The sequence below is a fragment of the Excalfactoria chinensis genome, chromosome 4 (genome assembly GCF_039878825.1).
Source record: "Excalfactoria chinensis isolate bCotChi1 chromosome 4, bCotChi1.hap2, whole genome shotgun sequence".
Lineage (NCBI taxonomy): Eukaryota > Metazoa > Chordata > Aves > Galliformes > Phasianidae > Excalfactoria > Excalfactoria chinensis.
In genome coordinates, this window is record NC_092828.1 from 73,943,705 (window position 1) to 74,074,114 (window position 130,410).

The 130,410-nt window shown below is 47.4% G+C and overlaps 5 protein-coding genes across 8 annotated transcripts; 2 read left to right on the top strand and 3 right to left on the bottom strand.

Moving 5' to 3' along the window:
• Window positions 1–1,881: 1,881 nt before the first annotated feature.
• On the bottom strand, window positions 1,882–26,639 carry SLC16A2 (solute carrier family 16 member 2). The gene is made up of 6 exons (XM_072335556.1): window positions 26,297–26,639; window positions 11,320–11,464; window positions 8,090–8,552; window positions 7,607–7,750; window positions 7,044–7,272; window positions 1,882–6,564 (listed from the first exon to the last, which is right to left on the bottom strand). Exons 1-6 carry the CDS (start codon window positions 26,622–26,624, stop codon window positions 6,344–6,346), a joined length of 1,530 nt encoding a protein of 509 aa, XP_072191657.1. The 5' UTR covers window positions 26,625–26,639; the 3' UTR covers window positions 1,882–6,343.
• Window positions 26,640–30,723: 4,084 nt separating this feature from the next.
• On the top strand, window positions 30,724–47,719 carry LOC140252319 (actin-binding protein WASF3-like). 3 transcript variants are annotated; one of them, XM_072336852.1, is made up of 9 exons: window positions 30,724–30,823; window positions 35,382–35,539; window positions 36,310–36,444; window positions 36,545–36,698; window positions 37,499–37,616; window positions 37,723–37,898; window positions 38,300–38,557; window positions 38,641–39,032; window positions 40,002–47,719. In XM_072336852.1, the coding sequence occupies exons 2-9, from the start codon at window positions 35,407–35,409 to the stop codon at window positions 40,157–40,159; spliced, it is 1,524 nt and encodes a 507-aa protein (XP_072192953.1). In that variant the 5' UTR covers window positions 30,724–30,823; window positions 35,382–35,406; the 3' UTR covers window positions 40,160–47,719. The 3 variants fall into 3 exon arrangements, with proteins under 3 accessions (XP_072192953.1, XP_072192955.1, XP_072192954.1); XM_072336854.1 differs by having other exon boundaries at window positions 37,723–37,838; XM_072336853.1 differs by having other exon boundaries at window positions 30,726–30,850.
• A 383-nt stretch (window positions 47,720–48,102) lies between these two features.
• On the bottom strand, window positions 48,103–53,153 carry LOC140251904 (G-protein coupled receptor 12-like). Its single transcript, XM_072336084.1, is given in 3 exon segments — window positions 48,103–52,037; window positions 52,039–52,186; window positions 52,532–53,153. Coding segments are annotated over 2 exon segments (1,053 nt in total). The 5' UTR covers window positions 52,185–52,186; window positions 52,532–53,153; the 3' UTR covers window positions 48,103–51,130.
• Window positions 53,154–57,971: 4,818 nt separating this feature from the next.
• Window positions 57,972–85,453, bottom strand: LOC140251894 (ubiquitin carboxyl-terminal hydrolase 12-like). 2 transcript variants are annotated; one of them, XM_072336067.1, is made up of 9 exons: window positions 85,280–85,453; window positions 75,071–75,151; window positions 70,306–70,519; window positions 69,140–69,366; window positions 68,050–68,126; window positions 67,148–67,231; window positions 66,302–66,499; window positions 64,784–64,862; window positions 57,972–60,338 (listed from the first exon to the last, which is right to left on the bottom strand). In XM_072336067.1, exons 1-9 carry the CDS (start codon window positions 85,325–85,327, stop codon window positions 60,237–60,239), a joined length of 1,110 nt encoding a protein of 369 aa, XP_072192168.1. In that variant the 5' UTR covers window positions 85,328–85,453; the 3' UTR covers window positions 57,972–60,236. The 2 variants fall into 2 exon arrangements, with proteins under 2 accessions (XP_072192168.1, XP_072192169.1); XM_072336068.1 differs by having other exon boundaries at window positions 70,306–70,379; window positions 85,280–85,420.
• A 5,500-nt stretch (window positions 85,454–90,953) lies between these two features.
• On the top strand, window positions 90,954–101,742 carry LOC140251529 (ras-like protein family member 11A-like). The gene is made up of 4 exons (XM_072335428.1): window positions 90,954–91,480; window positions 92,852–92,908; window positions 95,317–95,399; window positions 99,088–101,742. Exons 1-4 carry the CDS (start codon window positions 91,336–91,338, stop codon window positions 99,553–99,555), a joined length of 753 nt encoding a protein of 250 aa, XP_072191529.1. The 5' UTR covers window positions 90,954–91,335; the 3' UTR covers window positions 99,556–101,742.
• The last annotated feature ends 28,668 nt before the right edge of the window (window positions 101,743–130,410 follow it).

A 130,410-nucleotide genomic window follows, 5' to 3' on the forward strand; every position in this document is an offset into this window, starting at 1 on the left:
GCTAGGCCGATGCTTGGCAGCGCTGTATGGGATGGTCTGGCTATGGAAAGGAGGAAGGTTGGTGGGCTTCCCAAGGGATGTGTGGAGCGGAGATTCTGTTCAGGATTCTATAGTATGAGCTGTTCCCAGCTGCCAGGGGCTGCATCTGGAGCTCAGTGGTCTGTCTGCTCTGACCGGTTCAAACTGAAATTGGAGAGGGCCCTGCAGCCTGTTCCCTGACAGGAATTCTGTTAGGCAGTGCAGAGGCGGGGAGGAAAGCAGAGCTCTTTGCTGCGAGCCCATCCTTCCCAACTGCTGTGTGTCGGGACCTGTTTGGGGGCTTTTAACATAATGAATCTAAACTCAGCTGCGTTGTGGCTTCCTAAGCCCTAACAATAAAGTTAGATGGGGAAAACTAAGCCCTCTTTTTAGTCTTAAACGAGATGATATTGTCTTTGACACTAATGAGATGCTGATGCTGCATGCTCCAACTGTTTCCCTGAATAAATCCCCTGCTGAGCCAAGCATGTGAAAGAGCAGGCATCGAGCCTCCGCGACAACGACCGCTTCATCGAACAGAGTCAGGCTGCGCTGTTGGCGTAGGGTTTCTGGTGTTTTCACACATTGCCATGCACTGCTGTCAGGTCCAGGGCTCCCAAGAAAAACAACTTGTGCAGGGCACGGTCTGTGTGGTAGCACTGAGGCACTGCTTGGCTTGCTGCAATGGGACAGCAGCGAGTGGAGCTGTGACTGCAGTGAGAGTGTCACTGCTGTGATGGGGCCGCACTGCCGTCCAGGGGGACCTTGAAAGGCTGCTGACTAGGGCTAACGGTGTCCTGGGATGCATTAGGCAAAGCACTGCCTAAAGGAGATTAAGGGAGGTGGTCCAGCCCCTCTGTATGGCACCGGATGGACCCACAGGTCCCTTCCAGCTTCAACCAGTCATAGGTTAACCAATCTATGCTATTGTGTGAGCAGGTGAAATTGTGATGTGCAGTGGTAGACATAAATTAATCTCTGTAGGCACTGCTGACTTCTATATAAATCAGATTCACTTGGAAACGATGCTGGTGGTGCCTTGGGGATGAGTTTGCTTCAGTTTGTAATGATGAGAGCTAGTGGGAATGGAGGACAGAGAAGGAGATTGGAAAGAGCGGTGAGCACAAAGCAGGGAGGCATAGGAAGGGAATAGCAGGATGCAAACAGGCAGGATGAGGGCTGGCATGAAGTCTGGCAGCCCAGTAGGTAATGGGACAGTGGCATCCGAGGCAGTTTGTAGTACGGGGATGGGAATAACAGAGTGATTTATTTCCAGTGGGCTTCAGCGGGAGGGCTGGGAAAAGGCTTCCAAGCTGCAGTGAGCACGGCTGGTGAAAGCATCAACGTGGGCGGGAGAAGGCAGCGGGGCCAAGCATGCTGGAGGACGAGGCGCCGGCCACGTACACTGGGCTGAACAATGCTGCAGATGGGCCGATAACGGATTTATAGCCCAGCAGCACAGCGCCTCGGAGGAAGAGATGAGAGTCACAATAACTGGAGCCCTGCTCACCCAACACACACCAGCACACCAAAACAGCCCTCAAATACCATTCTTGTACGTATGCATACATATTTTTTTCATCCCTTGTTTTGCCCTGCTGCCAGTACGACATGGTTTCCAACATTGCCTCCTGCTGCTCTGTGTTAAAGCCCCTAAAACTCAAGCGGGCACTGCTGCTCCTGGTGTCCCATCCCAGGGTGATGCTCCATTGACCACTGGCAGGTGCTCAGCAACCCTGAACGGCACAGCCTACACTGTGCGTGTACCTCTCAATGTGACCAGAGACAGATAACGCGCCATTCACAGAGGCAGATAAAGCACATATGCAATTCATAGCTACTAGCAAACTAACACAAGACGTAGTGCTTAGTATTTAATATATAAAATACACATACAAACATTCAGTTTCATAAGAATAAATGGTTCCCAGCAGGCAGGCACACAGACACACCTGTGGATATGTGTGTGTATATATATGTATGCATATATACATATATATCTATTTGTGTATTTGTATGGGGCTTGTGGAGGTGGGCAGTGACAGGCTGGTGCTCCTGGGGTGTTCAGCAAGCAGCCTGCATGCAGGTGACTTTTATCACGTAGCCCAGCACCTCTCAGCTTCCAGCCATCCCCAGAAAATCACTCCAGGATAGAGTAGGGGTTTTTTGCGTCGAGGCTCCTTGCATGGCGCACCGGCCCACGGAGGAACTCGCTGCCACTGCCTTGCAGCCTTTGAATCCCTTTTTACTGCCTCTTATCTCCTGCTGGGGATTTTTTGAATGTTATTTGCAGTAAATATCCCCGACTTGAAAAAAGAGTTGAGATGCACATTAAAAGAAAAGAAAAAAGCCTGTGCCATATCAAATTCATGCCTATGTCAGCTTTCATCTAATGTCAATTAAAGCAGCTAGTATAAACAAATTGTTATGATAAAACCCTTGCTGGAAGCCCTGTTTCCAGTTCCACAAGCCACAGCGACCTCGCTGATGCACACTCACCCATTGCTGGCCTGGTGCTCAGACCCAGCTTTGGGCAGCCAGCAGGGATGTATTGCTTTAGGAAACCACGACCCCCTTCCTTTTAAAACTGGTTTTATTCTATGCTTTTTTTTTTTCCTTTTTTAAACAACATTCATAAAACATTCATTACAAAAGATGCGCCAATAGGGGACAGGGAGCTGTTGGTTTACTTCTTTTTTTTGTTTGTTTCTTTTTTTTTTAACTTTTTTTGTTGTTGTTTTTTTTTTTTTTATATATCAACGATCAGAAATTCACATTTTGAAAGGACGGGTCATACTTTTAAAACACACATTCAAATACTTTAAGATACAAAATTTGAAGGGGATATAAATCACATACAAGGAACAGATGCCATAAAAAGAAAAAATAAAATAAAAAGGAAAGATGTAAGAGCTCAGTTTTATCAGTTTCTTCACCTACATCTCAGAAGCTCCTGTGAGGCCAGTTCTGCGAGGCGCAGCGCTTCCACCCTTCCCAGCTGTGCCTTCACTACTCATCTAAAGCCAAAGCATGACCCAAAGCATTCCTCTGGGCCTGACTTCCGCACTGAATTAAGCGCCTGCTTTCAGCCACAGACCCCAATGTCTTGTTAGTTACCCCAGAACTCAAGCTTCCACCTTAGCGCTCGTATGTGGTGTCAGCTCAGACATCTTCCCCTTTGAATATAAATGTCTGGCTACCCAAATACTTGCTCTGGGAAACAGATCATCTTACATGCCATGCCTCCCTACGTACACAAAAAACAACAACAAAAGCTTAATTCGTTAGCAAAACAGACACTAACTGCTCACAGTGTGCCTCGCAACCACGCTGCTCTTGGCAGCCAGAGCTGGAAGGTCAGCGAGGAAGAGGTTTGAGGACAGATGTCATGGAAGGAGACTTTGGGACGGAAGAGGCACTCAGGAGTTGCACTGACTCTCTTGAGGAGACCTGAGCCCTGCAGGGGCGATGAAGGTGGCACACAGCAGCTCACTGCCAGGGCTCAGAGAGGCCTACTGGGACACACTGCTGCTCACACTCAGAGCTGAGTTGTTTCCCAGGCCCTGAGTTGGGTGCTGTAAACAAGGTCAGGAGCCACACTGCTGTTAGCCCAGACATCAAACCCATAACCTGCAGGTCACCAAAATGTCCACTGGGGCAAGTGGACACAGCACCAGGGCTGGGCTTCGCTCTTGTGGGGTGGGTGAGAACGGGGGCACCCAGAGCACGGCAAGTCCTTGATGTAGTGCTAAGGGTATTGCAATGTTTGCAAAAATAAAAACATAAAAAAATAAAAATAAACAGAAATTAACCAAAAAAAAAAAAAAGAAAAAAAAAAAGAAAAAGAAAAAGAAAAAGGTTGTGCAGGGGGAGCCAGCAAAAGCACAGCGATAACCCCAGAGCAAAGTCCGTTGTGCATCCCTGCTCCCAGCCAGCAAACACACAGGTGATGCCTTTGCATGAGGGAGCAGGCTGGGCAGTAGCAGCCCTTGCTGAGTACACGGTGCTAAAGGGCAGCTGGCTTTGGGAAGAAAGAACCCAAAAGAGTTGGCAAGTGTGCTGGGGCTTTCCAGTGCAGCCCCATTTCCTCCAGCCAGCTGGACAAGGACAAGTGAACTCTGCCAGCGTGAAAACTCCGAAGCTGAAATATCCAAGGTAACCCCCAAACAAACCTCTGCTGGGTACAGATGCCCAAGAAAGCCATGGAAGTGGTGAGAAGCAAAGGCTGGAGGGCTCCTGGCTCCACTGTGACCAAGGATCTGCTCGAAGCCTCATGAGATGCCACAGGAACATCATTCCCTACCAGAGCAAGAGGGGTTAAGCCTGGCGTTTCACCCAGCCATGAAAATAAGAGGGGAAAAAAAAAAATAAAGACAACAACTCACTTTGGAACACCCTGAAGCTAAAGATTTAGAAAGGCAGTCCCAGCCAGCGCTGCCGGGGCACGTCCTGCACTTGATGCACGCTTGCATAAGGCCATGTGGCTGCCTGAAGCAATGTGTGCACCTCACTGGGGGAAGCTGGGGTTTTTCATTACAGAGGAGCACAAGGCAGGTTTTTCTCCCTAGTCCTGCCTCACCTGCCCAGAGGAAGCCAGGGTACACTGGGCCAGGGCACTCAAGAGAAAAGTTAGATACGCAACAGCTGGCAGCCAACATCAAAGCCATCCCCAGTGCACACAGCTTCCTACCATCATGGCAGACTTTGCCCTTCCAATTCTGCATGCAGACTGTACCTTTCCTGCCTTGACCTATGGCTCATTTTGACTTCATGCTGATCAAAGTCATGACTTTAACTGGACAAAGATGTTCACAGCAGGTTGGGGAGGCTGTCGATAGTCTTTGAGCTGGGATGGTATGAGATGTACCGCTTCCACTGAAGTTCAGCAGAGTGACAAGGCGCTGGGCTAAGTGCCTTCAGTAATAAGAGGCTCCCATAATAAGCGGATAAAAAGACCAGCCTTTTAGGGATGCTCAGTCAGGCAGGACTCCCATCTGATGAAGCTCTGCTCCCACACCAATGTAGCATTGAGCTCCCATGGTCCCAGCATGTGCTCCTCCTGGGGCAATGGCTTCTATGAGCAGGTAGAGCACTTAAGGCACGTGGAAATCTGCAAAGTTCGGGACTTTAGGCTGTAATTTGCTTTACAAACTGGAGAGAGGTCTTACAGCTGCACAGTTGGATATGAGGTCCAGCGGTGCAGTCATTGGGGGCTGTGCTATGCAGCATGGAAACAATCAGGGTTTGAGGCAGCACCCCCTCTCCTATTGCCAGGCAAAAGGAGATGTTTCTACCATTTAAATCCCTCATGAGCTTGCCTCGTTGGGCACTATGGTAAGAACGAGGATTTTGTGGTAGTTGACACCCTGCAGAAAGGCAGAAGCAGACTCAGAAAAGGCAAAAGAAGGGCAAGTGGAACAGACACCTCGCTTACAGGAACAGACACATCACAACACACCAGTATATTCTCCAGCTTGACAAGGAACAGAAGGAAAAGAAGCACAGCTCACAAGACCTTACAATGCACTAGCCAATGCAGCTTAAAAAACAAAAGGGCCAGAGGGACATGCGGGATGTGGAGCTATGTACAAGGCTCCTGTTTCTAACAGCAGGTGACGGGGAGGAAAATCCAATGGATGATAGTTCTGCAGGCAGGATGGAAGCCACCTTCAGTCCTTGCCCTCTCCTAAGCTATTCCTAACTCCCATACTTCCTGTACCCATCCTACCTGTGGTTTTCACTGCTCAGAGTTGCACAGTCCTCAGGCACTGATTGCGGAGATGAGAGGTGCCCAGAAACCTGCCTGTCTCCCCCTATGCTTTCAAGGCAGATTTTGCAGGATACTTTCATCAGCCCCATGAGTGCCTGCCATGGAGGAGAGAAACAGCTCAAAGCAGGTCCCACTGCCCATTCCTCCTCCAAAGCTGCTTCCCCTATGGAAGAGACTGCTGCCTGGGCATGGCACACCAGAGCGGACAGGACATCTGGAAGGGGCAACAAGCTTCACCTATGACCTCCTTTAAAAACACATTTATTATCTGTAAACCTCTGTTGTGACATATAGAAAACAGGGGAGATAATCAAGTTTGAATCCTGATGAGAGTTCTCCTTAGAAAAATGGTTAGAGGAAAAAAAAAGAGGCGGCTTGAAAATTGAAACTGTCCCAAGAAGTGTTTCTGCTAGTTAAAAGCCTTCAACTAGAAGAACTATCTCTTGTCCTTTACAAATGTAGTGCATCTGAAATCATTGAGAATTACAGTCTGGCTAGAAAAGGGCCTGTGCTTGGGCTGTGGAGGATGCTGGTGGCAACTGTGCACTTGGCACATCACATGTGTGCTTCGGAGGCAGGGCAGCCTGGCAGCAGCTCACCATTCACCACCGCCTCAGGGGTCAGCATCTTGTCTTTGCCAGAATCCAGGCGCTGCTTCTGCAGCATCCTCTGGTGCACCAGCGGGACAATGGAGAGCACCAAGCCGCCGATGATGGGAGGCACTCCAGCGAAGTAAAAACCCGCGTGGTAATTCTGAAAATAATCGTTGAAGTATCCTGAAAGAGAAGTGCAATGGTGGTTATCCTGCTTATTTAACCAGGACAGGAGAAAAATCAGACACATGCCAAACAGTCTCCAATGCAAACTGAGTAAGCACCCTCCAAAAATAACACACTGCCATTTATCAGCACTGGAAAATCCTTCTGATGCAGGATGCTCTGTACAGCCCACATTAGACTTCCCTAATTCTAGGAATTCCCTTCTGGCAATGAATCATTCCCAGACAATTATTAGCTCAGATTCCAACTGCAGTCAGTTAATATGGTCACTTTGTTCTTGGGTCCCTTTCGCTGTCCCCTGCTTTCCTTGGCATGGAGAAGAGCACAGAGATACTGCATGCAAACCCCACACAACACAATGAGCCAGAAAGCCCAAAAGCTCTTATGCCAAAATTGTCACCTTTGGTGACAGCAGCCATAAGCATCTGCTCCTTCCCAAGAGCATGATCCAGGTGCGGCACCACAGTGTCACCAACCTGCAATTGGCGTGCCCGCAGTCATGGGCACAGCCATCAGCCCCATCAGGTACCCTATGGCCTGGGATGCTTGCATGGGCCCCACCAGCTCAAAGGCAATGGGGGCCATAATAGTGGTGAAGCAGCCATCGCAAAGGCCGAGGAAGAGGCAGATGACGATGACGCCCTCAAACCCTCGGCACTGTGGGATCATCATGCACATGATGCCGAACAGAACAAAGGATGCAACCTGGGGAGACAAAAGCAGGCATGTCGTTGGGGAAGGGCAGCAGGAAGCCATTCTGCTCTATCCCTCTGGTTACTTGAGGGTATCTCTGCTGGGCAGGAGTGGAGAGGTCCCCAGGCACAGAGCACCAAGAGAAGCAAGTCACAGGCTTTGTGTTTTCTTAGCTTTGCAGGCATGATGAGGACCAGCAAAGCCAGAGTTATCTGATCACACAAGCAAAGCTACAAGGCTCAGGAACAGAATATCCACCAAGTGCCCCACTGGAAGTAGTGACAAGCTGTTGGCAGGGAATATGGGCCACCCAAGGGCAACTGAGTAGAGGAAGCACCACGGTTACCTGCAGGTAAATCTTTTTCAGCCCAGGAATGCAGTCCCCAATGCGGCCTGAAATCAAGCGACCCAGCCCAGACATGCCTCCAAGACAGACTGGGAGAATCCAGTCCTTTTTGGTTTCTCCAAATTCCTTCTCCACATATTTCACCTAGGATGGATGGAAGGACGAAAGGACATGAATCCACAATCAATTCAACTCAGCAGTGAGCTTACAGATCTGGGAGTGACTGTGTAATACCCATGTTTACATTACATGGTCACACCACCTCCACCCACCCACACCCAGCAGTCCCCTCCTTGCCCACCACTGATGCTCATCCCCGAAGCAGAGAACAGGTGGGAGCATTACTAACTGCTTTTCCCCACCTCTGGTCCCATTCACAGGGCAGTTTCTTAGTTTTGAAGCTCTTGATGGCTCAGTCCCTGCTGATTCCCTCCTCCTGCCCACCTTTGCCTTTGCATCTCCACCCCCAGTCAAGGTTCTTACCAGGTGCATGTATGGTACAAAATACCCCAGGACAGCTGTAGCAATCCCAAAGGCCCAAATTCGATAAGTCTTTCTCCGGAAAACCCTCAAGTTGAAATACTTGCGCATCTGAGCCCAGCACTGCTGCCGCACACTCCGACTGCCCAGTTTATCCTGCCCATCATGCTGAGAGTCACAGGACGGTGGCAGGAGGGGCCGATAGGTCAATGACAAGAAGATCTGGATGAGCATTAAGGCACTGAGCACTTGGAATGTATGTGCCAGCCCGATGGCCTTTCCCACCATCTTCAGGAAGAAGGGCAGCGGCACAGAGATGAGGCAGCTGCTGCCGGCCACGATGCCATTAGCCAGGCCAAGGCGACGCTTGAAATAGTGACCAAGGATGACCAGCGAGGGCTGAAAGGCAAAGGAGCTGCCACAGCCAAAGAGGATGCCATACGTGAAATAACGAACTTCCAGAGACCTAGTGGGAGGAAAACATTGAGGTGGTCAGAATATGTGGAGGCCAGGAAGCAGTCTCACCTGTTGCCTTGCAAACTCTTGTGTTGAGCCTAAGGGCAAGCACACTGCACAGACAGCCCAGCCTCGAGGAGCTTATTCCCCAGCCAAGGCAGGGATTATCCTCAACTCACAGCTGGCATGTTAAACCTCCAGGAAAATGAAGACTGGCTGGAGAGGGCTTTCTACAAGGAGAAGGAGGCAGCACCAACCTGCATGCCTTGGGAAGCAGTGAGTGAGTGGTTTTTAAATACCACAAGCAGTTTTCTAAGGTAGGCAAAGGGTGTTATTTTTAGTTACAAGTCTTCTCCCTCCTCAACCCCCTCCCTTTCTTTCTTTCCACTGAAACAACTAATTGAAAACATTCTGCACCCAGTGTTTCAAAGCAGAAGGCACCAACCCCAGTTATTAGGCACTTAGGGAGAGAACATCACATTTCTGCCCAGGCTCCAGGCTCCTTAATTATGTTCTCCTTCTTTAAACTCCTCTGGGAGCTTCAATTAGATGGTTAATAGATCTCATTTGTACCTTACAGAGGTGTCTGTACTCAAGCAGGGAGCGACGTGGCTGCCCTACAGAACAGTGGGAAGTCTGAGAGCCTTTGGAAGGAGTTCCTTCCCAAGGCCAGCCTGGTTTTCCCAATGAAACCCAGCTCCTTCCTTAGCTGAAGTAAAGGAGTGTACAACACCCCTGTGTTCACACCAGATGGAGCATTACTTCATCCCTGTGAAACACAGTCAGTTGCAAAAGTCTGCCACAGAATTCTGCATGGGAAAATGACTGCAATAGAAAGGTCTGGGCAAGCGACACTGCACCAAAGGGGTCCTCTCTCCAATACTCAGAACTGCTCATGTGAAATACTGAGTACTGCTCACAGAGCAAACAAAAAGCAGACCAGATCTAACACGGCAGTTCAAAACTGAGCAAATGTTTACAAGCACATTATTTCTTCCATGACAAGCTCTTCTCTTTAGCAAGCCAAGTGGGACAGGGAACATGAAAGCTGTGCCCAGGGGCTCCAAGACAAATGGATGTCTTAAAAGGCAATTTTCAGCTGCCTCAGGGCAAATCTACATCAGAAACCCATCCTGGAGTCAGAGCTGTCCTGCTGCCTACTGACTGCACTTCACCAGCCCTGACCACCTCAGCTGGGTTACACCAGCCTTGGTGCTACAGCTAAGCTGATATGTGAGATAAAGGCAGACAAATGTCTCTGTTCCCATCTGCTCACCATCAACACTAAGACATCCCTGTGGGATTGCAACAAAGCTAGGGCTCCTTCCAGCTTCACCGCTTAGTGAGGATTTGCCACCCTCCTGGCTGGGAAGCAACAAGCTGCTTCCTGATAGGAACAGCAGGACAATCTCCCTGTGACAAAGAGGTCTGCCATGGAAATGAGGTTCTCCCATGGATAATGAATCTCTTTGGAAGAGGAGGTCTCCAGGAAGTCCACACCCTCCTGGGAGAGGGAGCTCTCCCACAGATAACAAAGTCCCTGCAGGTAAGGTCTCCTGTGGGTGACAAGGTCTCCTAGGACAGGGAAGCCTCCAAAGGATAGCGAACTCTACTCAGAAGAGGAAGTGCCCCTTTAGCGGCTGCCCCTCACTGATGTTCCCCAGGGAAAGAGTCCTGGCTCAGCCCTGCTGGCAGAACTTCAGGAGGAGGAAACGTAGAGGGGAAGGAGAAGCAAAAGAGATGGAAGTCAAAGCACACCCCATAACACAATAGAAAGTGCAGCAGCAACAGCAGAGTAGTAAGGTCCTAGGCTGTAGCAAGTGAGGGTTTGCTCAAATACATCAGCTATGGGTACAGAAATAAAGAAGCTACTTGCCTTCAGAAGGCCACAAGTACACAGGGAACTCCAACAAGATAACCTTGTCTCCACTGCCAACCCTTAAATGAGGTCTGGGAAGGGGTGGATTCTGGCTCCACCCCTCCTAGTCACTCAGGTACATTGCATGTACCTGAGCTCCCTTGGGTTGGCCCTGCCTTCCCACCAGGTGCTCAATCACTGCTTCAAGACAGGACTTAGCAGTTCCAGTACAATGACAAAATACCTCACACAGCAAGACTTCTCTCTTCCTAAGGCATGGTGGTTGATACGAACCCAGCCCTTTGTGCCCAATCCAATGACAGAAGCATCCCCAGCCCCATGACCCACAGAGCCCCCAATTTCCAGGGAGATGTCCTGCTGCCCTACCCCTCTGCATGGTGACAGACCCCAGGCAACCACAGATGCAAGGGGCCAGGCTTCCCAACAAAGCATCCTGAGTGGGAGCACAGAGCTGGGCACACCCTCTATGAAACCAACAAGTTTTTGCTTGAAAAACCACTTCTTGCAGCATTATAATTAAAACAATATTGATTGGAACTGAAACCCAACCCACAGCAAAATTTTTATTCAGATGAACTGAGGCAAATGACATTCCAGAGGATGTCTCTGCAGAGCCTTTGAGAAAACATGCGAAGAGCTGTGAGTAAAGGACACTGGGGGTGACCTCTTTTTGCTGCCACTGAGATGGAAATGCATTGGGTTGGAAAGTCTATCACATCACATTGGGTAGAACTGCCATCAAAATGCACATTGGAGAGCACCTGCCTGGGGAAACGAGCAAAGCTCATGCTTGTTAAGGACAAAACTGCAGCTTGGAGAGGGATGTGGGCTGTAGTGATGCCAGGAGAGCTCTCATCCAGGCTGAACACCCCCATCTGCTCCAAACTTGAATCCTTACTTGGTGAAGGAGCTGGAGAGGAGCCCGATGAAGGCGATGGCAGCTCCCAAGGCTGCTGTGGTCCTGCAGCCGATGCGGTCAGTGAAGATGCTCACGATGGGAGAGCAGAAGAAAATCATGCCCATGGCCAAGGAGCCAACCCATGCTAGGGAGAGAGAATGAAGAAAGATCAGGGCTGTATTGAGTGGGGTTAGGAAAAATCAGGGCACAGAACAAAACAAGAACCAATCCCAGTGCTGAAGGCTGTCTGGGCAGAGGCAGCCCCATCACATCACTTGTTAACCCCAAATGTGCAGCCAATGTACCACAGGTGCCTTGATGGGTTGACAGATGATCTCAGTAGTTTTTTCTAACCTTAATGATTCTATGATTCTGCTATCACTGTTAGGGGCAAAATGTCCCACATCTCAGCTCCAGGTATGGGCTATCCAGATCTGGTGTCATGAATACAGCACTGCTTCCCTCCCCACAAAGCCAGGGTTTCCCAACCTCCAGGAGGCTCCAGTAACCATCAGTGTGGTTTTCCCATACCTCCTAGTCCCACCAGCAAGAAGATGGTTCCAAACACAGCAAACAAGGCACATCAATTGAATAGCAATTAAATAAATAGCACAAACAGGCGACTCATGGTGTTGGCATGATGGGAACTGGATGTCAACAAGAAATGAAAACCAGAGATGCGGTAGAGGCTAAAAGGAGGCAGCTGGAAGGAGGAGGGCATTGGGGGACCTCTCTGCCTTCCAAGAGCTGCTGGCTGTGCCAGCTGACATCCCATCCCCTGGTCAGGACCAGGAGCTCATGTCTCCTCTCAACTCACCTCTGGAAAAACCGCTGTCTGCCTGTCTGCTTTAAGAAGCTTTTATTATTTGCAGATTATTTCAGCTCCACCCTCAATCTTCTCCCTCTTTAATGGTTTTGGTGTGTGCTCAAGGGAGGAAAGGCAGGCTTTCAAGAAAAAGCAATGTGGAAAGGAAAAAATCTCTGTCTACCCACACTGAGGAGGAGCAATGGGGACAGGCAGCACAGGACAGACAAACAGGCAGACAACGGAGCAGAAGGGGCTGGAGCACCCTGCCTGGAGCATCCCGCAGCCCCATGCCACACTCAGTGCTGCTTTTTGACTTCTATTTCCCTTGTACCTACAGCAGGAGCTATGCAAGCTCTCTCAGCATACAACAGCGGCCGGTCCTCCAGCAGCATGAGTCCATCAGAAAATAGCCAGGTCCCTGTTAAGGGAAAATTCCTGTTGCACAACAACCTCCCCAGCTCGGCCTCTCAGGGACCACACAGAGAAGCTCTGGAAGAGCCGACTCTTCAGAATTAATTGCAGGCTCTCAAGGAGCCAATTTAATCAGAAGTATTCCTTAATAAAATCAGAGAGGAGCAAACACAAGAAAAGAAAAGCCAAGGCCAGGCTGCAGCAGGGGAGAGGGGTGGGAGGGCGGCCAAGATGGGCAGGGCTCATTAAAGTGGATAATGTACTTCCAGAACTGTTCCTTCTACTGCAGCCAAGGCAGTAAAATGCGAGATGGCCCCATCATGTTTGAAGTTTGTTATTTTTGGAAATTGCTTTAAGAAACACGGAAATAAAAGCATAAAGTGTGTATTAAATTTAAAGGGCCAGATTCAGATCTTAGCCGCTCCGAGATTCACACGCAAGTAAGCAGGATCAATCTCTCACCCAAAATGTGCACTCACCTGCAGAGATCAAAGTGAGCCCCAGCCAGCGCTCAGCACCGAGCACTCAGCATCCCTGGCTCTGAGCTTGGGAGAGGAGATAGCACCCAATTAAAGCCGCTAAACAAAACAGACTCCCATGGCAAATTGCTCTACCTCAGAGGAAAGGCTTACCACAAGCAATGAATAAAAATAGGTTTTGGTAACAACAGTGAATTAAAATTACTGGGAAAAACAGCCTGGCTTGCAGAGGGTGTTGGGACTGGAGGAGGCTGTGAGTCTAGAGGACACCTCTCTGTGGACAGTGGGGCTCAGCAGGGCTCCCACCCTTGGGGATGTGTAACCTGTCCTTTGTTTTGAGCTGAAAGGGCTCTGGGCATGCTTGGGGTGCAGGAAGAGCCAACCACGGGGCTGGTGCCCCATGAGCATCCCTCTCCCCCACCTCTGCTGTAACAGAGGCTGACCTAGGAGAGCATCCCATCAAGCAGAGTTGCCATACAAAGATTAGAGCTTCAGCTACTGCTTCCAAGATGGCTCCTTCCCACTTTGACTTAATAAAGACTTGCTGACTTGTGGTGGGTCCAAAGGCCTTCAGCATGGTAGAGAAGGCAGTAGATGTAGGTACCCAAGGGGAATGATGATGATGCAGTGGTCAGCAACGTGACCAAGGCAAGCCCTGCTCCCAGCACTGCTTGCTCGTGGCTCAAGACGGAGCAGAAACCAGAGAGCAGCTCCATTTGCCCACCGACCACACACCATCAGGCCATGACTGCAATGCTCTGGGACCACTGCTGGGAACCTTATGGCAGAGGAGGGCTAACAGGAGGTCAGGACCTGCCAAGGGTTTTTGAGTGCCAGGTCTGTGTGTTCGTAGAAGCAGGGACCCTGGGTTAGTCCATGTTTGCATGGTTTTCTTTCCAGCAAGACCACCAGCCTCCTCCCCTGTCCTTATTTTGGAGATTTTATAGCAGGGCAAGGTAGGCATGGCAAAGGGAGAAACAAATGGCAAAACATAATGCTCCTAGATGCAGGCTCCAATTCCCCCTGGTGCTGAGTGCATTGTTCCAGCTTTCACAAAAAACACCACTAAAATCCGTGCCGCACGGTACTTTGGGCCAAGCCTATTTGTTCCTTTAAAAATGCCTCTCCAGGGAGACAAGAGGAAGGGACGTCGCTGGCGGCCGTGCTTCCCCGCTGACCCACATACCGCAGGCGGGAGGGATCAAGGGCCAGGAGGTGAGCTCAGATCCGGCGCTGGAGGAAGTGTCTTCCCTCACTTCCCGCGGCTTCTCCCACTCAGACGGGGAGGCCGCTGGAGGGACATGGACAGGGGATGGGGATGGGTACATGAACAAGGATGAGGATGTGCTGCAGAGGGTGTCCTTTCCCAGATGCTTGAAATTTCTTGGAGGATCATCAAAGACCTTCCCAGCTTCCCTGGCTCCTTTTTGGGAGCCCAAACAAGCCGGTGGCCCTGCTGACACAGGCAGCTAAGTGCAGCCCCGAGCATCTGCAGCCAACACGCAGCAGCTGTTCTACCCCGCAGAGCCTCTGCGTCATCCCTTGCTTGCTCAAAGATGAGCCTGAGACATAGCCCCATGCTAACAACCCGTGCTGGGAAGATTGCAATAAGGCAGATACACCATGAGGGCTGGGGAGGCCAGCACAGGGCGTGGGAGGATGGGATGACGGGACAAGAAGCAGCATAGCAAAGTTGGAGAATGGCAAAGCGGGAGAGCAGCAAAGCAACCCCGAAGGCTCCTCTGGCTGCAAGGGGGCACAGCCAGCCTTGTGCATCACGTGCAGCCCAAAGCCAGATCAGCTCATTAAAGGGTCCAGCAAGCCCTGCTTGGTACCGTACCCAAAGCTCATGAACAAAGTCCTCCTTCATCAGCTTGTCCCCACTCCCTCCTTCCATGCACAGCTCACAAACAGCTCAAAGCAGGGAATAAAGGGGATTGCTCAGCCCCATGGCAAAGTCTCATGAATGCTGTGCGCTGGTCATGGTGGTCCTTTGATGTCCTGTGTCCAGTAAGTGACTGTGGTCACTGTCTTATGGCCGCACTAAGTGGGGTTGGAGGCAGGCTGTGGTTTGGCTTAACAAGAAGCAATGCAGAGGGTTTGCATGAGGTCTGCGCCTTGGATGTGCTCAAGCTGCAGCCTAAGATTCACTCTGCACCATGCTTGCCCTGAGCCATGATGCTGGAGAGACTCTTGGACCCTCAGCAGCACCATGCTCCTGTCCCTGTAAAGACCCTCAGAAGCAGCAGGCAGCACGTGCAGTGCAGATGGGCAGCACCATTTGCCCTGACAGGCTGGGAAGGATTTTCTCCTCTGTATTTCCTCATGGCTTATAATTTCTATGAGATGATTCACCCACTGCTGCCATCAGACATCACCCCATGCCTCCCCAGCCCTGGCCCCTTCTGCCTGGCCCTGCTGTTGAACCCAGGGCGATTCCATTTTAACACACACATGCCCTCCTCCTGCATGCAGAGCCAATCTGTGATTCGCCTTTCATGTGTGTGATGTTGATTCCTGGCAGCGTTTATCTTGGCGCAAACTCTCGCTCTGAAATGCGCACGCATTTTGAGACTCAAACCCTGCGTTTCATTTTCTATCTGCTCATTAATCCTCATTGTTCCGTAAGCCCCTTTTCAAAACACACCCAAGGGGAGAAGAAGGTTCCTTTTTATGGCTGAAAAAAACCTTTCCAGCACCAAAAATGCCAGCAGCAATCCCAGATGTGCTCACACACATGCAGTGTGCCAGGGCCAATACAATGCTGCTGGGTGCCCAGTGCCAGGACCCCTTCCTCCAGCTTGTCTCATCTTTGTTTTCATACATAATTTTCTTCCTGGCTCCGACACCCCCTCAGTTGTTCCCCAAATCAACACATTGCAGGGAACTGAGTCTCTGGGTTTATTTTGCACCTCACGAGTGGGGAAAGCACGGTCTAACGGCAGAATTAGGGTTATGGTTGAGGTCAGTTTTAGGATTAGGGTCAGGTATAGGGTTAAAGTCTGGATTAGGGTCAAAATTCAGATCAGAGTCAGGGTTAGGATTAGGGTTAGGGTAAGGGTCAGGGTTCGTGTTAGGGTTAGGATTCTCAGCTCTCCCCAGCTGACTGCACTCTCTGACAGCTCGAGGCTCCCTCCAGGCCCCTGCCACCTCACCATGTATTTTTGGGTAAAGGTCCATGTTTCTGAGTTCAGGCAAATCCCAGAGCCAGTGGCAATGATTAACTTTGGCTGGATGGCACAGGTCAGCTGTGGCCCCAGACACTGGCTGCTGCATGTCCAAAATAGTAAGTCTTCAGAAAAAACATGACCTGACCAAACTTCACTGGGCTTTGGCTGTGATTAACCTCCTCCCACCCATGCCTGGCCCCAACAGCTGGAAGACTGTAGCCTTCCATCATACTCTGACCCAAAGATGCGTCCTCATTCCAGAACCCACCTTGGACACTAGGAGCTGGGAGCCTGGGACCAGTGCCCGCCTCCTGTAGAAGGACGGGTGGTGGAGCTCCCGGAATGTGCTGCGTGGCTTCATCTCTTCCTGCAGCCCAGCACTGCCAGGAGGCATGAGATGGCAAACCAAGGCAGGGATGACAAACCATGGCAGGGATTGGAAAGGACACAAGCAGCACGGGGATACTCAGGGCATTATGAGCCCTCAGTGCGCTTAGGGAGAGGATGGTCTCCGGAGGGACCTCTCTCAAATTGCAGTCAGGGTGGTCTCTGCCTGCTTCATCCCCTGGAAATCTGTATGCCCTCCCTGTCCCTCCCACCGGCTCTGCTTGTGCCGTGCTTGGCAATCCTTTGCTTTCTGCCGGGAGGCCAGGCTGAGGCTGGGTGCTTTTTTCCAGACTGGAAGAGACAGCAAAGCTCCCCTTTCTGCCAGATTTCTCTCGAGCGATCTTCTGTTTCCCATTAACGTTGAGAAGAAACCTTCAGTCTCAGCTCCGCGCCCCTCCCAGCACAGCTCCCAGGGGCGCCTGTCAACATCCCAGCAAAGGGGCAAACTCAAACCAGCCGTGCTGAGAAAAACATTCTGTTTTCAAAGGGAATACAAAGAGGCCGAGGAGAATAAATGGAGGAAAAACACTGGGCTTGGAACAGGCTTACAGAAGTCTTTTTACCCCCTGGTCAGGCATTTGACAGCCTTCAAGCCCTGGGAGATCTGAGGGTAGGGATGGGGTGGGGAGGTGGCAGGGATGGGAAAGGAACAGCCCCTGTATAGCATCATCGATAGCCGATCGATAATTAGATGTCCCTTGGCTGATAAATAAATAAATGTCCCTTGCCCCTCTCTCCATTGCAACACGTGGCTCCTGCCAAGTTGCATCCCACCAGCAACAAAGTCCACCCAACAAAAGCCTATAGCCACGGCTGTAAATACAAAACTCTATGCAGTGTGAGTAGCTGTTGTGGGAGCTTTCCATGGGGAGGCCTCTTGCCTGTTGGCTATCAGCTTGTTTTATGCCCAGGATTTGTTCCCAGAAAGCTAAAGCATGGATGGCCAAAGGCTTGGATGGCACTGTTGCACTGCCCTGCATCACCACACCGGTCCCCAGCTCCAGTGTGGGGTGGCATGAGGTGATGCTGGTCGACTGGTTATCCCACAGGGCTAATTAAAAAACGAATGGATTAAAAAGTAGAGGAATCTCAGGATGAACTGTCTTGGAGCTGAGCCAGAGCTGCTGGGTCAGATGTGGCTCTGTTGGTGGCCACCAGGATGCAGCTTCCTCCTCCTATGCCAGGAGTTCCTGCCTGGTCCCCAACAAGCGTCTCTGTGTAGTGTTCTCACAGCCCATTGATAGAGAAAAATCCCCAAGTCTGTATGTTGTTGTTAAACCACAAACCCAGGGGCCAGGAGAGGGGTAAAACTTCCCTGCAATCTTAATCCCCTCATTGGAATTCCCTTACATTAAAGCACACATTTGAGAACACCTGGATATCTCAGAAAAATAGAGTGTGCCATAACTAAGCAAATCCAATAGCTGAAGGAAACTGAAGAACAGCAATATAGAGATGTATTTATTTTTATTTCAGCAAGGAATGGGTTAGACCCCTTTGCCAATGGGGTGTTACTTTTGGCTGACCTGCTCTCATCTGAAAGTTCTCCAGCTGTGGGAACACGTGTGAGCATAGGGCTGTGTGCGCCCACATGTGCATGCACGTATACACAGGTATTGAAGGAGTGCTGCAGTACAGAGCAGGGCCAAGGGGACACAGGGACACAGGATGAGTCCAAGTGCCTGGGCAGCCGTGTGCCTCCAGCCGTGCAGAACACCAACATTTTGCTGCATCAAGGGCTTTCAATCAGAATAAATAACAGAGCAGGTTTAGGAGGGGTTCTGTGGGGCACTGCAGGCTTGATCCTCCTCCAGCTTGGGTTTAAAAGCTGCACATTTCACTTCTGTGTTCAGAAGAACTCCTCTCCAGGGAAATGCTGAGTTTTGGGGTCAGTGCAAGGATCAAAGGGCAAATTCCCCTGTTCTAGTAAGAGCCAGACATGGGAACGATAGCAGTAACAAGTCACTGAGCAGCCACTTGTCTCATTTTCCTGCTACTTGTTTTCAGTTTCTTACATGAAAACCACTCATGCCCTGTCCCTTGGAAAGGGAAGTGCATCCATGTGCACAGAGCTAATACCCTTAGGATCTGGGGACAAGGAGGGAAGCCATGGGGCATGGATGAGTGCATGGGCACAGAGCAAAATGTGGCTCCCCATCTGCAAGGCATCCAGCACTTGCTCTGAGCTGACCACAATGTTGTAGCATTTCAAGGAGGTGGGATGGTCAGGAGGTGTCACAGAACAGGCAGTGGAGAAGACCAAGCAAGCCCCAATCGGTGCTCGAGATCCCCCCAAGCCACTGCTGGTTCCACCAGGACATGGGCTTGGACCGGTTGGAGCGGCTGGGCGCTTTGCAGAGCCTGGAGAGCCTCCCTTCTGCCTACATTGACAGTGATAGACCCATACCAGCTGCTTCTTGCTCAACCTGTTTGACCACTGGGGCTGAGCCAAAACTTACTCATTCATAAGAAAGCACATGGAGAGATTGACTTGTCACCAGCCCTGAGTAATGGGGAAAATGCCAGCAACCCACAGCTCACACACGGGATCAGGAGGCTGCTTTTCAAGCCTCCATCACATTCCTGAACTCATATGCAGGAGAAGGAGCAACGCATTGCTGATGGATGTGGCCCTAGGAGATGCCATGTCATGGCCAATGGCCACAGTGGCACGACCAGCAGGACATGGCCACCACAGCACAACCGCTGTGGCATGGTCACCATGGCACAGACACTACAGCATGGCCATGACAGCGTGCATACCACAGCACAACCACCATGGCGTGGCTACCACGGCATGTCTGTTATGGCACAGTCACCATGGCACAACCACCACAGTATGGCCACTGAGACACAGTCACCATGGAACAGTCTCCACGGCATGGCCAAATGGCACAGCCACAATGACATGAGGAAGAGCTCTACTAGGAGGGAGAGCTCTGAAATCCAGCCTGAGGCTCAGCCTCAGAGGGTTAATGGCCAACCACAGGGTTCAGACCAGGACCTGAAGTACCCACACTCCAGACTGTTTGCTCTATGGTTTGCTTGATGAACTAGAGCAGGGCAGAGTTTAATAACTTTTAAAAAATCCACTGTGATTTGTTAGCCTTTGGCAATACGCTTAATTTCATGTGATTCTCCCTTTATTAAGTCCCTCTCCCAAAATACATTATTTAGCCCAAATGCAAGCAGAACTGGAAATGGGGATATGCCAGGGAGGTTCCCAAGGATGGGCTGTGTCTCCTGAACTTGTGTCACCACATCACTAGGGATGCAAAAACAAGACAAAAAATGTGCCTCGTACTCCGGCAGACCTTTGTCTGAAAATGGAAAATCTGTGGGCTGGAGAGCATGGCAGATGATGCCCATCTTGGCCCAAGGGCAATAGGAATGGAGCAGGGATCCCAAAAAGCCCCAACACCTCCAGAAGCACTGGGCTCTGCTGAGTTTATTTTGCAAAAAGAACAATCAAGCCACCCAGTGTGTCTGATATTTATCCTTTAGCAGTGCCGTATCTCAGTAACATTCTGCTATTATTACATGCCACAATTAAGCGATAGAGTTGTAATTGCCTTATCTGATGGCAGTGCTGGCCGGTGCTGCTGCACAGCCAACTTGGTTGTTGCTTTACCGTGTTGGGCATTTCAAAGCCAAATGAAGGGTTCTGGGGTCCCCAGCACAAGAAAGGCATTGAGCTGTTGGAGCGTGTCCAGAGGAGGGCTGTGAAGATGATCAGAGGGCTGGAGCACCTCCCCTGTGAGTACAGGCTGAGATCTGGGGCTCTGCAGCTGGGAGAAGAGTCTGAGAAGACCTTTTAGTGACCTGCCAGTAACTGAAGGGGGCCTACAGGAAAGCTGGGAAGGGACTTTATAAAGGCAGGTAGTGATAAGGTGAGGGGAAATGGCTTTAAACTGGAAAAGGGTAGATTTAGATGAGATATTAGGAAGAAATTATTTACTATGAGGAGAGTGAGACGCTGAAACAGGTTGACCAGTGGGGTTGTGGGTGCTCTCACCCTGGAGGTGTTCAAGGCCAGGCTGGATGGGGCTTTCAATATCCTGGTCTAGAGGGAGCCATCCCTTCCTAAGCAGGGGGTGAAACTGCATGATCTTAAAAGTCCCTTCCAACTCTAACCATTCTATGATTCTATGATAATAAGGCCAGGAGGGTTCATGAGCAGGCAGGGCATGGTGCCAAGGCTGCAGGCTTAGTGAGGGACTCAGCACATCCAGCTGCATCAGCACAATCGTGTTTATTGCAGAGGAGCCAAGTCCCGACATCTTGGCATACCAGGAAAAGCAAAGCTGGGGATTTTCATCCATGCATTCATCACCTCCAAAAGAGTCCTTTTTGACCTTCCAGAAGGGTCAAATGCCAGTGAACTGGTTGGGCTGCTGGGCAAAGGTTGGTCTTGATGATCTCAACAGTCAGACTTGATGAGCTCAACGACTGGACTTTACAATCTTAGCGGTCTTTTCCAACCTTAACAGTTCTACGATTGACTGCAATTCGGATTTTAGGTTTGGTCCAACTCAAATCCTAAGTGTCTCTGTTTTTTCACTTTTTCTATCTTCCTTTTCCCCAGCTGGGCCAAGTGCCCCCACCGCGGGCAGGTTGTGGACCTCCTGGCCGGGCAGCCGGGTGCCGCCGGGGTGCAGCCACAAGAAAGGCCAATGCAAATCGCATCGTTAGCATTCTTTCCGTTTTAATAACCCAAGGTGTTACCAGCAACAGTGTTACTGATTTTTATCTCTGCAGAGCCTTTTAAAAGAGCTCCAATTTGTTTTTCTTGGAGATCTCATTTTGTTTTATTAAAGCTAACACCGAGAGGGAAAGGAGACATTCTGGGCCCAGAACAAAAATATCCCATTTAAATACCCCGTATTATTTTCTTGGAAACACTTCTCCTTCAATTTTAATTAAGCTCTCCCTGGGCCGGGAGCTTGGCATGCCCAGCTTACAGTGAGCTAATCCCCTGCAGCCCCCACCCCAGCACTCCCTGCTTCCATTGTGTGCACAAACCTCAAGAAATAAATGTGTTTTTGCTAAAATACATGGATTAATAGCTGGCTTGTGACCAAGAACGCCTTGACGTTGCCTCTTCACCACGGAGCACTGCCCTGGTACACCGTGCTGCCCCAAGCCGGAGACCAGAAAGCAGCTTTTGGGTTTGGAGTTTTCTGGGTAGGGCATCATAGAATCATAGAATGGCTTGGACTGGAAGGAACCTCAAAGTCCATCTAGTTCCAACCCCTGCCATAAGCAGGGTTGCTGACCAGTAGATCAGGCTGGGAGGAGAGTGCTCTGCCCAGTGTCCATGGTGCCACAGATCCATCTGTCACCGAATGCCACTGTCACCGCTGCAGGGCCGATGGCCACCCTGGGGCAGGGCTGCAGGGTGCAGTGCCTACCCCAGCTGGGAAATCCTGAGGGGAGTGTGTCTGGGCACCGGCACATGTGTGTCCATTATATAATTAGTACTGATCTTTAATCATGGGCAATTTGCTCCGTTGGACCTGGTGCTGAGGGTACACTGGAGCTGCCGTTGTGTTCAAGTTGCTCCTCTCCAGGTTCCAGCACCACTGCACCCTGAGACGACTGGCAAGTACAAACACACACACACACACACACTCACGCAACATCCCCTGAGAGGCAGGATTTCACCTCCCATCTGTGCACAGGAGCTACAGGAGTGAGGATTAAGGCCAAGAGCCTGAAACAAAAGCTTTGTTTCAGTGCCTGATGCAAGGTGGCCTAAGAAAGGGGATTTGGGGGATGCCACTTGCTGGGCTGCATATGCCTTGTCCCCACTGGACCTTAGGTGGGGGTTCATGCCAGAGTCCCCCCACAGCAATGCACTAGGCAAACCCGAGCAGGTCCCAAACACCAGGGCCAGTCACATGCAGTGCAGTCTGCAGCAATCTGCTGGTCCCATGTGTGCGCAGGAGGCTGCTGCCCTAAGCGAGCTGCACTGGAGTAAACACCCAGCATAGGGCCATGACCTGTGGGTGTCTGGGCACACCCTGGAAAGGGACAGAGGATAGAAGGGCTTCACCCAGCTTCCCACCCTAAATCATGCATCAGGTGATAAATAAACCCCAAATCCCAAAACAAGAGTGGAGGCTGGAGCAGGGCAGACCTCTGCCCGCAGCCCATGCCCAGCAGCCGGCAGGACCTGTTATGCGAGGTGCTGGGGGAGAGATTTCCATCGCTTGCAGATGCAAAGCGTGTTGCAGCAATGCTGAGTGCACGTCATGGGGCTTTTGCAACCGCCCCAACTATCTTGGGGTGGATGCAAGGAAATAGCCTGGAGTGAACTGAGCTCCTGCAGCGCCGGCAATGAGCAGCCCGGCACACGCTGCCAAAGGAGCTTTGCCTTCCCCGGGGACAGGGAATGGGAACGATCCTTCTAGGAAGAGGAGGAGAAAGAGCAGTGAGCAGAAATGCTGAGCAGTGTGAATGCAGGTGCTGCAGAGCAGGTGGGGAGCACCTGAGGGCAGCGAGCCCATAACACGGGTTTCATGGAGGTGCCGCTTTGCGAACAAGGTTGTCCAGAGAAGCTGTGCAGCCTCTATCCTTGTAGGCATCCAAAGCATCTCCTTGGCTGGCTGCTGAAGGATGCAGGTGAGGTCTGGGAACCCAGTTTTAATCTGGAGACCTGGGCAGCAAAACAGAAGCTCATGACACATGCTGGCTGCGCAGGTCAAGCAGTGGAGACAGCAGTGAATGAAAGTGCCAAATCCTGCAGGTTTGGGTAGGAAGGTGGGAGCTCAAAGTGGGTACCATGGGAGGATGCTGGAGGCTGAGCACAGTGCAGCTCTGTGGCTGCTGCTCCCTTCCAACCTCTGGGCACTGCTGAAATGCACTGGGACTGTTTCCAAGAATTACCTCTTGTGATTTGCTCTCCCTGGGGTTACCCTCATGAGGGGGCCTATGCTCCAGCCCCAGAGGGAGCCACACTAGCTGCTCCTCTCTGGTTCTTCTCATGTCGGTTGTACTGAAATGCTCTATTTTGTCAAGAAACAGAGTCACTCCTTCAGCAAGCCTCCCCGCCCCGTTACGGTGTTGGGTTACAAACAGCCCTTTCCAGCTAAGCTCACCCATCCTAATGGGTGTTCCAGGAGAAATTTCCCCCCTCAAATTAAACAGAAAGCCAGTTATGGAGATGCCATCAACCTGGCACAGTGAGACCCATGAGACCCACTGGGGCTGGGAAAGAAGGGAAGGCTGCTCCTCCCGCTCCCACGCACCGATGGGCGGAGGAGGCTGATGGACAGACAGAGGGGAGGAGGACGGACAGGAGGAGGAGAGCAGACACATGGACATGCCTGAAGGGCTGTGGCCAAGCAGAGCAGCTCCTAGGGTCATTCTTCTGGGTGCGCTCGGCTCCCATTTTGAGCAATGGAAATATTAAATATTAAGCAAAGAGAGTTAATCTGTACCTAGTGTATTGACACAGAGCAGAGGCTGGGGGGGGGGAAGAAGAAGATAAAAAAGAATATGGGGGGAAAAAAATCGATGCGGTCCAGCAGCCGCACTCGGCTGTCACTCAGCACCTCGGCAGAGCAAGATGAGTTGTTTCTGGCTGAGCGCTCACATGCCTTTTTTTTATTTATCCCAGTGTCAGTGATCCCCCCGCCAATCTCTGCCTCCCCCCGAAAGCAAACAAACCCAAAAGCACAGAGTGTGCCGTGCTGAAGTCCCGGCCGGGCCCCACGCTGTGAGGGGACAGCGGTGGTCCCGGCAGCGAGTGCAGCGCTGCTTGTTGACTACCGCCTCGCAGTATATTTCTCCAAACAAAGCAGCGTATGCATTCAATGCATTGTTGGGAGAGGGTTTGTTTTCAAAGCCTGACCCGAAATTTGAACTCCGTGGATCCTGAGTTTCTCAAGATCAAACGCGAGAAAATGCGACCAATGCAAACAAGAAATAAACCTTGATAATTATAGCTGTGCGCTGGGGCGGCTATTGTTTGGCTCAGACCAGTACCCGCTTCAGCATAAACAGAACCCTATTTTTAAAGGGATGCCTGACCGGCCGTGGCCATGCTCAGCACTGGGCTGAGAGCCCCTCCAACACGAGCCCAACTCCCAGGCATGGGGATGGGAGCTGGGGTGCGGAGCCCCAGGGCTGTGCCAGGTGTCAGGACGGGATGGACTGTGCATTCCCATCACATCTGCACAAGACAAGGGGACCCCAGCATTTGGCTGCCACCACCGCCAGCCATGGGGAGCGGACGGACACTGGGTCACAGACAGAAGAACATCAGAGGGTGGACAGACTCAGGAAGGCAGTATCAATTCACACTCACAAAGGAGCTCCGATATTTTCCCGATTACGTTTGCACACAAACGACTGCCGTGGGGAAATTATGCAACCCCGAGCGGGAGCAGCAGGGAAAACAGGGGAGAAAGGGTTGAAGGCCCCTCACCACATCCCACAGCCCCCAGCATTCACCCCAAAACCCACAGCCTGCTGATACCAGACCCATCCCCGTGTTGTGGTTCTCAATAGCCCCTCTGCTGGGTGCCCAGGCTGGAAGGCGGATCCGTCACCCAGGCAGTGTAATTCCCCAGCCCGGCTCACCTCACACACCCACACACCTTTCTTTTTCGAGGCCTCTGTGCGGTCACAGCCACAGATAAATACATCTTGGGAGTGAGAGACAGATGCTGTCTCCTCCAAACTCTGTCTTGGGCATGTAGTCTTGAAACCACTAAGACTTGCATTATTCAGTTTCTTTTGTTACTGTTTCTACCTTCCCAGCTCTGCCTTAGGCTCTGCAGATAGGATCATGGCAAGCAGGAAGCAGTCAGCTCGGCGATGAGCTGCCCGGGATCGCACACATGCACAGCCCATCAATCACTGTAATTACCCCAGCCACACGCGCCTTGCACACTGCTGTGACACCGTTTCTCCAGTGACAGCATTGTAGGGGTAATTCCCCATTCTCAGGTGGTACCTTTGGGTTGGGATCGCCCCTGTCATCCCATTAGGACTGGGGACAGCTCAGCCACCAGTGGTCCCCAAACTGGGCTTCGAGCTCCCTACCACCCTCAGTCCTGTGTGCCATGCAGAGGGACAACAAAATCATTGAGTTTCACCCTATGCCAAGCACTTGACCCTACAGCTACAAGTGAGGTGGACCATGGATTTCCTTCATAGGATGCAAGTGACCTCATGGAGGTTGGGCCTCTGGCACATCAGGGACCCCTGACTGCAATCTCAGGGTTGGGGTCCCCTCACTGTGCAGTGAAATGTCCCTTCTCCACATCAATGCAACACATGCTCCACGGCTAGGTCCCCGGTTCCTGCTCATATGTGCAGGTGGGCACTGTCTGTGGCCCCATGCCTGCCCAGGAAAAGCAGCTTCAAGGCAGCGTGGCTGCAGGGCAGATGTTCACCCTGCCTGTGGATCCCAGAGCCAGGACAGACAGCCAGACAGACACCCACAGCGGGAAGCGAGAATCACACAAGAACTACATTGAACTCCACGGGCTGATCAGGCATCGCTCCCCTGGCACCAAGAGGCAGCGGGCAGGACAAGCTCCGGGCATGCTTTTCAGATGAATTACTTTTAATTGTGTACATCGCAGCTTAGGAACAACACATGATACTGCCGCGGATAAATATAGGGACAAGCACGGGACCGGGGGGGCATGGAGCGGTCCGGCTCCACGCGGGGCCGGGAGGGGCCGGGGAGGGCCGGAGGGGACCCGTACCTGTTTTAAACTCCAGCGTGGGGTCCTTCTCGCCCTCGCCCAGGTCGCTCTGCAGCATGGTGTAGATGATCCCGAAGGAGTTGTGGATGCCGAAGATGGAGCCATTGCACCAGGCGGCGGCGAAGACCACGACCCAGCCGAAGCCGCCCTCGGGAGGCTGGAAGGGCGCGGCGGCCCCGCTCGGCCCCCTCTCGGCCCCGGTCCGGGGCTCTCCCTCCCCGCCCTCCTCCGCCGGCCCCCGCTCGCCGCCCTCCGCCCCGCGCTGCGCCATCGCGGCCGCGCTCCGGCCGCCGCCCGCCGCCCGACTGCCCCGCAGCCGGTCCCACATGCCCGCTAACCCCCCCCGCCCGCCCCCTCCTGCCGCAGCCTCACTCCCCGCCTCCCCTCCGCCGCCTCCATCCTCCTCCTCCTCCATCGCGCGGCCCCGGCCCCTACCTGCGGCCCGGAGCTTTCCCCACCCTCCCCGGGCCCCTCTCCTCCCGGACCACCCTCTTTCCCCTCGGAGCGGGCGGCGCTTCCCCGGCCGCCCTCCTCCTCGATCTGCCGGGGCTCAACACCGGGTCCCGCCGCCCCGCATCGCCCTCCGCCGCCGCATCCTGCAGCGGGAGCGGCCCCGGGGCGGGCCCCCACCGGCACCGCCCCCGTAGGGCCCTACCCCGAACCCCGCGGAGCTCCGGCCCGGGAAGGGGGGACTGCAGGGGGCCCGGGGGTGCCCAGGTGAGGGCGGAGCTGGGAGCGTGGCCCAACTGGACTCGGGGCTCGGTGGCTGGGGGCTGCAGAGCCGGGAGCTTTTATTTCCATTCCCGTTTGTGGCCCCCGGCTGCAAAAAGAGGGGGAGGGGGGATGCGGAGCTGCGGGGACTGCGTCTGGAACGCCCTCGGCTCTCCTTCAATTAAAAAAAAAATACCCTCCACATCCGTATATTAAAGGCTCTTTCCACACGCCGGGGCTATTTACACCGCCCGCACACCAGGCACGGGCCGCCGTCTGGCCGTGCCCTAATGGCCGAGCGATGTCAGATCGCTATCAGCCCGGCCCCGCCGCCCGAAGAGCGCGACTCCGCTCGGCCCTTCCTCCGCTGCAGTCTCCTCCCCGGATCCCCGTTCCCGGTTCCCGGCCCCGCTGCGCTCGGAGCATCTTCCACTGCCCTCTGCCGACACCCGGGGCTCGGAGCAGCGCGCTCCGTGCTCCTTTTTTTCCTCCATCCCCGCTGCGGAGCTGCAAAGCGAGAGATCCCCGCTCAGCGAAGTGGGGGTTTAAAAAGGGAAAGACGGGAGGGAGCTGACCGGCAGCGTCATCTTCGAGATGCCGGGCGCGGAGCATCCTCCGGCTCTGATGGGAGGGGGGGGAAACCGCAGTGGGAGGCCGAGCGAAACGCGGATGAAAGGCATTGGCAGCTCCGAAGAAATGTTGGTTTGTTGGATGGAAATGGGAGCAACTTGGTTGGGAAGCGCAGCAGTAGAAACGGTTTGCAGCATCGTGGCTGCGGTGCCGGCCCCCAGCCCAGTGCAGGGCTGTCCTGAGCCACGGGACAACTCTGACAGCTCCCGGTGCCCGCACAGCGGCGTTGGGAAGGCAGTGCCGGCAGTGCTATCCCCACACCTGGAACGGCCACTGCCCCACGTGCCCACCATTAGCAGTGCTTCTTCACTTCCACCCACGGCCATGACAGCTGGTACGTGTGGCTGCACAAAGGCACAGTGCATTACCCAGCGAAAAGAACATTCTCAGAGCTGGGAGCTGCGACATGGGGACTAAGACCAAGGCTGGAAGGAGGCAATGAGTTGCCATGGGGCCAGCCCATCTCCAGTACCCAGCAGTGACATGCCGCATTATCCCTTTCCTCCTGTTCTTCCCTATGGCCTTTAATCACATTTGGGTTGAAAACATTAGGAAACGTATTCTGTACACCGTTAGGAACATGGAAGCTGACCCCATTTGGGCTGGCTGAAACATGAGGGCACCAGCCTGGGCTGAGCTCCAGAAGTCTTCTGGGCACCTCATAGCACCGAGCCTGATGTGTGGCTTCATTTTGTCAGTCAGCATTACAGCACTGCATTCACTCCCCATCACCAACCACGTGAAGAGATGGAAAGGGTGGGTTCTGAGAGTGCTTCTATTGCACCTTTGCCTTTACCAGGAGTTGTGAGAGCCCCTGGGCAGGGCCCCGCACCCTGAGCAGAGCTGCCAGAGCTGCAGTGCCGGCGGGGAGATGTGGGGCCGCGCACAAAGGAGGCGAGGATCCAGCTGGAAATTAATGTTTTATAGAACACCAAGAAAAATCAGAGAGGCTAATTACGGTGATAATCATCACGGCCTCCAGGCATTTCCATGGAAGTCAGGAATTACCCAGGATTACCTCACCCTCGCAGCCTGCACAGGAGGGGAGCATGCGGTACCGCACCGCCTCTGGCCCCAAAGCTCCTGGTGTGCAGCTCTGGTGCATGGTGCTCCGCTGCCATCTGGGGCTGTCCAAGGCATGGAGAGAGGGCACTTGCCTGGGTGACCCGAGGCTGCATCCGTGGTTCTTTGGTGGCAGAGGGTGGTGGCCATTCCATGCATCTGGGGGCAGAAAGTTGCCCGTAGCTCCAGCTATGAGTGGGGTCTCAACCCCGTTGCCTCTGTGGGGGCTGTATGCAGGGCCTCCCTTCCAAATCCACTTTGATGAAGCCCTGGGGCACTCATGAAGATAACGAAGGTGTGAGTCACTGAAAACCTCATTCTGTGCCACAGATCATCCCTTTGGCAAAGTTCTCTCTTCCCCACATGCCTGTTTGCAAGGCAAAAGGCAAAGCCCAAAAACCCCAGTTGGACTTCAGTGGTAGCAAAGCCTGGCACCACCAGCAGCTCTATATAGCCATGTTCCTGACACACAGAATCACAGAACCCTCCTATTTATAAGCTCGACTGAAGTACTGGAAGGCCACAAAGAGGTCTCCCTGGAGCCCTCTCCAAACGGAACAGCCCCAGCTCCCTCAGCCTTCCTTCATAGGAGAAGTGCTCCAGCCCTCTGAGCATCCTCATTGCCCTGCTCTGGACCTGTTCCTACAGCTTCATATCTATTCTGTGCTGGGGATCCCAGACCAGGACATATTACTGATGGAGCAGATGGAGCCTCATAAAGGCAGACCAAAGGGGGACAATCCCCTCCCTCTTCCTGCTGCCATCCCTCTGTTGATGCAGCCCAGCTCTGTTGGCCTTCTGGGCTGTGAGTGCACCCACTCATGCCCAGCTTTTCTCTCCTAGGGGTCTGTCTTGGGACCGGTGCTCTCTAACACCTTTATCAATGACATCGATGAGGGAATCGAGTGCACCCTCAGCAAGTTTGCTGATGACACCAACCTCGGTGGTGCGGTTGACACAGCAGAAGGAAGGGATGTCATCAACATTCAAGCCTGTCCAGGCCCCTCTGGATGGTTTCCCTCCCTTTTACTGTGTCAACTGCACCACCGAGGTTGGTGTCATCAGCAAACTTGCTGAAGAACACTGGTCCCAAGATGCCACTTGGGACTGCCCTTTACCCGGGCACAGAATCAATGACTAAAACCCTCTGGCTATGGCCATCCAACCAATTATTCATCCACCCAATAGTCCAGCCTTCAAATCCACATCTCTCCAATCTAGAGATAAGGATGTGGGGCAGGAACAAATCAAACGCTTTGCACAAGTCCAGCTAGATGATATCAGTTGCCCTTGCTTTGTCCACCAATGCCATCACATCATCATAGAAGGCCACCAGATGAGTCTGGCATGATCTGCCTTTGGTGAAGCCCTGTTGGCTGTCTTAGATACCTTCTCGTCCCTCATGTGCCTTAACATCCCTTCCAGAAGGATCTGCTCCATGATCTTCCCAGACACAGAAGTGAGGCTCACTGGCACAGCAGTCCCCAGCCCCTTGGGAGCTCCCTAGGGACAGCAGCATTGAGGCTCTAGCCTCAGTGCGTGGTGTGAATCAGTATCGCAGCCCGGGCAGATCTGGCACATGGCCATGGAAAGGATCAAATGTCCCATGAGGTGGAGTGGAAGGAGTTTATTCCCTTAGGAAGGACCATAGGAAAGACCAAGGAGCGGGGACATTGCAGGGCATGGAGGAAGCACAGAGGAGATGATGGCTGTGAGGTGACCACCAGCAGGCAGAGAAGATGGTGCATCACCTGCCCAGCATCATCCCGGTTCCTCATCCGCCCTTCTGCAGGAGATCAGCCCTAGGCTGATAATCCTGCTGCGGGGCCAACAGTAGTGGCCGTTGCCGGGTAGGGGAGAAGGGAAAGCGCCGGCCCCGCACCTCCGCCGGGAGGAGCCGAACGCGGAGATCCAGCAGCACCGGGGGCGGCGGGGCCGGGGCCGCCCGCGCGGAGCGGAGCGGGGCGGCGCGGGGCGGAGCGGGGCGGGGGGGGCACATGCGCTGTGCGCGCACTGCGGAGCGGCGCGGGGCTCCCGGCACGGCGGCAGCCGCAGCCCCGCACCGGCCCCGGGGCCGCCGGCGCCGCGCAGCTTGCCTGGAGCCCCCCCTCGGAGCCTGCGGAGGTGAGCGGGTGGCTGCGAGGGGAGAAGGTAGGAGGGGGGTCCCTATGGCTTTATAGGGTTTTTGGGGTCACCCACGCTTTGCAGGTTTTTTTGTGTGTTTTTTATTTATTTAATTATTTTATTTTTCCTTTTTCTGGGGCTTGGGGGGGAACACAGTGCTTTGCACTCTTAAGTGGGGGGGTGTTATCGCTTTGCATCCTCGCATGGGGAGGGGGAGTATCGCTTTGGATCCCTGTGCTCCCCCCCAGCCATATCCATGTGTAGGGAGGCTGGACGCTGTGCATCCTTGCCTGGGGAGGGGTCCCCTGTCACTTTGCCGATTTTCACGGTGGAGGGAGAGTCTCACTCCGCAGCTCTGGTGGAGGTTTTTGCCCACGCATGGGGTGGGGGAGTCAGGCTGCCTTCACCTCCCATCGGGAAGGAGCCCCAGAGCACTCGGCATGGGGGGTCGAGGACTCTGCATCCTCACATGGAGTATGTGTGTGGGGGGGTTAGGCCTCTTTGCATACTGCACGGCCGCGGGGGTGCTGTCACTTTGCATTCCTGCATGGAGAGGGAACCTGTGCGCTTTGCACCCTTGCATGGCAGGGAGGGGCCATCACTTTACATCCCTGCTGCAAAAGCTCTACCAAAAGCTCTTTCTATTTGCAAATGGGGGGGGGGGGGGGGGAGGGCAGGATTGCTGGGGCCGGTGGCTGCCTGCACGTTCCCCCCTGCAACTCAGAGCCCCCGCAGCACGCAGGCACGCACGTGCAGAGCCTGGGCCTGGTGCTCCGTGATTCAGCGACTTGCAGAGCTTTCATAGCAGCTCTGAACACTCGAGGTCTTGCTGCTGCCGTGCTGAAATCCCAATGGGTACGGAGCTATGGCCGCTTTCAGTGCAATTCAGGGTTGCTTGTCTATGGCTGCCTGGTGCCTGGCAACCCAAGTAGGGGAGTGCAGCATCTGAATGGATGGGTCAGCAGCGGGATGAATTCATCATTCATCTTCCAAACTTCAGTGTGCCTAAGCACAACCTTGTTTCTATGTCTTGTTGTCTGGGTTTTAGAGGGGAATGATAAGGGAAAAGAAAAAGAAAAGAAAAAAAAAAAAGAAAGAAAAAAGGTGCTTAGATGGCATTTGGCATTCCTACATCTCTTGAGCATCCCCAGCGGCAGGGAGCAGCTCAGTGGCAGGGGGAAGCAGCTCCGCACAGCAGGCAGGAGGTTAACGTGCTGTGCTGCTCAGCTATGAGTGCAGGGCACGCTGAGGGCTCTTACGCAGTGATGCAACCAAGTCCCCAAATGCCCGCTGCCTTCCCTGGGATCTGCAGCCCGCAGAAGAACCCTGAGGTGAAGCTGACTTGCTGGGAGTTGCTGTCTGCTTCAGCCCCATGCTGAACCTAGGATGCTCATCCTCCATTTTCTCGTAGATGACAAATCAGCTGTGCACGCCAAGATCTTGACAAGTTCCAAGCAATAGCCCTCAAGCCAAAGGGAAAAAGAGAAAAGAAAAACAAAAAACAAAGAGGCCAGCATGCTTTTGCAGAGCTGCCTGTCACTGTTGCAGGGAAACGCGTCTCTGCCGGCTGTTCCCAAGCTGTGAGTGCCCAGGAAGAGCCCTGCTGCTCTCCCGGGCTGCCCCGTGCTGATCAAAGCGCTTCTGTGGTGCAGAGAATGGGGGTTTGTTCGGCTGCGTCCTGCTGCACTGCTGGCGGGACGCGGCCAGCCTGCTGGTAATGAGCCGGGCATAGAGAGGGAATGGCATTGAAGGCTTCCTTTGGTGATAGAGAGTCATTAAGAACAGCACGTGGTTCCTTTCCAGCAGGCTTCTTTCAGCCAAAGCATGCAGAGGATTGCTGTTGCTCCCTGCCCCATCCCTGGCTCTCCCCTGTCCCTTCACTGCGTGGGTATCCATGCATTATTTTGGGTTGGATCCATCAAATCCACACCAACTAATCCCTAAGGAAAATAGCCGCATGAAAACCCACCTGCCAGCTGATGTAGCTTTACGTATAGTTCAGGTCAAGCCATGCAGGGGCCTATTGCTGTTGAACAACAGGGCTGTCTTTTCCTTAATCCCAAGGCAGGAGGCAGTGCATATCCAGCATCCCCCTAAAGAGCATTTCGGCCACTGCAAAGCCCAGCTCGGAGAGGTGCTTGCAAGTTAGAGGCAATTGAGCCAAGTGCTGTTTCTGGAGCTGGAGAGCTTTGCAGTAGAAGGGAAAAAAAATAAATAAATTAAAAAAAAAATGTGGCATTTACTAACACAACTCTTAGGGAATATTTTTAGCTGTGTTGTGTTGCACTTCACAGCTCCATGCGGTGGCGGAGCCTCTCTCCTGCAGCTTGGTGAAGGCAGAGCTGCTGCAGTTGGTGCAGCGCAGGCGGAGGCTGCAGATGGGCCGTGGGGAAGGTGCGGGCAGCACTCTTGCTAGGATGGAGGTGCTGGCCGTGGGCATGGGCTGCTCCAGCTCCAGTCCCAGCCTGGCAGAACAGCCCCGTCCCCAGGCAGGCAGCCTCGGCTTGTGCTCCTCTTGGCTGCAGGCACTGACCCTTCCCCTGGCTGTCCAGAAGGACCTCAGCCATGTGCGTGGCAGTGAGCTCATTCCAGCACATCCGGATGGCTGCTGTTCAGCGCTGCTGGGCAAGTGTTCCTCAGTGCTGAGACCTTGCAGCTCCCTGTGCTGTGAGCCTCCAGATTCCCTGCTGATGGATCAGTGACCCAGGAGCAGCCGCCAGGGATTTGCCCTCTAGTGTGTTTTGAGGGAGGGGGATGCTGGAGACCCAGCCATTTGCAGAGCTGTCAGTGAGCCTTTTGGACAAGAGCTCAGCAGTGCTATCAGCTCTGTGTGAAGCGATGATGCCTGTGGGGCTGGTAGTGTTCGCAGTCACTCTAGTGATCAGCAGAGTAACAGTCGGTCACAGATGCATTTCCTAAACACAAGCAATGTGTCTTGGTGGTGAGGGAGCACTCCATTTTGTGTGCAGCACAGCACTGGCTGCAGGGCCGACTCTGGCAAGCAGGTTCTCTGCTCTGCATCCCAACCAAGTAACCATCTCACCACCTGCCTGATCTCACTCTCTCAATATGTGTTTGCAAACCTCCTTGTCTCTGTTCAAGCACTGTAGATTTGCCATACACTGCTCCCTTTGCTTTTCTCCTTGCTCTGCTGCTGGTGCCTGTCCAGGGCTCCTGCTGGGCAACACAGTCCTACTGCTTTCAGTGCCTGTGAGATCTGACCACAGGGGCTAAACAGACAGACAGAAACACAGACAGACCCCAAACTGAGCTCAGCACAGGGGCACAGCACTGAACTCTGTGAGAGCTTGGCATAACTGGGGTCGTGGCACACTCACCCCATTGCTTCCTAAATCTGTGCTCTCTTCTCACACAATATGAAGTCAGCATCTAGTCTCATTGCCACCTGAAAGGCACTGAGCATCACCTGGAGCATTTTGTCATCCAGCCCATCCCCTCCTGCAGGGCCACCTGTACAGTCCATAGGAGTGGCTCAGAGGGGACACCAAGGTGCCACCAGCCCAAGTCCCTTTGCCACACCAAGGCTGGAGGGCAATACCAAGCTTCACTAAGCTCCTATCCCAGGATGGGCCCTAGGTGAGGCTGCTGGGGATCATGATGATCTGCCAATGCCTGCCTAAACATGGCAGTCTGCTGCTTTAAGGCCTGCAGCTGCCCAAGGTCAACCTTACCTTGCTGCTATCAGTGACCATCATCAGTGCTTCTGGACCCCATGCATCAGGAAATGCAGCCAGCACCCACACGGCAGCATCCTGTGCTGAGAACCATTCTGCACCTCCCCTTTCCCATCGGTGGGCACAAGCAGCTCATTAAGTGCTTCCTCTGGCTTTGGGAAGTGCTGGAGGGGATGAACTGGAGGCAGAATAGCATCTGCTTTGTGCTACCAGGAGCACAATCGGCCTTTTTGGAGCTCAGCACTAATGATTTAGATACAAGTTTTGTGCTGTTTGTCAAGAGTTTGCATTTGCATTAGAAAGCTCCCACCAAGCTTGGGTGCAGGCTGGGGGCTGGGGAGCGTGGTGGGTGCTATCAATGGGAATCTGTTCTGCCCAGCATCGTCAGGGCCAAAAAACGTGAGCTGTGCACATTTCTGGCTCTTGCCATAGTCAGTGTTCCTGCTGCCTTATGGGTATGCCCAGCTCTTAGCATCCCATCCATCCTCCTCCTCCCTCCTTGTGGCTTGCCAGTCCCACAGACAGCAAACCGCCCTGGATCTGGGGGCACACAGGGATGCTGTGGAGAGCAGGGCAGGACACTGCAGCCCGCATTGAAGCTGTGTGTGTGTGCACAAATAAATCCCAGAGAGCTCTGCAGCCAGCTGGAAATAATGGAATTACAGGCACTCACTCACTCCCGTTGGGGTCGGGGGAGGTGTTTTGGGGCCGGCCGAAGGGTTGGATCGCACGGGGTTTGCTGCTGGTTTGAGCCACACTCTGTCATCACCATCTGCCAGATGGGTCCCCAGAGAGGGAGAAGAGCGGAAATGCAAATGGAAAAGGGTGTTTGGGGTTGTTTCTCCTTCTTTCTTCCTCCCCAGGAGAGTGTGAGTGTCCACCTGAAGCATGCCGCTGGTGAAGAGGAACATTGAACCTCGGCACCTGTGCCGGGGAGCCCTGCCTGAGGGTGTGACGAGTGAGCTGGAATGTGTCACCAACAGCACACTGGCTGCCATCATCAAGCAGCTGGGCAGCCTCAGTGAGTCACAGGGGATGGGGATGGGGATGCTGTCACCCTGTGCCAGCACTTGGGATGGCTGAGGCAATGTGACACTGTGGTTACTGACCCTAGTTTGGTTCTGAGAGACCCCAGTAGGGTAGGATTTATCCAGATATTAAGAAGGGATGCTCTTGGTGGAGTCCAAAGGGGGAACACAGGGATGCTTTAAGACTTGTTGTCCTCCTGTTGCCAGTCTATTTGAGACTCTTTCATTTCTTGACCTGGCTGGAAATGAGAAGGCATTTAGATTTAAAAAAAAACCTCTTGTTAGTGCAGAACACTCTGACAGCCATGTGAATGCTCTAGGTGAGAGATAGTTCAGTATAAAAGGCCTCGGTCCTTCCTGCTTCATGACTGATTCCAGAAGCAAAGGGAAGGACAAGAGCCTTGTGCATGTGAGCGGGAACATTTAATAGGAGAAAACTACTTCACTGCTGAATATTGCCTTAAAATAGAAAGAGCAGTATAGGCTCCCCCAGGGCTCTCAATCTAGTGCCTTTCCCCCCCCTCCAGAACTAGATAATTTCCCAGAAAGGGAAGATCTGTGTTTAGGGAGCTGCCAAAAGTAGCCTTGATGGGGGAGCCACTTGCTTGGGGTTTATGGGGCAAACCCCAACCTGTACCTAGCAAGGATGGCATGTGCATTGCCAGGCCTGGAAGGGAATCAGCTCAGCTCCCCAAAACACAGCGTACAGTTCTGACACTATAAACAAAGCAGCACATGATGGGAGTGTGTTGTCCCCTGGCAGGCCGGCATGCTGAGGACATCTTTGGGGAGCTGTTCAATGAGGCCAACAGCTTCTACATGAGGATGAACTCGCTGCAGGAGAGGGTGGACCTGCTGGTCATCAAGGTGACACAGCTGGACTCCACTGTGGAGGAAGGTGAGGAGCTGGCAGGTGGATAGTGTGGTGCCTGTGGATGTTTTGGGGCTGTGAGGTGAGGCAAAGGGATAATTCCCCCCTCCCCACCCTGTGTCCCCAGTTTCACTGCAGGATATCAACATGAGGAAGGCTTTCAAGAGCTCCACGGTGCAGAACCAACAGGTTGTGTCCCGCAATTCCATCCCCAACCCGGTGATGGAGATGTACCAGCGCTGCGACAAGCCCCCACCGCTCAACATCCTCACTCCATACAGGTAGGGCAGCCATCCTCTTGCTCTTCAGAGTGCTGGGGGGACACCTGGGGCTCTTGATAGGAGAGGTGCCAGGGGGTGTGACCCCAATGTTTCTTGGTGAGGGCTGTCTTCCCCATGGCTGTGCCACCATAACTGCACGAGATACCTGAAACAGGTGACCCTGCACCACAGAATCATCTAGGTTGGAGAAGATCAGCAACTCCAACCATCAGCCTTGGAGATAATATAGCACTGGTGCTAAGGTATGATGACTGTGTTGATGGTGCCCAGAAAGGTTCTGGTGCCTCCTCGTGGAGATCTTCAAAGGATTCTGGATGCAGACCTGGGCACCATGCTCTGGTGGCCCTACTGGAACAGGAGTGGGACCACATGGACCCAAACGTCGTGTCCAACCTCAGCCACTCCATGATTCTGTGGCCCTGACCTACCGAGTCCCACCACTGAATCATATTCCTTTGTGCTATGTCCACAAGACTGTAACGTGGTACTGTAAGTAATGATATCTCCACACTGGTCATTCTTATGGGGGCCCAATGTCACTTATGTCTTTGACCATATTAAGCCTTCCTATGCAGGGGAAGAGGTCTCTTTGAGAACACATGCCCAAGGCAGCAGCATTACTGTCTCCACATAGTTCTGTGTAATGTCCCAGCGCAGGGCATGAGATGGGAGAGAGATGGATGCTAGTGGGAGGTGGTAACCATGGGAAGTGTCTCTATCTGTGCACTGCCATTGCCAGCCCTGAAATATTTTGGGGATTCCTCCTGCCTGTGGCTTACATTGCCCTTTTCTCTGTTCAGGGATGACAAGAAGGATGGCCTCAAATTCTACACCGACCCCTCCTATTTCTTCAACTTGTGGAAGGAGAAGATGCTGCAGGCGACAGAGGACAAGAGGAAGGAGAAACGCAGGCAGAAGGTAGCAGGCAAGGGGATGGCTCTGGGGTGGGCTCAGGGCAGTGCTTCATGGGCATCACCCATGGAGGCCACGGGACAGAGGTGGAGCTGCAGCTGTGTGTCCCCAGGAGCAGCGGCTGGTGGAGGACTCCACTCGGGAGGTGAAGAAAGTGCGGAAAGCCCGCAACCGGCGCCTGGAGTGGAACATGATGGCATACGATAAAGAGTTCCGACCCGATAACAGGTTCTCACCATCCCCATATCACATGGCATCATCGGAAGGATCACTGTCCCCAGATAATAGGCAGGTTTTACCTATTATGTGTTCAGCTCGCTGGGCTTCATTTGCTTTTTGGCACTTCTGGTTTTTCTCTATCCCATCCCTGGGCTAGCACGCCAAAGGCTTTTGGGAAGGTGAGGTCAATGAGCCATAGACCCATGTAGTTTCATGCACAGCACAGTGGTGTCCACCAGGATCACATCCTGAATGTCGGTGTTGGGATAAAGTCCAAGTGGTTTAGGAGCTGAGGGAAGAGTCTGGTCCAGCTCCATCGCTGTCCTCCTCCTCTCTGTGCTCTCTTGTCTGCCTCTATTTTGTGACTTCCCTTGTGTTTCGTTGCCCTGACCGCAAGTACCCCAAACCACTCCCTTGCCCAGCCCTCCCCCTCCCAGGCATGCGACCCTTTGGTTTTCCTATCGCTGTAGATCCTACACCTCAGATGCTGCTGAGCACTCGTACCCGGCAAGCCCCAACCACCCTGCACAGCTGCTGGCCCCGACGGCCCACCTCCCTGCAGAGCACAAGGAGGGGGTGCTGCCAGCGGTCCCCCCTCCAGAACATGGCTACCGACCACCAGCGAGCAGCCGGCAGAACAGCCTCAACCGCGCCCAACAGCCCCACGCTCCGCAGCCCCCCGAGGCCGTGCTGAACGGGCCCAGACCGCACTTGGTCAAGGATTTTGGGTAGGGCTTCCTTTCGTGGCTCAGGGAATGCGGGGATGCTGCTGCCGTGCCCCGTGTTCCTGATGGCCCTTCTCCCCTTGCAGACCGCAGCCGGTACCGATGACGGAGTACTTCGTGCCGCCGGCCCCGCCGCCCCCGCCGCCCGTCATCCCCTCCGCTCAGACCGCCTTCGACAGCCCCATGGCGGCCCCCGCAGCGCTGCCCCCTGGCGCGGCCCCCCCCGCCGCCCACCCCTCCTATGCTCCCTCGCCGCCCCCTGCACCGCCCGGCCCCTACTCCGCTTCCCCGCCTCAGGCCGGCCCCATGGGGCCACCCGTGGCCCCGCCACCGCCGCCACCGGGGCCCCCCGCTCTCAGCACCTCGCCAGCGCACTCAGCCTCACCGCCGGCCCCCGCCGCCGAGTCCCGGAAACCGCCGATCCCGCTGATGCCTATGAGCGATGCCCGGAGCGACCTGCTCGCAGCCATCCGCAGGGGTGAGATGGGGAGGGGGTCCGGCTCTCCCAGAAGGAGGGGTGCCCGAGGCAAAGTGCTGTGGTCTAGAGTTGGGTGGTGTTGGCTTGCTGGACTTCCAGGCGAGCCCTGGGTATCCAGGTGGTGTACAAAGATGGTGGAACCCAAATGGGACTGGGGGAGAAGGATCCATGTCCCAGGGGAGATGGAGGGGAGGTTTTCAGAGGGATGGAGCAGCTTTGCTACAGAGAGGAGATGGGAGAGCTGGGGTTGTTCAGCCTGGAGAAGGTTCCATGGAGACCTGATAGCAGCCTTCATATGGCTAAAAGGGGATACAGGATGGGTGGGGAGGAACTATTTGTCAGAGGGAACAGTGAAAGGACAAGGGGTAAACGGCTTTAAACTAGAAAAGTAAAGGTGTAGATCAAATATAATGAAGAAATTCCTTATGATGAGGGTGGTGAGGCCCTGGCACTGCTGCTCAGAGAGCTGTGGGTGCCCCATCCCTGGAGGTGCTCAAGACCAGGCTAAATGGGTCCCTGGGCAGCCTGAGCTGGTGAGGGACAGCCAGCCTATGGCAGGGGGCTGTAGCTGAATGAGCTTTGAGGTCCTTTCCAGTCCAACTCTTCTGTGAGCTTATGATGGTTGTATGGCTTGAGGTGTCACTGCTGGGGAGGTGGCAGCCCATGGATGGAAGTGCCATGGGCACTATGACACCACTCCCGGGCACCCAGCCGCCTGCCAGACTGCAGCTGATGCTGCTTGCTGGTGTCTCTTCCATTTGCCTTTCTTTCTGCGTGCAAGTGTTAAGGATGAGTGCAAGATTTGGCCTCCAAGAAGCTTCAATCTCCGCAGGCTGAGCAGGTGTCAAGGAGGAAGGTTGTATCTTTGTAATCAGGTGCAGCCACCCCATTCCAGCCCATGCATTTAACTGGGGGTGGCAGCTGGTGCGTGACGGTGCCCTTAAAGCTCTCCCACCTTTCCTAACACAGGCATTCAACTTCGGAAAGTCCAGGAGCAGTGGGAGCAAGAGGCCAAGAAAGAGCCCGTGGGCAATGACGTGGCCACCATCCTGTCCCGCCGGATCGCGGTGGAGTACAGCGAGTCAGATGACGACTCCGAGCTGGATGATAACGAGTGGTCGGACTGAGGGGCCGTGCCAGGGGCTCCCCCTGCAGCAGGTGCGTACGGCACTTCCCCCAAACCTGGATGCCGACAACCGCGATCAGCCCCACTAATTCAGGAGCTTTGCTTTCACACCGTGTTGAAAACCATTCGGGCAGCGCTGGAGGCTGTGCACGGGTAGGAGGCACCTTTGAGGCAGTGAGGCCAGGAATTAGCAGCACCTCCACGCTTAACGATGCTGAAAATGCTCTGGCTGGGTGAACAGGAGTGCTCCACAACCAGAGGCTGGCTTTAGTGGAGGAATGAAACCAGAAAGCAGGAGAGCTTTTGCAGCTAGATGTTAAACGTATGATTGGGAGCTCTGGGAGGAAACCAAAGTGTTTGTGACCCTTGAGCCCACTCCCATCCTTGGGACAGATTTCTGGGAGAAAAGGTATGGCTCATGCAGCTGGCAGGGAACCGGCGTGTGTAGTGCAATGTATCCTGAGGGCAAGGGATGGGGAGCAATGTCCCGAAGCCCTGCTATCTTTGGTCATAGTGCTGAGCTATTATAGTATTATTTAAAAAAAAAAAAATAGAAAACAAAAAAATGCTGCTCTTAGGTAAACCCAAACCACTGAAACTGAGGGTGAGGTTTGGGCTCACTCTCTTGATTTGCACTTTGTATCCCCATGAACCCTACCGGTACAGTTGAGATCAATCCCATCCCAGGGCACTGTCCTGGTGCTGCCCTGTCCCTTGTCCCTGAAGCACAGTGCAAGTGGGGAGTGCAGGAACGGGGCCCCCACCACTGTGCCAAAAATACCAGTTTGCTCACCAAAATAGAGCATGATTCATAGCAGCCTTTTCACATAGCTATTAAAGGAGGATTCGCGGGAGTACAGAGCAAATGGGCGTGAAATACTGAAAACATCCCAGTCAGAGGTATGGCTCTGCAGTGATGCAAGAGGCTTCCAACCAGCAGTGTATGGGCCAGGACCAATGTGGGCCCATCTGACGTGGCCATGTGACCCTCTCTTGTATTCTCGTACACCATGAGCCCCAGATGAGGGAAAAACCTGAGACCCACTCATGACACCTCTTCTGGAGAGAGGTCACACTCGGTGCCCACCTTCCCCAGCTGCCAGGTGGACATCAGAGCCAAAAGCTGCAGAGGGAGCACTCTGAGCTCCTGGAAGCTAAGAGACCTGTAAAGCTGGTGGGAGGGCTGGCTGTGACCCCAAAGCCTTATAGGGGCTGATGCTTAAATCCACCCTGAAAACTGCTGATCTTAAAGGATGCCCTGAGCATCTGCTTATTTCCCCCTGAAGAGAAACACCTCTGACATGATAACCACAAGCCCCAACCTATCATCTGCTAAGAAGTGCCATCATAAGATCTTGCTGGTGCTGAGTAACACAAAATAGTCTCTGTCCCTTGGATGTGACATATCTACATTCTCTACATCCCACTAACTCCTTCCAGTGGGACCCTTTCCTCCCACTTCTGCCCCACAGGCATCACCGTGATGCTGAGCAGGATTTGGACTGGGTTCAGGAGAAGATCAGAGTGACTGGGGAAGGATTTCAGATGGGAAGTGAAATCTTTTGGTGCTGGTGAGAGTCCTGCACCCTTCTCTGCCCTGCTGTGGTCCACAGCCAAGTGTGTGGTCCCTCCCTCTCCTTCAAGGAAGCTCTTCTTGACTTTAACACTGTTGAAGGAGATACACAGAAAGTCCTTGGACTTTTGGCCCCATCTTTATGCCCCCACCAGGTGGGGAGCCACCCTCATGCCCACAGTGGGGCTTCCTTGTCAGGCTGGGATTAGAAGATCTTGTATAGAAGAAAAAAAACCAGAACAGAGTAACATTTAAGCAATCACCTGTCAGTACTTACTGCAGAACACTGTTAACATAGATGCACTTGTGATACTGTTCTATGTGGAAAGAAATCGGTTACTTGATAATTTAGCAAGAGTAATGGCCTCACATGAGAGGCTGCCATTCCTGTCAGGGTGTTCACGGGGCTAACCTGTGCTGGGGCAGAACCATGGCACCATACCAGCAGATGGAGATGGGGAAGGGGCTCAGGGACACATGGGGATAGCTCAGCCTTTCTGTCAGTGGCTGCCCCTATGGTGGGAAGAGGGGCTGAGTGCCCCTGCAAGGCTGAGTCTCTTCTTTTCATGCTCTGCTTATGCTTTGCCATGTGGAAGCATGTGATGACTCTGGTAGGACTTGCTGTGGTTGCACGTGATGGGTGAGGATGACCCCAGCAGGCTCATGTTCTCATCATCTCATGGTGACCCCATAGTGACTTTAGGTTGGCAGCTATCAGACTGTGCTGTAATCAGGGTCAATGCCATTGCGTGGCAAAGCATTTGACAATCACACACTCAACCTTGCTTACCCTGCACATGGGTCACACTGGCAAAGGAGCCAGGGACCTTGAGGTGGCAGGGAGCAGGGCTTGGCCCCATTTCCCTGCACCTTCATGTCCCTATGCCATCCTCACCATTGCCACCTCAACCACCAAGGGATTCCAGTCCCTTCTACATCTCCAACTCCAAAGCAAGGCAGCAGGACCGTAAGCCTCTGAGCATCGCTGTTGCTAGAAGACATCACAGCCCAGCTCTTCTAAGGGCTGAGTCTGCCTTGGCTGCTCTGGAGCTATCCTGATAGGACAGATGGGCTGATCCACAGGTAGCCTCTCAGTGAGGTGCTGTGTTAGAGCTCTCTGCTCAGGTTTCTTATGTAGTCAGTAAACAAGTAACCCGTGTAGTCAGTGCGGGCTGCAAGCACCTATTTCTGGTCTGACTGCAGTGCCCCTCACGCTCCCCAGCTCTCTCCTGGCAGCCTCACAAGACAGATGGGCAGCACCTGATGGCAAGAAGAGCCCAATATCATTCAGTAGCCACACCTGCAAGGTCAGCTCTGCTGGCAGAGCAATGTTCTCAATGCCTTTGCTTGAGGGTCTCAGCCACCTCTGGCGATGACCGTCTTTATTCCAGGTGTACGCCAATATTTTCTGACCCGGTCACCTCTGAAATCCAGCACAAGCTCTTTGGTGGGTCTGGGCCAGGCTAGCACAGCAGGAGTTGGTTGTGCCGGACTAATTAATGCTGGCTGGCTGACCCATATGCTGCACACTCAGTATTTTGTACATATGTGCCTATTTCTGTATACACCAAAAGTAGGCCACCCTGCATTATACAACCTGAAATGCTCAAGTCCCCATGTGGGCTGATATAAAAGTGAATATTTAAATATTTTATCTGGCTTGGCAGCCATTAAAAATACAATCCAGGTCACAAACGATTCAGTTCCTCCTGTCTCTCAAGAGTACCAAAAGTGGGTAGGGGGGATTCCCCTGCTTATTTAGGTATCATGTTCCACATTAAAACATAGCAGTGGCATTTCATTGCCAACAGATAATCTCAGAGTGCCAAACATTTAATGAGCCCAACCAGTCTCCTGAGGTTCCCATTTGCCATTTTATCTGCCTTCTCCTCCTTGCCAATTTATGGGCATAGATTAAAAATAATAAACAAAATATTGCCAGCAGGGGGAAGCATATTCTGCGTGCATATGAATGATGTAGGCTTGAGTCATCCAAAGAGAAAATAAGCTGGTTTGCCTCTGCTCAGAGATGTAACAGGAGACTCTAGCACCTGAGACCCATCAGGAACCTCTTGGGTATCTCCAGTTGACCTGGAAAGGGACATTAGGAGAGCATTGTGCCTGTGGGTTGTGCATGCTGGTCTGGCTGATGTCTGGTGAAGGTTATGGCACAAGTCAGGCAGTGTTCACAATCCAGCCTTGCACCCAGCTTCTCCTCAGTCTTGGAGGAGACTCAGACCCAGTAGCTGATGCTGGCAGGTTTTAGAGGATCAGTGTCCTAAAGGAATAAAAAGGCATTGGTGGCTTCTGGTTCTCCATCCTAGGCAGACACCTAGAGGGGAGTGAGCATCACACCCTGCGAGGGCTCCCGCACTGGCAGTAATTTCATCCCAGTGAGGCTCTGGACTGGTAGGAAGCATAAGGCTGAGCACAGCTTCTCCAAGGAGCTCCCTTCCCTCCTTGCAGCTTTGACATCTATATCTCCTTTTCAAGATGCACACAAGCTGTTCCCCCTGGGAACAGAACCTGAATCGACACCTTACCTGTAATGACCAAAGGAAGCCCCACACAGAGGGAGATCGGTTGCAGCACCAGAGGTCCTCATTTGGAGGGTGCTCCCTCACAGCACCATAGCACAGCCCTGAGGATGGAGCATGGAGGGCCACGGGAAGCTCTCCCCATCTGCTCCCACCATGCTGGCACAGGAAGCACAGACTGTCTTTCTCACCACCCCCTGTTGTCCTGTAGTAGTCGTTGTTATTTAGGGTTAAGAGTTTCTAGGCTGGCACATCGCTTCACAGGTAAAAATAAAAGTAAGGACAAGGGCTCTGTCCTGAGGAGCTTATAGTTTACAGTAAAGACCGTATGACCTGCACTGCACTTTAGAAGCCACAAATGCTCACTTACTCACGTACCCATGAATTTATCCTCCCAACTGGGCAGCAGCACCTCGAGGACCACTGTCCCTTCCCCTAGGTGACCCCACAACCAGCACCACAACCGCACCCCCCTGCTGATAGCAGGGCTCTCTGTCCCTCCACCATCCCCACGCAGAAGTGCCTGAGCAAAGCATGGGAGCAGTGAGACATGCTGATCTTGTCTTCATATGGGTAGCCATCCCCAGGCCCCTGTTCCACATGTGGCTGTGCCCCTCTAGGATGACCATGAACATGGTAGAAAACACACCTAACAGTGCTGGCATGGCTACCTGTTAGCACTTAGAGCTGCCCATGCAATTTATGTGATGCCCCCAAGCTCATAGACATCCTCCTCCAGGCATTTTTACTTAACCATAAACTTTAAAATATTTCAATCTTTAAGAGCCAGAAGGGTTTTTCCCTTGTCTCCTTTGTATGTATGTGTGTGCACATGTGTGCAAATCTAACCTTTTTACAAACATCAACTTTTCTAGACTCACTCATGCAGACTTTCCTTTCTCCAGGTGAGAATCACACAAGGGTTTTGCTGAGAAGGGGGAGGAGTGTCATAGGCCTCAATGGATATTCATCCCAAAGCCTCCAGTACTATGCTCACAGACAGGTTAGGAGAGGCAATGGAATGGGCCCAAAGCAGGGTTCCCCTTGCTGGGAGCCATCCTGACTGGGGCATTGCTTGCAGGTGGGACATGCTTGGCTGTGGCATCCCTTGCAGGCAGTGTTGGTGTAATATCAGTATTAGTCTCTGTTCATGCTGATACAGGGTCCTGAGGCCACTGGCAGCTCTGTAATGCTACATGATAGTAGGTTATGGATCTTCCACCTTCCCCTTCCCGCCTCTCTTCTGACAGATATTGTCTCACAGGTGCCCCTGTTCAGAGCAGCACCCAGAGGTCCCTCTATAGTCTTTTGCATTTAGTGAGAATGTGCTTAAATCTGTTGCTGGCATTCTGATTGGGGTTGTGAACCCACGTGTTGGTGAAGTAAGTCTTACCCTTACGCTCCTCTCCTGTGGCAAGAAGGTCAAGGGACTGGAGCATTCCCAGGAACCTCCAGCTTGATGGCAATTCCAGCACTGAGTATATAAGAAGTATTAAGAAGTCAGAGGAAACAAAACAGAAAGAAAACACTGTGTCATCTTAGCTTGGTTATGCTCCCACCACTCTGTACAAGAATACCCGTAGATAAGCAAAACCCATTGCAAAGTAATAAAGTAATCTAAAAAATAAACCAATTTAAACCCCAGAAAAATAAAGCAAAGAAAAAACCTACATGGCTGCCAGGAAAAATAAATGAATACATGAATAATCAGCCCAGTGCTGCCCACCAGCTACTGCCACCAAACCACCTCCAAAAGTTGGTTCATATGAAGCTCATTCATAAGAGCAAGAGAATCAATCCACCAAACCACAGCTCAGCAAGGAGATGAATCTCCACTACGGTAGGAAGTGCTTTTATCCCTGAGGGCCCCAGCTCAGCTCAGGTGCTTCAGATCCCACTGATTTCACCCACTGTTGGTCCTTGCTAATGCCTGATGCCTCTGCTGGGAGCAGTTACCTGACAAAAGGCCTTTTGTCATGGAAAATATAACCATAGGACTCTTGAGATGGAAGTGAGGTGGACCTAGAGCCCAGTGAAGTCACTGTGATGCACACTGGGGAGCTGCTGGCCTTGTTAGGGGTGCTCTGAGGCTGGAGGAGAGATGCTGCTGTTGGCTCCCAAATCTCATCCCACTACGAGTGTTGGTTGTGGATCCACCACCAAAGTTGGTTTTTGCTGACGAGTTTCAGGTCTACATCCAGCTGTGGCCAGTTACCCACACATAGAGCCTCACTTTGTGGTGCCTTTCATCTGATGTTGGAGCAGATTAGAACAAAGAAAGGAAAACTCATACTGAAGAGGAACCTTTTGCTCTGAAATGCGGTTTTAGGAATGATTTGGGGCTGGTGGCTCCCCATTTTCCTTCACTCTGGGGTCTTGCCAAGGGTGTGTGGCTTTGGGCAGTTGCTGCAGTGTTATCACTGACACAAGTGCCTTCTCTGGGGATCTCCCATGTGTTTCCGTGGAGCACCCAGGGGTTGGAGCAGCAGTGATGGAAATCCAGCTTTCAGAGCTCCCATCCCCAGCCAAGGGGAGGGACAGGGTATTTCTAGGCATTTGTAAGAGTTTCTGATGCTCAGTCTCCCCACACCCAGGTGACCTGCCCACAACATGAGCTATCCACCAGGATTCCACCTTCCCTGCATGTGGAGTTTTACCCCCAGGTAGCCTTGGCATGAGTTTTCGCTCTGATCTTGGCCAACCTAAGGGAAGCCCACTCTGGCAGGCATACGGGTGCACACATTGAACCTTTGACAGGGAACAGTCTCCAGAAGGGCACGGTGGGGCTGCAGGGAGGGCAAAACCCTGTCCTTGCTTGGCTGCAGGACATGCTTGTGGCTTTGCTTCAGGTTGTATACAGGAGGAGTCATTCTCTTCCTCTTCTTCTTCCTCCTCCTTCTTCTTCTCCTCTTTCTCCTCCTCCCAATCTGCTGGATGGGCTCAGGGCAGGACGTCCTTGGGGAAGGAGCAGTAGCTCCTGCAAAAGGCTCAGGTTTTACTGCTAGCAGACTTATTACCCACATTCCTTTCAATTTTCCACTTGGTGGAAGCAGCCGACAGGAGATGAGCACCACTCCCTCAGGAGGGTCACACAATGCAGGGTATAACCCAATTTCCTTGATTATATAGTTAACTTTAAAGAAGAAAGAGGTGTTCACTGTCTAATGGGGTCTTTTAACCACGTGCACTTAGTCAGTAGGTGAGTAGATGTTGCTGCTTGTACCTATCTACGTCCCCAGTTGCTACGTGTGACCACGTGTATCCCAGCACCACAGGCTCTGCCCTGTCACTGGGAGGAATGGGGGGAAGGATGGAGCCCGCCAAGAGCCGGAGCAGCGCTTTGTGACTGATCTGTGAAAAACGTCGTCCGACATAATCCCCAACTGTTGACACTTTATGCATGTGCTAATAAAAAATAGACTCAAATAAAGATTTTAAGAGGTTCAAGTATATCTCATTTCGCCTCTTTGTCAGCTCGCCCTCGCCGTTGGCAGCCCAGTGATGTGCAGATCGCTATTAGAGCCGGGGGCAGAAGGAGCAGCGCAAAGCTGATAGCGCTGTAACCCTTCTTTTAGAGAAAGCAGCTCTCAAAGATCAATTAATCCCCACGGTGATGTAATCCCTGACCTGCTGGGTAATTAGGCGGCAGAGAAGTGCTTTCTGTGGGAGAAGCCACCGTCCTGGAGGCATCGCCCAAGGCCCCAAAGGGACACTTGACCCAGAGGCACTCAGTTTGCCCCAAATCCTCCTAGTTTGCTCCAAATTACCCACACTAGGGAAAGTGTGGGCCTGTACCAGACTCAATTCAGCTGAATGAAGACACAGACACCTGCATGGCACATGCCTGGGGCAGGAGCCCAGGTCTTCAAACGTTTTAATTTTACCCTCCATTTTTTGATATCCTCTTGACAAACCACTTAAACAGTTTTATTTACAGTAATAAAAATAAATTACTCTTACAGATGAATGTATAATATTATACACAATAGAGATACAGTGCAATAACAGCATTGATTTGTTTTCACTCGCTCATAAAGTGCATCGTAGGGGCTTGGTTTTACCGTGACCGAATGGTAACCGGACATTTGCCATTTGAGATCACCTTTCTTGGTCAAGCTAAAAGGCTGATGAGAACAATTACACCAGAATGATCAGCTGTCCTGGTTGCTCTGGAATGTCCTCGTTCCTGGGGAAGCAGGTATGATGAGGGAGGGAGGGGAAGGGAGGGAGCAACCTTGGTTTGGACACAGTTACGCTTCACATCAAGCAGAACTTTGGAAGGCAACTACCATCATCCTCAGCCTCCACGGCATCCTGTCCTATGCAGCTTCATGACAACATTATTCCGTTCATCTCAAGACCACTTTCTGTATCACAGTTATTGTACCCTACACTATAGGTTGGTCAATGGGTAAAACCCATTGGTGGGCTCAGAGCTGGAGTCAATTTGTTCACAACCCTCAAAGGGAAGGGCAGGAGAGTTCTGGTGTGGGTCATCTCTACTGGAACCTGCTTTATCTCTGCAAAGGTTCCCTGACGGGGGTGGGAAAACTTCATTCTGGGGGTGGTAGGACCAGGAGAAGGGCAGTTCTTGGGTGATGCTGCAAAAACCAATGGCACTTTTAACAGAAATGGTACAAGAGGTAGAGATGGAGCTGTGAGCATGACCACCGCACCCCAAAAATGGCTGAGCATGAAAGAGAGGAGTTGCAAGGAAATCCCGTGTGCAGCGAACAATCATTCCTCTTAATTGTCACTAGTATGATTGGTTGCTAACAATTATGTGAACACTCGATGCTGGTCAATACACGTCAATACAAATGATTATCAAGATCAACGTCCCTCCACGCCCCCCACATCTGATGTTGCTACAATAAAGAGGTACTTCATCGCCTCCGGAGAACAGGAATGTTTTCTCATTATGCAAAGTTCACAATGAACAAATTGTGGCTGCCACACCAGGACCGAAACCCTCAGGAACTTCTGTTGGCCACTGAATGAACCTGACCAAAAAGAAACCCAACCTGCTGGCTACTTCTCACCGATCTTCCATTGGAAAAGACCAATGTTCAGCTTGCTTCTGCTGCTGTCAGTCCCAGCCAGGTCCCACAGAGCCCAGAAACATCATGAGTGTGAGTGGGGCCCTGTCCCTGCATCCTCCAGCAGAAGCTCTTTGCAAATATGTGCAGAGGTGCAATGGCAGCACGAATAGGGGACAGGGGTCTGGAGGGCACGCACTGACCTCCACCAGCCAAAGGCCTTGTGCTCTGCAAAGCCCATGGTAACCTCTGAAAAACACAACAACTGCAGAGATGGCTTCTACGGCCATCAGCCTTTCTGGGGATTTGTGGCACAGCTGGAGGAGCTTTGGCACTACGTTCGGTGCCAGCACACTGAAAGCGGTGGCCGGTCCCCTGCTGCACTGCCTGCAGCCTTCTGCTCACCATACCCTGACACCACTGACGCCCGCAGGAAATCCAAGCAAAATGCCGTTTCTGTCATCCTGAGGGGCACCCAGAGCCAATAAGTCATTCGAAATACGAAACAAGGGAGGGGTCGCCCAGAAACACCAACGCTGCCCTCTGGTTGTATAAAAAACATCCCGAAAAGTGCTCACAACGCTTCAAAAATGGCTGAACCTGACTGTGCGGGAGGTGTGACACTGCAGGGACCTGGCTGCCGTCACAGCAACCGGGGGAGGGGACAATGAGCAGGGAAAGGTGTCCACATGGATATATTATCTTTATGTATCTCTATATAAATATATATATTCACCTCTCTGTGTAAGCCGATTCAACGTTGTGCCGACTGCCCGTTGCCAGAGGTTTTGAAAAACAGGAAATGAAGAACGAAGATTGGCCGCTTTCAGCAAGCAGAAAACGAGCTCAAGTGTCCGCAGCTTTCCCCGCTCCGCACCCCCGCAGCTTTCCCGCACATGGGCCCTGAGAACGGAGCCCCACGCACGGCCCCGGGGCTCCGCACTCAGCGGAGCTTCGGATCCGTGGCGGCGGGGGAGCGGTGCGTTGTACTCCCCCCCACCCCTCCACCCCTCCGGCCCCGAAGCAGCCGAGTGACACCCGATCACGGCTCCGCGCCGCTGCCGCACGATGCGGCATTGCCGTGCGGGCACCGCAGCGCCGTCGGGAGCGGCTGGAGCTGTGCGGGGGCGGTGCGGGCCGCCCTGTGGGGTCTCAGAGATCCCGGATCCTTTCGGGGTGCGATACCTCCCGTGTGCAGGGAAAGGGCAGCCCCTCCCTGCAGCCAACCTTCTTTTTTTTGGGGGGGGAGGGGGAGAGGAGGAGTGGACGGTTCCCCAGCCATCACCCCCATGAAATGAACGGCCGTCCCCTAAAGTGCCTTTGTCCCCCCCCGCCCTATCTGCCCCATTCCCCCGGCTCCCTGTGCTTCTCCGGGGTCGCCCCCGTTATTGCATAGCAGAGCATCACCTGACCTTGAGCCCCCGCCTCGAGAACCTCGCTCGCGGGGTCATCCCCCCGTACCCCTTACACCCGGGATGGGACAACCGCAGTGTGCCGAGCTCCCTTTTCCTTTTCCTTTTGTTTGTTTGCTTTTTTTTTTTTTTCCTTTTTTTTTTTTTTTTTTTTTTTTTGGCGTTTTGTGTTTTTAAATAAAAAATAAAATGTGTACGAAAATAACATTTCTAAGGAAACCGTCGGCATTCCTTTCTCTCTCTTCCTCCTCCCTCCAAGCCCCCCACCCCCTCATCTTTTTCTATTTCAGCTCCCTTTTCCCCTTTGCCCACTGGCACACCCGGGGCTGGCGGGTCCTCCCGGTGGGAAACGCGGACGGCGGAGGGGAGAGGAGCGCGGGGAAGAGGACGAGGAGGAGGACGAGGAGGCGCTCACACGTCGCTGGATGTCCGCGGGCGGGAGGAGAGCGCGGGGCCGCAGCCGCAGCACGCCAACCACAGCGACTTCTGGATGTCGGGGTTGCGGAAGGCGTAGATGATGGGGTTGATGAGGGAGTTGCAGGCGGCGGGCAGCGCCAGGGAGTACGTGTACACGGCGGGGTAGCTGGAGTCGGCCACCAGCGAGTAGATGGCGAAAGGGATCCAGCAGAGAGCGAAGGTGCCGAGGATGAGGGACAGCGTGGAGAGCCCTTTGCGGGTGGAGGTGGTCTGCGCCGTGGCGATGAACTGGTGCTGCACGGCGATCTGCTGCGCGTGCCGGAAGGCGATCTTGCAGATCTGCAGGTAGAGCTGCATCATGAGGGCGAAGAGCAGCAGGAAGGTGACGGCCAGCACGGCCGCGTTGTCCTTGGTGACGGGCCGCAGCACGCTGCAGGCGCTCTGGTCCCGCAGGCAGTGCCAGCCCAGCGGCGGCAGCAGCCCCACGCCCAGGCACAGCAGCCACATCAGCAGCACCGCGCCGCACGTGAAGCCCAGCGTGCGCTCGCTGTGGTACGTCAGCGCGTTGTACAGCGACAGGTAGCGGTCCACCGTGATGGCCAGCAGGCTGCACACCGACGCCGAGAAGGCGGCCAGCAGCAGCCCCGCCGCCCCCAGCTCCGCCGCCTCGCTGGGCGGCCGCAGCAGGTAGCGCACGGCGAAGTTGCCCACCAGCCCCAGCCCGGCCAGCAGGTCGGCCAGCGCCAGGCTGCCGATCAGCACGAAGCTGGGCGCCCGCAGGCTGGGCGTGTAGAACAGCACCGCCAGCACCAGCGCGTTCTCGCCGGCCACCGCCGTCCCCGTGGCGCACAGAGCGATGTCCCAAGGGTTGACCGCCGCCGCCGGGCCCCCACCGCCCGGGGCCGCCGTGCCCGCGGCCCCCCCCCCCCTCTTCCGCCGCCGCCGAGGGCCGGGCGCTGGGGGCCGAGGCGTTGCCGAGAGCCGGGAGCCGCTGCTGCTGGGACTGCGGCTGCCAGGGCTCTCCCATGGCGGCGGGGCCGTGCAGCATCGCTGGGGAGAAAGCGAGAGAGGAGAGCGCTGAGCGAGCGGCGCGGGACGGGGCGCCGAGCTGACCCCTCCCCGCCCTCCCCCCCTCCCCACCGCAGCCCCGAGGCCCCGCAGCCCCCCGCGGCACGGCCACCTTCCGCAGCCCGTTCCGAGCACAGAACCGCCCCTGTCCCACCCTCGCCCCCCCCGACGCTCCCCGCAGCACTCGGGTCGTTATTTTTGGTCGCCCCCGCGGGGATGCGGCGTGGCAACGCCGGGTACGGCCGCTCCAACTTTCCCCTCTCCTCCCCGCACTGCCGCAGGGCGATGCCCGCTGCCCCATCCCCCGCCCGCGCCCCCCGCCCGTACCTCTCTCCGTGCCCGGGGAGCGGCCGCTCGCCCCCGTTTTCAGGTTTTCCCCTCCCGGTGCCCGCAGCCCGCGGTGCTACGCCTCATTCCTCGGCGAACGTCGCCAATAGCGGCGGTGGCGGCTCGCTGGCATCCACCGGCACTTAATATTCCTGCCCCATTGGATCTGCTGATAAATCTCAACTCTGACGTCAAAGTCTTCACTTATATTCATGATCCAGCGCTGTGAATCAGAGCCGCTGTGCTCGGAATAACAACGAGGCCGGGCCGCTCCGCAGAGCACGAGGCGCGGGGGCTCCGCAGCCGCCTCCCCCCCGGCCCCCTCCCCCGGACCAAGGTCGGGGCCGCCGCCGCCTTTTGTGCCACCGGAGCTTGGGGGGGGGGGCGGGGAGGGGGGGGCTGAGCCGGCGCGGTGCGGCTCGGGCCCCCCGGCGGCGACAGAAATCCCAAAGGCACCGCGGTTGTTCCGGCTCCGTCATTCACAAAGGGACGCGGATCTCCCGAGTGCGGACGCTGCTCTCCCGCATGCGGGGGCGTCTCGGAGGTCTCTCCCCCCCCCCCCCCCCCGCGCACACCGTGCCTGTTTCGTAACGCCCCCGGCCCGCAACCTCAGCTGCAGCCCGGCCCGGCTCTGCGGGGTGCGGGGCGAGACCGGGGCTGGGGGACCACGCGGGTGGGGGAGGGCCGGGTGGGGGCCCCGAGCAGCCCCCGCAGCGGGCAGGAATCTCACCCCAAATCCCGCAGTGCTCGGACGCGGCCTCCCGGTCCATCTATCAGTTCCTGCGCTCTCACCCACATGGATCACCCCGTGCAGGTGGGTCTCTGGGTCGGCGCCAGCCCCTCGGTGTCCTTCAGGTCCTGAGCCAGCGCGAAGCTTCCCTGGGGCACATCACATGCATGGTCCTAGCTGGGGACACAGACTGTGTGCGGTCCTATCCGGGGACACACCGTATGCTCAGTGTCACATCCCACACGTGGTCCTACTTCGGAGCGCATCACACGTGCAGTCCTACCTGGGGACACATCCCTTATGGTCCTACATGGGGATGCGTCGCATACATGGTCCTACATGGGGATGCATCGCATACATGGTCCTATCTGGGGATGCGACCCGTGCTTGCCCCAGCTGTGCTCCCAAGGGAGGATGCAGCCACCGCAGCCCGGCTCTGAGGGCCACTCCCCCACCAGAGCGCAGTCCATCTGACGGCACCTCTGGGGTCCCAGCCGTGCAGTCATTGTGTCCTGCGGGTGTTTGCTGTCCCCTGCAGCAGATGACTTCCCATTGGGCAGAAGCCCTGCAGGAGGCTCCTCACCCCATAGTGCTGCCAGTGCCCAGGAAATGGGAAAACCTCGCTGCCTTCGGGATGGTGCTTGGTAGTTGCTTGCACCCCCCAGAGCGCTTTACCTGCAGTACATGCGTGGGGACAGCCATAGAGCAAGGGGCGAGACTGTTTTCCTAGGAAAAAAGGCTTTTGTACGATTTTCCTCCCCCTCTTGTTCTGTGCCATCCCGTCAGCATCTGCTGTGCCTTCACCACGGTGCTATAGGAAGCTCTGGGACTGCGCAGGGAGAGAGGCAAAGCGCTGGAGAAATGAATAGTGATAACCAACCATTAGCACCAACCCGGTAAGCGCACGCAGCACCGTGGTGAGGGAGGATTCCTGAGTTTTTAGGGAGGGCACAATAAGGCTCAAGGGGTCCCCTATGAGCAGAAGGGCTCTGCTCACCAATGCGGGACGTGGGGATCCCAACCACACGTGACCCCCCTCCCCACCCCCCACCTGGCAGTATTTTTTCGGGGCCGGGCTATAATTAGCAGCAGTTCTCCAGGAGCTGTCGCTCACCGTCACGCTGCGTTTTCTTTTCTTAGGAATATGACTAACCTGCGAATGATTAAACGTGCTTGGGGAAAGGGGGGGGGGGGGGGGGGGGGGGGAAGTGAATTATTTTGCTCCCCATGAAGAGAAAGGAAAGCTTTCAGGATGCGCTGTGAAGCCTCAGAGAGCAGGAGGAGCTTGGGCACCCGCAGCGCTCCCTATGAGGATGCTCAGAGCAGGAGCTGAGGGCAGTGGGCACTGCTGGACCCCCCTCTGGGGCAGAGCCCCTTTGAGCACAGCGGGGTCCTCCAGGCCCACCCCTCCTCGTGGCTTCCGGAGCCACCTCAATCTTAACTGCTGCCCTTTAAGAGGAGCACATGGCTGCCGGGAGCCCAAAGTTGGATCCTGCTGCCGGAGATGGACTATTTCAAGCCCTTTGATGCTTTGTTGGAAGGTATTTTTAGTTGGGAAAAAAAGAAGGTAATGCGGTTCGCAGCTCTCGCAGGAATTCTCCTGTCCTCTATCAGTGCTACTCAAATGCCCAGAGCACGGTTTAGGCTGCAGAGAGACAGCACCCAGCAAAGCACTGCCCAGATCCAGCACCTGGCCATGTCCTCTCAGGGCCAAACAGGAAACTCCAAGCTGAGAGTGATGCGGAGCTCTGCTTCCTCCTACGTACGGAGTCAGGAACACTCAAAAATTCTACATTATGTTTACATTCCCTTTCACTCCATGCATGACAAGCCGCTGTCCATACCTGGAGGCGCCCCTGTAGCTTTGCTGAGGGTTCACTGGTGTGAGGCTGTAAGCAATGGGGCTTGGAGGAGTGGGATAATAGAGCAGCATTTGGGCAACGGCACATTTCACCTTGGGACTTGAATTCCAGGAGCACAGCCCTCTGCTCCGAGCTGCTCTGACACAGCTGTCCCCCCCGTGCAGAACTTCAAGGGGTGGCTCTCCTGTGCAGCACGTCCCATCTCATTTCATCTTATCTCATTCCATCCCATCTTCCTGGGCTGCAGGGTGCTCAGCACAACACAGCCCCTACCCTCTGCTTTCCAGAGCTGCTGGCTTCTCGCCTTATTGCAGCACATGCAAGCTGCTTTGTGCTGAAGGAAACAAATGCACTAATAGCAGAGTAATTAGGACACTTAATTACTGATTAAGTTACTCAGCTCCCACTGAAGACTGCTTGCTACTTGCCTTTGTGTCAGGGAGAAGCAATATCTCCAGCCATGTGACCTTGCTCTCATCCCAGCCACACTCTGGTGCTCAGGAGCACCACGAGGTCTGTGCTGGCTGCAGGCTGAAGCTCCAGGAGCTCATCCTTCCCCTGCAGGCCCTAAAGCCTTGGGAATCCCTAAGGAACACCAGCAGGGACTGAGCTCATCCACAGATCTCGGTGCAATCCATGCTCCTGCTGTCTACAGCTGGATTCACGTGTAGAGGACACTTCTTGGTGCTGCGGCACCAACAGACTCTGCCCTCAATTAATTCGGGCCATCTGTATCTGGAGTAATTAATACCTGTTGGGATCTGATATTTTAAGGCCTTGACAAACCTTGGTACAGACAAAAGGGGACATCGGCCAAGTGGGACATACAATGCAGTCTGCCCACGCACCAGCACTGAGGTGTCCCCTACCTCCAGCACAGCATGGGGCACCCAGGGCATCAATGCTGCCCCTCACCTCACAGGGGTGCAGAGATGGCTTCTCGTAATGCAGAAAGAATTGCACTCGCATGCCAAGGGCAGGCAGGCACTGCTCGTGGGCTGCTGCCTGCTTATGAAGGAGCTGAATGGTCGGTGCTGGCCAATACACCTACTGCTGCTACAAACCCAACTGCACACAGCAGCTGGCAGCACCACGATCACCCGAGACTGGGGCTGCTTGCATCTGCTTGACATGGAAGCAGCTCCCGCACGTGACAGATCTCAAGCACATCCCCGCACAAAGATGACTCGGTTAAAACCAACAGCCAGGTGACAGAAAGGATGGAACCGTCTCCCTTTGCAAAGTGAGTGTCATCTTCAGAAGTAAAACAGAAGAGGATTTAAACGTTATCCCCCCCAGCACTGCTTCACTGTTAATGTTTTGTACTCTGATTTATCATAGGTAGGCAAATAACCTCTGAGCCATCTGATGGAGTTGTACACGTCCCTGTTCACTGCAGGGGAGTCAGAGTGATGGCCTTTAAAGGTCCCTTTCAACCTGAACGATTCTATGATTCGGCCGCTGCTTTCAGGACAGGCAATGCAAGCTGGCTGCAGCAAGGCCTGATGGCACTGGGGGGAGGGATGCAGGAAGGTTAATGAGTGCAACAACAGCAAACGCTAGCAGGACTTTGCATATTGCAAATTAATTATGTTTCAGGGGATTGTTTCCTTTTGATGAACGCTGAGGACTACAATGGGAAGGTTTTATTTGTCTCGGGGCCTTTGTTAGTCTATTTTCTTTCTTGCACCAATCAGATATGATTTGTTTTAAATGTATCCTAAACAGAACTGGCATGGTGACTTTAAAAGCTCCTGCTGGTAACTAGAACATGCCAAGCACAAGCACCAGTGCACAAACAGTCTCTGCTTCTGAAGTCTGTAGGGCAGAACCTCTCTCCAAGTTCAGAGCTGGACATGCTGACCTGGAAGCAGAACAGCAATGCCAGGCGCATTTTGTTCTGCTGCTGCTTATCAACGGTGGGCAACAGGCATGGGATGGTTCTGCCTGCACTCCAAGGCGATGTTCTGGAGGATGCCTGCAGCAACAAGACAAACCCAACTAGTCATCGGTGATGGGCAAGAACCAGCCCTCCAAAACCAATCGTGTCTTTGCTACTCAGAGCTAAACTCACATTGCTCTCAGGTTCTGGCTGGCTACCCTCAAATAAAACTCTCTCTGGGTAACGCCCTTTCTCAAGTCACTGGAAGTCAAGCTCACGTTCAAGAGAGTAAGAAAAAAATAGCCCTGTTTATTTATTTCTAATGTGTGACCCAACAGGACGAGGAGCAGGCAGAATTTTGAGTATGAAACGTGCTTTTGCTGAGCAGCTGTCGCTTTCAGATCTTACCTGCGTCTGCTGAACTCTCGGTCCTACAAATTCCTACTCAAAGGAGCAAATTTTAATCAAGCTTTCCCCACGTAGAAGTGAATGACACAGAAGGACCTGTCCTGCCATGAACCTGAGCAGCTCTGAGCATACGGTACTATTTTTGCTTTGAAAACGTCTCTGCTGCAAATACTATCTGACTGATCTGGAACGAAGTCTTACGGAGTCCAATAGCAAGGGATGGAGGAGGGAGAAGGAAAAGGGAAATAACAGGGAAAGGCAACGGCAGAGCTATTACAGGTGATGAAAAACGCAGTAGGAAATAGCAGCAGGATGGCCGCTGGGAAGAGGCTCTGGGTAACCTCTCTTTGGTTCACCAGCGCATCAGTTGTAATCTACAATGCTGAATTATTCCTTTCTCTTACTTTAAACTGCTTCCACACAGGTTTCATGCATGAAAACACAGCGTCCGGGATCAGCCAGCCTGCCAGCAGAGAGAGAAGCTGAGGAGAGAGTGACTAAGCAATTACTTTTGTTTCTGCCTTGGGTTGCAAGTCAAGGAAAAGCATTTGTGTCATGTGCGTTTGATCATACATGACCTTTATTGGAGGCAGGTGGGGTCATTTATTATACAGAAAGTAACATCACACCATTCATTCTCTTCCAATTTAATTCCTTTTAGTTTCCTTATAAATCTGTAGCAAAAGTGCACTTTTATCAGCTTTTAATCTATAGTATATATCTTTCAATATTATCTCTCAATCAGGTATTTGTAAAAATGTACCACCAGATATACAAAATACACGTCTAAGTGTACTACACTGATTCTTCTATTCACTGTTTAGGTTACTTTAAACTCAGTGCTGTTTGGTTTTGTTTCGTACTATTTTTTGCAAGACTTGCTGATGACAGGATTCTGGTAGCGCCACCAGGAGAGGGCTCACAGCTCGTGTGAGAAGAAGGGGAGAAGACTCTTAGCCAGGAACAATTTCCACACAATAGGACAAGATGACGAGGAGGTTCACTGTTACTGAATATGTGCTCCGTATAGGAAAAAAAATCATTTAAAAGATGTCTACACTTATTCTCTGAAGGAGGAGATGCGCCATGAGAATGGAACCTGTGCTCAGTTGGAATACAATGGATATGAGTAATTTGCATTTGGAAGGGACATTCACATTTAACGTTACGTTTCTGGTCATGGTAAGGGAAACAAACGCATGTGGCTGACACAAGGGGTGTTTGTGAGATGCTGTTATCCCGAGGACAGGATTTTGGTAAATGTCTTAGATCCTGTACAAGCCTCACAATTGCATAAGTTACACGTCCCCGGGAACAACGGCGGAACATACAATGAGAAGAACAGCCACACAGAGGACAGCTCCTGTGTCATCCAACAAGATGGAAAGCCATTCATTTCCACTGGCAGCTCAGAGCCAGCTGCGACAAGCTTTGGCACAGTAACAGGACTCGTGGAAAATAAAATCACATTTCATTTTCAGATATTCCTTACAAACTCCCCTAAGTCTTTCCTTTCTTGTTATCCTCGAGATTATAATATATATATACATACACATAACGGATAATTACTTAATTTCAGTCTTCAGAAGACTAACAATTTCCCCTGTTAAGCAAGGCCTATAGAGGTAAGACAATCAGAAGCTTTTTTTTTGGGTGGGGGGGGAGTGAGGGAGGATGGGTGGGTTATGGTTCCCAGCCTGGTACAAACCTTACCAACAGATGATGAGGAGCACTTAGCAAGGTAATGTCTGGGTTGGTCGGTTTGTTCTCCTTACATGTTCATTGCCTTGAAGACTAAGAACAACTGGATTAGCTTAGTAAGTAATGCTTCTCTTGGTTAACCCTTCCCAATTAGCACTGTTTCAATGTATTAGCATAGATTCAAAACGCTACTTGCATCCGTTTACTACATACTGAATGAAATGTTGAACAGATCCCTGTTTCAAAAAGAGGGCACTTTTGGTTTATGCAATAATTCCAAGAAATGCTTTAACTCCAAACTTCCTACAGCAACCGGTTGCCGGACATTCTTCAAAACGAAACTGATTCGTTGCTCCCCTAAATCTGCAGCAACGTGGATCTGAGTCAAAACCTCTGCTTAGAAACAAAAACGAACGTTGGGCTGAATGTGGATAACGTCCCAAAGGAGAAACTGAACAGGAAAAAGAAACATTAAAAAAAAAAGAAAAAAGAAAAAGCAGTGCTGTTAGTGTTACCTAAACCCAAGATAAGGCATAACGGGCAACCGACACCTCTGCAGTCAGTTTTCTGTTTGCTTTTTTTCTTTTTCTTTTTTTTTTTTTTTAAATTACAGACTTGACATTTCCAATATGTCTTAGCTTTGTTCTGCTTCTCAAGTCTGAGTCACCAAAAATATCCAGCAACCAGCTGCTGAGCATATCCTAAAATATGCCTTCAGCTGACACTGAATATTGAAATCATTCTGCTAAAATACAGAAAAATGACGATGATAGAAACCAAGGTATAGCCTCGGGCCAACGTTAAATGGTAAAAATCCTACAGTGCTACTCTTAAAACTCCTCTTCAGTCCACGAACAAATAAGCAGCCAGGTTTCAAGTAGAGGTAACGCAGATTTTGGAAGATAGCACATAAAAAAAAAAGCCCAGAAAGAAAACTGGAGCGAAAGCTCTTGTTATGGCAGTCAGCGCTAATCCTCCGAGAAACAGCAGAGAGAAACCACTGTTCGCCCTGCTGGATCTGTCCTGGTCCTACAGCAACAATGAGGAACTGCTTCTGCTGTCATAAATGTGTTCCATTTTGACATATCTTGATCCCTTTTATGTGTACACACATCTTTTGTCTTAGTCTCTTGACTGGTAGAAGAGGATATATCCAGATTCGGAGTTTTTGGAAATGTCTGATGTTAGCCCATAGAACTCTTCAATGGCCTGAGCATCGATTTTCTGAAAATTAATGAGAGGCAAAGTTAGTCTCAGTCAAAACACCACATGAAGTATCCCCTTCACAAACAAAGCATTACTTTCCTGCTCTTTGGGGTGATGCCGGAAGGTCGTAACATATTGATACAACGATATTTCAGTATCACTGAATACAACAAATTCAATACAACACAACTTTTTCTCAGCTTATTAAATTATCGATGACTGAAAAGAAGGAAATCAACATGAGATAAGAAACTCTTGTGAAGTGGCACACTCTTAAGCTGGACTATAAAAAACAAAAGGGAATAACGAAACCATATTCTTAAAGGTTACGCAACACTTTTATCTGCCTTTTCATTTAGGCTGGAGATACCCTTCCTCACCATAGGTTTGTAATGTAAATGAAAAAAAAGAATTCACTGATAGCAAAGAAGTCGTTGTGCAGCTGGGAATACATAAGGCCCTTCTTGAGCAGATTTAACACTCTGCCAAAGCAATTGCAGATTTTAAAGTTCATGCGACTCTCTTCCATGTAGAAGTCCTGCAAGTGCTGCTGGCTGATTATAGCACCATGAGAGCTTTCCTTCCTTAGGAGTATGAGTTGCTCAGCACTCCACTGTGTTTTAGTGCTTTAAGACTTCACATTCAAAGATGAGAGGCTGCAATAGCCTAAACATCCAGAAGGCAAGGTGAGAACAGTCTAAATATTTCAACAAACAAAACAAAAGAAAACCAACCAGCAAACAAGGCAACCAGCTTTATTCCTTGAGGACTAGATATAGGGAAGCAGAGACACATACAGAACACAAGAGTGTCTCTGGGTTGAATATGTCTGCTTTGATCACGAAAGGGAGCAGCAGGGACCAACCTGCACTTACTTCACTTAAGAGAAAGGGACCATGTCATGATTGCATCAAGAAGCCCCCTCAGCTCCACAATCCATTTGGAGGCACGCTACAACACTGCTCACTGAACAGGTTTTGCATCACCAGCAAACACAAAAGCACTGTTTTCTTCACACGGCACTGCCAAAAACCCACAATCTTAGGCTATCCTTTTCCCAGTCTTTCTGGAGCATTGCACGTGCGAAAAGCATAGTACGTTTCCAAAGGACATATCAACGGCAAGGCTGAGCAGCAGAAAATTCTCCCTTGAATAGTTCTGTTAAACAAAAATACTTGCTGGGGAAAAAATAAATAAATAAATAAAAGATGATTAACTCCCTTTATTTGAGGACTTCAGAGAAGCTGAAATCCAGCACAGGACTTCCGTGTTCTCACACAATTTATTAGCATAACACCTACTGCAAACTGCTAGATACATTTTAATCATTAAAAAAATAAATAAAAGCTGAAGAACATTTTTTCAGTCCTGGCGATATATTTAGCTGACAACTTAAACATGCTTTATTTTAAGTCCCAACTAGCTTGTCGTGCAATCAAATCTATTTCTACTACTACTCCTTCTAAATACAACTCCCAACAATTTACACAGACTAATTCATCCCACAGGTATTTTTAGTCTTATCACGACAAAAATCTACTTCCTTTTATAATTCCACTATTCACAGAAAGCAGCGGAAATTAAAGAGGATTATACAGACCTTATTCTTCCCATCCTTAGTTGGCCACATGCGTTGGCAACTTCAAGGTTTTACCCTGTTGGAGTTTTACAGCAACAACTGGCCAATGGTTTCACAACTACTTTTAGGGCTCTGTAGCCTCACCTGGCTTTAAGACATTATTTTCCCCACTGACTGAACTTAAATAGCCTTTGCTCATTTCCAGACACTTATTTCAGTTCCTCAGACCGAATCCTTCTTGCATATAATTCACAATATTCAACTGACTTATGCAAGTCTCTGAACAAATATTTAGGAGAAGATGTACAATCATTCTTGCCCTTTTCTGATTTTGGAGCTCTCATGAATGGACGTTTCTCCCTGTTTCAAATAAGTATCATCACTGTGATGTATCACTTAGTTGATCAAATGGCAATGTACCAAACTAGTCAGAGATCATTTACTCAGGCTCCTCAATTCATTTTGCTTGGAGCAGAATTTCATTTGAGCTGACTTGCCTCCTGGATTTCATGCTGTTCCTTCCACATATGCTGTAGTATCTGTGATTCTCATCTGTCTCCAATTGAATTGAATTGGCCTTCCAACCAAACCCAAACAGATAAATAAATGTGACTACAACGCTTATGACATTTGGTGAGTAATAAGAATAAACTACTTCCAACTGATATTTCAGAGCTATTAATTCCTATCACTTATCAGAAATGCAACAAATCATCTAAATCAGATTAAAGGGGAAAGGCTCTCTCCTGCCTTCTCTTTCAGTTGCCATATTTGAACACAGGTACGAAGAACCTTGGCTTCATTTTCTGGCGCCTGCTGACTAATACCCGTCTTGTTACGTAGCCAGTTCTCACTAAAAATGTTAAGTCTCCAAAGCTTAAAAAAAAATCTGCTTTCATGTTTCGAGAGTCTCTGAAGAGTAGGAGGCTCCCATGGTGAGCTCTGAAAGCAGAAACCCCTCCAGAATTCATGTTTTAGGAATTGGAGCGGTAGGGGCATTTTGCCACTCTGTTTCTGAAGACAATCTCTGTAATGTCATACAGCGTAATGCATTTCTATGGTGCCACAAGCAGCTTGAAAACAGCACTTGGTCAAGCTTGGAGCACATATTTAAATCTCTTTAGGCAGCAGATGGAACTGACAAAAGTAGTTCCAGCTTTACTTTGCTTTTTCAGTGAATAGCCTACAGCCCTAGTAAGGAACTAACTCTCAAGAGCTGATGACTAATTGGGGAGAGCAAGAACAGATGAGCTAAACTGCAGCTATTTCTTCCAGAAGCCTGTAGCATCAGTCTGCACCACCTCGTTCTTCTTGGTTGCTAAATCTCCAGAAATTTAGGTATAATATAAGCTTCTATAAAAATAAAAAGGTAGTGCTTTGTACACATTGGGAGCTGAAAGGTAAGCTTCACCCTTAAGGCACCTTTAGAAGGCAGGAGCAGCCATGAGGGATAGTGGAGGGAGACAAACCCAGTAGGAATGCCTGTGCTACATACACTCTTCAAAGCAGGTCCAAGAGCAGCACTGCTCAACAGAAAGCTTCAATGACCTCCAACAGCTTGCATGTAAAACTCACACACAATTTTTCATGCCCTCCATGGGAACAAAAAGCAAATACTCGACATCACAGAAAACAAGCAGAACCCACAAACTGCAGCCAGGGACAGGAATCAAACTCCCAGCTCTGCAGCAAGGACATGCGGAGGGCTACAGGGCCACGTTCCTAATCCTAATCAAGATTATGAAAAATCAACCATGAAAAACACACAAAAGAACATCCTTCCAGGAGACAGAACTATGTTCTAGCTTCTGACAGCTCCTCAAACTTATTATCTGGTAACAGACAGCATACACTTACAAGCTCTGTTTGGCACATCTGTGAAGTGCCAATGATGTTTGTGGATAACAGAAGTTCTGATCTGACCTAGTAGCTAAAATACAACATAGAAGTGACTAATAGAAAACAAATGTAAAATAACTAGGTAGGTATTCTACATTGCTTTTAAATGTCAGGTTTATCTCCTGGATGAAAAAGACAGTGAATATTTGCATTTAAACATAATAAAGTGAACGAGTTGACAGTTACGTACTTCTGCTACGACAGAATAAAATGACCCACAGAACATACTACTATGAGAAAGACAATTATTCATAGTCATAAAAGCTTTACAAATCACCAGGAAGTAAGTCATCCCTGATGCTCAAAGCTACCTAAAGAAGAAAAGTACAAGTGGGGAATTCACTACATCACCATCATCACTTCAACACAAACAAGGATCTTGCTGTACCTGTTCAAAGACTTAACAACGTCTCACCTCAGCCCTGAGCATGAGGATCTCAGAAGGAAACAATACACTTCTGTCTTGACACAAAGCACTTCTATGGCGGTACCTCTACTACTCAGTATTTAATTAATATTAGGTGAAACATACGGATATGTGAATATTTTACAGGTATGTTCATAAAAAAATAAGGAAAAATTTGCTTGATCAGATTTTAAACATTATTACCAGTAGTACAAAGACATCAGGCCTTACTTCAGCCTCCCCAGAATTATTATATATATATTTTTACACTTTCTACACTTATGTTTGTTGGGAGAAAATGTCTACAGAAAAGAAAGATGACAGTAAGTAATTAAACACAGCAGTTAAATGCAACTATCAGAAAACAAGTTAGCAATGAATAAGAACCCAAAATACGAGCACTTAAGGTCAAGATCACTGAAGTTTATTTCTAAAGTGTTCAGAATTACTCTGTGAACTAGTTTTGCAGAAATAATTTCACAGGTACGAAAGGAAATCCCAGACATAAAAACTGGCCCTGCACAAAGCTGAAGAATGATGCTGTCTACACTTGTTTTCAGTATGTAAAAGCATACCTACCTCTACAATGTCATCATCAAACAGCAACCAAAAGCCATGGCTCTTCACAATGGTGATATAATGGCCACGATTTGGACCACTGACAGAAAAGAAAAGAGAAGGATCAAACACTTATCACCCTGCCCATGAAGGCAGGTTTGCTGTTTTCCCACATGACTCTAGCTATTACTGGCAGAGTTGGATTTCCCATCTTTTAGCAGTGTCTAATGCTGCCCATAACACTAATTCCGAGATCTTGCCAAGTTGCTTGAATCTGTCAAATAAGGTTTATTTGAAATACACAATTCTGTCAATCTTTCACGTAGCCATTGTTATGTTTAAAGGAAAAAAAAAAAAAACAAAAGGCAGTTATTTTGATCACTGTTTTGTCACATTCACCACCACTGGGTATTCTGACCACTCAAAAAATATTTATAAGCCTTTGCCTGAATTGTTTAATTGACACAGATGTTTTTGGCTTTTTACTGTAGCTTAGTAGCTGGATCATTGCAGATGGGCTTCCTGCAGCTGCTATTCAGAGCTTACAAGGGCAACTTCCCACCCAGTCCAATTCTATTTCCTATATCCTGAATGTTTACCTTGAAGGGATGGGACAACAAAATGACCTAAATCAAAGGGAGAAGCAGCTACAGAGAAAAAGCACTGTCCTAAATGGATGGAGTGAATTTGCTTTTGATCAAACCTGTTTTCTCACGTTGGCCTTTTAAGGTTTTCCGTAACTCTTGGAGTTTTAATTCTCACTCAGAATTACTGAAGGCTTAGGATAGAATCTGTTTTTGAAATAGTGGAATTTTCACCGCTTGTTTTAAATATTTGGCCTTTGTGATTTGATTTTCACTGAGTCACTCCAAACAAAGGTATATTTCTGTGACAGGTATTGCTTTGAAGGTAAGCAGCAACGCTTTCAGGAGGTAATCATTTATTTATTCAATTCTATGGCTGTGTTTTTTTCTAAAAGTGGTTGCTTTTATAAATTCTGTTTTTAAAAGGAGGAAAACACTACACTAAAAATTCAATGGAGTAAATTAGGAAGTAAAAAAAATAAATAAACGAATCAGCAGTACGCTGTTGATTCCACATGGTGGCACCAGCTTCTTTAGAACACAAACCTTCCAGCCCTGCAAACAGCAACATGGGACCTGTAAATTATTGCTATGTGAATAAGTGTTCTCCGGTATTTATTTCACGTTAGCTTCCCTGGAAAGCCGGTGGGTTCTTGCTGTTGCTCTTACTTTGCTAAAGCTCACGGAAATGGTTTGTCTGAATTGCCAGCATATCTGAGAGCTGATAAATAAGCAAAGTTTAGAGTGCATGTTCTGAAAGCAAAATTTAAAACAGTAAAAAAAACAAGCATACAACAAAACAAAAAGGCCTACGAATTATCCTTAGTAAATACATACTTTCAGCCAACTAGCTTCACATGCTTCAATACCATTATAATATGGCATACAGATGACAGATTCATTTTAAATGTCAAGACAATACACTTGAGGTTCAGAAGGCACAAAGATGACATACCTGCCACAGTGAACAACTACAGCCACAAGGTCATACATTCTGTCAGGATTTGTAGCATCTCCTGACGTGTTAAAAAGCCGGAGCTCCAAGGGAAAGACGACACGGTAGGAGAGTTTGGTGTATCGATGCAGCTGGTCCATGTATTTGAACCTTTTTAAGTGCAGAGCTAGAATCATGGGCAACTTTTTCACTCTCATTCTGAACCACAAAAATAAGTTAAACAAAGAGCAAGTTATTAGCAGATCATCTAAAATAAAGCTTTATTCCAAACAAGTTTCAGTAACAAAAGGTCTCTTAAAATACATCTAAAAGGCTGATGAAGATTTTAAAAGCGCTCCTTTTTTCACATATATTCTGGTAGGCAACATTTCCTCCAGAAGATTAACTACTCAACTGACATCTGAATGCAGGACAACTGTCAGTGCTGAAAATATCATCTTTTCAGCATATCAGTGAGAAGAAATGGATGGAATAAATCCATCTGGGTGCTCTGGCTGCTACCAAGCATGAAGTGTGAAAAGATTTTTGCTCACGGTATTCATAGTGGAGGCAGGCTGGATAGCTTGCAGTGGCTTTGAGCTGATTAATGCTAACCAGGGAAAGCCCAAATGTCTGGAAACACCAGATATAAGCTCTTCTGGGAGGAACACAGAATTAATCTTTTCATTTCTCTCTGATAACGTTGCCACAAAGTTACCAGATCTCTCCACTTTTCTTTTTCCCTTTCCCCACCAAACACAGTTAAACAGCCTTACAGTTTCTTTTTATCAGTTTCACAGAGAGTATTTTCTAACAGTCGCCCATTTTAAAAGAACATTTACATGCGCCTGAATATTTTAACGTTACCTCTTCTGTGCTTCTTGTTTACTGCGGCACTGCTCACAATAGTACTTATATTCACTGCACAGAGTTTCAGTATTACTAAACCCTCTGAAAATAAAAGTGAAAGAAAATTCAGATAGGCAGGGATATTCGGCCAGAGCAACCAGTTAAAAGTTACTATGAATAATATGGAAAAACAAAGCGCAAATCAAAGGACAAAATTCTTCTTCAGTCATATCTCCCAAACACAGTTTAGGTACATTTGTCCCATTTGTTGTAGTACCAATGTTCAGCTGTTAAGATCTGGAAAGGATGCTCCCAGGTATTTTAGGCAGGACTCAAACGAGGCAGGTTATAACAGCAATAAGATGACTGCGTTCTGATTCCAGAAACAGCCATGCTGCGTTACGTTTGGTGGTAGACATCAAATGTCCAAGCCTATGGTCATTAGCCACTGACCAGCAAAAGTGGGTTACCTTTCAGCTCCTAGTAATTATACACCCCTTATTGGCTATTAAAAGGCCAGCTGCTATATACAATTTGCTGTATCCTAGCAGCTGATAAGCCATGGATTTGGCAGTCAGCTACATGGAAGAAATCTCTACCAGCAAAAAGTACATCTGATCACAAACGACCAGGCAACCAAAATACATTAATAATATTAAATGAAAACATTCTGTGAATCCAAACAGACCACGAGTAGTTTTGTAAAATCTGAATATGTAACGTAACAAAATCCTTGTAAAAGAAAGTGAAACACAAACTTACACACCACTAAGACATCAGTCTTTACTACCAATAGCCACTAGGAAACCAGCAGCCCCAACAATGAAGATGCAATACCATAACCTGAAAGCCTTGAGCTGCTGCACATCAGAACAACTGCCCTCTGACCAAAAGCTGGTTACTTTTTTCCATTCATTTACCTCAGACAGTGCGTAATTGATGTATTTTGTTCCACATCAACCGATAGATCCAGAAAGTCCTCATCTTTGCTACTAACCTTGAAAAAAAGAGAAACATTTAATAACAGTTCAGGATCATGCACACTTCTTTCAACTATTTCTGGAACGATGCCGTATCCTCAATGCAAACAGACTACTGATTTGAGAAAATATATGCATACACACATATTCAGGCTCTTTCTTGAAGTAAATTAAAACTGAAGAGCTGGGGAAGCTTTAACCGTACACTCTACTCTTTGTACTGAGATAAAGCTTTCTTCAGCATTTCAGAGTATAACAGTAAATACTTATAGGTAATGCAGAAACTGGCTGCTGGATTTTCAATTAAATCCCAGGAAGGGTTAGTGGTTAGGAAAACCATCCTTCCACCTGTGGCACAGGCACATTTCACTTCAAATTTGAGAAAATCATATTTATGCCACTTAGAGCTTCTATCACTGGCCAGGCATAATTTTAGATTTAAAATGGCAAGAAAAGCCATTTCAGATTCAATTGCTTCTCTTCTTTTCTCTCCTCATTTGAGTTTCCGTTGTTTTGAAATGTTAAATTAAATACAGCACATTGCTAAGCACAAATTCCTACTCCGAAGGTGGTGAGGTTCTTCTAATTCTAGACTTCCTGGCACTTCTTTTACTCTCAAACAGAATGTCTATGGACCAGCACCATGAAGCATAACCATTACACTCAGTTAATACCAGTTAAATGAATAGTGTGCAATTCTCATGTAAAAACACAACATAAACCATCAATCACTGACACAAGAAATAACATGAAGACAAAAAAGCAGCTCATATCAGCCAGGTACAGACTGCCTTGATGGAAACAGGGAGGAAGAATAGAAAAAACACTATGCTTTTTCTGAGAAACATACCTTAACGAGTATTGGTTTGAACATAGAGGTGATACAGCATAAAATAGGGTATGTTCCATATTTTAATAGAGAGAGTGCAATTTCATCTATCCTAATAAATGAAAAAGCGTGCTTAGTATTAGGGAAAATGATCCAGAACTTGTGAACAATGTAAGAGATTTTGTTTTGTTTTAAACGTACAGCCTCACAGTTAAGACATCTGGTTTCATTGGTTAGTGTTCCTTGGAAGATTTCATGGACCCACGTCAGATCAGTCTTGTCTCCTTCTTCACTTTCAATGCTGCCATTCTGGAGTTTGCCATTCTGCTTCTCCTGCTTTTTCTCTTCTTGAAGCAAGTCAGCAATAGTGTTAAGTAGGTAGTTTAGGAATTCGTGTGCATCCTGCTGCATGTAATTATCAAACAACTCTGAAAAGGAACAGAATATGGAGAATGAAAAACAATACAGATACTTCATAAAATCAAATTCCAAAGCTTTTAGAAATCAGTGCATACCCTCTACCCTTCTCTACCTTACTGTATGATCCCACTAATTATTTTAGGCTACACTTTTAAAAGTTTTTAAGGAACTTCAAAGAACTTTGTTGTGCTAGCAGTTACTCCCACCTATTCCTCAGCTTGGAAGAAACTGATGGGAAGCTGAAAAATAACATGAAAGAAACTCAGTTTGGGTGTTTCTTAGAACAGATCAAAGCCAAGTTTGTTTGTTTTGTTGTTGTTTTGCTTTCATATGGGGAAGAAAATTAAGAAATACCGATGGGCTGCCTTGGGTCATTAGTTCATTAAGTCCAGCGTTTAAGGGCCTTTATGACTTTATCTTTTCAAGCTCAAGCAAAGATGATAAATCAACATACAGAACTTTCCCTTGCGAACTGCAACTGGGAAATAATCAGTAGTTCTCCTTCTAACAAATTCAACCCACCTCAAATGTAAGAAAGCAGGCTGAGAGCTCCTACAGAGTGATGAACTAACTCTGTGACGGGCGTTTAGCTATGACAAATTCTAGCAAACACTAACTTTTGTCAGGCTTCTACAGACCATAACACCATCAGGTACACAACTGGAGCACTGAGACTCGTATACACCCTCTGCACTTGGTCTAAGCAAGTACAGAAACAAAGATATGTAGGTTAATCCTTTTATGACAGAGCTAATTCTGATATAATCTCTCTTCCTGTGTTACAGAGGTGGTGAAATTCAAACCGCAAACTGGAGTTCAAGAGCATTCCAGAAATCTGTTAAGATCTGACAGTTTGGACTCACTTAAAAAAGAAACGGTGTTTACATTTTTATACGCTTAGCTATTCAATGCTTCAATCTACAGAAAGGCTTCATGTATTCATTTACCATTTTCTTTCCTCAATCGGGAAATAAATTTCTTGGGTGGGATGACTCCCACCTTCTTCTTTTGGGTAGCAATACTGTTGAAGAGATCAGAGAGGCATGTCAGGAGGCTTTCCTTCTTTCGAGGCTGCACTTTGTATGCCAGAACTTTTTCCCGAAATGGACGACAAAAATAAAGTGCCTGCAAGACTGAGTTGCAGTAGCAGGTATTGCCGAACTGGTTAAAACAGAACAAAAGGAAAACAAACATTTTCATATTAGGTCTGTTAAAAGGTAGTAAAAGAAAACGGCTGCTCAACAGGAATGTCACATACTGAAAATGGAAAAGTCATCTGTCAGAGGGGAAATACTAATAGACACCATCTAAAGACTCATCCTTTTATTACTACTGGAAGTTGCAATGAAATGAAAACGGTCACAGTGATACTAGGCACAAAATTTTTTAACATAAGGAAGGCACTGAAAAAAAAAAAGCCATTTGTGGGCTTGTTGCAAAATTAACACTTGCAGAGACAACATGCTGTCACGGTCCCCTGGATAGAGGAGATTCCTGTGTCACTGATGTGAAGAGGTACCAATGATACAGTAGAACAGTGGGACAAAGCAAATGGAGAAAGGATGAGACAGCATTGCTGCAGTTGAACTGCATGACAGTAACTAGAGCTCAATGCATTCCTATTTTCAATTTGCCTGTGTCACACACACAGATCACTACTCAGAGGGAGTTAGCAAGGTATATGTTAAGTATTTCCTGTTTACAATAAAGTATAATGAGAAGTACACAATGCAGGCAAATCCAAAGAGCAGCTGGTTTACATCTGCCATATCTGAAGGCTGTAAGGCTGTGTCACTTCAGTGAAAGGAGGACAGCGATAACGACTTCCAGAGGCAGTGTTCCACATTGCTTAACAAGGAGAAATGCTCCAAACACTGAGACAGAAGCATATAATCTAGAAGAGATACAGCATTTTTTGAGTTATTGCTTTGCAATTTATTGTGCAGCTATATTTTACAATGCTGTCTCTTCATAAAAGTGAAGCAAATATTTTATGTTTGCCAGTCTCCAGATATTCTGGCAGAGAGATTCTGCAGCTCAAGAGGAAAGTATTTAGATAAATAAAACGAGCAAACAAAGTCGAATATGGAACAAATACAACCACTACTATTCACCAGAATTTGGTGTAATTAATGTACCAGAGTGATCGCAAGTTTGCTAAGCAAAACAGAATATTAACAGCTTTGATTCATCCCGCTTACAAGGTTCCATCATTATACATACATTAGCATTAATTTATAGCATATGCAAACAACACAGAACAGCAGCTAAAACTCTCACTGACACAAGGAAAACAAATATACAATCTGAACAAACATGAATTAGGATTGACCCTAAAACTCAGTATCTCCTTTCAGTATCTAAAGGGGAGCTACAGGAAAGAAGGGGACAGACTCTTTAGCAGGGTCTGTTGTGACAGGACAAGAGGAAATGGCTTCAAACTAAAAGAGGGGTGATTTAGATTGGACATAAGGAAAAAGTTGTTCAAACAGTGACGATGGTGAGGCACTGGTACAGGTTGCCCAGAGAAGTGATGGTGTCCCACCCCTGGAGACACCCAAGGTTCAGGCTGCACTGGGATCTTAGCACCTGATGGAGCTGCAGGCATCCCTGCTCACTACAGGGGAGTTGGAATGATGGCCTTTAAAGCTCCCTTTCAACTCTAAGCATTCTATGATTCTAATTCATGTTAATGAGTGACCTAAAAGAACCACACAAAAATTAAATCTGCATACAACACACAACAGGCATGAGAGCGACCAAAAGCCTTATTAAATACTTCACCTGGATACTTCATCTGGAAATAATAAATTGGCCTACAGTAATCCCAGAAAATAAAGAGACAGAAGAAACTAGAAATTATCTATCTTACAAAACTGGGAGGTCACGATGCACCTTAAGTCAGGAGGTTCATAAAGCACATAGCTGGTGAAACTTCAGGACTGTCAAAGTGCAAGAAGTTAAGTCGTTATACATATTGCTTTGATGCTGCCCTCAGAGAGAAGAACTATTAAACTACATGGAAAAGTACAGAGATCAAATTCTATCCAAGCAACTTTGAAAATTCCTGACAGTAAGGTGCTAAAGCTTTGCAGTAGACAAAGCTATGTGGTAAAAAAACTTACAGAATGGTATGCTTTAAGTTCTAAAAAACTCCTTGCAAACAGTATTTCAGCCTGCTTTGTTTGCCACAACTTTCATATAACAACACAACGTAGAAGTGCTTTTCTTCCTATGCAGAATCATTAGGGTTGGAAAAGATCACTCAGATGACCAAGTCCAATCAGCCCATCCCCACATGCCCACTAACCACATCCCTCAGTGCCACTTTGACCCTCTTCTTGATCACCTCCAGGGACAGTGACCGCTAACACCTCCCTAGGCAGCCCAAGTCAGTGCAGTACCACTTTCCAAGGAGAAATTCCTCCTATTAGCCAATCTGAATATCCAATGATTTTGCATGTTTGTATTTTAGGTGCTTTGCTGAAGCCAAATACTTCATAAAAAGACCATGTGATGCATCTTACTTCAGAAATCCTGAGTTCTGAAGTGTCAGAACAAAAATTCTTCTACCTTTGAGCCACTTACAGTGTTGGAAAACTTCTGAACAACTCAGTTATTGATCTGTCCTTCTCTATATTGGATACAGCTTTCCAAAAATAAACACAATTATGCAGCAGTGTTACAGTTTTAACTGGAATAGGTCTGTGTTCAGAATGATGTAGCCGTATCTTTCCAATCTTGTCCGTGATTTTGCTTTAATAAAAAAAGAAAAAAGGGCTGCAACTATTTATCTTCTGCAGAAAGTCACAAACCAAGTTGGTGTGGCAGCTCTCAATGGGCTACTGAACATTTCCACTCCTGCAGTCAGTTATACGCACAGATCAAACACAGTTTGTACAAAAAAAAGTCTAATGTGACCTAAAATACAAAGGAAAAGCCGGCACAAAAGCAGTTTTTAATTCTTTCTGTCATACTTAAACTGTTCTTTTTCTTAAAATTGACTGTATTTAGAGCCTACGTTACCTAACATCATATGAACACACATAATTTCACATCTTCAATGTAAAAAGAAAAAAAACTGAAGGCTCATTTTAAGACAATGAGTTTTTAAAATGAAAACTGAGCTCAATCCACCCCTCATGCAATCCAGTTCACCGCTACACAAAATGCATCTCAGTGGGCTGTCAGTGTCAGAAGCAGCAGTCAGACCTTTCCTCATACACACTGCAGTGGTGGTAGCATCTGCCTGACCGCAGGCAAGCTGGGTCTGTTCACTGATCCAAAGAGAAACCTATTTAAGTCTTCTTATTTAAGCCTTCATTGTCTATCAATTCAACATCTGACTCTATCTGCAATGCAACTACACATTTACTAGTTCTGATGTTGATGTTATGAAATGGCATTTGTTAAAGTGCTGCATTTAATTTCAAGCCATAAAAGAATTATAAATAGCTTAGGAAAAAGCTCTCCAAAACAACAGCATGAAAACGATGATCCCCAAGAAACTGGCTGCAAGAAATAAAGCACAACAGCATTAGTCATATTTTGTCCTTGTGAACAGAGAATGAATGTGGGTATAATAACTGGTTATTTTTAGAATGCTGTTTTCCCTCCTCGCACTATTCATCACTCTGCTATTTATGTTACAATTGGAGATGCCTTCCATTTTTCTCATTATGGTGCAAACCTCAGAAGCTTTGGAATGGCCATTAACACCATACTTAAGGAGTATAACTCAGTGTGCTTAGATGGCTTGTTGTCTGAGAACAAACTGCTAGAGGCCCACACAGAAGTCAATTAAATGAGTTTCTGATGAGCTGCAACAAATTATACTTTATAACCTTACTTGGTTTGTCTGAAGACAGATCATCTCTCAGCTTTCAATGAGACATACCTATATGAGCAGTAAACACAAGCCTATTTGTGTTTCTAGTGAGAATTGCCAGCACCTTATTTTCACATCAGAAGCATGATGCCACAGAACCATTACCAGTGAACTTCCTATACGCAGGCACAACAGCTGCCTTTCTCCTCTGGAAGTACCAGGAAGACCAACACCAATCATCTCCACAATTAATTTAGGTAGACAATCCTTACCGTCTGAAGTATCCTAACCTAGTCAGATGTATGCCAGCTGACAGATACAAAAACAAGGACTCATTACACAAGGCTGACAAGAAAAAGAGCAAGAAAAAAGAGCACTCGTACACTTACTAAAATTGGCCAGGTTATTATCATTCATCTTCTGACTGCTTCCTTACAAGAGTTTCCCTGAACACCATACCAGAACTATGTTTTTAGGAAAGTAACATTTTCATTTAAAAAGCTCAATGATCCCATATGGAGCCACTGTGTGTATCACTGTAATACCGTAGCTCTTCTCTACGTGAAGAGAATACAAACAGCATGCAGATTTTACTATTCAGTGTTCTTTCCAGCTAAACACTGAAGTCTTGTAGTTAGAAACGTAGTCAAGTAGGAAGAATTCTCTCACTAATCAATATTTATAAGCACAGAAAAACAAATATTTTTATGAAGGCAAAATGTATACCTTAGTAAACAACACTGCACACATCGCACTGCAGGATGAGGCATCTGTGCAGCCCCCCCTTATGTCTAACAGAGAATCCTTTTAAATTCAATATTACAATATGAATTAAACAAACAAACAAACAAACCCTGCATTTAAAGCACAGAAGGTACACTTACATTGACCAAGCCAAAGTAATGCTCATTCACAGGGAACTGTTCAGGACCAATCTCTTTCTCCAAAGCTGAGGCATTGGCGCCCTGCAAAGAAACAATATGTTAGAGGGGGGGAAAAATCCCCCCAAATCCAACAGAATTCATTACTACCACCACAAGAGCAATGAAGCCAGGAAAACGAGCTTGTTCCATCAAGAAATAACATCTTGTCTTTCCATGTTCTTGAAAACGAAATCAACATGATGTCTTATTACAAACAAAAGGCACCGCGCTTCCACTCTGAAATTGTGCTTCATCAGGCAGCAGACATTGTCCTACTTCATCTGCAGCAGAGCACTATCTCAGCTAACAGAAGGGATTCTTGCACTTGATTCTAATTGAAAATGAACAGCAGAAAAATTGTTCTCATTTAAGATTCCAGATCATTCACAGTGACCTAGAAAGACAATTTACATTTAGTCAAGTATATACACAGTTAGAAATAAAGAATCTCCTAACACACCAACAGAACCCTAAACCTAGAGGACAGGAAACATGCAGGCTGCAAATTCCATGCAAAAACCCATCTCTTCTGGTGATGTGGACTGCACCTTCATAACAAAGCAAACAGAATTCCCTTCTTGAACCTACGGGGGGAAAAAACGTGTGTAAAACTTAACTTTCACTGTAGTAATATCAACTGTGAAGCTGCGAGAAAATCATGGCTGTGTAATCTCTGCAAACATCAGGTGCTATGTGAACACAGAGACTTCTGCTGCCACCCTACTTGTGGGCAAGACATAATTATGGTGTCTGAATAACTCAGAAAGGGACTTTTCACCAGCTTCCCTTTTCTAAATGTATCTCAATGCTCTTTGAACACCTGTAAGAAATTCAGTACATCTTCCAATGTTTTTGCAGCTTTAGAAGTGATTCCTTCTGAAATAAACCTTACCTTCACGTACAATTTACATTCTAAGTATGTCTTCTGGGAAGCACTACAGACAGACAGGTAGAGCACAGTTAGGAGAAAAGAATGGAAGGAAGAATTTTATGAGACATTCCTCAAACTGCTCACTCGGCAGCACTTTGGATTGGCTCACTCTCAATTAAGCAAGCTGGAGCTTATAGGGCATTTCCAGATATGTCCTTGAGTCTCCATCAATATAATGAGGACAGAACGTATTATTTTACATAGGACCAAAAAGCACCATGACGTACACATGTAGGGTCTTAGTTACTGAACAGCAACTAAAGCACACCAACATTCTGGTTTCAATTCTAAGCCTTCCATTTCAAATTCAAAGCAGTTAATGGATCTTATCCCATTTCCCCATGTTTTTAATCCACCACTACTGTACAGCTGAGCTCCCACTTGGGATATGGTGCCTTCTCCTCATACCACTCTGTGCTGTCCTCTAATGTTTCTTAAACATCTTCCAAAAGCCCTCCACTGCTTTGTGTTGCACTGTACAGCTCTCTGAGGAGTTACCATCATTCAGTGGAGAAATGGAAGCACATTGGATTCTTGACTTCTGCTTTGAATACCACCCATAACTTTCCGCAATCATTAAACAGAGATTCTATTGCACATGCATCTTGTCCTACAGCTTAAAGACAAGTCCCTGAAGCTATAGCATTTTCAAACTGGTATTTCAATCAATCCAACTAATATTCTGCTATTAGTACAAGCATCAGGCAAGCAGAGTCTGTAGAGATTATTAAAGACAACACAGACAGAACTAAGAAGCTAAAAAAAAAAATCTATGAAACTAAGAAGCAATACAGTTTAAGAGGAGGAATGGAAACTCTGTAGTCAGATCTCTTGCATCAGATTTACAGGGAATTACATATGTGTGTGTGTGTGTATGAAGAACAAGAAAGACTCAAATCCAAGTACCGTAAAAACACACATAAAGAGAGGTGCTGATAGATTTACAGGTGAGGCTCTTGGCAAGCAGCAATTACACAGAAACATTTTGAGACATCAATGCCAGATCAAGCAACTCCTCTCATTTGTTTCTCTCCTCCCACTCCCTGCTCCCACCTACCTCTTCGTCCTTCCACGGTGTCCCCCTCCAAAACACAAAATACTTGTAAAACAAAACCTAAGACTTGCTATCTACTGTTAACAGTTAAATATCTCAGTTAATCAGCCACAGAATAACCAAGGTAACCAAGCATTCAGTTGCAATGTTTCTGATCTCTCTTGTAAAATGTTTCTTAACATTGCATGCTAAAATCATGCAAACCAACACAAGACCCAAACTAACTGTGTGGGGAATCAAAATGATGAAGCAGTCACGAAGAACTCTGAAGAATTCACAAGGTAAACGATAAGAAGTGTACATGTCTATCATACCATGATTAAATTACTACAGTGCAAGCAGTAGAGCTATTAGAGTGATGTAGAATGGGAGTGAACTCCCAAGAGAACTGAACTCAACAAGGCAACAAACATAAAGAAAAAAGCACTTTAGAGTGGCAAAGCCAATGGGCTTGGTCATGGTTCAGGTCAGAGCCACATGGCACAGCTGTGAGTAAGGCAGCAGAAGTGCTGTCAAAGTTCAGTTGCCCACAACCTGCAATCTCTGCAACTGTATTTCCACACAGCAAGGGAACCAGCTGGTGACTTGTCTTGATGAGCTGTGCCCTGCTGTAAGGAAGTCAGATAAGCAGCTTTGTTTTCAGACTGAAAGGTGTTATACACATTTTCCCACCCATGCTACAATAGTTTTCCATTCGGATAATACAGCTATAGATCACAGATCACACAAATACCTGCTCATAAGAAACAATACATGCTCCATTATTTTGGAAATTATTAAGGCCCGTTTCTCATCTAGAAATGGAATCTAACCTAAGGGGTAAGCATCCGAAGCGTGAGACTTCATATTTGGTTATTTGAAGAATCAAGAGAGATGCAATTCATCTGGCAGCCACAGAGAAACTGTTCTGCATCTTAAAGCCTTTAAAGCATTTCAATCATAGAATCAATACTGCTTTGCCAAGCTATGACAGACATTGTGGAAGCAATAAAAATGTCAAGAAAGAGATCGCTAGCAGATAACAATCAAATTTCCTTGGCGTATAAAAGCTAAGCAAATAATGCACAACAGAATACAGCTAAATGTAAAGTTTAATGTATGAGATTAGACCTGACTTCTCATTGCAAGCATAAGGCAAATAACTGCATCCTATAAAACCCCCTGATTTACATCCCCAGACATGCAGGAGGCCATCAAAACACTCTCTGGAGGAAGGAACTGCTCTACTAGTCCAGCTCAGGAAGGGATGACAAAGCTATAGGTACACACCAGCTCCGTAAGCAGGAAAACACAAATTTAGACAGCAGATAACTATCTGACAGGAAGAACATCCCCAGGTGGCAATACTGTTTTACTGAAGCCCATAGACTCTCAGAGACATGGGAATTTAACACTTCCATATTGGTAGTGGAAGCGACAATTGAACTTTTGGCACCATGTAATTTGTATTTGTAGTTTTCTAGAAATTACTATTTGTTAAAATGATGTTTCAAAGGTCAGACACACTTCTCCAAGTGTCCCCTATTCTGCTCGCATCACCACCAGCAGAACCGATTCTAAACCAAGAGCAGGCTGAGCCCAGTGGGTTTGCATGGCCCTGGCACTGTCAAACAGCAGAAGGGAAAGCTGCCTGGCACCTGGAGCTATCACATTTTAGCAGCTCAGAATAGTTAGCATTGCTAACAATGGCCAAGAAACGCCAACAGCATGAAGACAATAAAGTATTCTCTCTGGTATCTGCAGTACTTTGTGAATATTGGATCTTAAAAGAAAAAAAGAAGAAGAAAAAAAAAAGGGTGGGAGACTTCCAAGAACCCTGTTCACTGATCTCCAGCAGAGAAGACAAAGACTCAGAAAGTCCCATCAACCAAGTTTTAAGATCACAGTGCAGGGAGTTGTTATCACTCAAGTTTTTCTTCAATTTTCACAGCAGCTCAATGAAGACTTGACTCCAGCTTTAAATACATGGGAGGTACATGGAAGACAGGACTGAGTACAGCTCGTGCTTACCCAACGAACACAAAAAAGCTGTCCAAGGCTTTGTTGAATTTGGTGAAGCAAAAAAGAGAGATGCAAAGAGCAGCTTCAAAACCGCTTACCTGAAATAGCTGGCTATGCAAGCTATCAGAAATGAAGAGATCCTACAGCACAGCTCCGGTTTTACCTGAATATCCCCACAAAACAGAACAGAGATCTATCAAGCCCTCCAACTTGAAGCTGTGAATTGCCTTTTGTTCAGCAGAGAAGCCTTCAAGTTTTATTTCCAGTCGAATGCAGTATGCAAGGGAAAGAGCCCTGATGGACTCCTGTTTCCCTTTGCTGCCACAGACACAACTGGTGTCAGGCAGAGCCAGTAAGGAGGTCTGGAGCTTGGGAGCTCTTCCACAGCCATCACCCCACAGCTGGGAGTGATTAAACAGTAGCACAGTGCAGAACGTGTGCTGTGGTCAGCATGAGGCGGAAATCCACGTGTCCAGCACCCACACAGCTCGTGCTTCAACTTACAGCTTTCTTCTTTTTAGTACTATGAATTATTTTTTTCTAAACTAAATTTCAGTCAAATCCTCTGCACAACTCAGCTGCAAATAAATGGACTGTTATCGAAGAACAAACTATGTTACAGGTTGAACTGCAGATTCTGAACTAACAAGGTTCACGCCTCCAGCTTTAAGTACCTGCTTCCTGCAGCTCACAAGGTAATGGTGCAGGTTACCAAAGCAGTGCTGTGCTATCCTGACAGGCACGCCAGCACGTCTCCTGAGCACAGAGCAGCCGCTGCCACAGCTTTGGTGAAGAAAAGCATCAAAATTAGCACAGTGCTGGGCCAATGTCCTTGCTGTTATTCAGAGCTCTTGTCAAAAATAATCAGGTCAGCACTGTACCGGCTGCTCAGGCAAACAGAGCTATAAAACAAGGGGAGAAAACCCATAAAGTGGATAGGCACAAGAGATTCACAAGATTAATCACTTTCAACGCGCCAGAGAAAATCAGCTGATTTAAAACACTCTCCATGCACAGCTCCATGTGATCTACAGCAGATACAGCCTTTCTTCTAAGCCAAATTTCTTACTGCTTTTTTCAGCCCAGTACAAAATATTAATTCCAACACTGCACGCTTTTTATACAAACCTTTCATCCTTTTCCCACTGCAATTAGTATCATTTGGCTCAGATGAAGTAATTAAGGTCCTGCATCATAGGTTACATATCTGAACTCTCATAGGTACGTGGACCGGCTGGCAGAGCAGCCAGCTGTGATGCACCAGCTTGGACTCTGCACTAGGCTAACTCAGCCTTTGGACTGGAACCCACTGGTTCCCCACCCAGAGTACAGCACACACCTGCCTGCAAAAGGCATTTCTCTTCAACAAAGGCAAAAAAGGAAAAGGGGAGATTTCAAGCACCCTGAATCACATTACAGTACACAAGTCCTACTGAGGTGCCTAATATGCGGCAAAGCAAACTGTTAATCTCGAAAGGAGCAGGTGTAAGCATCACTTCCACAAACTCCACTCTGAAAGTCTACAGAGTGTTCTCAGTCTGCACACAGTGCATACAGCAAAGGCTCTGGAGGGGGCAGGAAGTGGGCAAAGCTTTTTGAGCATGCTGGCTAGAGCCAGGGCTGTGGAGAACACGATAACATTACACAGTGCTGTGTTTCAAACCAGACTTGCTGTTCCAAACCTTATGCCCAGTTTTAATTAAAGCATTTTTAAATAAATTAGAGTGCTCTGTGAATTGCTCTGCATACGTGTTTATTCAATCAGGAGCTGGTCTTGCAAGGTCCATGGGATCTGTGCCTCGCTTCCTAAGGTGCAGCAAGTCACACACTTATGAAATTCTGTCATTTCACGCTCATTATGTTTGAACAGTTGAAGTAGGCACCAGCTAAAGGAGCAAAAGGAAGGAATGCTGGACTGAGGGTAGGAAGTACAGAAGCTACAGCTTAGAGCCTTGACCTTTGTAATTGCACTGCAAGCAATCTGCTTCCCCCTTCTTAGCCACTGTGTCCAAGCTCACCTCAGTGCTCACAGCCACACACCTGCCTGCAAAGAGCTCCAAGAAACTCCTCTCAGGTGACTCAGTGAGATATGCAAGAACTGACCATAAAAAGTGAGAGTGAGAGCTGACAGGAGGCTGCACAGCTTAAAAAGGCCAGCACCTGTAAGAGCAAACCCTGAAAACCATATACTTTTTAATAGGTAGGGATGAACATATTAACTGGTGTAAACATAAACACAGATGTAGTCAATGTCTTAAAAGCATTCGTTCCAAATTCTGGTTAAAAAACAAAACAAGTAAGATTCTATAGAGAGCTTTTTCATCTACTGACATTCTGCTATTTTAGTACCCTTTCCAGGGTAGTCACACCTCATTTTTCAAGTTGTAACAGCTCTTGGAGTACATGTCCTCTACTATAATAACTAGCTTCAAGGAACTATACTCTGCCCATAGTTTCCTCAATACTCAGTGAAGCAAGAGTTCTATTCTCGCATTTTCCCAAGGACAGCGAAGGCACGATATCTTTAAATTTATAAGCAATCCAAGATGAAAACAGGCATCCAGACTTCAGAAAAACTCATCTACGTGGTAGCTCAGGATTGCTGCACAACACCCTAGAAATCACCAAAGGAAACCAGCACATGACACACACGTGCTGTTAGACACAGGCTATGTGCCCACCTGGCACAGCCCTACACCTGCATGCTGCTGCAAGTCCAGGATCCAGAGACCACATCCCTGACTTCCCACTGTACACAGCATTAAACTAGAGCACCGTCAGGAAAATCTTGTGTGAAGTGACCTACTAACTGCTCCGCAAAAGGTTACACATCCTTCTTTCTCCCCCCTAAAATAAAGCAGGTCATTCTCAAGCTGAGCACTAAGGGCAAATATGAGCATTGTTTAACAAGTCAATAAAGAGGCACTGCTGGAATCACAAGTCTACTTTGCTAGCTCTGCTTTTATCCTCCCTTCTTTCCACTTCCCCAGTGATTCCTTCCCTGCTGTAAATGCTTTTTAAAGCTAAAACAGACTTCTAAAAATACGAGTGAAACTGCAGTAAGCGTGTGTTATACAGCAGTGACAAGAAAGCCCTGCTTGGCCTGAATAATATGCTATCCAGAAGGCAAATGGAAACGCATAACTTAAAGTGATTCAGTCGTCTCTTCTCTAACACTGAAGTTAATAATCATATCCACGCCATCCTGATTCAGAGAAGCAGAATAGGACTACCACCAGTTTGTAAACAGAATTCGAGCTCCTCATCAGGTACGTCTTGCTGATTCAGCAAACAATTAGATGTGAATTGAGGGGAAACATCCCTAATTAACTTACCAGGAAACACCAATACTTTTGCTAACAGTTTAATTTTGTGAACAGCCTGAGGTAAGGAGGAACAGATCAGACCCGTGCCTCATGCTTTGCTTCATGCTAGTGTTCTGGTCACTTAACTAGTCATATACATACATATATATATATATATATATATATATATATATATAGGTTTTGTCAATACAACAAAACAACCCGACCCCAGACTCAAAAGCCCAGCTGTGTGCTGACTGTCACAGCCCCTGGGGCACAGCAGCATATCCCTGATCAGGTGACACAGTCAGACCATGAGAAGTCTGCCCTCCTTCCTCTCTTACTCAGGAGAGGACTTGCATCTGTCCATGACTGCACGTATGCCACAAGGCTACAAATACACCAGTTTAAATACACCTCTGAAATAAAAGAGATGTATTTTTCAGGAAGCAAAACGTGAGTATGTAAGGGGGAAAAAAAGCCTCAGCAGTGCTTTCTCCCAGTTTGTCTAGCAATCACTTGCAAAAAGACAATGAAAACCCTTAGCATTCATGATAAAGACAAATGCTAAGAGACAAAAATTAAGCCAAAGGGACATAGCAGAGAATCAGAACCCCAGCTGGTAGCTCCTGGCTACGGATGTGTCTTGCCATACGGTGTTCACATCTTAACCAAGCAATAGACCATATTCAAACTAACATGTATTTTCCTATGGCTTTCCAACCTTCACAATACCATAAGTGCCACACAAACGTTATGCAAGTGCTAAAAGAGGGACTGTGCTCATATACAGGAAATACAACAATCAGGAGGCACTGGAGAGATGATCCACACTACAAAAAACTGGAAGTTATTTTAGGGAGGGGGATCTAATTAAAACTGTAACTACATCACTGTAGAGTAATGAGTTCAGGCAAGTTTTAAAGAGAGACTGCAGAACAAAGGGGTCTGTGAATGTCCTGAAGCCGTGCTTTAGCTCTGCAGAATGAAGTGCAGGAAAGGAGTAGGACTGTTGGAAAAAGCTGTATATGTTATTAGATACTTGTAAAGTACTGTACAAACAGTACATATGAGCATAATCCTGAAGGAAGCAGTCTCCCAGAGGGACTTTGTCAAGTAATTACATGGTTTTATAATGACAGCTTCGGTTTTTATATCCACATCACAAGGCAAACAGCATTTCTTACTGGACTGTAACTTAAGTATATGGAAATCAAAAGGTTCTCTTTTAAAATACAGCACCCAGAACCTCATACTTCATGTGTTACCTAAAGAAAACGTATGGTGAGACGGCCAGTAAGTTCAACCAAGCTGTACGTGCACCTACAGCACTTATACTGGAAACATTCGCAACAGTTGATGAAATGGTTCAATCAGAAAGTTGGAAGCAGGTTTCTCAGCAGGAGAAAGGAGAGTGTGCAGTGTCAGCATCTCTGCTCATGGCTTTCTGGAGAGAAATGAAACAACAACCTCTGCAAGCAAAACAGAAGCTGCTGCTTCCCCAAAGCAGTAATAGGATTAAAAACTTAAACACCTTCTTTAAAAGAAAAAGAAAAACCGTACTTCAAAATGGACCTTGACAGGCTACAAGTATCTGCTTTGCTTTCATCTAGTATCACAACCAAAATGAGAGATGAGGTACAAAAATGAATATGTATAGTCAAAGTCTCTAAAAACAAACCACAAATTCTGGAATGATTATACCCAGGTCTAGCTCTGTACTCATAGGAAACGCACTGCTTTATGTTCATCATCTTAACCTAAAGCTCACTCAGCTGATCCCAGGAACACATCCCAAATACTTCATGGGGCTGAGTCAACGCCTGCCTCTGGGGGACAGAGTGGCACATGAAGCCATGATCCAGCCAGCCACCTCACTTGCCCTTAATTTCACCTGTGTGAAGTGTTACTGTGGCTCCCTGAACACTGTGCTTTACACAGCACCACTGTGGTCAGTTCACTTCATCCTCAGGTTAATAAAAGTCGTGGGACAGCATCACCATCCCTTTTCAGGATGTTCCATGGAGATGTGGCACAGAAGGACATTGTCAGTGGGCATGTGGGGATCTTGAACTGGACTTGGTGATCTTAGTGGATTTTTCCAACCTTACTGATTCTAAAAGAGAGAAGCCCTATGGCCTTTACACAGCTCTGAGGTCACCCTTTGCAAACTGCCGCACCAGAGCCTTTCTGACGCTGCAGCCCAGGATCTACTTCACTGCTGTTATCACATGAGGTATCAAACACAAGCCTGACGGCCTGGAGTAACAAAGCCACGGGACAGTAAAACCCGAAGATCTACAGCTGTGTGCCCTCAGCCCCGTCCTGTGCTGAATTTGTGCCATCCACCCCTACTCATAGTGATTAACATCCCCACACTGAGAGCAATATGTTTGGGCAGCGTATCACCAACAAGAGGTGGTTCCGTGCTATGACTCAGCCGTGCCTGCTGCCAGATGAACCCCTCGCTGGCCTCTGCTTATGCAGCAATGCAATCTCATTAAAAATTCGGCATAATCATGCGATTACGAGCCTCGCTCTCGCTGCGTTTCCATCAGCAGCACGGATGATGCCCTGCAACGTGCGTTCCAGCAGAATAAGGCGCTCGCATTAACCAGCACGAAAACCTTCAATTGAGCTACTTACCACAAGAAACACGGCGAACTCAGCTGGAAGGAGCTCACCCGCACTCCCCTCAGCTACTCTCCATAGGAGCGCAGCCGCCCACCTGCCCGGCGCGCACTCAACACCGGGCCTCGATCCGGGCCTCCTCGCCCCGCACAGCGCCCGGCCTCGGGCCCCTTCCCCGTCGCAGCCTCCGCCAGGACGGGCTCCCACAGCCCCCGCAGGCCGCCGGCCGGCCCCGCCGCGCCGCTCACCATGGTACAGATGGAGGCGAGTCTCCGGACCGTCATCAGTACGTCCATCCGCCCGCCGCGGCCACACGCCCCGCCGCCGGCCCCAGCGCCGCCGCCGCCATGTTGGGACGCAGCCGCCCGACTGACAGCGCCAGCCGGGCCGGGGTGGCGCAGCCGCCAAATGGGGCCGGCCGCAGTCGGTGCGCTGCCCAAAGGGGGCCGGGCTGCGCCGCGCACTGCGGGTCCTCTCGTTCCGGCGCACCTCGGGGGCCGGGCGAGCTGCAGGCATCGCAGGCCGAGGGGGAGGCACTGTGCTCGCAGTGGTGGAGCTCTGAAGGGTCTGATTCGGGCTCGATATTAGGAAACATTTCTTCTCTGGCACACAGGGCGGTGGTGGAGTCACTGTGCCTGGAGGTGTGCAGGAGCTGTGTAATGTGTACTTAGGGACGTGGTTAGTGGGCAGTATCAGCGGTAGGAGGACAGCTGAACTGGATGATCTTGGAGGTCTTTCCCAACCTTAGTGTTCCTATGGTTCTTAGTGTGGCTTTACAGAGCTGCCCGGTGTGACGAAGGAGCCAGGCATTGTTTCTGCAGCAAACAATCGTTCTCTGCTCTCGCCACGTGTCCTCCTCACGGCACAAACACAGAAAGGAGCCTTTCAGAGCACAGCGCTGTGATAACAGCAAGCATCTATTGTACACCCAGCGGGAAAGGAGCGAAGAATGCTGCCCAGCTGCCATGTAATGCTTCACTCACTGCGTACAAAAAGCAAACATGTATCAGGAAAGAAACACCCCGCAGATGGGTGGAAGTGCTTGTTGTCCCAACGACGTACAGGATTCTCTGTATCGAACCTCGTAGGAGCCTGGATAAAACGTTGGGTTCCCTATAAATGAGGTTCTGCTGAACAGTGATGGTGGTGAGCGGGGAAGCCCTCGGCTGTGTCCCCGTGAGCAGGACTGTTTCCACATGCTGCCCCTCGCTTCAGCCCTGGCCTTGTGGGAAGTCGTTTGTGGACGGGGTGGTTTAGTTTCCAAAACACACTTTTTTTTATGAGGCCAAGATGTTTCCATTCTATTTGAGTTGCTCGCCCGCAGCGATGTTCTCTTATACACACTGTACTTCCCACGTCATCTGCTACAGGATCCCGAGAGAGAGTATTCCACAGTCTAAAAAAAATCCTTAAAAATACACTGAAAGTGAAAAATGACACATGTCACTTACAGGGTTTCCATGAACGCATCGCAACAAAATTAGAGACAGGAAGTACAGAAATAGCGGAATCTGGACAGCGTTTAACCAAATTTAACTATATATATAAATGATCGCCTCCCTGACATCCCGAAATAGAACCAACTGTGATTTATCGTGGATGTCGCAACAGAATCTGAGGACACTTCCTTCCCCTCTGGCCTCAGGATCAGAACAGCTTTGTGCTGGGTAAAAATATGGTGCTAAAATGACGGTCTTGTCCCCAGATGACATCTTCCCGAGGGTACCGCTGGATCACAAGGCCCAGTTTTTAATGTCTGCACAAGGTGCAGTCCCAAACATGTAGAGAAAGGCTAGCTCCTCATTCACATCACATTCAGTGCTGTTCCAATCTTACCTTCTAGGGAGGTGCTTTGCAGCTGCCCTTCCAGCTAGCAGGAGCTGGGAAGGGTTACTGGGAGAAACAAGGTGGTAAAAATGCTGCTTTTGTTTAGTGCACAAGCACTGCAGGGTGAGAGCTGGTCTCTGGGCCCCCAGTTTACCACAAAGAACAAAGGCAAATCAGACAAAGCTGCAAAGATCAATCTGTGCTTGTTTAGAATACGCTGAGGAGTGGGGGATGCACCCACGAGCCACCAGCAGTGAGATTTATCCCAGCAGCTGCATAAGTGGCTTTTCCCCAGCACCACGCTTTGCATTTCTGCTCATAAATGAGCCTGTTTCTCCAGCAGTGTTGCCATAACGTCAAAATACTGTACGAAAACAACAGAGAGACACTGGGGTGAATGTAACTGCTGCAAACAGACTTTTAGAGGAAAGATCACTTTTGCCAGTGCTAGGCAGAAGGGGAATGAGTCTTTTTCTCAAGGTGTGGTGGTCTTAGCAAGAGCAATTCTAGCTCTGCTCATCTGTTTCTCCCTTTGTAAAGTATACGAGGAATAATCATATCCAGTTTTGAAAGCAATTGGATGTCTCTGGATGAAAAGCACTATGGTAAACGACAAATATTTTTATTTTTAGAATACTTCATCTCTGAAAATATGTACAAGTGCCAATAACATCAAAAACAGAAAATCTTATAGGAATCATAGCCAAAAGCGACAGAGACCAATCAATAAATCTTTACAATTTTGGTGTGGAAACAGCATCATCTCTGTGCAACATGCAAAGGCGCATATCTTTGCATGGAGCAACCCAGCCAGTGGTTACTGAAGCCTCCAGAATCATCCAAATGTTTTCAAAGTTGCTCTGAGTTTTGCAAACATTCTTCCTTTAATTTAAGCTATTGTTTCTCCAAGAGAATTTGAATTAAAAACATGCGCTTTTTTAGCTAAATATAAGTCCATTGTACACAAACAATTACAATCTCTTTTAAAAACAATTCTCATTCTACACGCCAAGGGTTATACAATCTCAAATAGTGTGAATCCTCTGCATGGTTTCACTCAGTGAAAAGACTCTTCTGACAATCCAGAAACCCAGATAAAGATCAGATTCAAAACCTCTGGCTTTTGTTATATATCTTCCTTGGTTTGTTCTTCGGGATCAGAGCCTAAATGTTACCTTTGTTACCAACATGTTGCTTTTTTATTATCATTTTAAACACCAAACAACCCTTTCATCTGGACAGAGATTCCTGCACATTCTGCATGCAGTGGCAGCAGGCTTTGGTTAGAAGCATAAGAAGCCTGGGCTAGTGCATGAGAAAATGAGACTGAACTGTATGAGCAAAAGAACTAGAGATCGATTGGTCTTCTTCCAAGACGCACTCTAAATCTGCTCCCACATTTGTTGTAGGCAACCAGAAGCCACCATAGCTGCCAAAAGAAGCTGTTCAACATTTCCCCCACCACTGGCTTTCTTTCATTTCTGCCCCCACACATCTCTCGAGTGTCAGCACCAGCACCTGCACTCAGCTCTTCCAGCAGCTGCTCCATGCCCATGACCATTTCAGCTGCCCAGCTCTGCCCCTTCTCACACCCCACTGTGTTGGTGAGATGCAGAGAGCTGCAGGGTGGAGCTGGGGGTGCTTGGAGCTTTTCTGTAAGCAGCAAAAAGCTGCCCCGTGTCTTGTTCTTCGTTCCCCTTGAAGGTTTTGTTGGCTTTTTTTGCTGCTGTTGCACACTGGGCTGTTAATCTCAGAGAACTGCTGGCGATGACTCCAGGGTCTCCTTCCTAATTTATGAGTGCTGCATCCAAGTTCAGCATCATTTAAGCATAGTTTGTGTCATTCTTCTCTAGATGCATTGCTTTACATTTATCTAGACTAAAGCTTCCCTGCCAGCTTTCCGTGCACTCACTTCTTGAGAACCTTCTGGAGTTGCTCAGCACTGACACAACATTTGGTTACCCCAAAGGACATTTACTTCTGTTTCTGTCAACAGTATCTCCTCTTCTGGAGCAAGTCAGCAGATGCGTATTGTTCTAAGAATGCCTTTGCTAGTATAGAATGTTCTACGTGGTACTTCTTAGCTTATCTGGCCTTTTTCCCTGCACTGAAACCCTTCTGGCCACCTAGACACTGATAGATTACCGCCATTTGTTTTCATAGGAGAGCTGTAGTGATGAATACTTTTATATTACTCACTAGCATATGCTTTTAATAGGAAATGGTAACAAGGGTTCCAAGATCATACTTAGAGACATACCATGTTAATCCTTAAATTTATAATGCATCCAGCTCAATGACACGGATCAAAGCGCCCTGCTTACTGACCACAAGACTTGGAATTTTTCCTCTCACTTTGCCTGCTCTTACAAAACTTCTGCAAGGTTAAGGTACCCGACTGAAATTTCCTGGAGAGGATTTTTCAGTGTTTGGGTGTTTCCAAAAACTTGGAAGCTCATTTACTCCATTCACATAGGAGTCATGTCCCAGAAGACACGTGATGTGGTGGCTCTCTCTCAGCACCATGATCTGCAGAGCCTTCCAGGTCTTTTGTCTCACTCCTCCTCAGCTGACTGTCATGATGGTCAAAGTAATAACCCCGAGTGCTTACACAACTCAGTGCAAATATTGCTTCAGAAGAAGTTTTTAGAGGGGAAACCGTGCCCTAGAAAAGTGACACATTCATGAATCTTCCTTATCCTGTTCTTATTTTGCTGAACTGCTGTGAACCAAAGCTGGATTTTTCTAAAGCTCTGTACCCACTTCACATGTGATATACTTAGGTCCTCTGTGGGGCTGGCATGGGAATGGAGATCGTTTGCAAAGCTGGCACCCAGTGCTTTGAGAAGGAGTGGCAAACTAGAAAGCTGGTCCGCTTTCCCTTCCTACTGCTCATAGCCACGGCCTGGCTTCTGAAACCTGCTGGGAGAGCTCTGTGTATGCTGTGATTGAAAGCAGCTGCACAAAAGCATCTGGGCACAGAAAGCTCTTTTGGTGGCTGCAGCCTCTCCATAAGGAACCATGCCTACCCTCTGCCTGGCAGGAGCACACAGAGGGCAGGAGAAATCCATGCACCCGGGTCTCCGGGCCCTGTGAGTGGATTAGTTGCAGTGCCACTTTCCGTCAGGATCTGTTTCCCACACAGCGTGACAGAGCGCACGTCTCAGCAGTGTGCTGCAGGCACCAGGCTCGCCTCTTCCCATTGCTGTCTGAAGCCCTTTGCAGACCTCTTTTGACCAGTTTCGCAGAGAAGAATGCTCTGACTATCTTTTCTGTAGTTTAATTTACATCTGCTTTATATTATGTGCAGTTTTTTTTTCTTTATCTGGCTCATCCCCTCCCCACCGCTCTTCGCTTTTTCTTCCCTCCCCATTATCCTTGATAACTGAGAGTTGATTGTAGCTCGTGTACGGTTACATGCTGTCATCCCTACAGACCATGCAGCCGCCAGCTGTCTCAACACTACACTAGGTTTCCCTATAGAAGTCATTCTTTCTTCACTCCCTCTGTCTGGCTCACCCCAATGAAGGATTCTGAGGCCTTCCTCAGCCTTCCCATAGCTGCTGTCAGCCCAAATTCACTTTTCCATGCTTAGAGACACAGCAATGCCCCAACATGGTGTTGATCCACATTCCAATGGGCCATTGCAACTGCTGCCACATAAAACCCAGTAGATGAAATGTATCCTGGAGGATACAAATGTGAACTAGTACTTGTAAGTAACCCAGGGCAGCCTGATAAGGTGGGGGACAACCAGCCCACGGCAGGGGTTGGAACTGAATGATCTTTAAGTTCCCTTCCAACCTGAGCCATTCTATGATTCTATGAACCCACTACTCTCTGAATTTAGTGGGAGAAAAAAAGGGTTTCTTTCCCTGAAGAGGAGTGTCCCATCAGCTCCGGTACTCTGAAGGGGCCCTTCTGCAGGGCACAATAGGCCAGGGAGAACAACAGAGTGTGGATTTGGAATCAATTGAAAATGCAGAGAAACTAGACAGGCAGAATGGGATTATTCAAAGCGGAACGAGAGCAGGGTGCTGGGGTGACTGTACCACGCTGCAAACACGGCTGTGATGACTGAAAGCCAGAAGGACCAGGTTTTAGAGAGGAGCCAAGGGGAAGCACATCAAACAGGCAGCAGGGAGATAAAATGGGGAGCGTAGTGGGTGGATGGAGGCACACGCTGGTGCCCGGCCGGAGGAATGTCATGGCTTCACTTGTGATTGGCTGCCGAGTGGAGGAGTCAGTTTTCACGGGGGTTGATCAAAAAGTTTCCTTTTGCTTTCCAAAGTCGCTGTCTGAGCAGAGGCATCGGAAGAGGAGGCCGGTTGCTCTAACATTCCTCGGGAAAACAACTTAAATGCAATGAGAAGGCTTCTCTTCCCAGGGACACACAGCCAAGAACAGACGCAGAGAAGCTGTTTTCCTTCTCTTCTCTCCCAACTCCTACTGGAGTTGATCAGCTCTCATTTCTGGCATGCGTCTCATCTCTCAGGATACCATGTCACAGTATTCTACTAACTTTCTCTTGCTTCCCATACCAGAGTATCCGGTATTAGACTGCGTGCCCAACAAAATCATCAAGCTGGTGGTGCTGGGTGGCAGCAGCGTTGGCAAGACAGGTAAGTCCTGCTCACACCTTTTGCTTGCTGCCATGCTACCTGCAGCTTTGCAGCTCACAGCCATGGCTGTGAAAACTCTCGCTACCTTTGGAGCCAAAACATTTTAAGTTGCTTTGTTTTTGCTTTTGTTTGGCTTGTTCTGACTCATTTATGAGGCAGGTTTGTTGCAGGGCTGTGACCAGGCAGCGTGAGGACAAGGTATAGCGTGGGGAGTTCTGTACTCACAAATGAATTTCGGTGGCCCTGTGTGAATCATTTAACTGCATCTTCATGTCCACACCTCCAAAAATGGGGCTACTGATTTCTGTTCTCCTACTGTAAATGCTGACTGCCGTGTGGACAAATAAGAGCATACAGGATGTGCCTGCCTGTGCTATTCTGCAAAGGATAGAAGAGGAAAGAAGGATAAAGCGAGCATTATTGCTTTGGAATAGACGATTCATGATCCATTTTTACTACGTCTGGGGTTCCACAGTGCTCAGGAAAGTGTTTGGTTGTTTTAGATTCGAAGCAGACAGCATATCTGTATTATTCTTAGGTACTTTGTTGAAGGGCGCAGTCAATTTCACTTAAAGATACCAAGGAGGAGACTCAGTGCATACTGTGAAATATATATATATTATTTTAAATGAAGTAAGTCTAAGAGACAGTTGCTTGCAGGATAAAACAGAGTGGTTCTGAAAATGTTAAGGAACCTGCTGAGATGAAAGCAGTAGAGGAATATAAGTCACCGTGGCCATAAAGGGGCTTTAAATGTTATCAAGAGATCACAAAAAAGGAAAATGTTCTAATCCAATAGTGCATGAAAGCACCACGGGTTAAGATGAATAAGAAGGCTGAGAGCACTGGAGCATGACCCGTGTGTGTACAGCACATGCAGTTTGTTTGCTGGATGTAATTAGATATCACTAAAGGGTTTCACGAGGAGGACTGAGGATTTCTAAGGCTGGGAAGAGCCATTTGATCCTTCAGCCACACTTCTGATATGGCACAGATGCCTTAAAAGTCGACATTTGGGTTCATTTCTGTACCGTAAGGGTCTGACATGTTACTCTTCTAAATAATTTTAAACCAAAGGTCAGATTGTTGCATCTGCCATCACAACAAACAGTCCTCCACGGCCCACGCCACACAGCCTCACTGAATGTGAGGGGTGATTTACAATACAAATTGCTAAAAACACTGCTTTAGCTATTACAGTTTGGCCCCAGTCCTTTCTTGTGAGTGCAGAGAGAAGGATTTGCAGAATAATAAGTGAGCAATAGCAAGATTAAGTTGGTTTCATATTATACTAACTCTTCCAGTAAGATACTACATGTGTTCTGACTTTGGTTCCCATTAAAGACCCATATTTTTTTCATTGTTTTACAGCTCTGGTTGTGCGCTTTCTCACTAAGAGATTTATTGGAGACTACGAAGCCAACGCTGGTGAGTCTGTTTTCTGCTGCAGTGCTGCAGATAGCTTGAAAAGGAATTCACTCTCTTTTGTGACTGGTGCACATTACAGGAAAGCCAAGCAGTGTTAGATATCCATGAGGTGCATATTTTCAGTTAATAGCCTCAAGCTATGAAAGCAATAAATCAAAGCCTCATTATTCACGTTCCTGTTAGCCATTTTTTTTCCCCCCCGTCTTGATGGAAAAGGATCAGAGTAAAAGGCTTGCTTGGGGATATACCTATACTAAAGTGCAGGCTCCAGGAACAACTTGTATGTTGACCAAACCACAGAGAGCCAGTGCTGCTCTCTGCAGCCTCTGGGAAGCCAGAGGAATTCCAAAGTACACAAAAGGCAATTCAGAACTTTTCTCCCCATGTATTCCTTTTCTTTCGGTGGCTCTTGTGGCAATGGAGAATTTCAAATGGAAGTCTTCTTTCTGTAAGATAAGCAAAGGGGCCGTGCAAGCTCCTGCTTCATTTCTTGTTTTGTTCTGACACCTCAGGAGATGTGTTCATGTGAACTGCTTAATTCACAGCCTCTGTTCCAAGTAAGCATGGACTGTTTTAGCCAGGATTGTAGAAAGGATCACTGTGCTCATACCTACAAGCACATCCTACACGTAGGCTATCAAATATTTTTTGAGGGGGTAAAAAGGGAGGGGATAAAAAGCAGCAACACGTACTGAATTGAAGACACGCACTGAGTTCAGAATAATGAGCTAGGAACAGAGATGGCAGTACAAGACACGTTTGATCTCTGCTTGTCTGATGAAATGAAGTCTGAAAGCTCCTCTGTACAGCCCCCTCTCACTGACCCCAAGCAACCTTGATGGCTGCCTGCACTATTTCTCTTTCTTTTCCTTCATCTTTTCTATGGGAGACTGTACATCAAGTCAGACTTCTGAGCTTTGCAATGGATCATTGCCGAGAACCACATGCTTTTCTCATTAAGCTACCAGCCCAACAGCCAGGCTGTAGAAGAAACAAATACACCAGAAATAGGAAACAGGTGGTAGTGCATTTGTGACCATTCAAGCACGCTTTTTCTTCAACTGTGTGTAAGGCAGAGCACAGCCAGTGTCTGGAAGTACCAGGTCTTTTTTTCCTGCAGCGTATTACAGAGTAAGAATAATACGTTGCCTGCTCTTGGTTCAGGGGTGCAGTACTTTCCCATAAACCAGCACTGTTTTTCCAGCTTAAGAGCTGATGTGGGGTTTTTTTTTGTTTTGTTTTTGTTTTTTGTTATTTTTAAAATCTCCCCAGGAGGGTTATATTACCTCACAGAATCAGTATTAAAATATAATATGATAATGTTGGATGCAGACACAGCAAACCGCTATATTGAATTCCCTTATATTGTAAATACTTCTATGAGCTCAGAATATTTGCCTCTGGAGTCAAAGCACTTGTTTCCTCGAACCAAACCTTACACAGACAATTGTCAAAGTGATGGCATTACTGTCACTAACTGGTTGTCCTGTTGGTCTGCAGTCCTTACTCTCCAGTAGATAGGATTTCTCTAGGCTTGCGATGATGGACATTGTTTTAAGATGTAGAAGTGACAACTGTAGTTGGACAACACTGAAAGGTCATACACAACAGCTGTGGATATAGCATTTCTTGTACATCCATGTGACTTGCACTAAGTTCTAAAGAAAAATGATGATAACATCAGTGTCTGAAGCTGTTTTTATCACAACCACGGATAGTTTGTAGGATGAAAAGATTTCTTTGTAAAACTCAAGTCCAGAACAGTGATGCTCTTTAAAGAGCTGGGTCCACCCTAGGTCTCTTTGAGCCAGGACACGGCCTTGAGAATCATTCACTCACATTAAGCCGAACTCCAAACTGTCGTCTTTGGGAATTTCAACAAAGCTCTGACTGCTAAAGTCACACAAATCCCAATGAGCATCTGCATTTTATGTATATAGTCACCAGCTCCGCATCCAAACCTAGAATACTTTCCTTTCTTAAAGAAATAAATAAATCCAGACAAATGCAAAAGGAATCAGTTCACTTAGTTTACAGTAAGCGCCCAGATAGCTTGGCTTGAGATTAAAAATATATGCTGCCTACATTTTTAAAAGTCAACAGTACAAACTGGAAACCCAAATGGGATTCATGCACCCGCTTTAACTGAATACTTGACTCAATACTAAGTGCTGTATTTCCCATATACCTTCCTGGAGACACAGTGGAAGCATTCAACTACATAACCAATACAAAACCACCTGACTTAAATAAACAGCCACACGCCCTCCCTAGTTCCACCCACCTTTCTATACACAGCTATGAATCAAAAGCTTCAAATTCTGGCTTTCAGTACTTTCATTTTCCCCTTATGTACTATTTCTTTGTTGTCATAGTCCCCGACTCTAATGATCTTGCTTTTCCACCAGGTGCATTGTATTCAAGAAAATTCACCATAGATGGGGAGCAGATCTCTCTACAGGTGCAGGATACTCCCTTTGTTTCACTGGAGGTAAAACATCTGCTCAGTGCATCAGTACTTTACAACACAGTTACTGTCTCTTGTTTGTTGCTAACATGTTCATCTGTAAATAACTCTGTTTTCCAGAAGAAATACACCTGGGCTCAAACCCAAATGAAGACTTTACAGGTGCACCTTAAACCCCACCAAAATGAGCCCCTGAAGAGGTTAAGTCAGGTTCCTTTAAGAATAAGTCAGAATTAAAACCAATCTGTGTCTTTCTGAGGAGACAGGTCTCACAGCAGGGGCTATTTCAGCCAGAGTGCTTTTTAGTGCTTTCTTTGCTTGTTTTTTTAATTTTATTCATTCCTTATTTCTCAGCTGTTAGCATTTACATACTTCCCTCTTTCTGTTGGTATTTGAGATGTTCTAGATTTAGTACTTGACCGGGAGCCAAACAGAATCCAGAATTAAGATGCCTCTTTCTTGAAGAGCAGTTTTACTTGGATGATGAAAATGATGTCAGAAGAGCAGGAATGGAATTAAATTTGTTTTTTATGTGAAAGGTGAAAATCTCAGGGGAGTAATATTTCCTATAAAAAAACTGAGATTTCATGGTAAAATTAGGCATCTTCTTGTTGCTACCACATCTAACCTTCCGAAAAGCCATTCCAGAAGTCTTCCAATTATTCTAGTGGGACTCCAGAGTACAAAAACCATAAGCCAGTTTGCACAGAGCAGGCATTGCAAAGAGAACCTGGTGGTGTTGGCTCGGCAGCGCTTACGGGGAATGCCCAACAAACTTAGCAAAGGGAGTCCCCTCCCTGCTCTATCCCTTGAAGAAAGGAGGGAGTGAAGCAATTTAACTCCTTCTTTCACACCGGATACATGTTTATTTTCTGATTTCCCCGTTTTAATTAAAACTCTGCCTGAGAATTTAGAGACTGTAACCAGAGCTCTACAAAGTGCAGTAACGCCAACAGCTGAGGCTTCCTAGTCACAAACTAGTTTAATGTAGTTAGGAAAGAGTTTCGTTTTCTTTGTCCCATTCAAAGGTCTGCACTATTTCAACAGTTCCCACAGACAGGCTTATCTTAGCCTGGATCTCTCCTGGCATCAAATAGTGTATCTGAAAGCGTTTTAAAGGACTGCTCTTGACCAGAACTCGCTAAGGCTGCGAATAGGTTGGACTTGTTGGTAAGATCCTTAAGAAAGACTGCTGTGTGCAGGCATTTCAGGAGGAAGTCATGTAGAATCCTCAGGACTGCAGTCACACCGGAAATGTTCATGTTTAAGAGCAAAACAGAAGCAAAGAGATAACAGTTTTTGTTAGGCGATTCACTGTGTGTTTCAAAATTCATTCTGGAGCAGAGATTTCCATTTAAAAAGTGGCCCATTAGCCTTTGATTTTTCCCTAATAAAGCATTCCAGTGGGGATTATCCATCCATCTCACTACTGGGTGGGCCTAGCTGGAGTAACTGAGAGTTTCTGCTCATTAGGGTTCCCTTCAAATGTACACCTTCTCCAAAAGCATTTTCAAGCTTGCCAGAGCAATTAGTTCTTTTCTCCCATAAAAGGAGTTCGCTGGTGAAAAGAGGCAAGCAGGACGTGAAGGGTGGCTAATTATCTGCAGGTTGGACACAACCCAGACACCAACAGTGCAAATTGCCCTTCTTCCCACAGTCTGCCCCATCCTGGCTTGAGTTTGCTCTCATTTGTCTTTGAAGCAGGGCTGCTACGAGGCTCCCTCTTCCTTCTGTATGCAGCTCTGGTTTGGTTTGTTTTGTTTTCTCGAAAGGGGATCACGGAGAGGAGGGTGATGAGAGCATCTGTTAAGCAATTTCACTGCTAGTAAAATACGTTAAAGGTTTAGCTTTGTATTACTGTGAGCTGGCAAGAATTACTAGATGTGATGAGCCAGTGCCTGTATTGGCCACAGTGAAATATGAAAAGGGCAGTTTAGTTCGAAGAACTGCTGCTGAAAGCTGTAAGCCTACTTTATAATCTCAGCCTTCAGAAATTCTGCTTCCTCCTTCCCACAGAAGAGTCTTGACTGTAGTCCTTCTTCCAGTTGCCTGATGTGCCACAAAGAATGAATCAGTTTTGCTCCTTTTCTTCCTTTGCTTCCTGAACTTAGGCTTTATAATTCATGCTTAGATGTCTAAATAAAAGCAATACGGTTTGGGAGGTTGCTGAGTGCAAACAAATCCTGTTAAAATGTATGGGAATGGCAGATACGTGTTCTGTAGACAAACAGATACTGGAGCCTAAGTTCTAATACTCTAAATTTTCATGACTGATAATGAACAGTGACTACATTTTTACATCATATATTTTTTATTCTTTCTTAGGATCAACTAGGTTTCTGCCATAAAACCTCTGAACACTTTTCCAGGTGTTCTGTGCCTTTGGAATTAAACTCATACATGTACAACATAACAATTTATGAATGATGTTGAAGTATCTGAAATGTTGCCTGTGTTAGTTTAGGAAGATAAGATCTGACCTGTTACACTGGATCTGTCCTCCCCAGCCAACCAGCTCAATTGTTTATTGTGCTAATTATGTTGATTTAAAATGCCTCCCCTAAGTCTTACTGAAGTTGATGATGACTTGTTGGATGGAATTTAGCAATAATAATAACAAAAAAACAAAACAAAGCAAAACAACAACAACAACAAAAAAGGGCTCTATTTGTGGAGTCGAACTCCCACTAAAGAACACAGAGGAACCTCTAATTCCCTATAACTTCAACAAGGGCTGAATATGTTCAGTGCCTTGTTGGGTATGGAAAAAAAAATGCAAGGTTCCAGAAAGCCTGGATTATTGACAGGAATGTCCGTTCTTATCAAACCGAGCACACTGGTAATAACTGCAGCACTGATCTCCCTGTCTAGTTGGGAAATGTGCCAGCAAGGATAACAAAGAAGAGAGCTTTAGCTGAAAATAGCCTCATCTTGAAAAGTAAGCTGATCTCTTTTCAAGCTCCGTGGTATTGTGGTATTGTATTCTGCTTTATACTCTCCACACTGGTGACTATTATGGCTGTTTGAGTAAGAGCTGTGTTGGGCAGAACAAATGTGTGACCAGCAATGCACTAATATAAACCCACTGCAGCTGCACAAACGAGCAATGAGATTTCACCTCATTTTCAGTTCCAGTAATTGGTTATTTGCAACAAATTGCTTTCTCAAAGTAATTTTGCTTCTGACTGTTTGAAGAAGTGTATGGCAGTAAAACCTGCCGGGCTTCACTTAATGGAGTTAGTGAGAACGCCTGTCCATGGAGACACAGAATACAGCATACAGAATTGGAAAGAGCCATAAAACACAGCTCAGGGACCGCCATTCACTTGCAGCAGTGTGAATAGCCTGCTGAGATTTTTTAATGCTTACCACGCCAATCACCATTTTACCCGCATCTAAAGGTCAGGTTACTGTCACTGTTGTAAGGATTCACCAGCTCAGAATACGGAATGAACTTGTCAATATCAGCACAGGTTGTTCTCTTATTTTCAACATGGTGGCTTTGTTCCCTGCTGCTTTAAAGTGCTACTGATACAGAGCGGAACTTTCTCCTGTCCCCAGTGCATCCTCAGCAAACAGAGGTTTCTGCCTTGTGCTGAGCAAAAGCTGCACACCAAAACACTGCTCTGAGCAGACAGCACTGCTGTATGACTGCTCCGTAAGCTCCCTATTCTCAGTTTTCTAATCTCACACCTCTTGGTTTTGACGGCAGGATGACACTGACAGCATCTGCTGCCAGGAGCAGATAAACCGCTCGATCTACTGGGCAGATGGCTTCGTTTTCGTTTACTCCATCACAGAATACGAGAGCTACCGTGTCATCCGGCCCCTGTACCAGCACATCCGCAAGATTCACCCCAATGCTAACATCCCCCTGCTTCTGATTGCAAACAAAGGAGACCTCCTACGAGCCAGGCAGGTGTCCTCCAAAGAAGGACTCCAGCTGGCCAGCGAACTGGGAGGTACTTACTATGAAGTCTCAGCGCGAGAGAACTGCGAGGGCGTGCACGAAGCCTTCCAGCAGCTTTGCCAGGAGGTCAGCAGGATGATTGGCAGCTGCAATGGAGAGAAACGAAGAGGCCTCCACCTTGTCCGACCCAAGTCTCCAAATATGCAGGACTTAAAGAGACGTTTGAAACAGGCTCTGACTTCCAAAGGGAAATCTGCCACTACGCTTTGATGTAGCTGACAAAAATTGTTATCCACACCCCTGGACAAAAGGCAAGCAAGTAAGCTGGTGTTTAAGGGAATCTCCGAAATACAGCATGTGGGCTGTGTGAGAGGTTCCTTCATTTTGTCTATATATCTTCCTTAAAAATTCCGTGTTTGTTCACCAGAGGAACTCACAGAACGTTCTCCTTGGGGTAAGAATGTAGAAACTGATTTAAGGTATGGATTGTCCCCAGTTATTTCTTTTCCAAAAGGAATGCAGTCAAATAGTTTAGGCTTAGAATGTAGATTTTTATTAATAAAATAAATAAATCTTACTGTTAAGAGGAGTGGCTTCTCTTGGGGACATCTGTGTTCTCAAGTGTAGGCAACCGGGAGAGTGAGTGAGCAAAACCAAACAGATTTGCTTAGTCACAAGACTGGAAAATAAAGGCAAAAAGTAAATGATAAGCATAAATAGTGAAAAGTAATAATTTCACAAAGATAATAATTCAAAAACTGCAGTTTAGAAGGCGTTCTTAGGAACATGGGGAGAGATCTGCAAGCTTCTATAGTGTCTCTCTATAGAGGTATTTTCAAAAATATAACAATTTATTTCAGATTGTTTTTCTTTAAACACATACTATTTCTGAAAGGGGCTCTGTGGGCACAATGCCTTTTAGCAGCATTCTGTAGGCAGGTTCTCAATGGTCTACTTGTCATTTTTGTGTAAGTTCCCTGTGTGGCAATGAGGAACAAGTAGAGCAGTGTGGCTATAAAACCTGCAGAGGGCAAATGGGCTGTATTAACCAAGAGCAAGGATAGGATCTGAAATGATATAACCTTTCTTCTAAACAAGCTAGATGTCGTGCTCAAGATGATCTTTCAAAGAAACAAGGCCTTCACACAAAGTATATTTGATTCATTACAATATTTTTTTATAATTATTTTTCTGCAGAAAGGATTCTATGATGACTGAAATACCTGGCTTCAGGAATTTATCATTTTATTATTTGCCTTAAAACCAGGTTTTACTCTATGCATTGCAATGCATCCTAATCTCCAGTCTGTCAATAGAGATTTCACTGGCAGTGTTTTACTGCAGTGGTTCTCTGCAGGTGCTGAGGGGTTTGAAGCTGCATCCTGTGAGCTGGCCGATTTTATGGTCGCAATAACAACAGTATGAAACACCCATCATTATGTTCCTAATGGGAGTGGAAAGAAACAGGGCTGGAGCATGCAAATGTAATGGTGCAACAACCTTTTCTTTAAACACACCACCCAAGCACTTCACTGGACCACGGAATGGATTAAAACTCAATGACTTACACTGAGGAACACAGGAGGGGAAATCCTAGTTCGATGGATGTGGAGAAACACTCCCGGCTGCAGCAGTACTGAGTTAACTCAACGTTTTGCTCATGAACAGCAAAAATGCAGATTGAGTCTGATGAGTATCCATACAGCTCAGGGCTTGGAATTCTATTTTACATTTTGATTGCCCCAGTGCTGGACAACTCTACTCATTATTTTCTTCACCACTTGGATGTGCGTTAGCTACAGCTCACCTTCTGTTTTGTTTATTGTTCTCCATGGCCAGCATTCGGAGATGTTCTGATTAATTTTAAACTCTTCAATACGCACAAAGCAACTGAGCTTTTTCTTATTGAGCTTCAATTGGTAGTAGAGAGTGAAATAGAAAGTTGGTTCAACTAAACAGGGACTCGAGCAATATTAAGGGATTTGTACTTCAGCTTATGGTTTATTAACAGCTTGATATTCGAGCTGGGCCATTGTCCTCGTAGCATTTTGGTACGGCATTTGTTAGCATGGAGATTTCAGTCTTTCAAATTACTAACAGCATAGTTCAAATAGCAAATCTTTAACATGAAAATGAGCAAAGAGATTGTGAGAGACAAGCGAGCTGAACATTGTTTGCATCAAAATAGTGATCACCAGTTTTGAAAAGCAACTACATATTTTACCATTATGGTAGCGCATAGTTGGGGCTAAATTTACTGAAGACAGCTTGCTGAAATTTGTTTTCATAAAAGCCTAAGGGAATTAGGTCCTCTATCATATTAAATTTGCTTGTAACTTGCTCTTTCAGTTCTAATCCTTTATTTGGGAAGAAAGTTCAACACGTTTCAAAACTGTCAATGTTTTCTTTTCAGTAGCAACTAATAAAATCAGACAAGGCCTCTCCTGAGTAGTATATAAAATGCACATCTCACATCTTTAAATGTTCTTTGTTTATAGTAGGCTAAAAATATTTTTTTTCCTAATACTCCGCTTTGGAAATATACACAAGTACCCCAGGCTTTGCACTCCTGCATATGTATTCCCACATTCCCATGGCACTGGTGGGGGAAAAAAATATCCATGTTTTAGCTAAGGCAAAAAAATGTTGAAATACCTAAGTCTTCTAAATTCTAACATGTGGCTAGCATTTATTCTGCCACAGAAATTGGAGTATAGCATTTCCTTCATTCATTAACCAGCAGCACAAACCTGGTGGTAGCTTTGATACTGGTTTTAAGCCCGGACATACCATCTACAGGGGATGATCGAGCTCAGCATTTTTGTTCACAGCACAGTACTGAAGCACTGGAACACACTGCTGTGCCACTTTTGCTCATCGAGGAGGAAGGAGAGCAGTAGCATGAAAAGCATAGAGAAGAGAACAATACAAAATTCAGTGCCTAAAAATGACCACATAAAATATCAAAGATTAGACACATAGAAGCCTATTCTGAGTCTCTTTAGGCTGCCAAAGGGAAAAAATGTATTCTACTGGAGCTTTGAAATGAAACTTCTAGAGAGAAGGTACTTAACATAAAGTCAAGGGAGAACAGGTAAAAGCAATTTGAGGGAAATGGTGGGCTTTGTGGTTTTGGCTGGGAGCAGGGGGTGGGGTTTGGAGAGATTCTGGTTATCAAATCAAATTCTCAGTTATTCTGCTTAAATCCAAATCAACTCTGTTGGAAGCAATGTACTACAGAATTAACTTTTTTTTGTTTCCCCTCCCCATATCCCTCTTAATTTTCCTGAATGATTGAAACCTTGTGCACCATCTGGTTTCCAAGACGCCTTGCAGCTGGGTTCACTTGGGCACAAAGCAGTTGAGTGATCTGCCCCAAGGTTACACAGCTGCGCCGAAGCACTTCTGCCGAAAACCGGTGTCCTTTGTAACATCCATTCCCAACACTTCCCAACAGCTACCAGGCTGTACTTCCTCCCTCAGGGATGCACAAAGCACTGTGAGTCGTGCTACGTGAGACTGTAACTAAAAGTTGGTAAAAGTCACTTGAATGACAAACTGCGCTAGGAACGCACTGAGCGAAGCATTTCTGATATCCTGAGCATTGTAGACTGGCCTGTGAGTCATAGAAGATATTAGAAAAAGATAATTTAAAAGGAAAGCCAGCCCCCTTCTGACTTGCTTGGTAAGGATATTTACACGCCAGTTGTCCGCATTCTCAGTAGAGATAGTTTAAATCTTAACATCTGAATTCAGGTTCCTTGGGTTGTTGTGATCCCAGTATTACACTTGAAAAGTAGGAAGAAAATGGAAAATTCAGATCTCAGTTTCAAGAGATGGCTCAGACAGAAGTGTTGGTACCCTGGTTGCCCGCTTTGCACAGGCTCTGTGCCAGGTGTCCAACTGAAGGAGCACCTTCCTGTGGCAAGGAACGAAATGTTGTACCAGAGGACCATTGTCTAATGGTTTCAAATGGCAAACTGGAAGACCACCAGCTCGTTGTGACAGTGGGGTTTCCCTGTGCCAAGCTGGAAGGCTTTGGGTCAGATCACCCTGAAGTCTGCAGAGGCAGTGCATGACCCCAGCGTGGCAGAATATGATGATATATTGGCTGGTCTTGAGTTGTTCATGTATTTTCCAAGACTTCTTACGAGCTGACGTTGTCTCTTTTGGGACTAGCATAGGAAGGGCATGCAATTAAGTTAAAAAGATCCCTAGACCCATTCTAAAATCCTCAAAAGCAGAGACAATGGTCCTAGCAGATGCTGTCCCATCGATCAGCTCTGGAGACAAAGCAGGACTCCTCCTCAGATACTTTCTCACCCTCCTCCTGCTGGCTCTCCCTTCCTTGTCCCGCTCCATTCGCACCTCTGTGCTGGTTTAGTTTGGCAAGGAATACCTCTGCAATCACTCTTCCTTAGGCTTAAAAGAATAATTTTGGTGTTTAGCGTATGATATATTTCCAAATATTTTAACTCCAGATATGGTTTATATCAAAACAAGAGTGCCTGCTTAGCCTTTTGAACTTCTTTAACTAAATCATTTTAAATCACACTTAAATCAAGTCAGAAGAACCCTGCATTTAGACGAACTTTTGAATTCATGCCATTTCTCCCCAGATGCTCTCACTGGCTTCGCTCAGTATCTTCCTCCCCTGTAAGCTCATCTGTGCTGCTTAGTCACTGCTTACTTAAACCTGTTTAATTCATGTAAAGTTTTCCTGCTCTTTTCTGAAATCTCTACAGTTTAATCAAGCAAGTTCTGTTCTCTAGGCAGCTGTGTGAGCTACAGATGAGCTCAGAGCAGCTGGTGACTTTCTGCTCTGTCAGATTTTTGCCCATTATTGAAGATTTTGGAATAAGCAGGAGCACGGAGGGAGATTCATCAAACCAACTTTGGGTTTCCTTTTGCTTCTCAGCTTCCTTTGGTGGCAATAATTCTATCCATCACAAGATGGACCAGGTTTATCCTAAATGACAGTGTTTCAGTTTGATTCCTAGAGAGGGAAAGATGCCGAATACGAAGCAAATAGATGAGTTGATAGGCTCTGTAATCATTGTGATCTGAATGAATCGGATCTCACCAATCCTCCTTTGCTTAGAAGATACATTTCTTAGATTTTCCATTTTATCCAAATGGGTTTCAAGACACAGCCTCTGGATCTCATCACACAGATACTTACTGTCTCCTCTGCAGCAGGTCAAGGGGAAGCTGCACATTTTCTAAATGCAGTGGGTGAAAGAATGTATGTCTTGTGCTGTTATTATGGATGATTGTGGAGACTGTTCCTAAGGACAATGTTTTTCTTCTTCTTTCCAGGCAAAAATGCAGAATGCTAGCAAAGAGCAACTGGTCATTTTGAAAAGCTGTTAGCTGTGTTTGCTGAACTGGGAGACAAAATACTTCCTCTGCTGGTTAAAAAACCCACCAGATAAGTGGGGGTTGGGATTTTTAAGATGCAGCCTTTGAACTCTTGCAGAGAGTTGAATTATGTCACTTCTTGATGGGGATCCAGGTTTCCACTTGCTTGCAGGAGCCTTCACTTTTCACACTGTGCTCTGCACTGTATTTCACTTCAAAACTCAGTATTATCCTGACGATAAAAAAGAGAAATGTCTTTGGAGTATCATTCTGAAGTGCAACAGCCCATTATCTCAACTCCCTATTTTTGATGAAAACCAAGGATGTCTAAGCTGCTTTTACAGTTGCTAGGGTCTGGAGCTCATACTCCATAGGCAAATGTGTTTATCGTTTCAGATGAGCAAGACTCGTTATTTAACTAACGGAACAAGGTATACTGTCACACGCTTCAGACATTCTGTGACTGTCAGTAAAGAACAGCGGGATGTGGAAGTGAGAGGGAGGCATCAAATCTCTAAACTAAACTCCTGAGATTTCCTGTTAGAGAGAAGCAAACTTTCCCTTAAGCACTGAGAAAGGTTAAGAGCTGGTGGTAGCGCTGAATATAAGGAAAGCAGCAGCAGCAGCAATTCTGGCTAAACAATCCAAGCTCCATTCCCTTGCCTTGGAAACATGGAGGGCATCAACTTCTTCAGTGAGAACCTCCTAAGTTTACAAAAAAGGTTCACTGAGAAAGCACTGGTTCTCTGAGAAGGAACCAAAATGTTTCTGTGAACTACACATCTTGAGGTGGTCAGCTGAAACAGAGAACCAGAACCCAGGCCTTGGAGAGCTGTCAGCATTTCCCATCAGTGTCAGTTCAGAGCAGTGGTGAAAAGCCCATGTCTTCATCACATTCCAGCCCCCATGGTTAATTAAGGCCCATGTCAAAATCACTTCTAAAGGACTACAGCAGTATTGCTGGTCTCAGTGTAGGTCTGGGACAGCTCCAGCAGCGAATGGAGGTTTTGAGCTGCCATTCTTCTCCCCCTTTAACCACAAGGACCACCTGTGTAGACGATTCCAAGAGCTAAGACTTAACTCCATATATCTGATCAGTGTTGATCAGCCTGTGTTGGAGCTCAGTAATTGGCTCTAAGAAGAACCATCATCTGCCAAAGACGAAGCTTTTAAAACCCCAAATACATATTTGTGTCAGAACTGTGAAGAGATACATTCTATATGCAAGTGCTATCATGCTAGCACTATTTATTGGGCTGCTTTGAAGAAAGCAAGAAGTTTTGTTTCTAAATTCTGAGTTGTAACCATTAAGATTATTCATTTTTATCTATTTTCATACACTTAGTTTTAGCCATTTGCACTCGTGAACCTCACACTAGGGAATGAGCCAAAGGAAATGGAGCCAAAGGTTTCTCCCGTATACATTTGACAGTGAACATCTTCCCTATGCTGTGAATGTGTCTCAATGCTGGAAGAACTGAGAACCACAGATAGGGCTGAGGAAGGGACCATGCAAAGCCCAGGTACCCCACAGCCCTAATCCCACAGCAGCCGGTAAGAGCCACTGGCCAGGCAGGCACACATCCAAAAAGCAGAGCAGTGTTCAGCACCTAATGACACACAGTTTGCAATGAACTTCAAATCAGGATAAAAGCAGTGGGTTGTTGAAGGGTTAAATATTTCCTGCCTTTAATCTGGAATCACGTAATGTGGAATGAATGTTTCAGCTCAAAATGTTTCCTCGCTCTGGCAGTGTCATGGTGGGAGGTCAAAGTGTAGGGGAAACAGAAAGAAAAAAGGGGGTGCATGGTGTGGGGAGCCAGGGAAGCACACACACCCAGCAATGAGCAGGATGGGTTCTCCAGCAGCATCAGCCCAGCTGGGCGGGCTGTGGTGCAGCCATGGGCAAAGTGTGGGATGTTAGGGACTTCCTGCTCCAGCTGCCTCTGCTTCTCCCATGTGTGCGTGCTTCTGCTCTGGGCACAGTTCCCACGCTACATTGCAAAATATGCCTTGAGTTTCTCACAGTATCTCTGCCCAGACGCAAACTGCAACTTCGGCCCTTCCTGCATCCGGAGGTGGCCCTCCTCTGCGGCAATGCCTGCTGTAGTTACGTTTCCTGACAATGGAGGTCTTTTCCTGTGTGACCAGAACTGGTCTGTTCAGTCACCAAAGGGCTTTATCCAGGGCAGCGAACTTCAATTTAAAAACCTGCCAAATTTCAGACTACCCCAAATTAGCAGAGCAGCCTGATCTCAGATGGAGCGTTACACAGAGCAGCACCAGCCTTGTGCATCTCACCTGCACACCTTCCTGCCAGCACAAGGCAGTCAGTAGCTCATGACTGTCACTCCTGTTAAAAACCATGCCTAGAGATCAGTGTAACTCACATTCACATTCCCTGCGGTTTCCACCTCCTCTGTTGCAGGCAAAACAGTTTCCACGTGGTGAATTCTTACTTAGTTAATTTCTTACCAATTAGCTTTAACAGCTTATCACTGATTCAGGGCCCAAGGAAGGAAGGAGAAAGAGAGAAAGAGAGAAAGAGAGAAAGAGAGAAAGAGAGAAAGAGAGAAAGAGAGAGAGAGAGAGAGAGAGAGAGAGAGAGAGAAAGAGAGAGAAAGAGAGAGAGAGAAAGCAACAACAACAAAAAAAAAACCCAAAACAATTACACAAACACTTAAGCAGTCACCTTTCTGCCCTCTTCCCCTTAAGCCAAACACAGCAGTCGTGACCTCCCTGCTCTCACCCTGGGTTATCCCCAGCCTGTCCCATTTCTTGTTGCAGGGTGGTGGTGTGGGGACACTGCATGGGTTTCAGAACTGCTGTGACAAGTCATTGCCATCCCCTGCCTGGGTTCCCCTGAAGCTCCCGGCTCCCAGACCCGCCCTCAAACAGCCATAGCAAACCCTACAGGTTATACCCAGCACCATCCTCCTGCACAATAAAAATGGGAGCTGCCCCCCCATGCACACAATGGCTGAAGCACAGGGAGATTCAGGAGATCTGCCTGCTGCTGAGAATATTAAATTGTCCATCTTCCCACCAAACGATAGCAAATGTCTGAAGGGAATCATCTGACAAGTCCTCTTGCTCAACACCACTCACCCCTAAGCTGCACAAGAAAAACAAACTCCTTTCACAGCAGGAAATCCTCAGGCCAGTTTGTCAGCAGGATTTAGAAACATTTCAATAACAGAGCTACTGACATTAGGTTTTGACTGAATGATACAGCCAGAGAAGCAGTAAGCGCGCATTTCTGATGGGTACCAGGTATAGTTATCCACCCTATTTCTGTTGGGCACGTGTGAGTTGTAGTGCTTTCAGGATAAAGATTCATGCTCCTCCAACAATTCTAGCTCTAGCATTAGGTCTTCTGAAGTGTTCTACATTAAAACAATTTATTCTGATCTAGGAAAAAGTCGGACTGAAGGCCACAGCCCTGAACATTTTATTTCTAAAATGAGCCACCTGAAAATTCCCTACATCGGCTCCATCACTTTCCGGCATCCTATTCAGTCTTCAAACTGAACTCAAAGATCCAAATGTAACACTCTTTCTACAAACCCAGTATTTACTTTGGGGTCTCCTTGGTGGGATGCTGCACATTCCTCCAGCCCCATACCCCACACTCCCTGTCTCCTGGGCAGTTTTCCTGCTGATGCGAGATGCGCTGCAACCTAAGGGACCAAAAACACTGCTGGGTGTTGTTCAGCTTTTCCCACCCTTATATACTGGTTCCTATGCAATTAGAACAGTATTTCTTTCCTTCGTAGGGTGTTTCAAGATGTATTGATCAAAACTTCTGTGCGTAAGCAAGGTGTCATGCTGTTCAGAATATTATCTTGTGTGTAGAAGAGCTGATGGTTTGTTATTAATAGAGCAGGAAGTGGGGATTAAACTTTGCTCTCTAATCACAAACAAAAGCTACAAGAGCTCTGCAGCTTCTGGGTAAACCTAGGAATGAACAACTATTCCTAAGGAAGGAGTATCCCAGAAGGAGAAACCCAGATTGATGTCTCACAGGGAGCTGAATGAGAACAAGGTCAAGCTTGGCAGCCTGCCTCCTCTTCACCTTGTGAATACTCTCCAAGGGATCGGGCTGGAACGCAACTGTTTTGACACAGGGTTTCCTGTTGCAAATGCTCTGTGCAGGCTCCACATCAAGCAGCTGGGATTTTTTTTTACATGCCTCAGCCCTATTTTCAAGTGGTGTAAATTGCCAGAGCACCACGGAGCCCTGCAGAACAACAGAAATCAGGCTGTTGGTTTTTATGAGCTGAAGATCCAATCCAGGCTAAAAATCACCCACAGCAAAATACATTTTTAAGGCTAGAGAGGCAGTTTCACATCCGCAGCCAAAGCCGAGATTATCTCTGCAACCACAGGAGATATGGCTTAGTGGTTTTCTGTAGGTATGGTAAAGGGAGGACAGTTGGACTAGATGATCTTGTAGGTCCTTTCCAACCTTGTGATTCTATGAAAAGTTTGCAGAGGTAGTCTTTGTGCCTACTGGTTGTCTCCATTAAGCCCCATGGAGGACATTTTGAGAGGACATTTTGAGAGTCTGAAATAAAAACTCTGAATGTTCAGTGTCCTTCTGATTTACTTTAAACTCCTTGGGCATATTTTGTATTCCCTAGCTTGGTGAGATTCTCACACAAAAGCTCCTGGTGACAGGGATTGATGTTGCTGGGGTATCAGTTACCCTGTTGGGCAGCATCACATGACAGTCTGGTGGGGTATAAGACTGCTTGCATAAAACAAATACAATATCACAGCAACAAACAGATTGTGTGGGCTATGAGCCAGAAATGTGCCCTCACAGACCAGAAAGCCAACTGTAATCTGGGCTACATCAACAGAATTGTGGCCAGCAGGGTGAGGGAGAGGAACCTGCCCCTCTGTTCTGCACTGAGACATCACCTGGAGTGCTACATTCAGAGGTGCTCTGAGCATCCTCAGTACAGGAGACATGGAGATGTTGGAGCACATCCAGAGAAGGGCCACAAAAATTATCCGAGGAATGGAACACCTCCCTGTGAGGACAGGCAGAGAGCTGGGGCTGTGCAGCACGGAGAAGGGAAGGCTCTGGGAGACTTGAGAGTGGCTTTTCACTATCTAAAGGGGAGGCTGTAAGAAAGAAGGGGGCAGACTATTGAGCAGGACTTCTTGTAGGACAAGAGGAAATAATTTCAAACTAAAAGAGGAGAGATTTAAACTGGATGTAAGGAAGACATTTTTTACAATCAGTGCAGTGAGGCACTGGCACAGGTTGCCCACAGAGGTGGTGGTGCCCATCTCTAGAGACACTCAAGGTCAGGCTGGATAGGGCTCTGAGCACCTGATAGAGCTGAAGATGACACTGCTCATTGCAGGGGGGTTGAACCAGATGACCTTTAAAGGTCCCTTCCAACTCAAATGATTATATGATTTGATATTTCTATGTATAGATTTACCAATACCTTCTAGCACAGTTGAGAAGCCAGCCTGGTACACCCAGACAGCAAGCAATTGCCTTCACAACCAGGCCCAGACCTGAATGCAGCATAGCTGTTAACACAAAGTTCCATTCCATCTAACAGTCCCTTCTTAGCTGCAAAAACTTTTGCCCCATGCTAGCACAGCCCTGTTGCTTCCAGTTTTGGGGCTGGTTTGGTTGGCATTAATTGAGGATGTGCTGTCCCACTCAATTGTGTGATATGGACATGCCCTCAGAGTTCAGCAGCCGGGTATTTGTTCTGGAAATGCTTGTGTGCTCACCCGCTCAGCACAGAAACAATGTGATGTGCTTTTTTTCTTTATCCTAAGTAGTAATAATTAACAAAGCACAACCCATATAATCACAAAGCACTGCTCAACATCATTGGAGAAGCACGCAGCAAAAGAATTACCTCCCCACTGCTTCTGAGTAGCACACACACACACACAAAAGTAAATAATCTTACCACAAGTATTCAGTGAGCGAAAAGGAAGCCAAAATTCATCAGCAATGTCATCTCCCTGCCTTAAACATTCAAACAGTGCTTAATTAATGCCTTACAGTATGAGTAGCCTTTACAGTTGCTGGGCACTCGGTGCACTGTGGGTTGGGATGTGGCAGACACGGCGTTCCATAAACATCCCACTCAGCAGAGCCCGCTCAGCCCATGGGACATCCCGCTGGGAATCCAGGTCTAGGAGAGTGTGAGCGCATAAAAATAAACAGGACTCTCATCCACTTATTTAACAGGGCATGAAAGCAATTAAAGAGATACTGAGGAAACCAGTCATGGAAAATGTAGGTCATGCTATTTAAATTCAGCTTCATGATTAAACTCCTTCAGTACGTTTCCTGCTTCATGTTGTTTCTAATGAAGATAGCAGGGATATAAGCACCACGATCCTTCTTCTCACTATCAGTTTACCTTCCAACATTCTGCTGAGTCCAGACATGCCAATAAAGACATCATCACTATCTGTAAAGTAGGGAGCAGGAAACAACATGAGCTCTAAGGAGATGCTGTGGCCTACATCTATTATGAGTTTCACAAAGCATTAAGATTTAAACACAAAGAAAAATAAAATTTGTCCCAACATATCAGAATCACCAAACACAAACATTTGAAGCAAGTGTGAGGCAAAAAAGAAGACTTGACACTGCAACGCCATGCTTCTAACACCAGCATTTCTGTGTGCATGGTTGCAACGGATTGGCTTGTTGCATGTTTTGCCCTGTTTCATGCTTTGCCTTGGATTTTAGCTACCTCTATTGATCTTGATGCTAAGAGAGAAATGAAAAAGTCCCCTGAACATTGCCTCATGCTATAGCTGTGCTTCCCAGATAACTGATGGTTCACTGGCCCACAGAACCTCATTGCCTTCATCACATTTTGTCCTGAAAATCCTTGGCAGGTCCATGACAACCTGCAAACAGTTTTTTACAGCTGACAGCAGTCTAGAGTCTGAAAGGTTCAGGAATTGTCTAGGCTGGATGAGCTCTTAAAGGAAGCATAACAAGTTATCTCACTTATGCCTGCTAGCGTGTAACATCACCTACTGTTACTCTCAGTTGTTTATTTTTGGCTTATTTCTTTAGTATCTTCTCTATGAACTCAGTATGTACTCAATGGTGGCAGTTATGTGTCACTGACAGCTGGGTTTTATATGGCATCTTGTACCATTTTTGAGTGACAGAAAGGCTGTGCATGTGGAGCGTTACCCTTTAGACCAGAGTGTAGGGCCACAATTTTCCACTACTAAGGTGCCAAACTATGCACTTGATCTGCCACCACTCAGGCATCCCAATACGCATCTGGGGCTTTAATGAAGGAAGGTGGCTGCTCACCAGTTGTCCATGGACATACAAACAATTGATCAAAGTTATATGGACACCAACATAGAATCTGGGGAAGTTCTAGCTGGGGAACTAGGAGCTAAATCACAGAAAACAATGTGTGGTATAAGGATTTCACTGTAGGGAAAAGACTATTTAAAACAGAAATAGCAACAGAATGGCCTGAAAAACATTGGGCCAACCTGTCCAAATATTTGAATTTCTGAAGAATCAAACATTGAACGAATGCTGTTAAACCTTCCCATGACTGATTCTGGCACAAGCCATCAGAGCAAGTGAGTAAAACTTGCTGGTGATGTGCAGCTGTTGAGCACCATCAATACACAGGAGGATCAGGCTGCCCTACAAGAAGAACGGTGTTCCTCTAGGGAACTGAAACACAGTCACTGGATGTAGAGGAGCACCTAGGGACTGAGAACAAGGATTTCTCTTCTCACCAGTCAGAAGCAACACAGAAAAAGATGTTACTGTAGTGAGTATGAATATCAGTGTGTTGCACCTCTGAAACAAGAGGTGTCGCCTGAGGATGCTACATAAAATAATTACTGCAAAGGCAGAGACCATGAGTGGTGCCATACATGGGCTGACCGAGACCTTTTCCTGAGCACTGCTCACAGCTCTGATGGCTCCTATATCTGATAGAACAGGTGCAGGCAGAGGGATTACTAAGCACAGCAAGGCCTATTGTATGAGGGCAGGCTGAAGCCATGCTTATATTTTTGTATCCCAGACCTCCAAAGATCCCAGAGCAGACTCTGCATGTGTTTTTATGTCCACGTGGCATTGCATATTGCATATGGACCTATTGGCTCAGATATAGTTGGACAGTGAGGCAAGGCTGCAGACAGAATTCCTGTGCCCCCTGGAGCCTTCCTCATCTTGTTCTTGCGCTTCTCTCCACTGTGCTGACAAAAACATTTCTGTGGTCACCTGGGAACAGAGTCAGAAAACTGATCCACCCTAACAATGACAAAGAGGTTCTTTTTCAAGATCACATCTCCAGCCAGCTAAATGCCCCTGGACTTCTTTGAAATTTGAGATTTACTCAGCCAACAGTAACTGGAGAATCTTAGGAAAATTGCATTTGCATTGTACAGATGGCTTTCATAAAGGTTCATACTTGGGCATGCAAAAAGCACCCCAAAAATGGACACAAATTCACCCATCAGAGTGGTGAAGAAAAATCCCTCAGCTAAAGAACAACATTTAGCAGGAGTCAATGCAGAAAATGGCCAAGAATTAGCAGCTTGTACAGTCAAATATACAGTTGGAATAACGCAGGAGTAGTTACGTGTGGTTAAAATAATGCAAGAATAGTAATGTACAATTAGAATAATACAAGAATAGCTGTAAATAGATGGCCAGAAGGTATCTATAGGGAAAACTCACCAACTCTGAAAACTTCAGTCAAGATGGAAAATGTTGAGGCTTGCCACCAGAACTCCACAAAGGAGTGATTTCCAGAAAGAAATGCTGCCTTAGTGGTGGTCAGCCCTTAAATGAAATCTAGGAGAGGTGGAGTCAAGCTCCAACCCTTCCGGGAGTGCAGCTGAATTACCTTCACCTGTGCTCCCACAGCTGACTCATCACTTGCCTCAGATGCTTAATCAGAGGTTCAGGCTGTGATCAACAGTTTTCCTTACACAGCTGCAGCCTGGAATTAGCAGCTGGTTTCTAACCGTTGGAACAGGGAAGTTGTGGAAGAGCCTTCAAGTGAGGGACAAGAACCTGAACTAGATATAAGATGAGGTTTGACCCAGAGGAACTGTACAGGACAGTCCTGCAGTAGCTGGGAGTTACCTTGCGCATGAAGAGGTCCCTTCCATTGAGGTGGAACATCCAGAGACATATGCCAGGCACCCTCCTGTCTTGGTCACAGAACATGGTAAAATGTGTGCATTCTACATTCTACACACAAAATTAAAACCTTGGCCATTCCTCTCCGTATTTTTGCAATAGCGTGCAAATGCTACTTCTACAGTTTATCAGCACTTTTCACTACAATACCACAAGACAGACCAATAATTCATGGTGCAAGACAGCAGAGAACAAGACTTTGTAATCAGCTGGGATAACAGCTTGAGAGATTTTCTTTTATCTTGGAAGGAATAAGTCCTAAAGTAAGTGCAAAAAGAGCATATCCTTATTTTTCATGTTGAAGACCTGCACAGAATTCACCCACACACCATTCTTCAGTTATACTGAACTCCTCCATCCAGAGCAGATTGATTCCAATACATAGAAGAGAGGAGCTGGTCTCAAAGGTTCGAAAGAAATGGTTGTATAAGAGTGACTGATCCTAAAAAGAAAACATTTCAACCGAAATTGATAAACGAGGAACAAAATGTGTTTTTCTTTTGCACCATCCTACAGCAGTAATGTAACATTGGGATTACACAGGGGTTTCCTTCAGGACATGCCTGACCAAGAAGCATGGACATGGCCACAAGTGCATGTCACCAGAGAACTCCCACTGTCTGCAAACCTGCAATGACACCTACTGGTAACCGGTCAAAGATATTCCTGCCTGCAGACAGCATGAACTTAACTTGCTGCCAAACGCACAAGTGATTTACACTTACATCCCGGTTCTCCATTATCAAGATTCTCTGCAGTGTTTTTGTACAGCAGAGTGCAGGAAGCTGGGCTCTGCTTGGCCTGGCTTATTTGCAAACCATTCACCATTTTCTCTCTTTTGTTCTGAGCTGAGCAATCCACTCTGGATCACATCAGTGAATCTGCCTTGTGTAGGGGCCTTGGGACCCTATGACCTTTCATGCCTTAGGCCAAGCTAGCCAGAAATGTACAGAATGGAACATTTGTGGACCACTCGCAGACTTCCACATTAACATTTCTGTCATTCTACAAGATGGGAGTTGCCCTTAATTTGCAGTCCCTGTCACCCAGTAGCTAGCTGCTCTCTGAAGGCCTGAGAAGGTGACCTGTTCCATCTGCAATACCACCCGGGGTATCATTCATCAACTGGAGAAAATAAGCAAGCACCACTTCCAATAAAACAGTCTTACTGCAGACAGCAAGGGAAACCAATGGTATTTAGTAGACATCTAGTTTTAGAACCTGACACTGGAAAGTTTCAGAGATATATTTCCTTCAAAAACCTTTGCTTCCTCACCTTAAGGTGAAGACTTTGATAAAATATGTCCACCAGATCTGTGGAGGATTGATCCCACACTAAGCATTTCACAAACCAAAGGAAGGCAAGAAGTGCCCACACTGTGAAAAGTCTCAATCCTCATCTCAGAGTCAGCACTATGCTTTCTAATGTTGAAATAACAGAAAGGAAGGGAGGAGCAGGAAGGGAGAAACTGCATATACTCTGAAGTCTGGAGAGATTTTAATGCGTGTTCTTGCAGTCTAATGGAACACATCATGATAATTAACCCCTGTTCAAAGTACCATAAATCACAGCAAAAACACAAGCAAAGTAATTAGAGTCAGGAATCCCACGTGAGATATTCTTACTGAATTCCTTGGATTTGTCCCAAAGTTTAAATTGCTTCCTTTGTTTTTATCTAAGGTATTTCTGGGTGGCACTATAGCCACGCATAAATAGTGAATGAAATTATTTCTAACAACTGACTTACGTTACTAACTTGCAGTATAAAAAATCTGCCATGAGAATGCTTTGCATGTGCAAAGAAGTAAGGAGCTGGGCATACAGACCGCTGGTGCCCCTGAAGAGTACACAGCATAGATAAATCTCATTGGCTTTGGATGTTTACAGAGTCGGTGTTCAGACCTGAGGGGCGGTTTTCCAGCAGAACTCTACAGTGAGGAGAAATATGAAGGGCTCACTTTGTCTCATCCTACACAGCTGAAAACATCTCTGCCAGAGTGAGGTGAGTTACACCTCAGAGAAAAGCCTATGTTTTCCTTTATATAGAAAGATCATATATCTCCATCTTAAGTAATACGTATTAACATGTATAAAAGGTTCTACAAGTAGATTTGGAACAAATATCTGGCAAATGCATAGTGCAAAGCAATGAACTCTCTCCACTTCAGGAGAGAAACCTTCTTGCAACAACCTTCGCTGTACATAGAAGGAACTTTCACTGCAGAGACATGAAGAAACACTTTGCTAATTCTTTAATGAAGGGTTTATGAATTTTGGACTGAGATTTCAACAGAAATGTAAACCAGAATTTCCTATACAAAACTGGAGTAGATAGCTCGCAGTGCTATCTGGTGGTCACCCCAACATATGCATCTTAAGGCTGACCTTTGCCTCTTCAGTACAAGCACGTGGAACAGAATCCACCCATAGCAGTGTGTGGTTCCAGACAGGACACCCAAAGACTCTGCTGTCATACGCTGGCGCAGTGTCACCAAACCACTGGTGACTCACCACAGTGCCAGCACCTGTGCTTGAGGAGGGGGACAGCTACATTTTGGACACACCATTTGTCTTTTTGTCTAACAAATCACCCTGCCACTGTGGATTTCCCTGGAGACCCTGTGCTGGGAGCAGTCACTGAGGGGCAAACTCTATCCAGCAGAAAGCCACCATGGGGGCACAGCATCATTCATTTGAGCAGGTGTAGCATTTTGCTCATCCAAAACCTTCAAGAGTTAACTAACATGTAGAACACACAATCATTTCAGGTGACTCCAGGAAAAAGATTAGCTTCTAAATGGAATACTTTATTCATGGCTGTAATAGGCAGAGAGCTAATATGTTAGCTACTTAATTTGGCAAATTCTGGGATCTTCTTTTAATTAGAGCTAAATAGAGTCTGTTCTTGAATTTATTTCTTTCTACCATTCTGTGTCCCCACTGATATAACCAAACAAGAACTCCACTGCAAACATGTTTTTCCTCCTGTACTTAGAGCTGTCGGCATTCCACAGCACTTTGAGGCCAAAGTCTGTGACTTAAGCAAACTAGTGTTCTGGCAGGAGTCCCTTCTTGTGAATATATTTTTGGCCTGGAATGACAAAGCTTATGTAGCTCCTGATCACTAAAATACCACAGGCTATTATGGAATGAAAAGGAGCCATGGGGCCAAGCCAACGTCCTCCAGATTGCTGCAAATCCCAGAAGCTGATCCAGTGTAGGAATCTGCCCTAAGAAAAGATGAATTGCTTTTTGTCCTCGTGACAGCACTATCATTAAAACTTGTCTAGCCACATAGCACACAGCATCTTGAGGGGTGAACGAATAGCACTGCTTGTTATCTCACCTGCAGGAATTGCTAGAACTCAGATCCTTGTCTTTACAGCAGAGCTGAGTGTGACTGATCTTTTTCAAGCTAGCAACAAACACTCAAGATACACACCCACCAGGATTAGATTTGCTGTTCAGAAAAGCTGGATTAGCAGCTGATGAACTATCACAACTTGAGCTCCTGCATCCTCACTTGCGCTTAAACTCTTCTCTCCAACTGTGTGCTTGAAGGGCCAACAAATTGGGATGACAACCTGAGGTGGGGATGGGACGCAGGTTAGTATTCCAGCCAGCTCAGGTACCTGCACACACCACTGCTGTCACTTCAGGGATTGCTGGATAAACATGAACAAAATCAGAGTATGACAAAGAGCTGGCCCTGCCAAGTGGCTGAAAAGATAGGTTGTTGTTTTTTTTCAGTCCCAATATTGCTTTAATAGGAGCTGAAAATTCTGAAAAGGTTTGCCAGAGGTCTGGTAGCTGTGCAGTCAGTGCTCTCACTCAGGGTGCAGAACAAAATGATCCTTCAGACAAAAGTCATGAGAACAAATGCATCGAAGTGCCTGGGGGAGAAGAAAGTTCAGTTCTTCAGAAAACCTCTGCAGAGATGGTTCCCCTGGGATCAGCTCCTGAAGTAGGAGCTGGGGATGACAGACACCTTCCCCACATGAGAAGGGCACAGCCAGGAGAGGCTAATAATACAAATTGACACATACCAAAAAGATGCAAGGGAAATGGGCATTTTCCAGTATTTCCCCAGACAGCTTCAGGTATTTTCTCCCCCCAAGCCCCAGAATTGAGCGCTGTCCTTCTGCATTGCTGTGCACAGGATGGATCCCCTGAATGCTGCTGGTCCCAAAGACGTGTGATTTCCAGACCTCCTCAGGGTGTCAACACAGGAAACAGCAACATGGAAAAGCCCCTCTTCTGTGCCTCTCATAATCATATACTTCTCCATACAGAAAGGCAAAATGTTACATTTCATCCATCCAGTACTGTGGCATTTTTCAGACTTCTATCAATAATGGAGTGTTTTGGATAACAGAGAAGCAGAGCTGCTGGATGCCAAGATACAATTAATCTGTTTTCATTCATTCATTCAAGTTTTATTAATACAACAGAAGAGAAATGAAGTGCTCAGTGCTGAGCCAAATGCTTCACACCGTGACAACAGAGATAGTTTTTTCTGAAATCCTGATGGGTTAGAGCACACAGCAGCAACCAAATGTCTCCACTACCATTAGGCCATAAGCCACCCACAAGAAACAAGCACAGCTAAATATAAACACTCCCAATTCTTTTTATCTGTTAGCAAACAAAACACCATCAGCTTGTTTACATAGAGCAGTACACAGCTCTGCAATTAATTAAAGCATAAAATCAACAACCACTTTTCATCATTTTCCATGCAAATGGTGTGTTGCTGAAGCCAGCAGCAAGGTGGAGCAGCTGAGGGGCAACGTGGGGCAGGTTAATATGTGTGACTCTTTGATGTACAAAGAGGAACCGCAATGCAAGAGCAGCACAGTCCTGAGAGCCAATAATTTCCTTTTCTTCTGGAAAGCTTTGAGTGTGAATTGGAACGTGTTAGTAATTGCAGCATGGAGGTAGAGAGCGTGGAGAACAATAAAGATCACTTTCAGTATGTTAACCTTTCTAAATCCATCAGCAAACATATTCAGATGTTAGCTCCTTACCCAGCACTGGGGATATGGTGGAAAAAACAGCCGCTTCACATGTAGCTGACCCTGGCACCTCAGCTGCTGGAGCCAGGGATTGTCTCAATTCCTGTCTCAGAGCACATTCAGCACTACATTGGTGCTCATCTAATTGAGAAGGATGGTTTAAATACCTGAAAACAACTACAAATACCAGGGGAAACCCCATTTGACATCAGGTACACTGTCAGAGGTAGATCAGCATGGTGTCAAAGTCTCTTCCTTTGGAATCTTTCCAAATGTGATGCATTAGGGCTCAGAACTTACTACAGAGATCAGAGCTGCAGGCTGAGCTTTGAGCACAGCTTTACATCTGGGTCGAACTGGAGGGCCAGAGAAGTTTAAAGGATTATGGCCATCTTTTCATAATGCCTCAGTTCTGTGAGTATCTGTTCTGTGTTTTCTATGCAGAATCAGACCCAATTTAAGATGATGACACGCAGTTACATTCAGTGGATCTGCAGTAATTAAGGGTGCCATGTTCTTTTTAGGAAAAATGCTTGTTCACCCAGTATAAAAAATCCAGCATTAAAGAAATCAGCGTTGATGTCCCTTTCCTAACATAAGGCTGGAGCTCATTGTAAGGCTCCCATACCCTAAGACTGGTGCTAAGCCAATTTCAGTTTCACACAAGAAGATCACCCAACCTTCCCTTTTCTCTGTTATTTGCAGTGGGGAGGCAGAATTCTAGCAGTTGTGCTTTTTTGACAGCCTTCATATAGTTAGTCAGAAATCTTTGTTTCTGGAATCTTTCTGTGTTGTCATGGAAATTATCACCATGTCCCTGAGACTAGGATAACAATTTTATGACAAATTACAGGAGATAGTGAAGGAGAATATTTTGGCATAAAACAATGCTTACAAGGGAAAAAAAAAAAATCACACAACATTTTTGCACCCTTACAAGGCATTAAATTAAAGATTTTACCCTCTAATCTCTGCCCGCTCCTTACAAGTAGGCAAGAACAAGACCTAGAAGCCTGCAAAACATATTTTTTCTTGCAGGATTCAGTATAGAGTAGCCCTTGAAAGCAGGGAAGGCTGGCCAGGTCACCTCAGGCTGCTTCCATCCTTCCATCCCACCAAGATCTAAGAACAGGGCCTATGGGAATATAAAGAGTTCATTAATATTTCTGACCACCTCAATATCTGAATCCTGCAGATCATGTCTCTCATAGACACCCTGTGCAATAAGCGGGTCTTCAAACCTCTATTAAATTGCTCCTGTAAGACAATTATCTGAGTTGTGTAGTCAACACAGATTTTTAATAAGGGATGCAACTTGTATCACACAAGGAGAGAGATATGGAAACTGATTTTAGCAGAGGAGAGAAAGATGCTTCTCCTTCTGTTGCTTCACAGAGGTATACAAGGCTTCTGCCAAACAAAGAAGAAAGGTCTAGAAGGCAGAGACCTAATGTTCTGGGTTATATTCTAGGCCATACATGCAGCCCTATTAGCTCTACAGAGCTAAATGCCAGAGGTTTCATTAAGATAGCATTTTCTCAAGGAGGGTAATTCCCCTTCTATGAAGGAACCGTACTCACATGCAAGCTGTGCATGAGGGCCTTGAGCAGGCATGACAATTTGTTGGATAAATGAATGAACCATTTGTGCTGAGAATAGCTTTCAGACAGTCATTCTGAGTTGCCACATCTTAATCTAAGGATGATTTCTGCTAATCCAAAGTGTGTTTTAAACAGATCAGGGCCAGCAGGATAACCAGAATGCTACTTTATGGTATATGTCTGAGCTGCCTTTAGTCCAGTTCTTAGAAAAGCTATAAGCAGACTCAATGAATGAGATCCAGGATACAGAAAAGCTCTTGTTAATGAATTGAAAATATTTATGGTTGTTTCTCTTAATATCAGTATTCAAAACTACAAGAATTTGGAGTTTCAAAATTTGATTCTCCTTACTATTTTTTCATTAGGAAGAGAACTTCTTTCACTTACAGAGGGAAAGATTTTTCACTTTAAAAAAGATTTGGCAACGTGAGATGGCCCTAAAGCAAAACACAACAAATCCCAGATGCTTCCATCAGCATACCCTCTCTACACAGCTCGATTGTATTCCAGCAGTAATTTCAACCATTTACCCGCAGAGGGCAGAAGGTAACAACAATTTGTGATGGCAGCCATCCCCACAGCCTGCTTTTGGTTCATCCAAGTGCTAAACCTGAGAGGAGTGGGATGTATGCTAAGACCATCGCTTGCTAACAGGTAAGCATGATACAAGCTCTCAAAACAGCACTCATTGCAGCAGGTTGAGCAGAGGAAAGCTCACCAGGAAGGGACCAACCCTCCTACTCACAAAACAAAACAATCCTTATTTTCTTCCTGTTGGACAGTAACTTATTTTGGTAAAATTGCATATTTCAAAGAATAACAAAAATTCTGTGTCTGAAAATCACGCAAAAAAAGTGGTTCCACACAGAGCACCCTATCCCTGGCCACGGTGCCAGATCTGAAGAAGCTGCTTTGAAGATGCAGCTGTAACCAACCGAATGGCTGGTTACAGGGCCTGCACAGAAGGACTGGGGAAAGACAAATGAGCCTCAAAGGCACAACACCCCCCAGACCAGATAGCATCCTTCAGCCACATCAAAAGAGCACAGGTCTGTTTGATATTCACTTTTCCTCCTTGAATTTGGAAACGTGTAAACAGAGCCAGGCCAGCAGCCTTGAGCCACACGCAGGTTCCGCAGAGGGAAGTGGGAGGGATTGCTGCACAGCTGGCTGGCCTGGCCCTTGTCAAACGAGAAGCTCTGTCTGCCGCCAGCCGCTGTAGATCAAACAGAAGATACAGCCCCTTTGAGAACATCTGAGGATGCACATCTGGGAGCTTCCTGGCCTGGTGCAAGTCCCAGTGCCAGAGCCCCACACCAGCTCTCAAAGGGTTGCTGCAGTCTCTGGGGTCTGCCCAGCCTCTCTGAATGGCTCTGTGCACACACAGTCAGTCCTGGTATTCAGGTTTATGTGTCTGTAGAGAAAATGCTGGAAAAGGTAAACCCTAAAGGATGTAAACACAAGGAGAGAGCAAAAATAACCTCATGCTTATTTTTAGGTTAGTGAGAACTGTATTAAACACCTCACAGTTGGGTGCTTGACTCATGACACTTAAAAGCTTGAGGATGTCAAACCTATAATTATTTACCACTGGAAAATCAAAGAGAAACACCAATTTTCATAAACCTCAAGCTTCGGAACGTAAGCCAATCTCTGCTTGTTTTGAAAGCAGGTTGTTTTAGAAAGGCTCCTTTTAGAAACACCCTGTGCTGACGTGGAGCACTGGCCACATCTGTTCCTCCAGCAGTGCATACCTGCCAAGCAAACTGCGCGCAGCAAAACATGCTGGGTAATTCCTTCACAGAGAGAAATTGTTCAGCATACCACTGGCACTCTCCACAGCCCTCAGCTCCTCGTGACAGGTTGCCCAGAATTGTGTCCACAGTCCTTTTGTCCTCCCATCCTAGCTCTGCTGTACAATGGGATCCCAGCTCCTTCCTTGTTGCTTAATGCTGGAGTCACTTTACCCATTTTCCTGCTATCAAACACTGCAGAGTTGGGCTTTTAAATCCCGTCACTGCAGCAAAAAGTGAAGGAGAAAACACCTTTGGTTGGTTAAGTTTTCCCTTCTCCCAGATGCGAGGTGTGGTTCAGGTGGGATTGCTTTTCAGCTTGCAGGCCCATCTCTGAATGCGGACACCTGTGCAGAGCTCTACTGCAAAGCAAAGAGGAAGGATGGAGAGATCTAAAGGCTGTATGTGTGTGGATTCCTTTGGTGCCTTACATTGCGAGCAATCCTGCAGCCCAAGTGCCGTGTCAATCTGCAGCTGGCTCTGAAAGGTTCACCATGAAAATAGCTCAGCAGTGAGCAAGCGGTGGGGAGGAGATGGCCTGTGCACTGCCCCGCACTGCTATTGTCTCAGTCCTGTCTGAATGGCCTCACAAGCCTCTGCCACCAAGAGCTGATCTTTTCTCCTCCTATGCTACTCACTTTCCCCACTTTAATGTTTTGTACTTCAGAGCCCGGTGCTCTGCTAGCTAGGGTCAGCAATGGGTCATGACTTGTGACATGAGGTTAATGCAGTTGTTAAGTAACAGCAAGAGACTTCCAGTGGCATGAATATTCCTTCCCACCTTCTCCCAGACGAGCACACGCTCGCTGTCTCAGCCTGAGCCCAACACTTGGTTAACATGGGAGTGACCGTGTGATGCACGCACAACACGCGCTGTGGTCCTACTTACGTCAGCTACCACGTGCTCAATCAAACAGGCTCTTCAGTGGGTAGCACAGAGAGGCTTCCAATAACTTCAAAAAGTTGGAAGCATGTTGTGACTGCCTTCTGATAGCTGGAAATAGATGATGGATAATGAGCATTGTTGGCACCACACTGTGACTAGAAACAGAAGCATGCGGGCTGATCATAATCTCTGAGCTTGCTGCACATCCGCAGTGCCCGTTTGCTTTAAGGAGGGCTGTGTATGTTTAAGAAAAGCTCTGGTGATCCGGATAAGATTTTCAGAGATGTAAAAATCATGGAATTGTATTGCAGGTTTGCAAATGTTTGCAGTCAGAGCACTTTGATGTGAGGGCTGTCTTTTGTGGGGGCGGAGAAAGAGGAGGATGAAAGAAGATTTTAGGATGTGTCAAGTCAAAGATGCATCACATTTTTTTGAGCCCCTTCAGACAAGCAGCTAACAAATAAGCTAATGGACTGATACCTCAACAGACATCCCTGTTCTCTGTGCTTGAGATGAACATACTCCACGTAGCTTGTCTTGTCCAACTTATTTGGCAGCGGGATGCTGGACAAGATATTAGCATCATAATGCAGTACAAGGCCTTTGTGTGATAACCACATGCAAGTGTGAAAGGGACAATAGTTAGGGCTGCAGAAGAGAAATCACACCGACTGTCTGCTTTGCTAATGACACAGCTTTGTCTGTGTCTCTGAATTTTGCAAAGGGTCTCAGAATGGCTGTTTACCTGCCTCCCTTAATCTGATGGGAACCTTTTGATCTCAGCTGGATCTGACTCCTCAGTTTACAAAGTACAATTAAAGACAGATAACGCCTCTTGAAAACAAATCATTCAAAGACCCTAGAAAAGAAGCCCAAGGGTCTTAAGTCAGAAACCCCCAACTTTAATGCCGAAGACTCTGAGTCCCAGTATTACCCCTGTAAGAAGACAGGAGCTGAGTAAGCTATGCTTGAGGTCTGGCTCCAAACGTGAAACTGAGCAGCAAGGCAAAGCAAACAAAACAACGCGGCTTCCCTCCAAGAGAAAGAAAATCCAAATCTATTAATTTAACAGACTAGCCGCAATAATCACACAGCTGCAGACTGCAGACTCTTACTGCTGGGTCACATTTGTAAATTGCCAAGTATTTCACAGCTGCATTTTACACTTTGACAGAGCTACTGGGAGAATGACTCCAGAAAAGTAGATGTCAAAGCATTTTCAAATGCATTTTATTGCCAGGATTGGGAATTACAAGGCAGGTTTGGGCTTCAGCACAAATTGCAAAGCTATCGTTCAGTATTTGTAGCCATTACTAACCAGCTACACAGACATCCAGAACTGAATTTCTACTTGATGCAGGGCCCTCTGGAGGGTGCTGAACTTCAGAACTGCTGCCTCATAACATGACATGTGCAAGAAGGGTCCCAGGTGTTAAGGACAGGAAAATAAATCACTTTATGTCGTCTTGCTCTTAGTTTGGTTGTTACTAACAAACTAAGCAGCAGTGAAGCTTCAGAATGAGTCCTAAAGGCCTGGCACCTATCAAGCACTGCCTTGCCTTAGGTTCAGACATCTACAAGGCTGCCGAAATGCATACAGATAATAAAAACATCAATATTTTCTGTATGGACAAAGTGATGTTTCAGAATCTCTTCTGAATTCCTGGCTCACTCTGTGATAGCTTTATTATTCTAGAAGGGTCTGATGTTCCACAGAAACCAGAGGTGGCAGGCTTTGCTTTAGACAATCTTCACTAAAGAAGTCTTAAAAGCAACTGTCATGGTTTTATGTGGGTTTCCATGAACCTACAACATCTGCCCAGTTATAAAGCAGCCCACAAAACATCTGTGAGAGGCCCCAGAGAAGACAGCTGGTTCCTCTAAGCCACAGATGCCCAGACAGCAGGCGAGTTAACACAGCAGGACAATAAGGGGCAGAAGGGAACCTGGGCTTTTCTTTGCTAAAGATGCCTAGGAGAGGAAATGATCAGAACCAGAAGGGTAAACTGCAGCCAGCACAATCCCCATCTCCTTCTCTCCCATTGCACCGTGGGGGGTTTCTACTTCTTTCCCCCAGCCCTGCTGACTTCCTATTGTTCAGGACTTACTCTCACAAAAGGGCTCAGTCCCAGGGCCTTCTCTCTGAGTTCCAACTAAAAATGAGTAAACAGGACCTGCAGCCAACAGCCAAATATTACCCCTGGTCCACAATAAACTTTTTCTTCCCAATCTCTGCATCCTGAAAAAGCAGTTCTCCTTTGCTATTTACTTTCTAGCAGAAAAGGATGCTCTTCCTATCCCTCTTCTATGGCTAAGTTCTCCCTCAAGATTCTCTCTGTTGGTCTGTGATCCCTGCAGACTGTCAGTGTAACATGCATGGGATCAAGTCCATCAGTGTTTAAAATGTTGGCTGTTGGCGAAAATATCTACGTTAATGATCTAAGCAAAAAGGAGGGAAAGAAATGACTTACAATGACCTACATGAAAATAAATAAAATTTAGGCAGAATAGGAAAACTTATTAAACTAAGAAAGTGTCTCTGAAGGGACATCTGTTGCTAACATCTCTCCACATGGAACTGATTTTACTTTGAATGGCATCTTTCATAACATGGTATGATATCGCTACGCTTCTCAACTAACATCACCAAATACTTTTTCAGTAGAAGAAATGACAAAATAAAATAGCTTTTCATCGTGAATACTTCAAGTAGAGTTAAAATTCTGCTCTTGAAACGGAATTCCAAAATTACAATGTGGGAACAAGGCTAACTGAGAAGTGTACTGCCCCTTCTTACAGCCTGAGCGAAGAGCAATGGGACAGTCAATACAACAACACGCCGGTAGAGGGTACTCCTACTTTGGTCATCCCAGGGCGGGTGTGTGCTGTAACAGAGGGCAGCACGGGGTGCTTTCACCGGTATGCAAAGCACTGAGGGAAAGAATGCCCACTGTTGCTTACCAACTTCCTGTCCCTGTAGGCCTTAAGTGGGAGAGGCTGTGAGTAAAGTAGTAAGAAAAAGAACACAAATCAAACTTTGAAAATGTTGCTATAGACACAGATTCATAGCTGCTTTCCAAGCAAATAAATAAATAAATCGCCCTTTAATTCTCAGTCTTCTAGGTTAAGCTGAAGGCCAAAGCAGCTAGACTGAAGAAACTATCACAAACACATTTGCTACACCTGTGTGCCTAAATGTTGCAGCTAAGAAGACATAATTCCAAGCGTAAGAAATATTAGCAGCATGTATGTGCTCATAACAGTAAGTGTTTTCTCTGAATGGATTGGGAAACTGTAAGAATAAAAGCAAAATTTACCTGCATGTTCATGTATGCCTTGATTGGAAAAAAGCCAAACACACACACAAATCTCTTTGCAATGACACTGCTATGAAGCTTGTGTTCTGAGCAGGGTTTGTTCTCCATGGGATACTAGCTTCCACCACAGGGGTGGGCACTGACCTGGGGGCAGCCAAAAGGCCCAACTTGGGGAACTGATCACTGGGATTTTTATTGTTATAAAGGCATCTTAAGAGTAGACAACAATGAAGGAAGTTCACTCTTCAGCCACCATGTGATTTTTTAAGATCATCTTGGGCTTTTGCTAATAGATTTAGTGTAATTTTATCTTAATTAGCTGTATCATAGAATATATTGAGCTGGCAGGGGTCTGTAAGGATCACCAAGTCCTGCTTATATAAAGAAGTCTGTGGTAGAAGTCTTGTAGTCTGACCACACATGCTAAGAGCTACTGAGTCTTCTAACAGCTTGATGCTGTACTAACACAGGAGCTTCATCTGCTCCTTAACCTGCTACCCAGACTTGCAACCTTGTTTTAAAGTAAGGGACATACCTATTGCAGATGTAGTACCTTGAACAACTTAGCAAATTCTAACTAAATTTCAATAGGAAACACATGACAGATACCTGCTGCTCTGTACTAAGATACATACAAGCAACAAGAAGACTCCCCAGAAAAAAAGCAATTTCCTTGTGATGGCTTTGCTAAACACCCTTTTAGGAAGTGAAACTTCACAATCAATGTTTAGTAATATCAAATTATTGAATACAGAGTTGCCTTTTAGCTCGTTTTGAACCCTAAGCACCAAATTAACTGCCACTATACCACCACTACTGCAACTTTGAGCCATAGTGGAGACAAACACAGCATGTCTGCCTTTGGCTCAAAGCCATATCTGGCAAAAGGATAAAGAAATGCACAAGCTGATGTATGTCAGAACAGCGGCAGACCTTTGGGTTCTATGCAGCCTTCTATCAAAGACGTTCTTTGTTGTGCTATAGCAAATGAACTTCTGTGTGCCTCAGTTTCTAAATCAGTAAGTGAATTGTAACCCGGACGACTGCCAGGAAACAAATCTGCAAATTAATATCTACAAATGGCTTTCTGATGAATAGGCAAATGAAGAAGGATCAAGTATTATGAGCAAAGAAGGTGAACTTGCTAGAGAAATTATCAGCAGAGGAAAGCTTTCATGGAAGATAAGGCATGCAGCTTGAACAGAAATCAAGAGCTTCAGAGCTACGAAATGGAAAGAAAAGCATCCTCAACTGCCAGAGATGTGATGGAGCTGCCAGCTGAACATGTGATTTCTGACTCTTGATTTTTTAAGATATATTGTAGTGCTACAGTTGAAGAAATTTTCCTAACTCGCTAAGCCCTGGTACACAGATAAATGATTTGGATATCCTTTCTTAGGAAGGGATGCAGCGCATTTGGTTTTGTTTTCTAGTCTACAGGATTGTGAATTTGACCATTACACCTTCTGAAACAAAACAAGAAAAAAACCCAAACAACCATAAAAAGGCTGAACAAGTACAAGTACAAGAAACAAAGGCTGTTTTCTGGTCTTTACAGTGGAATAGATTTAATACCAACTCCCTTCACAACAGAAAACACACTAGGATATACACCACACAATATTCCCAGAGCAGCTTTTTCTAAAGCGTGTCTTCTCTGAGGAGGACCAACACTGTGACTACTGCATTTATTATGAATTCAGAGCAAGATTTCTACCACAACGCTATGATAGACCATGGCCAAAAGAGCAGTTTTAATCTGGATGTAGTGTATGTACTTCAATAATTACATGCTGGATTCGTGTTCAGTTTTACCTGGCACCTCTTAAGGTTTTATTAAAACAATTATTAAAGGTAACCTGTTCTAGTGCCTGATTTAGTTGGCAACCCTGCCCACAGCAGAGGGTTGGCAACAGATGATCTTTAAGGTCCCTTCCAACACGATCCATTCTGTGATTCTGTGATTTTCTGAGTACAGGCAGCAGGAACAGCCTTGTCAAAGATCCAGGCTGTGACAGAATTATCTTAAAAATTAAACCATTCCTAGAAAAGTTTTTATGCTATTTTCCCAGCTGTATTTTCATCATAATACTTATAGGCAAATTCTACGAATAGTAATCTAAATTGATCTACAAGTACAAAGATTACAGGAAGCCCTATAGACAGGGCTGCAGTAATATTTTTAAGCCAGCATCTTGGATGCAGCCTCTGAATTTGCGTGTGCTGACCACAGTCTTCTCTTCTTGCATTGACTCCAGTGGCCTTGCAAGGAGCAGAAAAAAAACATTTACAGTTGCTAGTCCCTTGGGAGAGCCTGCAGAGTTCCTAACTTTCAGCTAAAAAAATGTAACCTTGGTATTTGGATATGGGATATCTTGGTCTAGGAATGAGGGAAAAAGACTCTCAACCAGATGCCACAGCAGCATTTTCAGTAAAGTTCTTGTAATGGTATAATTGTGCTCTAAGTAGCTATGCTGCTAATTTCTCTGATCTCTTTCTAAGTGCTGTGGCAAAATGATTTTCTGTGGATTATCTTGTTAATAGATAATCCTGTTTAGTGGGTATCTTTGCTGCAAGTCTTGGCTTCCCACCCATTCAGTTAGGAATGTTTATATTTAGCTGCTTTTCTAGAAACAGAGCTACAGCTGCAGCACATACCAGTTACTTCGTTTTTCCCCAGGACACATCTTTTTCTTGATATACAGAACAATCTCAACTAGAAATATGTCACACTGCCGGAACAGTTTTGAAGAACAAGTATGTTTAACTAGCATGGGTCCAGATCTGTGTTAGATCTTGATGAGACTTGCAGCCATCCCACGTTTTTCCTTTCAAGCCTTTCAGGTGTGTATTGTTGTTATTAAAAATTGATTGTTGTAAATATCAAAGGTATTCAGGAGCAATTTTGGTAACTGAAAGCTCCAGGGAGAAAAATTCCAAGGTTTCTCAGTGTATTTTGCATTTCTAACATCCTGATATTAAGATGCCTCTTCATTCTCCTGGTGGATGGTGCTATATGATACCATATTCCATCCCAGAAACAGGTGCAAATGAGGCAACAATAGAGCAATCATTATGGAGTTCTCTTCTACACAAACCTTTAAATTTGGTATTTGTTGTGCTTGCAGCAAGCTGAACTTAACAAGTCAGTTTTTATGGGGTTTAGGACTTTCATTATTATTCCTTAACATCCTTTGTATACCTATCAAAGTTCATCAACCCACTGATGATGGCTAGATTGACATGTAGGACTTGATGCAGTAATTCCTTAAATCCAGGTATAGGTTGCATAGCTGGATGAAATACCATCAAAACCAAGCTAGAAAACACCTTGAATGATACTTAAAATACAATTGCTGTGGTATAAACCAAGGGGTCCTCTGGTTTAATTTTCCAAATGTAGATGTCTTCCTAGAAAAGGATGCTGCATGGCCAAGCAGAATATAGCCTCTGTCCTAGCAATAACCTTGCTGAAACAGAGAGCTCACCTTGCAATACTGGAAGGGGACTGGTGCTGTAGTTATACAAATTGCACCAACTAGCAGAGAATTCAAAACAAATGATGATTAAAATCCCCCAAGTTTCAACTATAGGCTATTTTACACTTACTCTGGAGAAATAAAGATGTTCTTTTATCTCCAAATAATTAAAGAGCAAGACTTGAACACATTCCAAAAATATCACACTATGCTCTATACTCCCAAGGACAGACACTCACCTTCCTGCTGCTTCCAAACCATGGCAGCAGGGGATTTGCGTGCACTAGGAGTAGTGCTACAGACTTCCTGTGACTCCTGCTCCTCCAGGAAGACCGCAGCACGCTGCCATGGCCTCACTTGGGACCTGAAGGGGAAGAGTTTCCTGTAAGTGGACAGGATAATACCTCTTGACATACACAGCCTTTTCCTGACCCAACCGTCCAAGAGGCAGTATTCATAAACACAGAGGGCAGAAAGTC

Bases quoted from the DNA above. Each gene is read 5' to 3' on its own strand.
- LOC140251529 (XM_072335428.1), top strand. From the start codon at position 91,336: ATGCGTCTCATCTCTCAGGATACCATGTCACAGTATTCTACTAACTTT. The intron at 91,481-92,851 runs GTAAGTCCTGCT...ATTGTTTTACAG, and splicing joins CAGCAGCGTTGGCAAGACAG to CTCTGGTTGTGCGCTTTCTC. The intron at 95,400-99,087 runs GTAAAACATCTG...TTTTGACGGCAG, and splicing joins CTCCCTTTGTTTCACTGGAG to GATGACACTGACAGCATCTG.
- LOC140251894 (XM_072336067.1), bottom strand. From the start codon at position 85,327: ATGGACGTACTGATGACGGTCCGGAGACTCGCCTCCATCTGTACCATG. The intron at 75,152-85,279 runs GTGAGCGGCGCG...GTTTCTTTGCAG, and splicing joins TCGCCTCCATCTGTACCATG to GGCGCCAATGCCTCAGCTTT. The intron at 67,232-68,049 runs GTAAATGAATGG...TTTTATTTTCAG, and splicing joins TCAATTACGCACTGTCTGAG to AGGGTTTAGTAATACTGAAA.
- LOC140252319 (XM_072336852.1), top strand. From the start codon at position 35,407: ATGCCGCTGGTGAAGAGGAACATTGAACCTCGGCACCTGTGCCGGGGA. The intron at 38,558-38,640 runs GTAGGGCTTCCT...CTCCCCTTGCAG, and splicing joins CACTTGGTCAAGGATTTTGG to ACCGCAGCCGGTACCGATGA. The intron at 39,033-40,001 runs GTGAGATGGGGA...TTCCTAACACAG, and splicing joins GCTCGCAGCCATCCGCAGGG to GCATTCAACTTCGGAAAGTC.
- SLC16A2 (XM_072335556.1), bottom strand. From the start codon at position 26,624: ATGTGGGACCGGCTGCGGGGCAGTCGGGCGGCGGGCGGCGGCCGGAGC. The intron at 7,273-7,606 runs GTAACCGTGGTG...TTGTCTCCCCAG, and splicing joins TGAAAAAGATTTACCTGCAG to GTTGCATCCTTTGTTCTGTT. The intron at 6,565-7,043 runs GTTGGTGACACT...CTTCTCTTTCAG, and splicing joins TGCGGGCACGCCAATTGCAG to GATACTTCAACGATTATTTT.